The 130,236-nt window shown below is 39.7% G+C and overlaps 2 protein-coding genes, 1 long non-coding RNA gene, 1 other non-coding gene and 1 pseudogene across 8 annotated transcripts; 4 read left to right on the forward strand and 1 right to left on the reverse strand.

Annotated features, from left to right (window-relative positions):
- Positions 1 to 8,622: 8,622 nt before the first annotated feature.
- On the forward strand, positions 8,623 to 27,532 carry CD274 (CD274 molecule). Its single transcript, XM_045580182.1, has 7 exons — positions 8,623 to 9,155; positions 12,906 to 12,971; positions 14,424 to 14,765; positions 21,285 to 21,569; positions 23,342 to 23,446; positions 25,021 to 25,080; positions 26,117 to 27,532. Exons 2-7 carry the CDS (start codon positions 12,920 to 12,922, stop codon positions 26,137 to 26,139), a joined length of 867 nt encoding a protein of 288 aa, XP_045436138.1. The 5' UTR covers positions 8,623 to 9,155; positions 12,906 to 12,919; the 3' UTR covers positions 26,140 to 27,532.
- A 15,859-nt stretch (positions 27,533 to 43,391) lies between these two features.
- Positions 43,392 to 112,360, forward strand: PDCD1LG2 (programmed cell death 1 ligand 2). Of its 5 annotated transcripts, none has more exons than XM_045580184.1 (6): positions 43,392 to 43,515; positions 74,361 to 74,518; positions 81,999 to 82,298; positions 90,687 to 90,956; positions 98,191 to 98,325; positions 111,690 to 112,360. In XM_045580184.1, the coding sequence occupies exons 2-6, from the start codon at positions 74,464 to 74,466 to the stop codon at positions 111,701 to 111,703; spliced, it is 774 nt and encodes a 257-aa protein (XP_045436140.1). In that variant the 5' UTR covers positions 43,392 to 43,515; positions 74,361 to 74,463; the 3' UTR covers positions 111,704 to 112,360. The 5 variants fall into 5 exon arrangements, with proteins under 5 accessions (XP_045436140.1, XP_045436141.1, XP_045436142.1 ...); XM_045580185.1 differs by lacking the exon at positions 43,392 to 43,515 and adding an exon at positions 62,592 to 63,172 and having other exon boundaries at positions 74,450 to 74,518; XM_045580183.1 differs by lacking the exon at positions 43,392 to 43,515 and adding an exon at positions 62,595 to 63,246.
- LOC118716842 lies at positions 56,042 to 56,110 on the forward strand. Its single transcript, XR_004987292.1, has one exon. It is a non-coding gene; the product is annotated as a small nucleolar RNA SNORD50 (small nucleolar RNA).
- Positions 60,021 to 62,820, reverse strand: LOC123652147. The gene is made up of 3 exons (XR_006741306.1): positions 62,695 to 62,820; positions 62,486 to 62,590; positions 60,021 to 60,171 (listed from the first exon to the last, which is right to left on the reverse strand). It is a non-coding gene; the product is annotated as an uncharacterized LOC123652147 (long non-coding RNA).
- LOC118716556 lies at positions 83,327 to 84,666 on the forward strand (annotated as a pseudogene).
- Positions 112,361 to 130,236: the final 17,876 nt, after the last annotated feature.

Consider the following 130,236-nt stretch of genomic DNA (forward strand, 5'->3'; position numbering starts at 1 on the left):
TGTCTCTCCACAGTTGCAATTCTTGACCAAAAGGGTCTCCTCCAGGGCTCCAGCTCACACACGTGCCCTTGACCCGGATCGAACTCGTGACCCTTGACTCTAACCCTTGAGCAATCCGGCTAGGGCAGTGTTTCCCAACCTTCTCTCATGATGAGAATCACCTGGTGGAGTTGTTAAAACACAGATTCCTGAATCCCAACTAAGAAGTGCTAAACTAGAATTTTTGGGAACATATAGGTAAAATTGTATACTTAACTAGTGCTCTAAGACAGATTTTATATACAGAGCACTAAGTTAGGTATGCAATTTTACCTATATGTTCTCAAAAATTCTAGTTTAGCACTTCTTAGTTGGGATTCAGGAATCTGTGTTTTAACAACTCCACCAGGTGATTCTCATCATGAGAGAAGGTTGGGAAACACTGGGCTAGGGCATCCTCCCTTGCTCTTTAGTCTAAAAATGGTATAGGCTTCCCGCTGTTAACCAAGACTCTCAAGTTGGTGGTTCTTAAACTTCAACTTGATGGTTGGGATACCTCAGCTGGATGATTCTCAACCTCACTACACCCCTTTAAATAGTGTCTACATTAATATCTCTTTACTATATTAATATCTCTTTAGTCAAACCAATTGAGTATAATTCTGATTCCTGATTGAAACCCAATGGATACACTTTAAACTGTATACATACATTATAAATACTCTTGTATGTATGATATGTTCACAATTTTGAAATACACTTGAAAACGTGAATATGAGAATATATACCCTGATAATTGAGAGGGAAAAAACATGTATATATGACATATTTTTAAGAATATGGAAGAGGATTAAAATAATTTATTTCAAATTGAATGAATATAACTTTAACTGGTATATACATTATTTCTAATTATATAAATGTGTGTGTATATATGTTTTTACACATATGTACAAATAGTTGCTTTTAAAAAATCATTTTGCATTATAACATAAAGATTTTCATGTTAAATAGCATTCATGTGTGTCGTTTTTTTAACAGGTGTCAGGTTTCCCAGAGTATGTATACAATTCCCATTGTTAGATATTTCTGATTTCTTTTTTTGCTATTGTCAATAGTATCATGATGACCACCTTTTTATTCATATTTACATATATAATATATAATATATAATTTATAATGTATATACACACATATAATATATATGGCTTTTTAATAATTTGATTGGAAATACTGAGTTAAATAGTATAAATATTTTAGAGAGAATTGATGTAAAATCCTCAACTCATTGAAAGTCTCCTATCCTAGAAAAAGGGTATTACTCAATATTTCTCTTTATAGCCATACAGTACTTCTTAAAAAAAAAAAAACCACAAAGTTTTTTGAAAGTTTAAGACATGCTTAGAGGTATTTATTTATTTATTTGGTTTCTTAGAAGAGAGAGAGATAGAGAGATAGAATCATTGATCAGCTGCCTCCTGCATACTTCCCACTGGGGATGTGCCCACAACCAATGTATGTGCCTTTCACCGGAATTGAACTTGGGATCTTTCAGTCCGCAGGCTGACGCTCTATCCATTGAGCCAAACAGGTTTCGGCATAGAGGTATTTATTTTTAACATAGATGCTTTTGAAAACAGTGTGAAATTCACCATTAATATGGGAACCAGGATTAGCCCAAAACCTCAGACTGTTAAGGAGGGCAAGTAGTTGCACAGTGTGTGGGGCTAAGGCTAGAAGATCTTGAATTAAGCTTTTTTGGAATGGTGTTTCCCATGCTCTGGGGAACATGGTCTGAATTTTAACCTTACACTTCAATCATGGAGCACACCTGTAGCCTGGACATAGTCTGAGCCTGCAAAACATTACTGAGCTTTGTATTAGGTCTAGTAATAATTAATGTCGTTTTCTAATACCTTTTTTAAATCGAATTTATTTAAACAATACAACAAAATTTAATCAACAATATAGTTGCCCTTGTTTTCTACTACTTGTGCCCAATGCTCAGGAAGCATTTTAATCCCTCTGTTGTAAAATTCTTGTGATTTTGATGCAAAAAATTCAGTCAATGCATTTTTGAGGCATTCTTCATTATTAAATTTTTTTCCAAGAAGAAAGTTTTGCAAAGAACGAAACAAATGGTAATCGGAAGGGGCAATATCAGGAGAATATGCAGGTTGAGGGAGAACTTCCCATTCCAACTGGCGCAGTTTTTCAGCAGTGATTCTTGCAGTATGCGGTCGTGCGTTATCGTGTGAAGAGTTACGCCCTTCCGATTAATCAGCGCGGGTTCTTTTTCTCTTAAAGCTTGGGCTAACCTTTCCAATTGGGCACTATACACTGCACTTGTAATGGTTTGGTTAGATGGTAAAAGTTCATAATGAAGAATTCCTTTAAAATTCCACCAAACACACAACATCACTTTTTTCGCATGCAAGTCAGGTTTTGGCATGGGCTGTGGAGCCTCATTTTTGTCCAACCATTGAGGCCGCCTTTTCACATTAACATACAGCACCCATTCTTCATCTCCGGTAACAATTTGCTCTAAAAACGGCAAACGGTTTTGACTAGAGAGGAGCGAACTGCAAATTGTGACTCTTTGATTACGGTTGTTGTAGGTCAACTCATGAGGAACCCATTTCCCAAACTTTTGGACTTTGCCAAGTGCACACAATTGATTGGAAATTGTTTTTTGTGAACAATTTAAAGTTGTCGCAAGCTCTTGTTGGGTAATTTGAGGATTTTGCACCAAAAGAGCTTGAAGAGCTTCTTGATCAAAATTGGACACAAGGCCTCAACCACTCTTGTCATCTAACGAAAAATTTCCCTCGCGAAATTTCTCAAACCAACGCTGGCATTTTCTGTCACTAACTGCATCTTGACCAAGAGCACTACAGATGTTTTTTGCAGCCTCACTTGCTTTTCTTCCTAATTGGAACTCATAAAGCATGCAGTGCCGAATATGCTCTTCATCCGCCATCTTCTTAGCCCTAGTTTTGCAACAAAAACCAAACCAAACACAAACTTTTTCAAGCAAAACTTGTTAATTGCACTTCACACGTTCTGTAGATACCACGTGTTTGAAAGTTATGTCAATACAAGTCAACGCCAAGCAAGATTTTAAACGAATGTTTAAAAACGACATTCATTATTACTAGACCCGTACAAACCTCAACAGTGACGCAGTGATGCCAAGTGGCAGTGATGCCATTCCTCAACAGTAACGCCAAGTGGCAGTATAGTATAATGGCAACAATGGACAGGAGATCTTATTCTTTCCCTACCTAGAAAATTTTAAATTGAGATCTAATTCACATACCATAAAATTCACCATTTAAATGTACAAATTAGAAATCTTTAGTATTTTAAAAGGTTGTACGTTCATCGTTGCTATTTAATTCCATAACATTGTCATCATCCCAAAAAGAAACCCTGTACCATTAGCAATCACTCTCCATTCTCCCCCTTCTTCTAGTCCTGGGAAACTCCTACTCTGCTTTCTGTCTCAATAGATTTGCCTATTGTATATAGTTTATATAAATGGAGTCATACAATATACGGCCTTTTTTATATGACTTCTTTCACTTAGCATAAAGTTTTCAGGGTTCATCCAAGTTTCAACATTGTTTAGTACTCCATTCCTTCTGTGGCTAAGTAATATTCTAGTGTATGGATATACCACATTTTGTTAATCCATTCAAAATTCATGGACATTTGGGTTGTTCCCACTTTTTTGATGTTATGAATAGTGCTGCTATGAACATTTGTACATATGTTTTCAATTCTCTTGGGAGATAATATGTAGGAGTGAAATTACTGAGTCATATGGTAACTCTATGTTTAAATGTTTGAAGTTGAATAACTTCACAGTGCCAACAGGTGTGAATAAGGATACTAATTTTACCATATACATTGTAGATAGGAGCCCAAACACTGGAGCTTTAGTACCTGGGATGGAATCTTTGGCTGTGCCATTTTTTAGCTATGTAAGCTTAGACCAGTTGCTTAAACTCTGTGCCTCAGTATCTGCATCTCTAAAATAGAGGCAATAATTATAAAGGCAGTGTTTATTAAAATACATTTCATTTTCAAAATTGAGCTCTCAGATGTTAAAGCTTGTATACATTTTTTGGGACACCCTGTATATTGTTCTTGGTTTTAATATGAAACAGCATGTTAAAATATATACAAGATGGGGGGAAAGTAGGTTTAAAGTTATTCATATGGAAATAATACAATAATTAATAAGTAATAATATAAGAAACTGCTTCACATACACACAATTGTAAACCTACTTTTGCCCCACCCTGTATACCATCCTTGATCCTCTTTTCTCCCTTCTAATAAGTTCTGTAAGTTCTACTTTCAAAATGTAGTTTACAGCAACAGCTCCTAAAGGTCTCCAAGCTTCCTTGCTGGCCCTTCTACCCTCTAGTGACTAGTCTTTAGACCACAGTTAAGAGTGACATTTTCAGAACATTCATCAAGTAACCCCCTGCTTTAACTCATCCAGTGACTTTCCATTCCAATTGGAATCCAACCTCTTTCCTTGGTTTACAAGCACTTTCAGGATATGATCTGCTCCATCACTGCTCCCTTCACTCTACATTCCAGACACAATGACCTTCTTTCCAACTTTGTTCCGCCTTTATGATTCCTCTGCCAGGAATGCTCTACCTGCAGATCTTTGCATGATTGTCTTCATAACTCATGTCTCAGATATTGCCTCTTAGAGAAGCCTTCCCTGTCTACCTTAACTAAAGGAGCCTCACCTCCAGGCATTCTGCAATATTGGATCACCAATTTTTTTTTCTTTTTTAAATAGGACTTTTTAATATTTGAAATTTCAGTTTATTAGTTTATGTTTTGAATCTCTTCCTCTTGAAACTAAGAAAGGATATCCTAAGAAAGGATATTTCTTATTTTCTTTTCAGAAAAAGTAGGGAAAAGAAAACATAATTCTTTTATGATGGGTCTATAATCATGAAAGGCAAATTGATTAGGTTGACGATCCTGTTAACCCAGGTGTGACTACAGTTGGTTTTGAATAGCCACTTACCCATAACAGACAATAAAACCCAGTTTTTCCCTTCAAAGCAGGGGTTTTTGAACACCTTTAGACCTAAAACTCATATTGTTCTTGGTTTAAAACCATTTCTGGAGGCAATTCCACAAGAGCCATTGAACTTACTCATCTCCTTAAACCAACTGAAGAGACTCACAAGGGGACTTACATATCTACAACATTCAGTTAGGTTATTTAGTTCTAGGATATTAGATCAATAAAACATTTGCCTTTATCATCTGAAAGGATCTCTCTATTTTTCATGGCCTTCAATTCACTTATTGAGATTCCTTAAAATTAAATTACTTCCCATACAGTGTTTCCAAGTTCCCACAGTATTTACTCAAGAAATCCTGTATAATAAAAGCCCAGCAACCAAATGGCAGAACAACCAGAACAATTGCTCGACCAGTCACTATGCCACATACTGTCCACCAGGGGGCAGATGCTCAATGAAGGAGCTTCCCCCTGGTGGTCAGTGCACTCCCCCAGTGGGAGCGCCACTCTCCTGACTGGGATGACCAACACTCCCTCAGTGAGCTGATTCCCGCAGGCCACACCCCCTACCAGTGCATGAATCCCATGCACCAGGCCTCTAATAATTACATATTTCTGTCTGGGTTTGTAAATTCCTTGAGGACAGGGAACACTGTTGGAGGCCTCATCTTTGTATTAAAGTATGCACAGCATAGGAGCTGCCTTTTGAAGGCAAGCACTCTTTCCCTGGCCAGCTCTTTCCCAGCTCAGCATAGGAAGAAAGGAGACAAATACGGGGTATGTGAAGCATCTGAGCATGGGTATCAAGTGATGACAGCTGCTGCCCCTGGCCATCCACACATGTTAATTACTCCTATATTTTAAATAGTTGTATAACCAGGGCAAAGTGTTCTGCTCAATGAAGTCTGTTTAGCACCAATCTATGATAGCAGAGATGGAGGCAACAAAAGGTGGGCAGAGGTAGAGTAAAGGGTATTGATATTAAACAACCAAATTAGATGGAGGAAAGGAAGTTATAACTATACTTGCAAAGAACACTTGGTTTAATTTTCCTCCCTTAAACATTATACAATCAGTATTTAAAATTTCAGTGTGCACATGAATCACCTCTGGTTGGTGTTAAAATGTAGACTCCTAGGACCACTCCTCAAAGAACTGGATTCAGCAGGTCTGTGTTAAAGCCCTGAAATCTGTATTTAAACACCCAGCTCAAGTCGACTGTGATGCAAGTTACCCTCAGAAACAGTACATGGGCAGTGATGAGATTTTACCCTTAAAAATGAACAAAGTGCCTAGATCGGTTTGGCTTAGTGAATAGAGCATCGGCCTGCGGACTGAAAGGTCCCAGGTTCGATTCCGGCCTGCGGACTGAAAGGTCCCAGGTTCGATTCCGGTCAAGGGCATGTACCTTGGTTGCGGGCACTTCCCCAGTAGGGGGTGTGCAAGAGGCAGCTGATCGATGTTTTTCTCTCATCGATGTTTCTAACTCTATCCCTCTCTCTTCCTCTCTGTGAAAAATCAATAAAATATATTTTAAAAAATGAACAAAGTAAGGGTCATAACTGGAAAATAGCAATACTGGAGATAATCAGGGTGTCTGCTCTTCTACTATCTTAGCACTTTTCCATCTACTTCACCCAAATCATAAAACTTACACAGGGCTTTGGAAATGATACTCCCTAACCCCTCAGCTGTTTGGATGTTCATATAATTTTAAGTGATAAAATCTTTTTTCTAAACATATTCTGTTTTTTTAACTCCAGAGTATGTATATCAAAACTTCATTAAGAAGCTTGATAAACAGTATGGAATATGAATGACTGAACGATGGAAACAGGTGAGTGAGATGAATAAGATCACAAGTCCTCAGATTACTAATATGTTAATCACTGAGTCCCAAGATGAGCAACACCTCCCATTCCTGTCAACAACTTCAGAGAAAGGTCAGTTCCATTTGTCTCCTGTTTTTTTCTATTGATCATATGTACACCTTGAACACTGCTTGGGTAAAAACAAAAACACAGCATGGGTCAGTGGTTGAGCATCGACTTATAAACCAGGAGGTCACAGATTCTATTCCTGGTCAGAAAACATGCCTGGGTTGTGGGCTCAATCCCCATTGGAGGGCGTGCAGGAGGCAGCTAATCAATGAATGTCTCTCATCATTGATGCTACTATCTATCTCTTCCTCTTCTTTCCTCTCTGAAATCAACAAAAATATTAAAAAGAAAATAAAAGAATGTGGTCTTAAAAAGCAAACTAAACACCCCCCCCTCACAAACACAATTTTATGTGTGTCTGTTTTTTTTTTAATTTATTGAGAGAGAAACATCAATTTGTTGTACCACTTATTTATGCATTCTTTGGTTGATTCTTATATGTGCCCTACCTACACCCTTGGAGGACCTATCAGGACGACACTCTAATTAACTGAGCTACCAGGCCAGGGCTCCCTGCCCATTTTTAAAAATCATTCATAGGTCATAGAGGCTATGTAACAGAAGATTACTTAATCCTGAATACTCAATAAATTATTTGCCCAAGACTTCTGCACTAGTGGTAGGTGACCTTAGAGTTGGTTTTTTTTTCTGACTTGATAGGCATGACCACACTAGCAGGTCATGAAATATATGTTTTAGGGTCTTAATGGTCATTTAAAGAAACATTAAATAGAAAATATCAGAGGAACTAAATTTGGGAAAACACTGCATTATTCCACTACGTGGCCTCGACAAGAGATTTGCGAGAGGGAGCATTTTGAGCTTAATCTCCAAGTCTATTTCAATTTTATTAAGGCTAAAGAGAATTTCACATTTCCCCACCAGATTTTTTAAAATCCTCACAGAAGGTATGTTTATTGATTTTTTTAGAGAAAGAGGAAGGGGTGTGTGGCGGGAAGGAGAAAGGGAATGACTGAGGATCACAACCTTTTGGTGTGTAGGACCATGCTCCAACCAACTGAGCCACTGGCCATGGCTCCCCACCAGATTTTTAAGCCAATATAATTCTCAGTAGTTTTCCAAGATAAAAATATATATGTGCTATTCTGAGAATGTGAAAGTTCTTACATGGGAAGGAAATGCCATAACCAAGCTAATGGACATCTCAATATTCATTCATAATACAGTGTTTTGAAATGCATTTAAAATGAATAGGAAAAGCAAACCATGAAGAGTTCAGTATATCAATTTAAAAATTATGAAGTTTATAAAGAAAGAAAGGTGTGAGAAGGGAAGGAGAAAGAGCGGCAAACACCTAAAAGTCTAAGGGGGTGAATGCTTGAGTAAATTATGTCACCACTCTCTGTGCGAGTCATATGATTACCTTGGGCTCATTTGATCAGTTACCAGATCGGTTACCAGAAGAATCTTCTTAGCCTCACCTAGAACATGCTCCCCCAACCTGAATAGCAAGATAGCAGTGATCCCAGAGCATTCTTACACATTATAAGTCATGATGGGAAATTCTTTTAATGACGAAGCAATTGAAGTTTCATTATGTCGAGGAACTCTAAGGAAGTATCACAATACAAAATTAAAATTTTTTTTTCCCGTTATACACACACACCCACTTTCTAGAATAAAAACCAAAGTCATGTTGGCCTGATCTCTCACTTTCTGTATGTTGCAGAATTATGTCAAGTTGTTCTGTTTTCTTGTAAAAGCTTTTTTGTCGAAAGGGGGCAACCTGATAGCAGAATTTAAAGTGCCTGGATTCTGAAGCGGAAACCAACTGAACGTTTATGATGATTTCAGGCTTCGATTTGTTTTATACATTTTTTAAAACATTGGAGTAAACATTGGAAGCTTTCTTTTTTAAAAGCTGATTTATGGGAAACCTCAGTGGTAAGTTTCATTTTTGGTTTCACGCGTATATATTTCCAAAAAAGGACCGGCTAGTTTACTTTTAGCTGTTGAGAAAGCCCTAGCTGACTGAAGTCCAGCGGAACTCTGCAGCAGAGGGCGGGGACTTCACCCTTCCGCTCAGAGACCCTTTAATGTGCCGCCCTCCGCAAGTTCTTAAAGTGCCGCCCTCGCAAGTTCGACTGGCAGTCCCTGGCTCGGCGCCTGACAGGCAGTCCCTGGCACAGCGCCTGGTGCAGCGCCCGCCGCAGGTAGGGAGCGTGCTGTCTCCGCGAGTGGCCCACTGGCCAGAATCTCTGGCCATCTCGCTTGGCATTTTTAAAATGCATGGTCTATGGTTTCCTTTATTTGAGATGAAGCGAGAAGGGAAAAGGAAAGCTGGATGGGTGGGGGTGGGGGTGAGGGTAGGGGTGGGCAATAGAGCCAATTGCCAAGGTTAATAAGAACAGGTAATACATTTGGCCTGTCCCTAGGCAGGATCCAGTTATGCTTAATGTCAATCTTGTAAATATATCTTTCTGTGAGTTCATAGGTATATGGTCCTGAGGTTGGTAGAGGGTCTATTTGAAAATGTCTGGGCTGGAAATCCATCCTCAGCCACTCACTAGCAGTGTTCTGTGGATAAGTCAGCACATCTGCAACATCTCCCTATGGTCCTTTCCTGTGGTAAGACTCAGGATACCGGAACCTGAGTTATTTGCCCTATTTGCTCTGAGGACTTAAAAGAAGTCCTGAAGGAGGAAGAGAGGGGGAAGAAGAGGGTGAGTTAAAACATTTCTAGACACACTGACTGTGGCTTATGTCAAGAATAGTTTGGGTTTGTTTTATAACACAGGGAGTACTTCAAGTACCATTGTTCCATCTTGTTTTTTTGCACCTAAAATAAATATATAGACAAACTGGATGATTTTCTATGGATTAAATAGACTTGTAAATGTGATTTTTCTTTAAGTGGCTATATTCCATGGTGCTGGATAACCAAACAGAAATAATCCGTGTTGGGCAAAAGATTATTTATAGTTACAGTGACTTGGGGTGGTGAACACACAATATAATATACAGATGGTGCACTGTAGAATTATATACCTGAAACAATATAATTTTATTAACTAATGTCACCCCAATAAATTCAATAGTAAATAAATGAAATGAAAATTGCCTTCCAGAAAGATTGTGCCAGTTCACACTGACAGTTGCTAGCAGATTTTAAAAAAACTAATGAAACTTTGAAGGAAAAAATACCTATTTTCAGTGGAAGAGGTAGTAGAGGTTATAGGACAACAATTAGTGTATAATCATAAAGAACACCATAGATAGACAGAGGGGCGGGGATTAAATCAAGACTTGGGAAATGTACAAGCGTGTCTCAGAGTCACTGAAGGGAAGGCTACTGATCAACTCTCTTGATCTGTTAATGGGGTGAGTTTTCAGTTCATGTGGAAATGCATTATCAAATTCTAAGAATTTTTAAAAATCAAATCATAGTTAATATACATTGGGTAAAAATCAAAGGAAACCCTAAACCAACATATGTCATTCTATACTCCTACTTTTGAGAAATAAAGCTTGAATTCTTTCCCTATCTCTTCCTCCTATCCATTCTGCCATGGGAGGTAGAGAAGTAGTATCAGTTCCATAGTATTATACTGGATTCTCCCAGGGACAAACCTGCTTCCCCATCCTGAATGAATCATTATTTATCCTCTAGTTCACATTTCCTTGGTCTTGGAGCACATCAGTTCTTCTCTGGGACTTCAGACACTCATTGACAAAATTTAGTTGAAATCCATGAGTATGTATAATGTCCTTCTGATTTATTCAATGGTTCTTTGCTTGGAATCTCAAGTTTTCTTCTGCCCAATAAGTGCATTTTTGTTTACACTAATGCATTTGTATATCACAATTGTAGTATATCAACTCTGGCCCAAGGAAGGACAGTCAGATAGCTATCATACAGCAGCTTCATTTCAACAGCCTTTATGTTCTCAAGGTCTGAATGCCATCTCTTTCCCATCTACAGTCAAATGGTAAGGAGAGAAATAAGAATTATGCACCTCACACTAGCAAGAAAACAATGACTCATTTTATTTTACCCTTTTTTGTATATGTATATGAACATGAAGGATTGTATAGGTTTTTAGAAAGGTGAAAATCAACCTGTCCTTCCTCTAATTTCACTCCTGGAGATAATCATTGTCAGCAACTTGATATGACTTATTCTATATATCTATGTTTAAACACATACACACAGATTTTTAAGTAAATTTCTACTACTGTTCTGCAACTTACTTTTTACATCTCTGCACAATCAATACATGTACATGTACTTAATTCTGTCCTTAATGTGTTACATTGTATGACTATACCAAAATTTATTTGACCACTTAGATTATCTAGTAGTATTCCCAGTTTTAAGCTAATATTAGCAATGCTATTCCCTTTACATATCTTCTTATATGTATGTGTTTTTGTTTTTATAGGATATATTTCTAGAAGAGGAAAGGAAAGCTAATATGACATACATATTTAAATTTTTAATGTTTAAACTTGCCTTCCATAGAAAGGTTACATAACTTCATATTTCTTCCTACCAATAGAGGGTGAGAGGTTCATATCCTCAAATATTACAGATCAACTCTCTTGATCTGTTAATGGGGTGAGTTTTCAGAGGTTGATACTACTTCTCTACTTCAAACACTAAATATTAGGAATCTTTGTAATTTTGCTCAAGCTAATAAGTGGAAAATGTTATCTTATGTTTTAATTTTATGCTTTTTAAAAATTGGTGAGATTTTGCATTCTTTTGTTTAAATATCATTTCTTATCCTCTGAACTGTATGTTAGAACTTTTTGTTCATTTTCCTGTTGATTTTTATTTCTTTCTGATTTTTAGGAGCTATCTATATATTAATCTTTTGCCTTATATGTGTGTCACATAGATTAGTAGTCATTTGTGAGTTTTTATACATATGCAGAAGTCAAAGACACCCTAAGAGGAAAACTGACTTTCTTCTCAATGTGTATAAATGTATATATAACACCATAGAGAAACTATTTTATTAAATAAACAGCTGGGATAAAATCCATTACAAATCTTCTCGACTATAAGCTCCAAGAGGGGAGTAAGTTTCCTTTTCTGTTCACTGATATATCCACAGTGCCTAAAATAGTGCCAGGCACAGAGAAGCTTCTCAGTCAGTGTTTGCTGAGAAAGAATTGGGAGAATTTCAAGCAGAAAGACAACATAAAGAATAGCCTCTAGGCAAATACTCCTCAAAGAGTGGCTGTAAGACATTTACATCTTAGTATGAATTAGTCAAATCCAACTGTTTCTACTTTTCACTTTCCCTGCTACTAGTGAAATCAATTTATTGCGCGGATAGGATTTATTATCTAGAATAAATGAAAAGCAGAAGAGATTTTTGAAGTATGGCACCTGGGGGAGAGCTGGCATGGTTGGAGTAGTGGTGTGGAAGGCTTGAATAGTTAATTAAAGGGAATGATGATAGTATTCAGCTGCTAGAGGGAGAAGGGGAAGAAAAGCATTGAGAGGTAGGATGATATTGAAATAAGATTCTCCTAGCTTTGATTTGCACAGGGCAGGTTTAGATTTCTAGATATGTTATACTACCGAAAATCACACATGAAATAATGGAGGGTATTTCGGTGCAATATTGTCTTCTTGGCTTCTTTTAAGTGTACATTAGTTTTTGTTTGTTTGTTTGTTTTTGTTTTGTGTGTGTGTGTGTGTGTGTGTGTTTTGCGAGGCTTGTAATTAAATTTTAAAATCCTCATTACAGTAGCTTTTCTTAAAATTTGGCTTCAAATGGCTTGGGGATGTTAAATGACGGTATTTCTAAATTCCCTGCTGCATTTCTACCCTTACAAATCAGTCATTGTCTGATTATCTGAAGACTATTCCAGTTAGAACTGCCAAGTCTCATGTCTGGGTATTTAATTATTGAGTAAAGCAGTTTCCTTCTTGTGTTTTCTATAATTAGGTCATTTCAGAAAAATGAGGATACTTACTAGTTTTACACTCATGGCCTACTGTCATTTGTTGAAAGGTAAGACACCAAATAAAGATTTGTCATATAGTTTAAATATTTTAACCATAAGTTAAAGACGAAAATAAATTTAAATACATATAATTTTTAATAGAGTGACATTCTATTTTTCCTTCTTTATTTCATAAACGTATTTCATAATCTCATATCATTGGACAAAGATTTAGGCAACACGGACAAACCAAAAAACAAAATTAACTCATTATCCATTATGCATTGTTCATTTCTCAGGTATATTTACTGAAAATATATGGGAAAATAGTCTATGATGTGTGTTTTAAACAACAAAAGGATCATTTTATCCACTTTGCTTGGTTATGTGCTCTTCCCTGAAGAGTATATTCTAAGGAAAAATTTTGGAAAGTGTCAGGCTAACATCAGAACTAGCATTATCTTAAGACCATCCCCAAATCTTCAGACTCACACACCTCAGGCCAGACAACTGTTCAAGAGTTAGGACTACAGTAATGTGATGCTTAAAGATGATTTGGTCATTGATGGACTGTATGTAAGACAGTGGTCCCTTAGGATTATAATGGAACTGAAAAATTCCTATCACCTAGTAACATTGTAGCCATCATAATGTCACAGTACAATGCATTACTCACTTGTGTGTGGTGAGATTGGTATAAACACACCTACTCTACTGCTAATCATATAAAAGTAGAGCACATACAATTATGTAGAGTACATAATACTTGATATTTATAATAAATGACTGTTACTGGTTATGTATTTACTATGCTATACTTTTTGTTGTTATTTTAGAATACTCTTTCTTCTTATAAAGAAAGGTTTGTTTCTAAACATTATGCCATGGTAGGCCAACAGCAGCCTCATACATCCTGTGTTTACATCTTTTGATTGCATTATTTTCTCTTGTGCTTGATTTAATGTCATGTTATATACAGTAAAATGTCATACAAGCTTATAGCATAGGAGCAATATGCTATATCAGATAGCCTAGGTATGAAGTAGGCTATACCATATAGGTATGAGTAAGTGCACTATATGGTATTTGCACAACAGCAGAATCAACTAACAATGCATTTCGAGGAATGTATCTCCAGTGCATGACTGTGTTAGAATCTGCCATTCAGACTACGCAGAAAGCAGATATGTGTCCAGTAAAAGGACATTCTGGGGATGTCCACATGAGACAAAGTCTTCAGATTTAAGTACCCCATTACCAAATAGTATTTCCATAGTAATGTATGTTTATGAAATTTGGGGCAACTTGTTTAGCTAATTTTATTATTTTTATCTCAAAGATGAAATATAGCATCCCAAAATGCGCTTCAAACCCACCAAATAAAATATGTACTTTAAGTAAGTCCTTTTACATAATCATCACATAAATGACTAAGTAAAATGTTTGTAATCTATGTGCTCATTATGTAAAAATTTTAAGGAATTTTCCATGTTCTGAAGATTGGTTATTTTTCTTTTCAGCATTTACTATCACAGTCACCAAGGACTTATATGTGGCAGAGTATGGCAGCAATGTGACAATGGAATGTGAATTCCCAGTAACCACGCCATTAAACCTGTTGGCATTAGTTGTCTACTGGGAAATGGGAGAAAAAAAAGTTATTCAATTTGTAAATGGGCAGGAAGACCTGAAAGTTCAACACAGTAGCTACAGTCAAAGGGCCCATCTATTGAAAGACGAGCTCTCTTTGGGAAAGGCTGCACTTCAGATCACCAATGTGAAACTGCAGGATGCCGGGGTTTACTATTGCTTGATCAGCTATGGTGGCGCCGACTACAAGCGGATTACTTTGAAAGTCAATGGTAAGAATTATTATAAGTAAAGAGGCCCAACCTTCATTAAAATAATATCAGTGATGAGAACTTTTCATTCTTGGAAGTCCACTCTTATTCTCCACAGTAGCAATCTGTTTATTCATTCATTCATTCATTCATTCACACACCTGTCCAATGAGCATTTGTTTTCCCTTTTTAATTTTCACCCAATTACATGTTTTACTGATTTTAGAGAGAGGGGAATGGAGAGAGATAGAGATAGAAGATAGAAACATCAATGTATGAGAGAAATATCAATTGATTGCCTGCCATATACACCCCCTCCAGGAATCAACCCACCATTTTCAGTGTGTTCTGACCGAGAATGGAACCAACAACCCTTTGGTGTACTGCATGACACTCCAACCAGCTGAGTCACACTGGCCAGGTCCCAATGAGCATTTCTTGAGACCCTCCTACTTGACAGTCCCTAGAGATTCACAGCCAATCATGACAGAGCATGTTCCATAGAATATTCAGTTTTCCTAAAATAAATTCTCAGTCTTTACTTTGCTATTATAATAAAAGTAATACATACTATGGAAGGAAATAAAATGAATTACAAAAGTGTCTCTCCACCCTTCGCTACCATCTTCCATGACATGCAGAGATAACCAGGTAACCACTATTTATGTGTTTCCTTTAGGCTTTTTAAAAAAATTCAACTACTATTTTTATTTTATTAGATCTGCCAGCATTTTCTTTCCTTTGAACTTCTCTATAGCATACTCAACTAAAACAAATGTTAAAAACAAATTTTGCTATAAGGTTCACATTTTAAAATAATTGAAATAAATTTATGAAGGCAAAATATAGTTATATCAGAAATAGAGAAAACTATTCTTCCTTAGCAATGGTATAAATTATGCTCACTGGGCATTCATCTTGAAAAATCTATACAGCATTATCTTGGAGTATTAAAACGAACTGTGAATGACAAATCCCTGAGTTCTGAACCACAGATATGTCATCAGGTCACCTGGGTTCAAAGTTTGGGTAAAGGAAAACACCTCTGCTTTCACAATTAAGATTCCTAGAATTGAGAGGTGAAATGATCCCAGGCAAGAGCAGCTAACCCAAACTCCCAAGGAACAGAAATTCCCCCAAAGGATCTTCTGCTCACATCCTTCCCATAATTATTGAAATTACTTTCTGGTATTAAGCTGAAATCTGCCCTATTTACTTACAGTTTTGAAATTATGTGCCTACTTTTTTCCCCCCACCTTTTAATGTGACTAGAATTAAATCATCATCTCTTGGTATTTCCATTCCTATGATAACTACAATTGATCTAAAAGTCAATAAGTAGAAAAAGTTTGAATTTATCATAAAGGGATAACTGGTCATCTCAAAATCAAAATCAAAATTATATATGAATTAGAAATGCACCTGTTTTATGGTATATTACTGGGTCTCTGATTCTGGCTCAATTAATGCTATTGTTGTCAAGAAAATGCCACTTGTGTTGTGAAGTAGGTTAAATATTCATTGTATTTTACCATATGCTTCTCCAGAACAGTGATATTCATGAAAATAGATTAGTGGGATTCCAAATGAGGTTTTTAACTTTTTTTTAGTCCATCAGCAAATATCACACACTTTACTGTGTTTCAATGCATAAAAAAATTATTAAAACATCATCCTATAAACAGCCAGGTGTCTGGGGTACGGAAGAAGAGCATAAGCCTAGCAGTCAAGTAGAAATATAGAGTATAAGTCTCTTTTTAGCCTGCAGGTCCTATGCAGAGTGGGACAGCTGTCCCTGCAGTGAGAAAGGTGTTCTTCCAGGTCACCTGAACTCTATACGTCTCCTGTGGAGCTACATTTTCCTCTCCTATGGTTTGACACATTTGACACAATAGGAAATCTATGGGTCTGATAGTTTTTCCAAGGCAAAGCCCCTGGTGGAATACTGTAGATGACTAATATCTGATTTGACTATTCTATTTTGTGTTATAAATTACTAAATTGACATCCTACTCCCCAACCATCTTGTCATATCGTAGTTTGGGGGACTAAATTGAGCTGCATTGAAAGCCAGCTACCAATTTCAGCTAAGGCTGAATCACCAAGAGAAGTTTGATCTCCAGGTTTCTTGAGCTACATAATTCAAAGAAGTAGAGCTCCTGAGTCATCTCCATATGCAAATGATTTCACAGTAATTCTATCAGGCTTCTCTTCCCATCACTGCAAACATGTGGTACACAGCTTCCCCACAGGGAGTTTACTTACCATGGCCTTTCAGATGTGAGGCATTTCAAAACTGAAATCAGAAACTGAAGTTTTGGATTAACTCCATTGTTATTATCACTTTAGGTGTGGATGTTAGGGCCTCCTTCGTGTTTTTTTGTTTAAATACCAGATTTTCAGGCACCTGACTTGCAATTTAAACTGTTGTTTTCCTTTAACTATTGAATCTAATAGCAAGGAAAATGAAATGGCCTTTTATATTTTCAAGACCTAATTGGGATTGGGCAACTGAAAGAACAAATATTGCATAGTTAACCTGATAAAGCTAATTTGTTCCTGTGGACCCAGGGTTAATTGTTGTTATTCCCCATCATCTCTCCTCCAAATTTACCAACCAGCCCTTTTAAAGTTTTCTCGATAGCATTTATTCTCCCATCTAATCTATCATGTGGCATATCATTTAAGTGAATCTATTTTATTTATTGTCTGTCTCCTCTTTTTAGAATAGATGCTCCACAAAGGTAGAGATTTTGATGCTTTATTCATTGCTACATCCCTAGATTTGGCATATAAGGGAAGTAATGTGACAGGAGCACACAAGAAAAAATGTTTGTTGAATGAATGAATGAAATATTACCTCAAATAGGATAACCCTAAACATTTTGAAACATGAGCAGGTTTAGATGTATGAGAATTTATTTCCAAGACCATACTTTCAAATGAGTTCACTTAAATGATAGTAGTAAGAGGAGGAGTTCTACTACTAATAGTAACAGCAGTAATTAATACTAATGTAGTTCTTATTAGGTGCCAGGCCCTGACCCAAACACTTGGCTTAAATTAACTCATTTAGTCCTCAACTCTATAGAGTAGGGACTTCATCATGCATAAGATGCATATTTTTTTTACATTTTTATATCTGTGAATCTGAGGGTGTCTGTCAATGATGACATCTCTTGTTTTGTTTTGTTTTATTTTGTTTTGTTTGTTAATCCTTACCTAGAGATATTTTTCCATTGAGTTTAGATAGAGTGGAAGGGAAGTAGGGAGGGAGAGAAAGAGAGAGAGAAACATTGATGTGAGAGAGACACATTGATTGGTTGCCTCTTGCACGTGCCATTCCAGCCAGGCCAGGTATCAAACTTGCAACCCAGGTACATGTCTTTGACCAGGAATCAAACCTGCTACCTTTTAGTGTGCATGTATGTGTGGGGAGGCTATAACTACTGAGCACACCAGCCAGAGCAGTAATGGCATCTTAGATTCAATGATGTGCCATGTTATTTTATGGACAAGGAAACTGAGTTCCAAAGAAATTAAGTAATTTGCCCAAGTTCACTCAGCTATTAAATGGTGAAGCCAGGTTTTAAATTCAAGCAATCTGGCTCTGATATGTGTGCCCTTACCAACCAGGTTTTACTGCCTGTATTTATACCTCCAGACTGTATATCGAGTTGTGTGTTGACTTCAAAACTTTGTGCCATAAGCTTTCCTTGGTCTTGATGTGACCATTGCATTAGCCCATGCATGCTCTAATCTAATAAACCAGGATCTGCCTATGTTTTTTATTTTCTATCCCATTAGTAAAGCATGTTAAACTAACACATGTATGTGCGTGTGTGTGTGTGTGTGTGTGTGTAGTATAGGGAATATATTATGCTATTACATAGGTTATATCATAAAAAAGTGACATTTTAAACATCACCAATTTCACATGGTTCAAATTAATACATTATGTTTTATATAATGTACAAAAATAGAAATTTAAACAGATGCAATAAAATTCAATAAGTAATATTTTCAGTTTCTTGATAATTATGTTGCTTCACTATCATTTGCTAATATTTTAAGGCATACTGTATCTTAGATGATATTCATCATTAGCAAAGGTAGATGGTCTTGACAGCCTTGAGATTTTATTTTAACCAGTATCTTGTCAGATTCAATTACTGTACTGAATTGAATTGTCAGGTACTTACTGTTTTAACTTTATAAAGTGATGGTAAAAAGTGTCACTCCTGACATTTCCTTTTTGTCGGTGCTTGAATTATTAGTCATTCCTCAGCTTTTTTGTGGGAAACTTTTAAATTAGTTGTTTACTTTTATAAGCAGAGTAGTTTAGTTAAAATTAGATAAGAGAATCTGAACATCTATAATAAGCCCAAACAAGTCACTGTCCTTTCTTTGGTATTATAAAACTCCTCTCTCCCCACAAGACCCTCATGTGGCACACAAAGTGAGGCCCAGTGTCAATCAGTAAAGCTTCTTAAGCTTAGGTTGTTTCTTAATTGTTATAATAAAGATGCATCTAAGTAGAAGTTTTAATATTTTCTTTCTATACCCCAATACATGTGCCCCACTTTAGAGACTAAAGTAATAGATATTTAATCATTGAGTATAATGCATGCACTCATTTATTGTGCCACATTTATACATATGCCTAGGCATGAAATGACATTCTCCCTGTTATTGGACCATTAAAAATGATAATGGAAGAGTAAACAAGCAAACATTTTATCTTTAATGCTTTACCATTAACTGTGATTTTAGACTTGAAATTTTAATTGCCCAGAAATCAAGCTATGTCTATATGAACTAGACCCTGTTATGGCAATGTTATTTCATGAAGTATAATCAGTGGATTTGTTTTTTCAATAATTCCTTTTTTAAAATTTACATAATCTTTTAAAAAATATATTTTATTGATTTTTTACAGAGAGGAAGAGAGAGGGATAGAGAGTTAGAAACATCGATGATAGAGAATCATCGATCAGCTGCCTCTTGCACACCCCCTACTGGGGATGTGCCTGCAACCAAGGTACATGCCCATGGAACCTGGGACCTTTCAGTCCACAGGCTGACTGACACTCTATCCACTGAGCCAAACCGGTTTCGGCTCAATAATTCTTAAATACAACAAATTTGAGGTTGAGGACTCAAGTACTTAGGAAAACCATATTTAATTGCTTTCAAGTTATGATTATGTTGATTTTCAGTGTTTTCATTTGTGGTTTTATTGATTTAAAAGGACAAAATATCACATCATTATTCCAGTTTTATTTGTTCCTGGCTATATTAAATCTCTGCAAATATATCACAAAGCCATTGTTAGGATTTCATTAAAGGAACAGAGAGCTAAGGCTCTCTAGGTGGACCAGTAGTGGTTACACTAAAGTATTATAGGAGTAAGATAAAGATTATACCCACAGAAAAATAACACGTTAACATGGTTGTAATGAATAAACATTAATAAAGATATTAGGTGATATCAATTCACTAAATAATAATCCACTGGGTATCTTAATCCTAAAAGTGTCCCTAACCAATTCTCTAAAACTTAATCAAACTTTCTTCCTTATGTATAGTTATTTAAATGACTTGTGAAAATAGCCAGCATTAAAAAAGCTTTAAAAAATAAGTACTCTAATATGGTATTCTGGATGAGATCAGAACAGAAAAAAAGACATTAGGGAAAAACTAGTGAAATGGAATAAATTGTGAAGTTTAGTTAATAGTAATGTATTACTATTAACTAAATAATGTTGTTTCCTTAGTTATAAGAAATGTACCCTAGTGAAGTAAGATGTTAAGAATGAGAGAGCCTGGGGGAGAAGTATGCAGGAATTCTGCACTATCTTTGCAACTTTTCATAAATCTAAAACTATTGTAAAATAAAATATATATTTTTTAAAACTAAGATTTAGAAATTTTTTTATCTGGGAACTTGTGTCAATTTTTATAATGACATCATACTATTTTCATACCTAATTTCTGAACATTAACCTAAAGTTGAAAAGTGAATGGCACATCAGAAACAGAGTTTTTGTTTATTCAGTAGCCTAAGAAGCAGAGAGATTCATGTTTATAAAGAGTGCATTATAATAACAAAAACAAAATATCCAGAAATAAATTTAAGAAGAAATGTGCCCTATGTAAAAACTTTTAAATTTTACTGAGGAACATATGAAGACTTGAGTAAGTGGACAGACATATTTTATATTTAGATAGAAAGACTCTGTTTTAAAAATAACATTTCTTTTAAAATTAATCTATATATTTACTTTGAGTTCAATGAAAATAGCAATATGTTATTTATAGCAAGATAATTGTTCCTTTAAGTCCAAACTTGGCCCAAGTATGAATAGAAGAGTTTAGGCAGAACTAGCAGTTCCCCACTGCTGAGTCATCTGAACATTAAGCTGATTTCTATGAGAACCAGCCTGGATTTATATTCTTTCTAGTGTGGACAACACCAAGCCACACATCTAGTTCTGTGCTAAGTGAAAGCCCTAACTTTTCTTTCTGTTCATGACGTAGCCCCATACAGCAAAATCAACCAAAGAATTTCTGTGGATCTGGACACCTCTGAACATGAACTAACATGTCAGGCTGAGGGTTACCCTGAGGCTGAAGTCACCTGGACAAGCAGTGACCACCGAGTCCTGAGTGGCAAAACCACCATCACGAGTTCTGAGAGGGATGAGAAACTTCTCAATGTGACCAGCACACTTAGAGTCAACACAACAGCTAATGAGATTTTCTACTGCACTTTTCGGAGATCAGGTTTTGAGGAAAACAGTACATCTGAATTGGTCATCCCAGGTAATATTTTGAAAGTCTCAATTAAAATGTGCCTAGTGCTATCCCCTGGCACCAAGCATGATGCCTGCTCATGCCTGTTTGTTAAATGAATATGCAGCCTGCTTCCTCATCTCCATTCACCCAAGTCATATTGCTATATTTATTGAATATTTATATATCAACAAATATTTATTGAATATAGCCTATGTGCAAAGCATTGGAAGCTCTTAGAAGAATAAGACAGTTCCTGTTCTTTAGGAAACAGATTAAAAAAAACAGGCAATCTCATCCATGCAAAAATGCTGTTGTGGCTGAGGGACCCAAGAGAGCACCTGAGAAGAATACTCAATTCAGGCGATTTGCCTCCCTCAAGGTAATCTATGACATTTCAGCTCAGAGCAGTCTGCTTAGTGCATAGGGCTAAAGGCTGTGTGTCCCTGGGCAAGTTACTCAACTTCTATAGGCCTCATTTTTCTCATACAGTTATAAACCTGTTGGGCAAAATTATCATGGGATTACTTGAGCTATAGTGTATGACAATGATTTTAGACTTCTACCTGCATAGATTCAGCTATTTTGTTTTTTTTAATATCCCTACCCTCCAGAAGTGGGTAAAGTGGATAAAGCAGGGAACTGTCTGGTGACAGGCTCAAACCTATAGAAAAAGTATGGTGGACGAGCATGATGTCAAATAAAATCAGAGGTATTCTAAGTAGCACTTTTTACCACTCTCTCCTCCACTAGACATTGGCAGTAAAGCTTTAGGTATTTCAGAGAAAACAACTTTAAAAAAAAATGGGTAGAAAAGTCAAGCAATAGGAAAATATAATCCAGCCCCCCCCCCCAAAAAAAATGTTTAGATAATAGAAGAGATGCTCTTACTGGACATGAATCACTTTGGTAGGAGCTGCATTAGTGGTTTCCTGCCATTTAACAGCTGTTTTATGACAGCTTATTTGTGGAATGACTTAGAATAACTTGAACTGCTTGGCATCTGTTTCCTCATCTGTAACCTGAGGATTTTTTTTATACCTGGCATACCTAACTCATAAACTTATTTTGAGACTCAAAATAGATATGAGCAGGCTTTATAGACTGTAAGCTACTAGTAGATGAAGGCTGACTGCTGATGTGGCTTTAAAACTTGAACTCAATAGTCAGGGATCATGGCTAATAGTGGGAGGTTAGCAGTCTCTGAACCTCATGTGTCATGGGACCACCTTTTCTTCCTGCATGGGACCACAGGCAGAGAGATTGGGAGATTGGTGAGAGGCACTACTGATTAGATGTCTCCAGATTCAAACTGTGGAAAAAGAAAAGATAAAAATTGGTCCCCGATCATGACCACAGATATAGGGAGGTGAGTATTCTTTGGCAGTGCTAGTTGGCCTTCATGTTCCATGTATATTAGGATGTTAACTTCAATATTAAAGCATACTAGAGAAAGTAAAATAAGGCTGCCATTTAGGATTGAGCAGCCACCCATTGTGGTACTGTGCTAAGCACTTTACAAACATTAGCCTTATTGTTTCCATCTGGTTAAAGGACTTGTCAGATATGTCAAAGCTAGTGAGTGGCAGCAGAATTTAACCCCAGATTCATCTTTCCAAAGCCTGGGCTGATTCTATTTTTCCATGCTGCTCTCACTTTCATATTCGAGGTATTCTCACCATTCCAGGCACTAACTGGCCAGGAACTTTTGAAAATTAACCTAAAGCTAATCTCAATCATTTTCAAGGATGATTATTCTGTTGACTCCTTCCCATCTATTTTTGTTGTGTTTTGATTTTCAGAACCACCTACAATTCCAAGACATGAGAGGATTCGCTGGGCAATTCCGGGAGCCATCCTGTTGTTACTTGTAGTCCTGGCAGTAGTCTTCTGTCTACAAAAAGATGGTATTTCCTTTATTGAAAGGGTCTTCACTGGGGATGTGGGGAAATGTATGGGGTGCTAATGTTGTCACAATGGTACATAGTAGGCAGAGCCAAGGATGCTTAACCTGCTGTTATGTGCAGGGCAGTCCCGCGTAACAGGGAACAGTCCTATCCCAAATGCTTGCAGTTCCCCCACCAGGAAACATGGATTTATAAAATGCTGCCTTCCTATTAGCCTTTTCTTTCAGGGCTTGCTTTTAATTATGCAAAGTAGATGTTAGCTATGCCACCATGGGAACCTGTATAGCACCTCTTCCTCTATCCCTGTTCATTCTATCTAGCAGCATCACCAGCATTGGAGGGCAGCAATGCACACTGTAGGAGCATTTCTGAGGGAGTGATAGTTGGATCATGACTGCAGAGGAACCTGACTTGCCTTTGCAAGGTAGCACAAAGACATTCTGCTGTTTAATAGCAATTACAGTGATACTGAGCAGAATTGCTGAGTGAAGATCCATGTGGCAAATGGAATATAAAGACTAAGAAGTGAGGGGTAGGAGAGCAGGAGAGAATAGAGGTTAAACAGGTTAAAAAAGACCATCATCATGCAGTTTCTTTCTATTATGGAAATAACTAATAACTAATAACTTAGAAGAGAGAAAAAGCTAAAATACCTGTTGGTTTTAGTTGAATTTGAGTCTTATATTAGTTTCACTATTTTGAGTCTTACATTAGTTTCACTAATTTGAGTCTTACATTAGTTTCACTATTATATTGAGCTGGTTTCTGGATACCCTAAGTTATAAAAATAGTTTCTTCTGTAGAGCTATGATACTTTTACCAAGAGTATTTTGCTGGTGATGCAATTTTCTAAATAATTTGAATGTGCTTATCCTTCTGTTTACTTACGGCAACAATTGAAATGCAGGAAAATGAGCCTATTCAAATAATTTCTTCCCATTTTAAGATGACTCAGAGAAAGCATTTCTCCAATTCTTTGAGAAGTATACTAAAGGACACATGGTAGTTTGCATGGAGTTATCTGTTGTTAATAAGGAAGCAGAAAATGGAAGGGAATTTCAGTAGTTGTTGAAAAATTACCACAACCCTTTAAGAGGGGATGTGGGAAAGTAGTGTAATTGAGGGAGGGGAGGTTGATGATCCTAAAGACTAAATACTTAATGCTTAACAGAACACAGACAGCCAGAATATAAAGACCAAGTTTCAATGATTGGAAGATCCTGAAATGGAATTGATTTGTCCAAGGAAGTGACTATTACCAACCTGCATTTTGAATATTTTCCTATGGAAATTATTAATTGGTATTAGAAATGACTAGAAAACCAGTTTGTGATAAGGTACCTAAAGGTTTGGTCCATCTCTGAGGGAAGAATGGAAAATAAAAGTATATACTTATAAAGAAAATCTAAGAGCAAAAGCCCTAAACTATTGAATTAACCTCAGGTGTTGAGACCTGTGGAATAAGGAAGTCTAGGGATTAAAAATGTTTTGTGGGAACCTGGAATTTAAACTTGAGTCACTGTGTGAGATGTAGAATTGTGTTTTGTGGAAATAAAAAAAATTTTTTTTTCAAGTGAGAATGCCGGATGTGGAAAAATGTGTCACCCGAGACATGAACTCAAAGAAACAAAATGGTAAGAATATTAGCAGGGATTGAGAAATTGAAGAAAAAGGAAACAAAAAGCTAAAGTAATAACAAGGAGGAATCTATCAGCCATAATTTCTCTTCATTTTAAAGAATGCTAGCTGTTGGAACTGGTAGCTTCTTTTTGCCTCACAACTCTAATATAAGAACTATCCCCCCCGCCCCCTCCCTCAGTCTGAGAAGGTTTAGAGATGGCCTGGAGAGTAAAAAATGAGGAGCAGCTCTGTGTGTGTGTTGGGAGTGGAGGGGGAAGAGGCTTGAGCTGGGGTGGGAGGCAGTTTCTCCCTGCTAGGTTTCTATTACTTTGCATCCTAAATTCTCCCTGGAAGAGGACCAAGTTGACTTATGTAGATAGATCGATCGATCAGTAAAAGTTGTATGTCAGGAACTGTGTTAGTATCTCCTTTAATTCCCTCCAACTCCTCAAATGAAGGAGATAAATACTAGGATTATCTCCACTTTATATTTGAAAATACAGGGCCAAGAAGATCATGTATATTGCACCAAAATATACAGCTGATAAATGACAAAAATTAGGCTTTGAGGCCCTTTAGCTTGACCATAGAATCTTACTCTTGGCCTATCTGCTTGATTCCATTTGCCACAAATGTCTATATTTATAAAAGGACAGTAAGATCTCACCCAACTGTATTAAGAGAAATTATGTTTTCAATTTGCTTTAATATATTTAGAAACAAAACTTCATAAGAAGCCCAACTTTAAAGTAATCTTTTCAGATTGGACAAGCTCAGGCAGGTTTTGTTATATGATTTCCTTTGAGTATAAAGCTAATTAGTGAATGTTGTTTGAGTCATCCTAGGGTGACCAACCATCCCAGTTTTCTCAAGACTAAAGGTTTCTCAGTTCAGGGAACTTTCAGTTTTAAAATAGGACAGTCTGGGACAATCTGGGATGGTTGGTCACCCTTTATCAAATAAAGGTATTTGAGCAAAAATATACTCTGCTTCTTTACCTTCTTGCAAACATCTAGCAAACATAAAATATTTCTCATTATTGCTCTCCAGCTACACAGTTTGAGGAGACGTAATCCAACATTGAAACTTCTGGTCTTAAAGAAGGGATTCTCAGCCTGTGGTTTGCGTTTGTCGGAGCTGAGCATGACCGGAGGTGTGCAATAGGCCGACAAGCTGCAGGCGATGTAGGGCTCAAAAGGCTCAAGCACTGAAAATGGAAGCTGGAAAAGAAGAGGAGAACAGAGAAGAAAAGAAACCTTGATACTTCAGAGTGACGGGGAGACTCATCAGTGCCTATGGAAGGGAGAAAGGAAACTTCTGAATGATGAGCCTCCACGCAAATTGTCCATCGCTCTTCCTAGGAAAACAAGTTGAGATTCCCTGATTTATTGGTCAGTTCCTATAGAAGTGTCTTCAATCAGTGTCTTGATTTGTCTTTTGTGTGACTGAGAGTGCTGGTGTTGTAACAGTATTTAAATATGAGTGATTTCTATTTATTTTGAGTTTGTGGGGTCTTGTCGAGTGAATGTGGTTGTGAATGATTTTCTTTGGAAGATATATTGTCACCAAACTAAACTTCCTGCTTAATCACTTGTATGTGTCCAGGAAAATGTATAGTATTTTTTAGGTGCTTTGTATCTATAATTATTGTTATGTAGGAAGCACACGAACAAACCATTGGTTTGTATAGGATGAGGGAGTAGTAAATAGCAGACCTCAGATTTCCCGGACTACCACCCTCTGTTCTTTTAGAATATAATTTACAGCTGCTAATTAATTCATTCAGCAAACATTTAGGAAATGCCTTTGCATGCCAATCGCTATGCCAGGCAATGAGTCTACAGATTTGAGCAAAATAAAGTACTTCCCCTAAAGGAGCTCATAGCATGGTGGGAAGAATGGTAGGAAAATGTATTATTACACTTCATGCAGTGTCATAGAATAAGGCGTTGGAGGAGAATGACAGTGAGAGGGAGAAAGTCTAGATATGCTGCCAAAAGGAGGGGGGTACTTTTGGTGGCCAGTCAGTGTGTTCCTGGACAACTGAAAATACTTTAACAATCAAAACAATTTTTGTTTGTGACACAATATCAATATTTTTATGTTTTTAAGATGTCAAGTTTTTAAAAACTGTAGAAAATAACTTTTGAATTTATTTTCTATCATTATATTTACCTCTCATTTATTTGCTTTGTCATGCAACCTGATGCTTATTTATATAGTGCCTGGTATTATTTAACAGTTCTTTTTTATTTAAATGCAGTTGAATTTTTAACTTAGACCTTTCCATGATTTAAAATGCAGGAATTCAACTGGGAAACATTAAAAGGTCTCCACTCCATCCTTGTATCATCCAGGTTGCCTTTCTAAAAGCAACCACTCTTGCCTTTTGTTTATTATGCTTCTGAAGATATTCTATGAATGTTTGTGGAAATACATACATATATATATATATATATATATATATATATATATATATATATACACACACACACACACACACACACACACACACACGGACAGTCCTCGGGTGACATCAGACTCGACATACATTGTTTCATGGTTACATCGCCATCTTTCATCCCGTCATTTCGATGTATGTACATGTGTGCTTTTTGTGTTTTATTATTTATTTATCACAAGTAAAGGTCAGGAATTGTTCTATTTCTTTTCAATGTTTTTTACTGTTTCACTTTATTACTGCTGTGTCTGTGCTCCATGTGAGTGACATAGGTGCTTATGTAGGAGGGTTTCGACTTACGGCGAAAATCACATTTCGTCTCACAGTAGGAATGTAACCCAAAGACCTGTTGTATCTCATATATTTTTCTTTCTTCCTCTTTTTCACATGTGTGGTAACACATTACGTGCCTGCTGTACACTTTGCTATTTTTATTTAATGTATTATTTTATATGTAGCAATGGGACAAATATAAAGTTCCCAGAGGTCAGACACTATGTCTTGTTAGTTTCTAGAGCACCTTTTCTATAGCCTCTTACAATAGTATCTTTCACATGACTTAGTACATGTTAAATAGGTACCACGTCTACATTTAGACAACCAGCAATTCATTGAACACTTGCTTTATGACTGAACAGATATTTGTCTTTCTCAAAAGGGGACCTATGGTCTCTCTGTCTGGGTCAATTTAGTCCTAAAGGATGGCTTTATTAATAATTCTGTGTGACAGAATCATGTCTGCAACTTGTAATTTTGTTTATTTTCTCCTGTTCTCTGTTGAGTATAAACTTGACTTTGATATTGTACTTGCAAAATTTTATGTTCTTTTGGGAAATTCCAGTAGAGTACCTTGACCAAGACCCTCATCTGTACCGATAAAGACCCATGAGTTATGCTTAAACCCTTGAGTCCTGCCAGTTTTCATCACTACAGAGGCCTCTTAAGATCTTGCTTTCCAAAGATGTTGAAATTCAGATGCCTTCTCAGAAGCTCCCAGAGTATTCTTTTCCTTTTAACCATTTATCTGGATTGATGACAAGGAAAACCTTCTTTGCTTTTTCACATGTCAAAACTGAAGAAACAGGATCTCCAACAAAATGTCTTCTCTTATCTTTTTGCACATGTTCATTTGTACAATATCCCTTGTTTGTGTGATGTACAAGCAAGGTTCCAGTCTATTCACTCCATTCCTAAGTCTTAATGCCTTCATGGTGTTAGATTTATAAAGCACTTTAGCCCTTTGTCTTGTGTTTTGTTATAAATGACTTAGGCAGAAGTGATACATAATTCTGCACTTGATTGTTACTGTATACACCTGCATTAATTTAATAAAACATTCTTGTTTATTGTGTTTCCAGTACACCAGCATGACCATTTTTTTCTACATGTCTTATAAAAACCACTCCTAATTTAGCATCCCAGTGGAGACAGTTACTTGAAAGATCTTCAGCCATCTTCCTAGTTCTTTTTTTGTCATAGCTTCTATGTCTACACAGCATACTCTTGAGTCCTGCATAATGAAAAATATCAAAAAAAATATTTTTAAAAGAATATGTTGAAAATTTTTATTCTCTGTCACTAAGTAACTTCTTTTAAGAGAATAAAAAAATTGTGAAAATTTTGCCATCCAAATTGAAGAGTTGAGGGTGGGAAAGTGGAAGAGAAGGAGTGGTAAAGAGAACTATAGGGAAACAAAGGGGCTTTCCTTTATCAGAGTACTCTTCTCGGATCAGTAAACATGGATATGTAAGCCAACACACATGAAGCTGGATGTAATTCAATCTTCAGGTTCTGAATAAGCAGTGAAAAACCTAGAGCACAGCCAAGGTTAGAATTGAGGCCTGATACATAGTGCTACCATAAGATTTATGGTTTTACAACAAATGACAACACTTGTCATTCGAGGAAGTGTAGAACTTTTAATGCTGTCATCTAGCTTAATTAGTCACCAAGTTCATTTTATAGAGGCTTTTGGTCATTTCTCTGAATCAGACACTCAAAAGGTGATTTCTAAGAATATACACTGAGTGGCCAGATTATTATGATCTCTGAATGCATAATAATCTGGCCGCTCAGTGTATATCCTATATAATAAAAGGCTAATATGCAAATTGTCCCCTCAACCAGGAGTTCAACCAGCAGGCAGGCCGGCAAACCGCCCATGTCCCCTCCCCTGGCCAGGCTGGCCGGACCCCACCCATTAATGAATTCATGCACTGGGCCTCCAGTACACACACAAACACACACACACACACACACACACACACACACACACTCTGAGTGGCCAGATTATTATGTGTTCAGAGATCATAATAATCTGGCCACTCAGTGTATGTCAGATTCTGCATGGTTTTTAAAAAATATATACATATACACAGTACATATATTTAATATATATATATATATATATATATATATATATATATATATATATATATATTTATTTATTTATATATTTACAGGGAAAGGGAGAGACAGAAACATCAATGTGAGAGTGAAACATTGATGTGAGAGAGAATCATTGATCGGCTGCCTCCTGTACACCCTCTACTGGCAGTTGAGCCTGTAACCCATGCATGTGCCCTAAGAATCAAACCGTGATCTTCTGGTTCATGGGTTGTCACTCAATCACTGAGGCATACTGGCCAGACTCCTTGTTATAATTTAAATATTTCCAGAATTATTTTTATTTTAAGAAAAGTTAAAGTTTGACCAAACTGAAGCAATTGTCAGTAGTTGGGTTCTATAATTAATGATCATGATAATTACCATTCATTGAGCATACATTCTATGTCAGACACTAAGAGTTACATACATTCTCTCATTTAATGCCATGAACCAGCAAGGAGGTGCTCCAACCCACGTTTGCCTGGATGACTGCCAAATCAGCAAAGTTAAGGAAAAATGGAGCATTAAGAGCAAAAATAAATAAGACTGCATAATTACAGTGATATTATGGGGAAGATTTAAAAAGAGTTTTGATTGAAATTCCTGCTACTTATTTACTTACATCTTTTCCCTCAACAAAAAAATGTAAAATGGTCATTAAAAAGTATTGTATATAAGACTATGACATTAATTTTGAATGGACAGTAAGTAGCCAAATATTGGCTGAAATATACACTTCTTAGTTTCTTAATTATTGTGAAGCTATCATATTTTGGCTCCATTTTCCCCACTTACTAATGATCTGATTACATATTCTATAATAGAAAAATGCAATTAGATGGACAGGAGGTTTGGAATATCCATTTCCATTGAGGAGCCATTATTGGTAAACACAGATTCCCCATCTCCTCTTTCCACTCAGTGTGAACTCTGTAGGAGATGCCTTCTTGCAGAAAACGAGTATCTAATCCTATCTTGGCTGAGAAGAAAGTCAGGCTTGGGAGATAGGCAGCTGTGGAGTGAAATCTCATTCACAACCAGGATTCAATCCCTCACCAGAACGTTTCAAGTCAGGCGACAAACCAGGGGATGATATAAGGGTTGAGTGCAGGTCAGAAATGTTAAGGGACACCCATTGCAGAGATAGGCCTGAGGAAATGAGCAGCAGCAACCTGGCTGAAGGTGAGGTAAAGGGAGGTGAAGATCCATCCAGTCTCTAAACTTGCATTATCTCTAGGCTAGGGACTAACCAAAGGATCCCACAAAGGTTCTCAAGGTGTTGATATCCATGGGGATGACAACGATGACGGTGTAATGAGTTCAAATAGTGTTTCAGTGCCTACATTTGGAGAAGGGGTAATTTTCAAGATAATAACTGAAGAGGCTGTGATAATAACAGAGAAGGCTGTATGGCAGGATTGCAATATACCACCACATAGTAGGCTGAGTTTCCCTGAGTAGTTCCCTTTTCCTCCCCTCTCCCCCCCTCTCTCTCTCTGTAGCCTGAAGGTCGATTTCCCTCTCCAGCCCCATGCCAAAGCTCAGACATAGAAAGTACCACAATAACACCTGCAGTTCCCACGATTCACGACAAACAGCTCACAATTACTCATGGGGTATCTTCTACAGGCCAGGCATTTAGAGTGCATTGTGGGGAAGTTAAAGACAGTAGATGTGGCTCATACAGTCATGGAGCTTATTGTCTGAGGAGACAATACATACATTCATGAAGAATTAAGTAGTAACTCAAGTGTTAGGGAATGTGAGACTCTTTAAGAAAATGTCTCAAAACAGTGAGAAGAGAGGACATCAAAAGCTGTGAAGCAGAGGAAGGAGGAAATCCTAGGTACTAGGAAGCCTGCGGCAAGGAGGCCAGATCCCACTTGGCCCCTGGAGAGTGGAGAGGTGCCTACCTCTGAGTATGTGCATTTTAGTCCACTCAGGCTGCCATAACAGAACAACGCAGACGAGGTGGCTTATCAACGCAGTTTCTTCCTCACATTTCTGGAGTTTGGGAAGTCTAAGATCAAGGCACCAGCAGGCTTGTGATCAGGACCTTCTTCCTGGCTCTTGTATCCTCGCATGGTGGAAGGATAAGGAATCTCTGTGGGGTCTCATAAGAACAGTAATCTCGTTCATGAGAGCTCCACCTAAGCACTTCCCAAAGACCCCATTGTCCTAATGCCATCATTTGGGGAATTAGAATTTGGGGCGGAGAGGAGGACCAAAACTTTCAAACCATAGCTGTATAGAAAGCAGGGTTTTTTTCTTTTTATAAAGGACTAGAGGCCTGATTCACAAAATTCATGCAAGAATAGGCCTTCCTTCCCCCGGCTACTGGCACTGGCTTCCCTCTGGCACATGAGCCCCGGGCTTCCCCCGCAGCTCCGGCTTTGTCCCAAAGGTTGTCTGGTCTAATTAGCATATTATGCTTTTATTATTATAGATAAGTTTACTGATTGAAGAAAATCTGTGATCCCTTACATTTCTAGTGGAAATCTAAATTAGTAAAATCTCTAAAAAGGATAATCTAGCAATATTTATGAAAATTATAAATAACAGAGCAATTCCATCTAGAGAAATTAACCCTACACCATATTCTCATAGGTGTAAAATGACCTGTGTATAAAGGATATTCATTGTAATTTTATAACAGAAAAACATTGGAAACGACCCAAACACCCATCAATAGGGAATTGATTAAATATGGTGGCCATCAAAACAATAGAATACTTTATTAGATAGCCATGTAGACAAATAAAGGAATTCTTTCTGTACTGTTATAAAATAGATCTCTTAATATATATAGTTTAAAAAGGAAGTTACCTACTGTCCACTGTACACTATTATAAATATAACATGTATACTATGAACACTTTGCATACTAGGTACTTAACTAGTAGTATGTATAGTATGTACACTTAAAGCATATATTATGTGCAGTACGTATCTTTCCAGATATACATTTTGCACCTTTGAAAGGAAAAAATATAGATGTATATTTGCTATGTATGCAAACCATATATATCAGAAAGGATACATAAGAAATTGGTAAAACTGGTTGCCTTTGGGATGGCATACTGGTTTCCTGGTGGGAGAATTTTACTGCTGTAATCTTTTGGCTTTTGAATCCTGTGAACATATTACCGGTCTCTAATAATAAAAGCATAATATGCTAATTAGTCCAAATGTCCTTCTGGACAAACTTGGACAAAGACAGAGCTGGAAGGGAAGCCCGGGTCCCGGGTGCCAGAGGGAAGCTGGTGCTGGCAGCCGGGGGAAAGAAGGACTACTCTTGCACAAATTTCATGCATCGGGCCTCTAGTCATAAATAAATAAACTACAGTTTTTAAAAGTTTGAGCTCAATCACTTGCCTTCCAGGGATTTTTATAAACTTTGAAGGAAATAATAACTCTCAGTGTATAAGTCCAATACAAACATCAGTCGTGAAGAAGTTTGAACAACTAAATTCCATCATCACTGGATTTCAGTCTGGACTTGAACCTGACTGATTTGAATTTTTTAAAAAAATATATATTTTATTGATATTTTACAGAGAGGAAGGGAGAGAGATAGAGTCAGAAACGTCGATGAGAGAGAATCATCGACCAGCTGCCTCCTGCACCCCCCCCCCCCACTTGGGGATGTGCCTGCAACCAATGTACATGCTCTTGACCAGAATCGAACCTGGGACCTTTCAGTCCGCAGACCGTCGCTCTACCACTGAGCCAAACTGGTTTTGGCTGATTTGAATTTTTTCCCCCCCATTTAATTTTTCCTCTATTTTCCACTGGTTTCACCCCCAACACACCTCTAGCATGAGGAAGCATGATCAGGTAAATTATAGCCTCTGATTAAGCAGCTATGGGTTTAGATCCACATGATGTAAATGATATTATTGTAAACAAACAAAAGAATCAAATCAACCCACTATTAATAGATATGAAAGATGCTTCCATAGACATGAAATAACTAACACATTTGGACCTTGGGAAAGCTTGCAAAAATGATTCCAACATATTTATCCAGTCTGAGAACTGAGTTTAGGATGTGAAGTTTTTGCATAAGAATGAGGTGAAGCTATTTGGTCAGCATTTCAGGGGATATTGGTGACTATAAAAACCCCCAACCTCGGCTTCCCCTTTTAGCATCTTGGCTTCTCTGTGGGAAACTTTGGCTGCCTGCCCCCAAACTGAGCATCCAGCCTTTGTTTGACAAGACAGAAAAAAGCTGTTTCATCTCAAAATCTCTGCAGTGGTAAAAACTGAAAAGGGAAAGATCATGGAGAAGTTACTCAAAAGACAACAAAATTTACATAACTGAAACTAAGAAAACTGTTGTGAGAATTTTAAAAAATGCCATGTCACACTTGAGTGATAAAAAAACAAAACACCTAATATCAGCAACAGCAGCCTTCAGCTGCCAAACACCTTTCTTCCTTTTGGACACAGATAACTTAGCAAGCTTGAGGTAATGCTAATGTATATGAGACCATACAAGGTTATGTCTTTTTAGAATATTAAAGGTGTTTAGGGGCTTAAAATGAGATTAAAATAATTCAGGTTTTTAGCAGAGAACTTAAAAAAAAGAAAAAGAAAAAAAACAAACACAAACCACTGCTCTAAAAGTTGCTTTATAATAGATGACCATGAAAAGGGAAAAAAATGTAGCTGCATTGAGACATGTACATATAATTGGTTAGATTGGGAATTTGCTTCAAAGACCTATAGTTGGTCAGACTCAAGTTCCAATTTCATTAATTCTATGACTTTGGGTATGTAATTTAATTTCACTAAGCCTGTTTGCTAATGGGTGAAATAGAATAAGGACTATATGAGGCAGCATATCTAAAATGCTTAGAACAATATCTGATGTAGTCAATTTGTTTATTGATATCACTGATGTCAAGAAATGGTTTATTAAATTATTTTAAGGTATAAGAACTATGAATCCAACCACTGTTATTGTTATGAATGACTTAAAAACTACTTTTTTAAAAATATTATTTTATTCATTTCAGAGATGAAGGGAGAGAAAGAGGGAAACATCAATGATGAGAGAGAATCACTGATGGCTGCCCCCTGCATACCCCACACTGGGGAGTGAGCCTGCAACCTGGGCATGTGCTCTGATCAGGAATTGAACTGCGATCTCCTGGCTCATGGGTCAAATCTCAACCACTGAGCCACTGGCTGGGCTTTAAAATATTTTTAATTAAAATTAATTTTGTGTTTATTAAATTTTTATTTTTAAAAATTAAAAACATTTAAGTTAAAATATTTAACTTTTCTTTCTATCTTTAAAGTTAAAATAACTGTGAATTAAAATTCTGCTGGGTTGATGGTCCAAGTCTTAATAATTTTGGAATTTTTCATAATGTTTAACTAGAATTTCTTTTCTTTTTCAATTTGTACATTTAAAATTCTGGCATCAATTCCTATTTTATTCAGCTGGCATCACTCATGTCAGTTACTATGGAGCTACTGTAAAACAGAAGTTGTGTAGCATAACATAACATTTTTAGGGAAATTTAGTAAATTTTTTGGGTAAACTATATTTTGTTTTGTTTTTAAAGAAAGATGCTTCTCTTTGCTAATTTCAGAACAAACAGCTTCCTAGTGAAAGTAATTTCTCTTTTTATGTTAAGTTAAATATCTGTCTATTCTTTAGTCAAATTGAACACAAAATCATAACAAAACAATGATGCAGCTTGGCTTCTAACTACACAGAAATTAGTGTGCCATAAATGAGAACTTATAATTTTTATTGGACATTTGTTGAGCATCTACTGTATCCTCTAGGCATTATAAAGAATGCAGAGATGACACAGATATTCACACTGCCCTTAAAAACATGAAGATTGAAACATATTATTAGTTAAGGGCATAACTCCCCCCAAAAAAAACCAAAAAACAAAAAACATACAAATAACAGGACTTGTCAGAAATATAGACACAAACATTGAATCACTGGAAAATATTTAAAGCAGTTTGAACTTAATTGTTACACTTTCTTACTGCTTCAGTTGAATTTGATCAAACCTTTAAGAGTTAGTTTATGTATTTTGGTGCACCACTGAGTTTAATCCAAATATGGTATATTTGTAGTTTCATCTGTTTTATGCCATATCACAACACTAGAACATAGGGAAAGATTTAATAAATAGTATTAACTTTTTTTTTTTTTTTTTTTTTAGTATCTAATACATGCTAGGCAGTGTTCTAAATTCTTTGTTAATTCATTTAGTCCTTGGAGGAGGTAAGTGTAGCTTCCATCTACTCTGCTGCCATCTTGGATCCTCTCTATTTATGTCCTTTGATTCATAATGATAGTTTTGCTGGGTAGAGTAATCTTGGTTGTAGTTCCATGCTTTTCATCACTTTGAATATTTGGTGCCAAACACTTCTGGTCTGCAAAGTTTCTGTTGAGAAATCAACTATAGTCTTATGGGAGTACCCTTTTAGGTAACTAACTGCTTTTCCATTGCTGCTTTTAAGATTCTCTCTTTGTCTTTAACCCTTGGCATTTTAATTATGATGTGTCTTGGTGTGGGCCTCTTTGGGTTCATCTTGTTTGGAACTATCTATGCTTCCTGGACTTGTATGTTTATTTCCTTTACCTGGTTAAGGAAGTTTTCCATCATTTTTTTCCTTTTCTTCCTTTTTTTTTTTTTTTAAGGTTGTGTTCTTTTATTTTTTACATATTTATTAAATATATTGGGATTATGTTGATAAATAAAATTATATGTCTCAAGTATACAGTTCTATAATATACCATCTATATATTGTGTGTTCACCACCCAAAGTCTAGTCTCCTTCTTCACCATTTATCCCCTCTTAACCCTCTTTTACCTGCTGTACCCACCTTTCCTTTTGGTAATCACCATACTCTTATCTATGCTATGAGTTTTTTTTGTTTGGGGTTTTGTATTTTTTGCTTAATTCCTTCACCTATGTCATCTAGCCCTTAACTCCCTCCCATCTGTCAGCTGTCAGTCTGCTCTCTGTATCTGTGAGTCTGTTTATATTTTGTTTATTATTTTGTTTATTACATATTTCACCTTGTGAAATCATATGCTGCTTGTTTTTCTCTGACTGGCTTATTTCACTTAGCTAATACTCTCAAAGTCCATCCATGCTGTAGCAAAAAGTAAGATTAAGATTTTTTTTTCCTTTATATGACTGATAGTAGGTTTTTAATTCCTTGCTCTCTTTCTTCTCTTCTTATACCCCTATGTTTTGAATGTTCTTACACTAGGTTTTGTCCCAAAGGCTCCTTAAACTGTCCTTATTTTTTCAATTTTTTTTTCTTTTTGCTCTTCTGATTGGGTGTTATTTGCTACTTTATTTTTCAAATTGCTGATTCCATTCTCTGCTTCATCTAAACGATTGTTGACAGCCTTAAGTCTTTTTGAGATTTTCTTGATAGTCATTAAATCCAAGGATATATATCCTTTTTAATTCCAAAAATGATTTTATTATATTCCCTAGAAAGAAGAAATATTATTTCTTATTGTTTTTCAAGGGGGTTGGTTAGTTAAGAATATTAAAGTCCTGAAGAAATTTGGGACTTTTAGAGAAAGTGAATTCAGAGAATCCAAATTGCTAATAAGAACAATTTATGAATGTAGGCCGTGGAGCTCGAAAAGAAGTTTCTTTTTTATGTTTCTCTTGGATTATGTGAAAGGTTGACACTGGTAAATTCTGTGGACAGTCAGGAAAGCCTTGAGTTTGATTGCTATGAAGAGAAGAGTTACAATTGAGAGGTCAAAATGTGAAAGTGGAGAGGATTAAGTAAGCCATGGAACTACTTACTCCGATGGTTATGAAAATTCTCTGATTTGAACTTTAAGAAATTACTGGAAATGAATAATTTCACACACACTCATGCATATACACACATATCTATTGAAAAGAAAAGACATAACAAATAACAAATGTCTTTTGCAATTGAGCTTGTGGCTACCACGAGTATCCTTAAATCTCCTGCTAGGAGAGAAAGGGTTTTGCCTGTCAGGTGCAGGTATGACAGGGAGTGAATATCCTGGCTGTTATATCCATAATGGAATGGGCTGCTCCCCCTCGTCACATCAGCTCTTACAACCCTCCCAGTTTCCTTCCTTTCTATCCACCGTATGATGCGTTGTCCACACTTTGGTCACTTTTTCCGGCATTCCTGTTTCTTCACTCTCGGTATTGGTATTGTATTAAGACTGGGACTTCTGACTGGGCCTCTGGCATTCTTTAGTACCTCATTTGACCTAACTATTTTCCTGTTCTAAATAGGTACATAAATTAAGTCAGGTCATAATTTCACAAGCTTAGACATACAATGCATGGAGTAAAATGTTTATTATTAAATCTGATTACTTAATAACATTTTTAGAAAATTAATAATTTGTGGAAACAAGTTATTTATGTAGGAAATATGTATTCATGTATACATAGATAGATGTAAATCGATATATACAAACACACAGAACATATACATATAAGAGAGATCAGTAGTGTATATGTCTAGTGTGGATACAAAGCAGTTGCAGTCTATGAAGAAGGAACAGAAGAACCAGGGAGAGAAAAGTAAAAGAACTAGAGTTGACAAAGAGTAAGAAAGCAAAGATGCCCACATATCTTCTACTTTTAATGCACAGCATGTCACTGTCAGATAATGTCATGAATCCCCAGGGTTCTACCACTAACCTTTTTTTCTTTCCCACTCCCAGATCAGCTTTTCATCACTCCTGAAAGGTTTCACTTCCCGTTAGCTTCTCTGAAGCTATCCCTGTCATACATTTTTTTTTTAAGGATTATTTTAGGAGTATCTGGTTGAAGAGAAATCGCAGATTCCATTTTTACAGAAATAAAGAGGAACAATAGTAAACAAAGAAAATGCAGAACTAGATGATGGGGGGTTAAATGTTACCTCTTTTATTTGCTCAATGTGTAATCTCCAGCAAATTGTCTCTACAATCTGTACCTCAGTTTCCCTACTTATAAAATTGGACCAACGATTATACCTACTTCCTAGGATTGTTGCAAGAGTTAAATGAGTTCATACACATAAAGCACTTAGAACTGCTTTGTAAATATTAACCTGTATTACTGTTTTCCTCTTTGGTTAAGAATTGCTTAAAAGTAGAAATAGACTGCACATTCCGCTAATCCCTTGATTACTCTTCCACACCAAGCTTCCACCCTAGAATAGCATCAGGAAGGGAGGCTGGAGGTGAAATGTGCAGCTGACCTCTAGCTTAGGGTCGGGGACCAGGTGTTTCCTTACCTTCCTCCACCTATGACAGGAGCCAGTCCGAACTAGCCAAACCTTGATGCAACCCAGCCTGTGGCCATTTCTTCTGCCTTCTCTATCTTTCATTAACCTCTAGCCAGTGGAAGCTGCTGGTGTCATGGCCACCACTCTTGTTTGTTGCCTCACATTCCAGCTTTATTTGCTAAGGAATGATGCTCAGGATCACTGGCTAAGTGAAGAGGAAACTTTGGGGCCAGGAAAAATCTTCCCTAAGCCTGACGGGAGCAAAATTCCCTTGTACATTATATCCTTAGAAGGTTCCTCAAAAGTTTAAGTAACTTTTTTTTTTTTTTCAGCCAATTGAACTTCCTTAACCTGATTTCCTAGAAAAGCCAGATTTTCAGAGAAGTTGTAGGGCACTGGTGATCTAACTAAGAGGTCAGTAAATTCTCCCAGAGTCCCTCCTCAGGCCTGAAAAATTACCTGCCAGCGTAGGAGCATGTTCAAACCTGTTGACAGAGACAGCCTCCAACTATTTGCCTTCCCTCAAACTGTTCATTGTCCTAATTGCATTCCCACAGCTAGGTCCTGAGTTGCTACAAAAGCCCTGTCAAGCAGCCTGACAATATGGGACATGTGTCTTCAGGTACACACCCTTTGACCCAGAGATTCCACATACAGCAGGTGTTTCCAAGAAATAATTAGGGCTCAGAGCCAACTATACAGCATCATTCGTGGTGCCATTCTTTTATAATATCAACAATATTTAAAATAACCTAAGTGGGCATCACTAGGGGATGGCTTAAATAAATTATGGTATAGCTATACAATGAAATAGTAATTAAGATTTATAAATAATCATTGGATCTATAATTATTGACATGAAAAGATGCCCATAATATCTTTGATGAGTGATAAAAGCAGCTCATTGAGCAGCATTCTGATATAAGGACACTTTAAATTGAAGTTTCATTCATATAGATATATCCAGAGAATGTGTCTATAGAGAATTATAGTCACCAAAATATTAACAACAGTTAGCTCTAGGGTTAGGTATTTGGGTAATTTTTCTTTTTTTTCATTTAAATATTATTTTACAATAATACAATGTGTTGTTTTACAACCTGCAAAATAAAAACAATTGACTTCCATGGAGACTCTTAATTTATTTTAGAAATGCATATTATGTAGCTTTTTATATTTTAATTCTAAGGGAAAAAATAGGCTAAGGTGTTTTTTTTTTTTAATCTTTATTGAATTTATTAGGGTGACATTGGTTAATAAAGTGATATAGGTTTCAGGTATATAATTCTATAATACATCATCTATATACGAGAGGCCCAGTGCACATGGTGGGGTCCGCCAGCCTGCCCCAATTGGAGTGGGAGGGGAGTGAGAGGGGAGGGGTTGGCTGGGGGAAGGGGCTGTGGGTGATTGGCCGGCCAGCCCCACCCCCTGGTTGAACTCCAGGTAGAATTCCAGTCCAATTTGTGGTTGGGGGAACAATTTGCATATTAGCCTTTTATTATATAGGATTGTCTTGTGTGTTTACCATCTCAAGTCAAGTCTCTTTCCATCACCATTTCCCCCCTGTAGGCTCTTTGAACTAGGTTTTGAGAATATGATCTTGTGTTGGCCACACTAACCAGGTGATAGCATACAAATCATAGAATTACTATTTATTGAGCACTTGATATATACCAACAGGCCCTATTTGAAGCACTTTCCGTGTCTCAAATCATTTATACAGCAATGCTATAAGGCAGGTCTTTTATGATCCCTATGTTACAGACAATGAAAGAGGAACCAAAAGAGAAAGTCATTAGTTCAAGGACTCAGGGCTGATAAAAGATGAAACAGTTTTGGACAGAGGTCTCTGATCATATCTCTGTGCTGCTCCAAGTGAAGTTCACTGGCTCCTTCTCTTCAGGGAGCTGTGAAAGGAGCTGTGGTATGAGGAGCCAGGGAGTGAGGGAGCAGGATTCTGTCCTCTTCTACCTGCTGTTCCCGAATGGCTCTTCAGCCTCCCATTGGCCACCTTTTACTTAATCCCTCTAAGCTTCAGTTTCCTCTTTTGTAAAACAGGGAAGCCTTCTCTGGCCATCCAACTTAATTAGTCCCCACTGTTGGCCATATATGGATCTAGTAACTACTTGTCTTATGACAGTTATACTTCCCCTCACCTTCATTACCAACCTCCTCTCAGGCCAGGAGACAGGCCCCAGCTGCCCCCGGTGGGATTGTCCGTACAGCAGGCTGGGAGACAGTGGGCATTCTCTAGGCCTGCGTTTATCACCTGGTACAATATTTCCGTCCATTTGCCATTCCCCACAGTGGACATGAGCCCCCCAAGTCAGAAACAATGTCTTGCATCCCCAGTGCCTAGAAAATGATGTTGTTCAAATAATAAACATCCTTTCTGGAATGAGTAGCTGGAAATTAAAGCCACATGGCCTTATGATTCTAGAGTAATAGTTAAGGAAAGCAATGCTTGCATATCAATTTTTTTTTTATTTTATTTTTCACCTCATCTGACAAAAAGGTCATAGTAAAAATTATATCCAATAACCCGTATTTACTGGGGGCTCTTGTCCTTTCTCTTTCAGAATGCCACGCTCCTATCAGCATCTAAGCTTTGTCACCAAAGCAGGCAGGCTCTGTGAGGGTCTGGAATTTACCCTAGTGTCAGGTTAACAGGGTGATAGCCTGTTACTGTTTCAGGGTGGGGGCAGGCAGGAGACTGTGTTACTCACAGGGCAGCAAGCAGCCTGAGTAGGCTCATGATGAGCATGAGATGTTTTCCATGTGCCTCAAGTCCTGTGGAGGGCATGGGGGTGGGCCTAGTGGGACTGGACACTGAGGTGGATGCAGCCGGTTTGTGACTTAACAGAGGAACAACAAGCTGTCAAATCTACCACTCTTATGGTGAGTGCTCAGCACAGCCGCTTTTTTTGTGAGAGAGGTTACTTCATCCCTCAAGTCTGCTCACTGCAAACACAACCCTGAGAAATGGCCCAGATAAAGAGCAGTCAGGCTGCATCCTTGGCCTACCCAGCAAGACAGTGCAGGAATGCTTGGGGCCTGAGCTGATTGACTGTCTAAACTTGTGTGTTGTTTAAGATGATTAGTTTCCTGAAATATGGTAGCAACCATACTTGGGTAAAAACTGCTGTTTGAATTTTAACCCTGCTATTCTGGCTTTGGCACTCGCTTACTTGCTTAAACAATAGGGTAGTTACCCTGTTTCCCCAAAAATAAGACAGTGTCTTATATTAATTTTTGCTCCCAAAGATGCGCTAGGTCTTATTTTCAGGGGATGTCTTATTTTTCCATGAAGAAGAACACGGTACACATTTATTGTTAAATGAAAATAAAGGAAATTTATTAGCTATATACGGTACGGTAGTACGGTAGTTGTCAACACAAACCAGACAAATTGTGAATCCTACAGTATCAAGAATTTACTCATTTATTCAATGACAATCATGTCATCATCTTCTGGAACATCATCATCATAACAATCCAATTCCTGAATTTCCTGGTGAATTTCTTGTGACTCCATTTCTTTCAGAATCAGTAGACCAAATCTCTCATGGTTAGCCTGGGGGAGGGCTTATTTTCGGGGGGATGTCTTATATTTCACTCAGAAGGAAACCTGTAAGTAGGTCTTATTTTTGGAGGATGTCTTATTTTCGGGGAATCACGGTAGCTCAGCTTCCAGATTGAGACCTGGAGGCTAAGGCAATTTTCCTGTGCCTGTGGACCAGGACCACAGGAGATAGATTCTCACTGACTCAGTAGCTTCAGGGGTAGAACTGTAGATAACCTTTAGAGATTAACCGCTGAGCTCTGCTTCTGTACTATCTGGTATTGCAAGATAGGGCCACATTCCAATGTCCGTCCAGCAGGATGTGGCTAGGAAAGACCCGGGCTGTTCCCAGCCTTTAGAATTTAGAATTTAGAACAAAGGAAAATTTTTGTGGTTTGGATCTTTAAAAAGACTGCCTACATCTGAAACAGTGAGGTCGTGTGGACTCCACCTGTGTGTGGTGCTCTTGCGGCCATCCTGGCCAGTTCAATAAATCCTTGCCTGCTTTTTTAAATCAATCATCAGCCTCCGGTGGTCTTATTTTGAACCCAGGGTTTGACCCCACAACATTTTCCTTGTTGCTCAGAAAATACTTTATTATCTTTATTAATATTAGTTATTATCTTCTGATTTGAAGGAAGAAGACAAAGAGAACATAGATCAACATGGTTGCAGGACCTTTCCAACCCTAAAGCCACTTGAATTCTCATCCTAAGTGGGCAAGCCTAGAAAGAAACTCATCTACAGCCGTTTTGGAAGATCAGGTTGGTCCTTGAATGTTTCACATTTAGAGAACTTAAACTTTTAGCATTGTTCTTAGGGTTGAAGCTATTTTTATTTTTGAAAAAAGTATCATGAAATATAGATACATATAATAGAATAGAGTTATAAGTTTTGAAGTATAATAAAATGAATACTAATGAACCCATCACTGAATTAAATAAATACGACCTAGCCTTAGCCGGTTTGGCTCGTGGACAGAGCATTGGCCTGTGGACTAAGGGGTCCAGGTTTGGTTCCTGTCAAGGGCACATGCCTGGGTTGCGGGCTCAGTCCCCAGGGGGGCCCTGCAAGAGGCGGCGGATCAATGATTCTCTCTCATCATTGGTGTTTCCTCTCTCTCTCTCATTCTCCATTCCTCTCTGATATCAATAAAAATATTTTTTAAAATAATAATAATTATGACCTGAGGCTATCTATGGCTTCCTTCCCACATGTTGAGTAAACACAAACAGATAAAGCTAGGCTGGAATTGACTTCATGTCCAAGAGCCCTGAGGACTGAGTAGGACTCTACTAACAGAAGAGATGGGCCACTAGGGTGGAAGAAAACAGTTCTTTGTAAGTTCTTAGACACTGGGCCTCTAATATAATATAAAAGTCACCATTTTACAATGCACAACTCAGTGACATTTGGTACATTTATACTGTTGTGCAACCATCATCACTTTTAAATTTGATAACATTATCGTCACCCAATAGGAAATTCCATGCCCATTAAGCAGTTACCTCTCCTTCTTTCTCTTCCCCCAGTCCCTGGCAACCCCTAACCTGCTTTCTGTCTCTATGGATTTGCCTGTTCTGGACATTTCATATACATGGATTCATATAGCATAAAGCCTTTTGTATCTAACTTCTTTCACATAGCATAATCTTTCCAAGGTTCATTTATATTTTAGCATGTATCAGTATTTCATTCCTATTTATGGCTAAATAACATTACCTTGTATAGACATACCACATTTTCTTTATCCATTCATTAGTTTATAGAAATAAAGGATTTTTTTCACCTTTTGGCTATTGAGAACAGTGCTGCTATGGATATTTTTGTACATTTTTTTAAACACTTGCTTTTCAGTTCTTTTAAGTACATACTTAGAAGGGGAATTGCAATATCATATAATTTTATGACCTAACTTGCTGAGGAACCATTAAAATGTTTAAAATAGTACCTAACTGATGGTGTCTTTCTCTATCAAAGTTAAAACAAATGAAACTAAGTTAATAGAACTGTGTCATGAAGGACTGGGTCTAAATGCAAAGAATATAATGAGTTGCTTGATTTTAAAAGCAGCTGCTAAAAATGTTCAGCAAGTCTCTTGAAGGTGGGCAAGGTATTAACATGTCTGGGATCACTTAGAAGAGTTAATAAAAATACTCTTAAAACTTAACTTTCTGGATACTATGCTCAGGCATGGTGGGAAATGAAAATAAAATAATTGACAGAGGTTGTTGGTACCACAGGCACTTACTTCTACAAGGATAAACAAATGACAAAGAAAAGTCAAGCCACCAACTCGATTCTTGGCTCCCAGCCCTTGCATGCTGACAGTAGGTCCAGGACGCTTTCTATACTCAGTTCTCCAGGGGGACACACTGGTTTTAGGTTTGTTCACAAACTTAAATGAGACCAATAAATCCTGTTACAGACTGGCAGAAAGATTTTCTCTTTTTTCTTCTTTCTTCCCTCAACTGTAATTCTATTTTTATAAATCTGAGCAGGGTGAATTTTAATTCAGTTTTAGTTCTTCATTGCTTGAGCAAGAGGGGTCACTTATTTATTAACTCAGTAAAGCATTTAATGGATGCTGAGAGTTGTGGTGCAAAACAATTAAAAAATGCTCCTATAGCTTTAACAATTCTTTCTTTTTTCCATAAATCTTCATATTATGTGCACATGCACACACACCCCACCTTATTCCTAAAAGAATTTCAGATATGGCTGTTGTTTAAATCTTTAGACTGCTCAAGTGTGTTTTGTTTCTACTTCATTTTCTTCCTTAAGATCATAAAGAATGTAGGGCAGCAGGAAGAGAAGGATTTGAAAAAAAGTAGCCTCTATAAAAATCCTTAATATTTAACACAAGAGGAAAATCCCAAGTGTCGTTATTATTGAATCAATTTATTAAATGCAGAAAAAGAATAAATCCACATTTTAAGAAGTGTTTAGTTGAAATACAGTAATTTTAGATTTGCAGAGAAGTGGCAAAACTAGTACAGAAAATTTACATATACCCTTATCTAGCTGATGTTAACAATTTACAATGGTCAAAACCAGAACATTAGCATCAGTATAATACTATTGACTAACTTACTGATCCTTTTGAAATTTCACCAATTGTTCTCATAATGTCTCTTTTATGATCCAGGACCCAATTCAAGATCTTATATTGCACTTTACTGTTGTGTCTCATTAGTCTCCTCCAGCCTATGAAGTTCCTCATTCTTTCCCTGGCTTTCATGATAAGAACTTTTTCTTTTTTGATATATTTTATTGATTTTTTACAGAGAGAAAGGGAGAGGGATAGAAAGCTAGAAACATCAATGAGAGAGAAACATAGATCAGCTGCCTCCTGCACACCCCCTACTGGGGATGTGCCTGCAACCAATGTACATGCCCTTGACCAGAATCGAACCTGGGACCTTTCAGTCCGCAGGCTGACGCTCTATCCATTGAGCCAAACCAGTTTTGGCTTCATGATAAGAACTTTTGATAAGCACTAGTCAGTTACTTAGAAGTTCTCTCACTGGTGAGTTTTCCCAGTATGTTCTCATGATTAGATTGAGGTTGTGGTTTTTAAGGATTGTTTAGCATACTATTCTGACACCACAGAATGTCTGTCATTGCATCATTTCTGAGGACATCTCATGTGATGTCGTCTTTGTGGTGAATTTAATCTTGATCTCTTGGTTAAGGCGGTATTCACCAGGTTTCTCCACTTTAAAGTTACTCTTTTTTTTTTCTTTCTCCTTTTCTAAGTGATAAATATCTTTGAATTTATACTTTGAGACTGTTAACATCTTGCTTCTCTTCAGTCTTTTGCTGACTCATTTTAGCATCCATTGGTAGGATTTACATGCAACAATTATTTCTGGGGTGTTTGCCTAATTGTGATATTTTTTCTCTCCTTCATTTCATCTATATTTGTTCATTGCAAAAGCCTCATCTTCTCCATATGATTATTTATTATATTAGGACATTTTTTATTTTGTGGGTTATAATGTAGTACCATCATTACTTATTTTATTGGTTAAATTGTTTTGGCTATTGGGAACTCCTTCCAGTTGGTTCCTATGTCCTCTTGATACACCCATCTTTTATTTAATACTTGCTTATTTTTTTGAGGTCATAAGATATTCCACATCTATTAACCCAGCCCCAGGTCTGGAATTAACTATTTATTCAAGGTTCTCTTCCTTTTGTTAGAGAATGGTATTTAGAAATTGAGATCTGGGCTCTAGGTGGGCTTATTGCTATGACCATTGTTCCTCGTTCCTCTCAGTAAGACATCACATATACTAACCCATGCATATACATACACTCATACATATTTCTACATCTGCCTGTAAAAAAGTAGGTTTATAGTTGTTCATCTGGAAAATAATACAATTTATATAATAAAAGGCTAATATGCAAATTGACCAAACAGCCAATCGCTATGATATGCACTGACCACCAGGGTGCAGATGCTCAATGTAGGAGCTACCCTCTGGTGGTCAGTGCGCTCCCACAGCGGGGGCACCACTCAGCCAGAAGCCCTGAGCCAGGCTCACAGCTGGCAAGTGCAGCAGCAGGCATGGGAGCCTCTCCCACCTCTATAGTAATGCTAAGAATGTCCAACTGCTGCCTTAGGCCCACTACCCCCTAAGCCGTCAGTTGAGCATCCCCTGAGGCATCCCAGACTGCAAGAGGGCACAGGCTAGGCTGAGGAACCCCCTCCTCCCACCCCGAGTGCACCGGGCTTCTAGTAATTAATAAATAACAATACAGGAATAAACTGTTGTTGGTGCACTCACAACTGTAGACCTACTTTTGCCCCACCCTATATTCTAAACCATGAGTTCCTACTAATAGCTCTGATTCTAATTCAGAATTATATTTTAGTGGAGCTTTTACCCTTCTTCTTTTGCAGTTCTTTCTCAGACAGGGAGATGCTTTCTCCAGAGGCTCCCTGAATTCCTTGGCTCATGTTTCCTTCCTCCCTCTCTAAGGCAGCAGTGTGGCATCTACGTGTCTCTCCAACTCTGACTCTCTTGCCTCCGTTGTTCACTTATAAGGACCCTCGTGATTAAATTGGGCCTGTCTGAATAATCCTGGATAACCTCTTCATCTTAAAATCCTTTAGTTAATCACATCTACAAACTCACTCTTTTTTTGCCTTATAAGGTAATATATCCACAGGTTCAGACATAGACTTTTCTCTCTTTATATTATTTAATTTTATTTTAATTTTTCCCATCACCATTTACTCTTCAACCACCCCCATTCCCCGCCCAATCACCATTGTTTTTCCGTATCCATGAGTTCTTTCTCATTTTTTTTTTTAAGTTCAATGGTTCCACCCACCCCAACAAACACCTTCCCCACCAGAGTTGTCAGCCTGCTCTCTATCTATGAGTCTGTCTCTACTTTGCTTGTTAATTCAGTTTGTTTATTTTTTAGGATGTGAATTTTTTTTGGCAGGGCATTCTTCTTCTTTTTCTTCTTCTTTTTTTTTTTTTTTTTTTTTTTTGGTTTGGCTCAGTGGATAGAGCATCAGACTGTGGGCTGAAGGGCCTGTGTTTGATTCTAGACCAGGGCACATGATCAGAGATTGTGGGCTAAATCCCCAGTGTGAGGCCTGCATGAGGCAGCCAATCAATGATTCTCTCTTATCACTGATGTTTCTCTCTCTCCCTCTCTCTTCCTCCCTGTAATCAATAAAAATATTTTTTTAAAATAAAAGAAACATCAATGATGAAAGAGAATCGTTGATCGGCTGCCTCCTGCACATCCCCCATTAGGGACTGAGCCCACAACCCAGACATGTGCCTGACAGGGAATCAAACCATGACCTCCAGGTTCATAGGTTGACAGTCAACTACTGATTCACACATGCCAGGCGTGGCAAGGCGCCGTTCTGCCTACCATTTTTTCCAATATTTGCTATCATAAACAATGCTGCAATGAATAACCTTGTACTTTCACATTTTATACTGTTGGAGGTCTGTCTTCAGGGTAGAGAGAAGTGGGATTGCTGGGTCAAAGGCAGGTATCTTGGTAGTTCTGTTAGGTATTGCCACATTTCCTTGTCTAGGATATGACTACCACCATGACCCACTTTTACTAAGGAATTTTTATGTTCAAACCACCTTATTTGGTTACTTTTGGTCTCTGAGTTTGTGCAGTCCTCCCCTGGGCTTTCAGGTTTAGTATATACCCCCCTTTTTAGTCACACATACCGCTCAAGCAAAAGGGACCAAGAGGCCCTATTTTACTTCGCCTAATTCAAGAAATTCTAGGCATTCTATATGTATTATACAATCTGAAACTTCCGCTCTTACGTCAGGTATTTTACCACCAATGTAACCACATGTTAAAATAGACATTATTTATCTTTGGGTTCTATCCTGCCTCTTCTCCATTTTACTCACTTTTTTGGGTGAGGATCAATGTAACCAGTGTCATCAAACCCAGGGATTCCCTAAGGCTGAACCACCAATTAGGGCATGTTATCTCAGCACCACCTCATCAGTTTCAAAAATGCAAATGTCTGGACCCCACCCATGGAGATTTTGAATGAGGACATCAGGGGTAGTGCCCAGACGTTTCTATTTTTTTTTTTTTTTCAAGTTCCCCAGGGGATTCTGATGTGCAGCCAGTTTTGGGAACCACTGATCTGACCCCAAAATATGAGCCAGCTGTTTCCTCCTGTCCATGTCTATATATGAGGAGATGAATCATCATTTAAGTCCACGTGAGAACTTCTGATTTCCTTTACCTGAGTTGAGGTCAGATATCCCCTCCACTTTGACCAAGCAATGCATCTGCTTCCCCAAATCTTAAGGCCAAATCTTAAAGGCACTGGTTTTGGCTTCAGGAGGTAGATTCCCCCTTTAATTTCATGGGAACATGTTGTTGTCCTGGTCAGCCCTGGTTAAGCGGTCCCTGGGTGAAACAGCTGTGTGATATTGTGATTTATAATTAGAAATATATGTTAGGCCCAGCTGGTGTGGTTCAGTGGTTGAATGTCAACCCATGAACTGGGAGGGTACAATTCGATTCCCAGTCAGGGCATATACCCAGGTTGTGGGCTTAATCTCTGATACAGGGCATGTAGGAGGCAGTCGATCAATGATTCTCTCTTTTCATTGACTAGAAGCCTGGTGCACGAATTTGTGCACAGGTGGGGTCCCTCTGGGTGGCTGTGGGGATGAGGCCCCAGCTTGCACCTCCAGGCTCATAGCCCCAGCCTCAAAGCCCCCAAGCCCCTCCTGGCACCCTGCCATGGCCTGGCACTGCCCCCTCACCTCCTCCACCATCCCACCTGCGTGGTGATCAATCAGGGCCACACACATCTGCCCCCGTCCGGCTCCCTCAGTGCCTGGGAGCTGGGCGGTGGCCCAGGGTGATCAGTGGGGTGATTGGGACCCCACTTGCACCCACCATGGCCTGATGCCACCCATTCACCTGTTCCACCATCCCACCGTGGTCCTGCTCTCATTGGGGCCTATCAGGGCTGGCAGTGCCTCCACTGCCGCCCACTGCCAGCGCTGTGTCACCTATGCCTGCCATGTTCCATGCCGCCCACTGGTGGTCAGCGCACGTCATAGCAAGAGGTCAAAATCCCAGTCGAACAATTTGCATATTAGGCTTTTATTATATAGGATGTTTCTCTTTCCCTCTCTCTTCCTTCTCTGAGTGAGAAATATATTTATACATATATATTTATATATAAATAAAAAATATTTTTAAAAAGAAGAAATAGCAGTAATATGTTTGCTCTTTTATCCATTTCTGGCTCAGAGCTCTTAAAACCCTTGGAATCACCTAAGTGTTAAGAGCTACAAAGGTGTCTTTTGTTATTTGAATGAGGTAACAATGGGACACACTCAAGGTTGGGGGCCATTTGCCAGAAGAACCAACCATGAGATTAGAGGGCTGGAACTTTCAGTCCCACCTCCTGACATCCTGGCAGGGGGATAGGGCTTGAGGTTAAACCAATCACCACCAATTGCCAATGATTTAGTCAATTATAGCTGTGAATGAAGCCTTGTAAAAAATAATAATAATAATAAAATAAAATAAATAAATAAAAGGAAAGGGTTCAGAGAGCTTCCAGGTTGGGGGAGCAGTGCACTTCCATGCTCCCTGTGTTGGGCCCAAACTCTGTTGTTTGGGAAGCACCTTTGTCTGAGATATCAATATCGCCCCATGTATCTTTTCATCTAGCTGGTGGTTCATATCCTTTATTTTCCTTTGTAATAAGTCAGTAATCTAGTGAGTAAATGTTTGTGGGGGGTGGGTTTTGTTATTGTTGTTGTGTGGTTGTGTTTTTTTTTGTGTGTGTGTGTGTGTGTGTGTGTGTGTGGTTTTTTTTTAAGTTTTGTGAAATGCTCTAGTAAGTTAATCAAACCCAAGATCAAGGTCATGGGAACCTTCGTTCTGTAGCTGACTAGCCAGAAGTACAGATCATATCTAGACTTCTGATTGGTATCTAAAGTGGAGAGCATCTTATGAAATCTGATTCTGTTTCTAGAAAGATTGTGTCAGAATTGAGTTGAATTGTGAGACACACAGCTGGTGTCCAAAAATTGTTTCATCGATAGTATAGGAAAAACCCAGACACTGGAACTGGGTTCAGAATTTTAGACACACTCTGGGGATCCTTTGATCCCAGGTTGCTGGGACCACACCAGGTTCGTCTTATAGCCAGCCCAGACTTCTGGGTCCAGCAGAGATGAACCAAGATCAGGAAAAGAAGAGACTTTGGGAAGCATGTAGATTATTTAGTGCCTTAGGTCTGCCTTCTTCTTCTCCCCTCAACCACCTGCAAAGTGAGGTCAGACTTGGCTTGGCATGCAGCAGGAGGTGAATCTCGGGCACTTAAGCTTTTGTGTGTTTTAGAATTGGCTGAAAGATCAGAGACCCACTTGAGTAAAAAGCATAATTGCAGGTGCCAAATCTGAGGCAGGGACCACAGCCCAGACTGCAGAACGGACTGGAACAAAGAACAGGACGCTAGTCAGTGCTGCCTCTCTTTCTTGTCTGCTTCTTTCTTCAGTTATTCTCTTAAGAACTGCTTGGTTACATGGCTGAACATGCTCTCCGCCTTCTCACATGCACATCAGCTCCCTCTGTTACATTCCGCACTTTCTTCCACATGAGGTAACTGACTCACTATCTCTTAGGCCCACTTCAAATGCCCAGGGAAAAGAATCTGATAAGCATGGGCATAGGAAGCACAGATATGGCCACTAGAAACCAATTTTATGTTCTAGATAAGTTTCTAGAGAAGAGTAGATCATGAGCACATCCCTATGCCCTAACAAGACACAAAGGTATTGTTTACCTTGGATGGGATGCAGGGACAGGTGCCTGAGCTTCTGCTCTAAACCAGAAGACCTGATGCAATGGCAGAAACCCTCCTGAGAATCTTAACTGTAATACCAGCCCAGGGCTGTTAGCCAAGGCCTCAGCCCTCAGCAGAGGCATCTGCCTTCTCCCCATGACCTCTTTTAATCAGAGCACCTGTCCCCTTTCTGAGAGAAGTTTTCCTGCCTTCTCCTTTTGTCCAAAAGGGCACCCAGGGGAGCCAGATTTTGTTGTTGTTGTTGTTGTTGTTGTTGTAGTTGTTCTGTGTGACCCACTTCCCATAACTGCTCAGTGGGCTAAAGAATGGTGGATTTAGATGTGGGCTCATGACACAGGGTATGGCTGGCTTCGGGAGACTGTCAGCCAATCAGATGCTCAAAACAGAAGCAGTTAGGCCAGCCCTGAAGGGTTATGGAGTTCCTGGACTCGTGATAGGAAATATGATGTTGAGGCAGCAGAAACTCTGAGAAAGCAAAATCAACAAGGAAGAGAAAAGAGGTTCCGACTAAAGAGAAAGGATGAGGAAGTCAGCAGTGCAGGGAGGACAGACGAGATGCGCAGAGAGAAGTAGAGACAAACAGAAGGGGAGACAACGCCATGAGCAGCTGCTGGTGTGGTCTTGCTTCTGACCGTCGGGGTCCCCACCCATCCTTACGTCACAGATTTGATTGAGCAAACTGAGTTCATTAAAATGTTTTACTTTTACAATAACTGTTTTCAAGAATATTCTGTTAACACTCCCAGCCTGCCAGGTAGAGAACGACCTTCATCATTATCTCAGTTCAGCTTCATAATGTGCAGGTCACATGTTATGGCAGTCCCGCCCCAAGTTTCCTAATAGCTTTATGAGACATAATTCACATACTATACAATCCACCCATTTAAAGTGTACCCTTCAGTGGTTTTCAGTAAATGCATGGAATGGTGCAACAATCACTTTAAAAACATTTTCATCATACCGAAATGAAACCTCATTCACTTTGTCAGTCACCCCTCTACCCCATTGCCCCCTTCTTCCATTCCCAGGCAGCCACTAATTATTTTCTGTCTCTGTGGATTTGTCTGATATGAACATGTCATATAAATGGAATTATATAATATGTGGTCTTTGTGACTGGCTTCTTTCACTGAACATGATGTTTTCAAGGTTCGCCCACATTGTACAATAGCATGCATTAGTAGGTCATTCCTTTTTAAGGCTGAATTATTATATTCTACTCTATGGATGTACCCACATTTATTAGTCCATTCATCACTTGATGGACAGTTGAACTCTCTGCTTTTTGGCTATTGTGAATAATGCTGCTGTAACAATTCATGTACAGGTCTTTGTGTGCACAAATATTTCTCTCTCTCCTGGATCTATACCTCAGAGTATAATGCTGGGTCATACAGTGACTTTGTGTTTAACGTTTTGAAGAACTGCCAAAGTTCCATCCCACTTGAAATTCCAATCATATATTCTTTTCAGATTCCCTGCTCTCTTCCCAGAACAGGCTAAATTTCTGGCTCTGCCCTTGAGTGGGGAGGGACATGCTTCCAGGCTCCATCTGGTTCAGTCTGAAATCAAGTGGCTTGTTAAGGTCCCAGGACTGTGTCCCTGAATTACCTTCCTTCTGCTTCATCTGAAGTCACAGAAACTGTTGGGGTCTTCTGTGGTCACTGAGAGCTCAGCGATCTGGAGTGAAGACTGCCTCCATTTTCTTCATCTTTGAAAACAGTTCTATAGCTCTTCATGCCCTCCAGGTATGGGGTACTCCAGTGAACCTCCCATTCAGAAACTTCAGGCAAGAAGCAGATGCTGATCTCTATGTAGGAACACCCTACAACTTCAAGGATGTGTGTCCAGTGTTCTCTTCTCCCCAAGAATGAGAGGGGAAGAGGTCAGGATACCTCCTGTCTAGGCCCCAGAATTGCTAATCCCTCCCTTTTATTTTTCACTGTGCATGAAATTCATGCACTGGAGGGGTGGTCCCTCAGCCCAGCCTGCCCCTTCTCACAGTCCGGAAGCCCTCAGGGGATGTCCTACTGACAGCTTAGGCCCGCTCCCCATGGGGAGCCACAGTCTAGCCTCCCTCTGCCTGAGGTGACCAGCTGATCAGGGAAAGGCACCACCCCCATCACCCTGGGCCTCTGGCTTCCCTCTGCAGGAGGCATCCTGGTGATCAGGGGAAGGCGACACTCCCATCACGCCTCTGCTGCTGCCACTGGCAGTGGTGAGACTGCCTGAACCTCAGCTTTCACAGCCGCTGTGGCTTGCCTGAGCCTCGCCTGGCCCTCACTGCCTGAGCCTTGGGCCCTTCAATGGCAGCGGCCATCAGTGGCTTGCCTAAACCCCGGGCCGGCCCTGGGCAAGTGGCAGCCGCCATCGCATTCCCAATGCTGCAAGTCCCCACCCACCTACCTGCTGCACACTTTGCCTGCTGATTAGTCATTATGTGAGGGTGTCCCAACCAATTTGCGTATCACCCTATTACTAGTATAGATTGTTAAAGGCCAGTGAACCAGTTCAACCTCTAATCCCCACCTCTTCTCTACTCTCATTTCCTGATCCAATTCTATACCTGGGAGACTCACCTGAGGAATTAGGCCTTACTGAAATTTGTGATTTCAGTAACCTTTTTCTCAACACAGAGCTCTCTCTGCAGTTATTGTTTTCCTGTTCAGGAAATGCTGAAGCAGGAAAAATACCCAATCAGTAGCTTACATCAACCCATTAACCTGAAAGTAAGCCTCCCTTTTATCTGAATTTCTTTCAAGAAATGAGCCAAACCTGAACCTTTTTTCTTCTAAAAACAAGCAACCATCTCAGTTGCTCTGGTCAGAATATCTTCCCACAGGCCGAGACTGGTTTGGCTCAGTGGATAGAGCATCGGCCTGAGGACTGAGGGGTCCCAGGTTCGATTCCTGTCAAGGGCATGTACCTTGGTTGCAGGCACATCCCTGGTGGGGGGTGTGCAAGAGGCAGCTGAGCCATGATTCTCTCTCATTGATGTTTCTAACTCTCTTTCCTTCCCCTTCCTCTCTGTAAAAAAATCAATAAAATATATTAAAAAAAAAAAGAATATCTGCCCACACCTTCCTTCCCTCACTGTGAAGCAGGCCTTCCTTATAGACAAAGGTCAGGTGGAATTCCAAGCTAAGCGTTTGACTTTTGGTGTGATTAATAACTGATCTCTATTCCCTGGGCTGACCATGAGTCAAGGAAGACCAATTTGCAGGGTGGCCCCCATGTGGACTCCTCCCTGCCCTCCTCCCTCTGGCTGCCTGTTATTTCCCCCACCTCTGAACCCCCTATCCCCATTTCAAGAGAGGGGCCTGCCATCATTCCCTTCCATCACATTCCAGATAAACTCTATCACCTTGGTCCCTGACTTTGGAAAGGTTGCTAAGCCTGGTTCTAAATAAGCTGCTGGCTCCTTGTAATTCTCACCCCTTCCTGAGCTGTGCCTTCTTACCCATGTTTCAGAACCCTGTGTGCATTTCGTTTCACTCTTAGACTGTGTTCTTTCCCTTTCCCCCCACTTCCCTATAAGGCCTAATAGAGTGAAGAAAGAGTGGACTTATGTTTTTGGACCTGAAATAGTTAATACTGATTTAGTACCTATTATGTGGCAAGTGCTGTTCTAAGTATTTCATATGAACATTTATATCACATTGAATTGCATTGTGTTACACACATTGCATTGTATTGCACAGCATTTGGAGGAAAATATTCTGAGAAGCTCTGCCTTATCTTCACAAGGTGATCCTGGTTAAGCTGTGTAACCTCTCTTCACCTTGACCTTTCTTTCTATAAAGTGGAAGAGGCCTTGCAGACTAGTTGTTTACATGGGTGAGATTATTATTATGCTTATTATAGTGCAATATCTCTGACCTAAATTCCAATTTTCCATGATCAAGTATCATCTAACACACTGTTAAAAGTAAATTTTATATCTAGCATAATCCTATCCCAAACCTGAATTTCTGTTGAAAAAACAATACAGATCTCACTTTGGAGATAGATCATTATAAGGACAATAGCATTTTTAAAAATAAATTTTAAATAAGTTCTGAAAAAATGAAATAAAACTTCAACTGAGTAAATTTAAAAAATCTTACTGGATTTATTCAATTATTCATGAATCTGGAAGTATCTAATTTAGCAAATAGAAAGAGGGTCCAAGTAGCTGTAAGAAACTAAAGATTTTCATAGGCAGGAGGGAGCAGGAACAAAGAAGTTATACTAGATGGAAAAGCAAATTGGTTATAGAAAAGTCACTTTCCTTTAGGGGATGGCAGGTCTGTCAGGCAGATTAATCAAGCAATTCTCTATTTTTTTTTTTTATTGGAAATGAAGAGGAAAACGGTCTTTATTCATTGATAACATTATTAACTGTATACTAGAAAATCCTATAAAATGTATAAAAACTACTCAAACTAATAAGTTTAACAAGTTTACAGGATACAAGATCAATATAAAAATCAATTATATTTCTATACATTAGCAATAAACTATTTTAAAAAAAACTTAAAACAATACTGTTTACAATAACATAGCTTTGTTTGTAATAGCCAGAAACTGAAAACAACCTAAAAGCCCAGCAGTGTGTGAATAGATAAATTATACTATATCCATATAATGGACTATTACTCAGCAAAAAAAGAAAAAAGAAAAAAAAGAAATTAACTACTCAGTAATATGGATAAATATCGAAATAATTAAGCCCAATTACCCCCTCCCAAAGCACATATTATGTTATTCCATTTATATGCAATTCTAAAATGCAAAATGCAAACTAATCTATAGCAACCAAAAGCAAATCTATGGTTATTTGAGGAGTAGTTATGGAAGATTATGACTAGGAGGAGGGATTACAAATGGGCAGAAAGAAACTTTTGGGGATGACGGATATATTCACTGTCTGGATTGTACTGATGATTTCAGGGGCATATTTGATTTTATGTATGTGAAAACCAAATAACAAACTTTAAATATGTGTATGTTTATGTATGTCAACAAAAATTTCCCATCTGAGGTGTGTGGAAAGGAGAATTTTATTCAGGTGAACAGCTTGCAAAGTGGGAAATGCAACCTCCTTGAGAGGCATAGCTAAACTGTGTGTGTACTCCTAAAAACAAGACCTCAGGCTCAAAACAGAGAGAGTTAAACTATGACCCCTGTCACCAAACTGAGACTTAATTATAGTTTTGCCCCCCCCCCCCCCAAATGGAATCTTAAGCCAATCCATCAAGAATGCTCTCCACTGCCCTAGCTGGTTTGGCTCAGTGGATAGAACTTGGCCTTTGGACCAAAGAGACCCAGATTTGATTCCTGTCAAGGGTACATACCTGGGTTGCAGGCTCTTCCCAGGTCGGGGCTCATGCAGGAGGCAACCAATTGATGTGTTTTTTTTCACATCAATATTTCTGTCTTTCCCTCTCTCATCCAGGCTCCCTAAAAATCAATAGAAAAATATCCTTGGGCAAGGATTAACAAAAATATATTAAAATATATGAAAATAAAGGTTAACCTTTAAAAAAAAAAAAAGAATTCGCTCCAGTGAGACAAGGGGTGGGTCACCTTTTATGGAGAAGGGTCCCACCCTGGTTCCCAATTGACATGTATTTTTTTCTGCAATTGAATAATTTTTATGCAAATAAGGAATTCAAATTTGCACAGTCCTGTTTGGCCCAAATTGTGTGTTCTAATTGATCAATGGAGCAGTTCTGATTGGTTGGTATAGGTGCAAATGAGGATATATTTGTCCAGTTTTGATAGTATAGGGCAGGTCTCAGTCCACTGATGGAAAGATGAAACCAGGAACTCCTTGGTAAGGGTTGAGTTGGGTGGAACAGCCCGGTGGCAGGCTGACAGTGACTTTTCCCGAAATTCAGAGAACATGAGAGGCCTCAGTTAGCAATAGCCATAGACCCTGATTATGAATTTGGGCCCAGTTAACCACGCTCTTTGGCAAATATATTTCTTCTCAGGGTTCATGTCAATAAAACTGCTTAAAGGCGTGGGGAAGGTGAGGGTGTGGAGAAACACAGAGGCCACATGTGATACTGTAAATTCCCAGGGTTTGTCATTAGGCAAGGCGAGGCTGATGTTCTTGTGCAAGTCACTTGGGATTCTCAGCTGTGGAAATAATACCGCCCTCCCAGGTTTTAAGAAATAGTGGAAACTTTGGTAAAGCATATGGCACTTGGCTAGGCATTCAATTTGTTGTTGGGCAAGGTGGAAGGCAAATATGCAACCTGCAATCAACTTCACGGCAGTGCATCTTGGATCTGTGACTTTAAGCAAGTTCCTTAACTTCTCTGTCACTGTCTCGGTTTCAGGGAGATTCAATGACACAATCTGTGCAACTATTGTAGTGCCAGGTACAGGAGGAAAGGAGCCATCAGTGGCATTTCTCAGAAAGGACAGAGGGTGGTAGGCTGACCCCGCCAGCAGGGGTGTCCAGGGCTGGGGAGGCAGTGAGGCTCAGAAGGCAGAACAAGAGCAGCAGCAAAACCAACATCCAGACACTCCAGCAAACACCATCAGTACAATTCTTGATGGACTGTTTTAAGATTCCATGTGGGAAGAGGCAAACATAATTAAGTCTTGGTTTGGCGATTGAGGTCATAGTGTAACTCTCCATTTTGAGCCTGTTGTTTTGAGGAGCACAAACACAATTTAGCTATGCCTCTCAGGGATCTCCCATTATAAAAAAAATAATAATATAAAGGGAACAAAGCTAAATTAAATAAATTAGAAACTAAAACACAGCCTTTGCAAAGTTCTTGAAATGTTTTCTTGTTGCTGTTTAGCAATTTAATTTTCTATGACTAATTTTTAAAAATTATTTCCATGTCTTTACAAAAGTGCGTTTGTGTTCATGGCAAGTTATTTAGAAAATGAAATATAAACAAAAAGAAGAAACTAAAAAATCACCTATAAGTTCTCTACGTAGAGGCCCCTGTTAAAATGTTGACATCTCCCCTTCAGTATCTTTTTCAAGGCATATAGATTTATAAGGCAGGAAAACATGCTGAGATATTAGTTTGAGTTGTCTGTGGGCCCTGTGGTGAAAACACGGAGGGCCTTGTTGTGAAAACACCCTTGCTCTGAGGTAAGTCTGTTTTCCAAAACCTACGGAATGAAGAAAGAGCCTGGGAACCTACAGCACCAGGGGTCTGACCGGTTGGGTCAGACCCAACCTGGGTTCAGCAACCTGGGTTGTGGCTAGGAAAGAATTCAAAGTCAGTCTCAAACTGTAAGAGAACATTTATTTGGTAAATCACAGAGGTAGAAGAAGTAATTCCTAGAAGAAATGGGCTTAGGAAACAAGTAATGGAGGTAAAGGAAGGGCCCTTGGAGCTTGGGAGTGAGGGTAGGGAGGAGAAAGGGAGGGAAAGGCTTGGGCATGCTCCCAGGGTCCTCCATCCTAAGGGTTTTAAGGGTGGAGATTTTAGGGGAGGTCACAGGGAATGATCTCAGTAGAAAATCCAGCAGTTTTCCAGCTGTGTCCCTTTATTGTTGTAGTCTCCACTAATTGATTGGCCAGCACCAGGGAAGGGAGTCACTATTCAATGCTGCTGGTCCTGAGGTCAGCCTTGGCTGGTATTGTTGCTTTTTCTGGTCCTAGAGCTGGAACACAATGGAAGCATGGATGTGTCTAGGGGGGGGAAATCAGGGGGTCTAAATCTCATAACCAGCAATATGCTAGAGGAGGAAAAGTCACCATGGGGCGATGTCCCACCCTATAATTGACTAAAATCCCAGTTCACGAATTCATGCACCAGTGGGGTCCCTTGGCCTGGCCTGCTGGATCAGACCAAAACCAGCTCTCCAACATCCCCCAAGGGGTCCCAGATTGCGAGAGGGTGCAGGCCAGGCCAAGGGACTTCACTGTGAGATCCCAGGTCGCAGGGGATTATTTCAGTAGAAAATCCAGCAGTTTTCCAGCTGTGTCCTTTTATTGTTGTAGTCTCCACTAATTGATTGGCCAGCACCAGGGCAGGGGGTCATTTTTCAATGCTGCTGGTCCTGAGGTCAGCCTTGGCTGGTATTGTTGCTTTTTCTGGGCCTAGAGCTGAAACACAATGGAAGCATGGATATCTCTAGGAGGGGAACATCAGGGGGTCCAAACCTCATAACCAGCAATATGCTAGGGGAGGAAAAGTCACCATGGGGGCCAGGAAGGGACACAGGAGGTTGGCCAGCCAAGGAGGGACCGCAGGAGGGCTTCAGGATGTGTCTGGCCCGTCTTGCTCAGTCCTGATCAGCCGGACCCCAGCAGCAAGCTAAGCTACCAGTTGGAGTGTCTGCCACCTGGTGGTCAGTGCATGTCATAGTGACTGGTTAACTTATAGCAAGCAGTTGAGCAGCCTTAGCATATCATTAGCATATTATGCTTTGATTGGTTGGACAGCCAACCAGACAACTGGACACTTAGCATATTAAGCTTTTTTTATATAGGGTTATTCATTGCTGGGTACCTGGGACTTTTCACCCTGGTGACCTTCTGTACCTGGCCCATTGTTCTTGCTTTGCTCATGTCTGTCTAAACTGCCTGCAGCAAGAGGAAATAGAGTGGGGTGGAGTGGAAGGAAACTCGGATAAGACAGAAAAGAGAAACAGTGACAAGTATATCTCCCTCCTAAAGAGGGATGGCACTCTGACAGGTGGTATGTGGATCTCATGTAGACACTAAACTCTCAGAGCCATGCAGAGGACATACGCACCTCTGTGGTCCCACTACGCCATGGGGCTTTTCAGTGGTGAGACTGAAAACCAGTTGGCAAGAAAAGGCCAACTTGAATATAGACTAGATGACCAATCTCATTCCTACTGAGACAGGCTAGTAGTAAGCCAGAACAAATGGAATAGGGAAACTAAGGCAGATAGTTAAATGCCCGAGCAGTTTACAGACATCAAGTAAATGGCAACACCCTATCTTCCCTAACCAAGGACACTTAAAAGTAAATAGTTTACACTTCCAGAGGGTAAATAGCTTAAATCATCCTATTCAGTGAGATAGGTAACAAAAATTCAATTAGTGCCATTTGTGCCAACCACACCCAAGGATGTGTGAAGTCAGGGGAATAAATCTCATTTTGGCACATCAGCATAAAACTGCTGGATATTCTCTTGTGACTCCCCTCAGACCTCCCCTAAACTCTCAGCCTTTAAAACCATCAAGAGGAAAGACCCAGGGTGTGCACTCCCTCTGAGAACATGCCCGCATCTTTCCTTATCCTTCCATTTCCCCTGGGCACATTGTCTTTGCCTTTCCAAGGGCCCTTCTGCCTCTTTAACTTGTTTCCTGTGCCTCTGCAGTCCAGCTGGCTCAGTTCTTCTACCTCTGTGACTTTTTCTTGTAATTTGAGTTTTGGCTCAAAATTCTTTTTCTTTCTTTCTTTTTTTTTTTTCCTGAACTCAAGAACCAAGGTGTAACTTCACTGGCAATAACTGGTGCCATTTGGCCAGCAACATCTCAAGTAACACTCTGGTTCCCTTGGGCTCATAGGAGTGGGGTCAGCAGAGATGAAACTCTGACGCTCAGACAGGGTGTGTTTTCTTAGCCACATTTCTCTAATGTGTTCTTGTCTTCTCTCCAAGCCTTGCCTTTAAGTCTCCACTGCCTAATTGTTTTTCTTTCTATTGAATATTTTTAGAGATTTTTAAAAAAATAAGTTTTTTATTGATTTCATATTTAAATATATATATATTTACTGAGTTCAGAGAGGAAGGGAGAGGAAGAGAGATATAGAAGCATCAATGATGAGAGAGAATCATTGATCAACTGCCTCCTACATGCCCCTTACTGAGGATCAAGCCTGCAACCCAGCCATGTGCCCTGATAGGGAACTGAATTGTGACCTTCTGGTTCATAGGTTGACACTCAACCACTGATCCACACTAGCAGGGCTATTGTTTTTTCTTCTGAAAAGGCAGTGTTCTCCTTTCCTCCTTGTTCTTTTGACTCCATCCCTCAAACAAGAAACAATTGTGGTAGCTGCAGTTGGGAGTGGCTGCCTAAATACCAAGACTGGGACTGTCTGTGCAATTGAGGAAAGGCATATATAAAATGGGTCTAACAATATCTAGGCCACAAGTTCCTCCAAGAATGAAATGAAGTCCTGTAGTGGGTTGAATAGTGTTCCCTCCAAATCCATGTTCACCTGGAGCCTCAAAATGTAACCTTATTTAGAAGTAGGGTATCTACAGATGTAATCAGTGAAGATGAGGTCACACCAGATTAGGGTGGGCACTCATCTAGTGGTTAGTGTTCCTATAAGAAGAGGAGAGGACACTCAGAGACACACACAGGGAAGAAGGTCATGTGAAGATGAGAGAAGAGATTGGAGTGAAGCAGCCACAAACCAAGGAATGCCAAGCCTTACAGAAAGCTGTTGGGAGCAAGGAAAAGGCAAGGAGTCTTTCCTTGCTGTAGCCTTCAGAGGGAGTGGCCCTGTGACACTTTGGTTGCAGATTTATAGCTTCCAGACCTGTGAGAGAACAATGAGGGAGTTGTGAGAGCAGTATCTGTTGTTTTAAGCCACCCACTTTATGGTCTTTTGTTATGCAGCCACAAGAAAACTATTAAAAATACCTGTGTAAAATTTCTGACACACAGATAGAACATGCTAGCAATTCTTTCCTCGGCCTTCTTTTCTGGTAACTTTATAACTAGTTTTCCCAAATACCAGTCAGTTATTTGCTTAACACGAAGTGATCCTGAAAGCAAAACCAAAACTCAGTAGGCTGGGCTTCAATGGTTCCTAAGAATTAGTTGTGATTTGAATCACAACTGAATGGCAATGACGTCTTTTCTCCTGTGGAATTATTATCTGATGGCTTTTCATTATCCATCTTCCTGATGCCCATGGGCCAGCTAGAAGGAGTCCCGGCTTCAGTCTACTGGCTGTTGCAGTGGTCTAGGCGGCAACCTAGAGTTTTTGTTTTGTTTTCTTTTGGCTGTTTGTTTAGCTGTGGCTTCTATGAAGGAATCTGATGCAAAGAGCAACTTTTATTGTTTTGTTTTGTTTTGTTTTGTTTATTTGCCTGAGGAGCAAGTGCCAAGTGGTGATGTGAGTATCCAGGGGGTTGAGGTTTTTCTGGCTCTTTGCGTTGGTGTGGAACATGATGAGGCTGTCGCAGTGGGGTAAGCGTGGGCACCCTTTCCCTCCACAGCATCGGAGGCAGGAGAAATTCTGCCTCAGACATTGTGCTCAGGGACACAAGCAAGCTAATTTCTGCCTGCTCCCCAAATAGTGGGATTTCTCTTGCTTTTCCCTATACTTATTATTGTTGTTGGGCAGTTTTATGAGGTGAGATATTTTTATGCACAAAATAAACGTGCATTGAAAAATATTGAACTATTCTTGAGATTATCTCAGCTTAGAATTTTTGAAGGGTTAATAGAACTTAAAATTTTGTTTTCCTGTGTCTGACATGTTTTGAGTTATCCCTTTGGCAGGGAGAGAACATTCCTGGCTAGCCTGTGTTTAGAAGCTATGCTCTAAAAGAAAGCTGTTTAAAAACAAAAGTAAAATAGTAATTACATTAATTTATACTACAGACAACCATTATTTAACAAAAATGTGATCTGGGATCTACTAAAAGGCTTATTTTTCTATGTGAAATGATGAAAGATTAGTAAAATGGAAGAAAACTGAAAATATTTATTGCTCTCCACCTGGTACACATAGTAGTTGAATGACAGCGGATTCATGAAAGAGAGCATTAAAGTGAGGAGGTCAAGTTTCAGTGAAATTGCCTATAAATAAGGTCTTCTGACCCTGAAATTCTCAGGTCTGGTGGGAGGGAATAATGGACAATATATCTGACAAACTTCACGGTAAGAATATTAAGGCTGAGCAGTAATCACACAGTTGCATGAGAAGTCAAATGCTCCCTCCCAAGATCCTAAGATCCTAAGATTCTATAAATGGATGAACCATTTCATTTTTGCCACTCAAAGCTGGTTTATTCACATTCATTACCTAACCTCTCACTGTCAGTCCTTGCCTACTGCTTCAAAGTGTCTTCTTCCTGCTGTCTGTGAGCCTTTCCATTAAATTAGAGTTTTAGATTATCTGAATCCCAAGTGCCTAGCACAATATATGATCATGGGGTGCTTGTTGAATTGTTTAATGCACTGATTTGATGAAATGGCAGGTGAGCCACCAGATGTAGGTTATTTGTGTAATATACTGGAGACAGTTTGAAGTTGATTTGAGGAGATGATTCATGTTTCAGAGTTGACTTGTTTTACAATGCATTGGAAGAGAACCATAGATTGTTGTGTGTCTTTTTTTTAAATAATATATTTTATTAATTTTTTTTACAGAGAGAAAGGGAGAGGGATAGAGAGTTAGAAACATTGATGAGAGAGAAACATTGATCAGCTGCCTCCTGCACACCTCCCACCAGGCATGTGCCTGCAACCAAGTTACTGTTATGCCCAGATTTTGTGATCCTCAAGGACCACGAGGGAGCCGAGTCCAATGCAATAGCAGAAAGCCTGTATTCCATACCAGCATGGGCTCTGTCCCACTTACACCAACAGCGGTGGAAGAGGAAGAGCTTCAATAGATTAAGTGGTTTTATAGGGGTGGTGATGTCACTGCTTTGGCTGACCCTGATTGGTTGGGTGAGGGCTAGGGTCCAGTTACAAAATGGAGGATCAGGAGTTCCGCCCTGCCCACTCATTCCGAGGAGTTAGCCCCGCCCTGCCCTTTCAGTACATGCTATTGACTGGAATCGAACCTGGGACCTTTCAGTCTGCAGGCTGAAGCTCTATCCACTGAGCCAAACCAGTTATAGCTATTGTGTATCTTTTTTATTCCACGTGGCAATGTCCAAATACACTGAATGCCTTAATTGTTTAATACCTGGGTTACCATGTAATGAGGCAACTTCAGCCTGGCCTCCTATTGTTACACCCCACTGTAGCAGGGTTTATTTATTTATCTATTTTAGAAAGAAAGGAAGGAAGAGAGAGAGAGAAACATTAATCAGTTGCTTCCTGACCAAGGATGGAACCCCAACCTGGGTATGTGCCCTAATTGGGAATCAAACCTGCGACCTTTTGGTGTTTAGGATGCCACTCAACCAAATGAGCCACATGGGCAGCAGGATTCATTTAGATTATACTATATGTTCCCCTGATCTTAAAAAACTCACTATATTGCAGGATAAATAAATAACTCTGAAAGATTATCCAGCCCCAACCACCTCAATGCTTTCCCGCTGTCTCTACCACACCTAAGGGTTTATTCCAGTTCTTATTCTTTAGATTTCTCGATTATCTTCTTGGAATTTTCCTCCCTTGGGCTTGAAACACTGGAATGGGAGAAGCTTCTCTTACTCTTAGAACTATTTCTTCTCTCCCAAGTTTGGGAGCATTCCTACTCCTGCTCTCCAAACTTGGAAGCATTCCTAGTTCAAACCACTTTTTTCTAGTCTCACCTTCTATATTCTCCCTCACAGAGAGTTAGTTTATTCCCTAATATCAACTAACATCAACATATTTGAGATAACTTCTTTATGTTTATCTCTAGCCCTCAATTATGTCAAAAGCTCTACACTTACATTTTTCTTGAATGCCTTGTATTACTTCATGACTCAAACTCAACTTATCAGCATTCCTCTAAAAATTAGCTTTCCTTTTTTATTTTAATTTCATTTTTAAAGTATATTTTTATTGATTTCAGAGAGGAAGGGGGGAGGGAGAGATAGAAACATCAATGATGAAAATCATTGATTGGCTGCTTCTTGCATGCTCCTTACTGGGATTGAGCCCATAGCCTGGGCAGGTGTCCTTGACTGGAATTGAACCTGGCACCTTTCAGTCCATAGGCCAACATTCTATCCATGGAGCCAAATTGGCTAGGGTTCTTTCTCTTAAAAAAAAAAAAAAAAAAAAAAATATATATATATATATATATATATATATATATATATATATATATATATATATGTATGTATATATATCACACATACACACACACACACACACACACACACACTAGAAGCCCAATGCACAAAGATTTGTGCTAGAATGGGTCTTCCTTTCCCTGGCTGCTGGCACCACTTTCCACTCTAGCCCAGCCCTGCCTTCCCACGTTGCCATGGTGATGACACAAGTATTCCACCTGCCCCTGGTCACTTGGGGTGCCTGTATATGCAAATCAACCACCATCTTTGGTGGGTTAATTTGCATATTACTCCTGATTGGCTCGTGGGTGTAGCATAGTGATGGTTGATTTGCATGTTTCTCTTTTATTAGGTAAGATGTATATTTTTATTGATTTCAGAGATGGAGAGAGAAACAGAAACATCAACGATGAGAGAGAATCATTGATAGGCTGCTTCCTGCACATCCCAAACTGAGGATTGAGCCCACAACTGGAGCATGTGCCCTGACCGGGAATGAAACTGTGACCTTCTGGTTCATAGGTCAATGCTCAACTTTGAGCCACACTGGCAGGGCAGAATCCCTCTTTCTTGATCTTATACCTCCTTTTTTTTTTTTTCTGATACAACCGATACCAATGATATCAATATTGTTTTGATAGTTTGGCCTCAAAACTATAGTCAAATTTTTCCTTCTCTTTCTTTCCTGTGTGGCTGATCACTTATCAATTGTCCTGTCAGTAGTCCTGACAATTGTCTTATCAATGTTCTTCTTTAGGTGGCTCCTCCCTAGATGAGAATGCAGCTGACAGACATTTCTGGCCACTGGATCTGCCAGAATTTAGGCAACAATTTTTATAGAAATCTCTATATTGTTTTGTGTTACCAGTAACAAAGCACCAAAATTATTAGAGGTTTAGCAAATAATTCTAAGGACCTAATAAAGTACAAAGAGTTCTTATTCTAGCAGGGAAACAGAAATTCACCCACTTAACATACTTGGAATGACTTACAATAATGTTAACACTAGAGGTAAGTAGCAGATACAATTGAGGCAAAAGGAACAGCTTAAGACATTTAAGAGAGGCTTATATACTGTGTTAAATGCATAAGAATGTAAGGCTATTTAAGGAGACACTTAAGATTCAATACTATTTTTTCTTTTTAAATCCTCACCCGAGGATATTTTTCCATTGATTTTTAGAAAAAGGAAAAGACAGAGAGAAATACGATGTGAGGGAAACACATTGATTGGTTGCCTCCTGCTCATGCCTCAACCAAGGCCCAGGCTTGGGAGAAGCCTGCAACACGGGCATGTTCCCTTGACAGAAATCAAACCTGGGACCCTTTGATCTGCACCCCAAGGCTCTATCCACTGAGTAAACTGACTAGGGATGCAATACTATTTTTAAGTACCTGAAGGAACTGAAATAGAGAGAAAATAAGATTAGGAAAAAAATAAGATGAGATCAGACATGAGAGATTACAATCCTCAAAGCACCTGTGAGTTCCATGGAAAGTGCATACATTTTTTTGTGGCTCAGGGAAGAGGGGCCAGGTTAGGGAAGGTTTTGCAGGCCACACTAAGGAGAACTGTACCTTGTAAATAATGGGAGCTATTGAAGTCTTTTAAGCAGGAGTAACTTGGTCAGGATTAGTCATTCAGTATTCAGGAGATTACTCTGCCTGCTAGGTAAAAGGATAATTTATTCAACAAATATTAACAGAGTGTTTACTTACTACCAGACAATGTTCTTAGGGCTGAAGGCAGAGCAGTAAGCAAAACAAAGATCCTTGATTTAAGCAATCATATTCTTATGAAAGATGTCAGGCTATATAATAAAAAGGTAATGTGCAAATTGACCATCACTCCAACACAGAGGATGGCCAGCAGGGGTGGGCAGTTGGGGGAGACCAGGCCAGCAGGGGAGGGCAGTTAGGGGCGACCAGGATAGCCGGGAAGGGCAGTTAGGGGTAATTGGGCCAGCAGGGGAGCAGTTAGGTATCGATCAGGCTAGCAGGGGAGTGGTTAGGCAGCAATCAGGCAGGCAGGTGAGTGGTTGGAGCCAGCAGTCCTGGATTGTGAGAGGGATGTCCAACCCCACAAGGGTCCCAGATTGGAAAGGACACCCTGCCCCATCCTCTATGCACGAATTTTTTTGCACAGGGCCTCTAGTAATATAGTAACATAATAAACAAGTACATTATATGGCATGTCTGCTGGTAATGAATGCTTTGGAAAAGAGACCGATAAGGAGAATTGGGGATGCCAGAGGGCTGGTGCGCTGGCAGTTTTACAGAAGGGAGTCTCAAGCAGAAAGAGCAGAGAAGTGCCTGGTTTGTGGGAAAATGCACACTGGCAGAAAGGTTCATCCTTGGAGGGATGGATCTGGGGAAGGCACTGCTCAGGCCCAGACATGGGCTTAGAACCACTGGGAACGAAATTCCAGCATCTCAAGGACCCAGATTGTGATGGGGAGAGGCTCAAGATGACTCCTCTCAGCCCTGCAGACACCTCACACTGAAGGGAGAGGCATGGCCACAGTGGGATCCTCTGAAGCAGGAGGCTTGAAACAGTCCCCTTCCCCTGGCTTTTGGAAGGATTTAGGACTTTACTCTCAGTGAAATATTGAGCCATCAACAGTTTTGAGCACACCTGATTTATATTTTTAAACAATTTTTCTGGCTGCTGTGTTGAGAATCAACTGTAGGAAGGTTAAGGTCAGAATCATAGAGTCCAGCTGTCTGGCTATTGCAGTAATCACCCCAAGAGATAATAATGATTCAGGCTGATATGGAAACAGTGAAAGTCTAGATACATTTGAAGAAAAGGCCTACTGGTATAAGACCTGTTAATGAATTGGATGCAAATGAGAGAAGAAAGGAGTGGAGGAGGATGCCAAGGTTTGTGTCTGCCACCTCGCAAAGTGGAAGACGGAGCAGAGAGCAGCAAAGCTGGAAGGTAAAAAATCACAGCGAGGAGGCTGTGCTATGGTGTAAGAGATGATGAGGAGCTGAATTAAGACATTAGCAGTGGGAATGTGTAAGATGAGAGATGAGTAGGTTTAAGAGGACACCCAAGATTCTGACTTGAAGTGGGTGTTACTACTGGCATTACAGGAAAATGGGGCACAAAGAGCTTTTATAAACTGCCAAAGGTCTTAGAGGCTAATAATGTCTAGAACCAAGATTTGAACTCAGATGTGCCTGACTTTAGAACCAGAGCTCTTAACCATTATGTGGGGCATATTATCCCTGGAAGAGAGAGACGGCTGCTGGCTGGAAAGTACCTTTACAACAGTGTCCATCTCTCCGTTAGCAGTAGCTCAAGCAGACAGTGTACAAGGAAAGCCCCCTTGGATGGGCAAGGAAGAAAGGGAAGTTAAGCCCCGGAGTGACTGAGCCAGGAGTCCTTTCTGTTGCCAGCACTACATGTTATGTGCTATCCTTTTGTTCTCTAGAAGTAAGAATGCTGGACAAATCCCAGGCCTGCAGGTGCAGCTTAAGATGATATCTTTTGTGGATATATTTGCATTTTCAATAAGGAAAGTGATCTTCGGGTCCAGCTACAGTGTGCCTTGCGTATCTCCCTATGGAAATTGTGTTTCTGTCCCTGATGTATTATCTCTTTCCCTAAAATAAAAGCAAGGATACAGTCTACTGCAGACCTCACATTATATTCCCTTCTAACTTCTGCCTCATCGCTCTTTTCTGAAGAGTGGCCTATATTCTGTTGTCTCCATATCTTTACCGGCTATTTTCTTTTGAATCCACCCAGGCTTTCATCAGCACCAGATCCACCAGGACCACACGGATCTGGCCACCCATGACCTCCACACTGTTTAACCCAACTCTCTGGAATTTGGGGCTCCCTCCTTGTAGCACAGTATTTTCAATTCTAGGTTTTATTGTTATTTAGCTATGGTGAGGCCAACAAATCAGGAAATAGCTGTCATTGAAAAAAAAAATTGTACCCTCTTTCCCAAGAGAAAGGAACATGTTACACCACAGGGGACCACCCAGGGAAGCATCAGGGTCACATGGGGGCAGAGGGAGAAGGGGAAATGTGGACAGGAGACTTTATTGTGTTTTTCACAGGCAGGAATGGGCAAGGTGGGATAGGCAGGCTTAGAATTGGCTATTTTGAATAATTTCAGTAGGCTCTGAGGCATAGGGTCTGTCCCTTGTCCTCTGGTACCTGGCCCTGGAGTGATTAGTGCAGATAAGTAGTGACAGAGTGTGTGAGGACCAAGTTGTTGTTTGTTTGTTTGTTTGTTTGTTTGTTTGTTTTTAAAGCTTTTAGAAACTGCCAAAGGTCTTAGCCAAAGGTGGTTTGGGGTTCTGGATTGTTTGGTGTGCATTTGAAAGATGAACTTCTTTGTGAGAAATTGGTTAATTCTAGGAGGGGCAGTCCTCCCAGAATTATCAAGGCCCCAGATGTCAAAGCATTAGAACACAGAAAGGAAAATATATTGCTAATTTGTCTTTTTTTCTTCTACTCTCAACCCTCTTTTGCTAGTAGCCTCCCTCTCAAGGATTGATCAATGTTGAAATGCCCCACATCTCAGTCCTCGGACACTCTCTTCTCCCTATCTCTCTTTAGGGGAAGCCATGCATCCTCATGGCTTTAAGTAACACTTATATTTTGATGACTCTCAAATTTATATGTCTACCCATAAACTCTAGACCACCTATTACCCAACTGCCTACTAAACATCTTCACTTGGATGTCTAAGAGGCATCTCAAACCAAACATATTTCAAATATATTCCAAGCATATTCTAATCTTGATTTCTGCTTCCTAATCTGCTACTCTCTGTCTTCTCCATTTAAATAAATAGCACCTGCATTTGCCCTAGTGACTCAAGCCCTAAACCTATAAATTTTACTAGATTTTTCTATTTTTGTCAAACCTGTGAGAAATTCCCATCAGGTCTTCTTTGAAAGTATAGATGACAAATGGAAAGACATTATATGTTGTCCATGGATTGAAAGACAATATTATTAGATGGCTATATATTCTGATAAACATATAGATATAGTACAGTTACTATCAAAATTTCAGATGTGTGCTTGTGTGTGTGTATAAGCAGATTTCAAAATTCACATGGAAATGCAAGAGAGCCAAAAGGGCTCCCCTGCCAAACACACACACACAGAGACATCTGCAAAATCTTGAAAAAGAGCAAAGTTGGAGTACTCACATTTTCTGATCTCAAAACCTACCACAGAACTACTGTAATCAAGTCTCTGGTACTGATATAAAATAGACATAGCTCAATGAAACAAACTTGAGAGTCCAGAAATAAATCCATACATCCATAGTCCAATGGATTTTGGTTAGGGGGCCAAGACAATCAATGAAGAAAGAATAATCTTTTAAACAAATTGTGCAGGGGCAATTGGATGTCCACATGCAAAATAAGGAATCTGGAGCCTTACCTCATACAAAAATTAACTCAAAATGCATCAAAGACCTAAATATAAGAAGAAAAGTGATAAAATTCTCAGGAGGAAACAGATGTAAATCTTTTTTTTTCTTTTTTCTTTTTTACCTTGGATTAGGCCATGGTTTCTTATATAAGACACCTACAGCACAAGCAATAAAAGACAAAACAGATAAATCCATTTTATCAAAATGAATTATTTTTTTAATTAAATTAAGACATTTGTGCTTCAGAGAACCTATCAAGAAGCTGAAAGATAATTTACAGACTTGGAGAAAATATCTGTTAACCATGTATTTGATAAACAACTTGGCAGTTTCTCAAAAAGCTAAACATAGAATTACCATTTAACCAAGCAACTCCTACATATATACACACCCAAGAGAACTGAAAACATGTCTACACTAAAACTTATATATAAATAGTCATAGAATTATTCAGAATAGCCAACAAGTGGAAACAACCCAAATGTCCATCAACTGATGAATGGATAAACAAGATGTGGTAGTATAGTCATACAATAGAATATTATTCAGATATAAAAAGGAATGAAGTACTGATATGTGCTACAACTTAAGTGAATCTTGAAAATATGCCTGGTGAAAGAAGCTACACATAAAAGGCCACATATTATATGATTACATTTGTATGAAATATCCACAATAAGCAAATTTATAGAGACAGAAAGTAGGTTAGTGGTTGCCAAGGGCTGGAAGGGAATTGGGGAGTTTCTTCTAGTGGATATGGGGTTCCTTTTTGGGATGATGAAAATGATCTAAAATTAGTGGTATAGGTTGCACAATTCTGTGAATATATTAAAAACCACTGAATCATCTACATTTTATATGTATAAATGTGTCTAAGTATATAATAGAGGTCCGATGCTCAAAATTCATGCAAAAGTAGGCCTTCCTTCCCGTGGCTCCTGGCACCGGCTTCCCTCTGGCATCTGGGGCCCATGCTTCCCTCACAGCCTGGGCTTCCCTCAAACCCCTGTCTTCGTCCAGAAGGACGTCCCGTCTAATTAGCATGCTACCCTTTTATTATTATAGATATGCAGGCACAAACATACAAATACACTTACACATATAATTCTCTATTATATGTCAATTACACTTCAATAAAGATATTGAAAACATTAATAAATTTAAATGACAAAGTAAATATATGTATATATACTAACTTTCAACAAGAACCATTTCTCACCTCCACTGGCCCCACAACTCTAATCCAAACTATCATCACTTCTGCAAAAATATTCCTCACTGATCACCCTGCCTGTCTCCTTCCCAACAATAATCTATTATCTACACCAAGCATGTCAAACTCATGGCCCACAGGCTGCATACAGCCCACAAGGAATATTTTTGCAGCACAGCCAATATAACGATATATAAGAAACGTTTTAATAAAAATTTCATAACTTAATTTTTACATTATCCTGTTATACGTAATTATTAATAATGAACTACAACATTCGATGATGACTGTTTACAATAATCGTATTGCATTCACTTTCCTTATGAGCCTGCTCTCTATTTCTCTCCACTAATACCAGCAGCGAATATTTTAGCAGCCGTTTGCCACACCATTAGTCTTGTACTGACTTGTTTGGTGTGTGCAACAGGAAATATTTTCAGAGAACAAGGAAAATAGGTTTATTTACATTACACTTATTAATTTGTGCAGTTATTCAGTGTCTGGTAACTTAATGTTCAAGAAAAAATATTCATTTTCATTAAAATGTTCTATTATTTTATGTTTCTATGAAAATTAAAGCTTTTGTGTTTTTGTGGCCCACATAAACTTAAAACTTGTTTATTTGGCCTGTGTTAGCCTTTGAGTTTGACATGCTGGATCTACACCAAAGCTGAGTCCTCTTCTGAAAGTGTAAATGAGATCATGTCATTCTGATGCAAATCCTCCACTGGCTTCTCCATTGTATTCAGAGTAGCTCTGCTTCTAACCTGATTTACATGTATGGCTCTAATTTATTTCCCCTGAAGAAATGGTTCCATGGCTAATACAATGTTGACAGCTTCTTGGAGGCCAAACTAGCTGACAGTCATGTGTCCTGTCTTTTTTTGCCTTCAACCATGAAAAGTCTTTGGATGGGGGAAAACAAAAACAAAAAAACAAACCTTGAGCAAAGGTAGAAGCGTAAGAGATAAAACAAGACAAAGGTTAGGAACACAATCAATAGAGCCATTTCTCTGCTCTCCCTGTCTAAACCTCTTAATAAGAGGTGATCCACGTGATGGGAAAACTCATTCACAGCATTCAAAAGAGCTTGACTACTTTACCTGCTCAGTGAAATATTTATTGATAATCTAGTTCTGTGCTCCTGAGCATTAAAAGGAATGCCTGACACCCAGAGTTCTGGTCCAGCTGGTTTATTTATGTGACAAGCAAAATTTGGTTTTCAAGGGCCTACTCCAGAATCTATGGAAGGCTCTGTGGGAGAAACAAAGAGATAACCACCAGTGTGGGTTAAGTCAGAGGACCGCTAGATAATCAGAAGTCTGTTAGAAAAGGAGGAAGAGCTTCTAATTTGTATTGATAAAGAGGCCTTAGCTTCCTCTTACCCTATCTCCCCTCTCTGAGAAGCCCGAGACTTCCCTTCCCAGCTTCACTCTGCCATGGCCCACTTAGAGATTTGTTTATGAGTCCTGGCCGATGTGGCTCAGTTGGTTGAACATCCAGTGCACCCAAGGGTTGTTGGTATGATTTCTCGGTCAGGGCATGTGCTGGGTTGCAGCTCAGTCCCCTGTGGTGGTGGGCTTGCAGGAGGCAGCCAGTTCCTATTTTCCTCTCACATCGATCTTTCTCTCTCCCTCTTCCTCCTCTCTCCCTAAAATCTATAAAAATATTTTTAAAAATATTTGTTTATAAGTCATTTCCTTATTTTCAGGAGTGAACAAGTCATCAAGTCATGAGACCAGAAAAACTACAGAAAGCAAAACTTCAGAAGGGCCTGAGACTTTCAATTGTCTGTTTCAGATCCGGTAGACAACATGTTCCTCCTCCTGCTAATTTTGAGCCTGGGAGTACAGCTTCATCGGAGCAGAGGTAAGACAGACAAAGGGAGGGGCCTGAGAAAGAGGGGCAGGTGGTGGCCCCTAGCTGAAGCCAATGATGGCAATGCGGTCCTCAGGCTAAAGGTTTCCTTTGAGGGGAAGAGTGATAACTGGCTGTTACAAGCACAGCAAAAGAATGGTGGCTCGTGCATGCCCATGTTCCAGTCTTACAAAAGCAGGGACTGAGCATATTGGTTCATCCAGTCCCACTCTGCAATGAAGGTGGTGACAAGAAGACAGAACGTCTCAGACCATTCACCTCAGAACTGATACAAGAGGGCATTATTTGTTTGTCCTGAAAGGAGAGGTGCCAGCCAGCTGTCCCCTTCTCTTCTGACAGGGAGAGGGAGGAGACAAAGATCCGGGGGACACCTGAAGGACTCTGTTACTTTAAAGAGTCTCTTGTAGACATTCTGCTGATTATTAAATATTTATTTCAGTTCCTCTTTTAAAATTGTTCATTCAAATGCTAATAGAGAATTACTTGAATTGGAAAATCAGAGTTTTCCTAATGTTTAAATGAATAATGAACCTTAATGTGATGCCTTTGGATATTGAAGAAAGGAGTTCTACCAGTAGGTGTGGATGCTCACAAGTTTTTTCCCATCTAAAGTACTTTTCGTGGTTGAAGGCAAAAAGCAGTTTCACAGTTTGTGGCACTCCTAGGAAAGGTAGTTCAGACCCTTTCTGTGTGCAGTGAGGATAATGAGTATGCTATTTTGGGTGAATACCAGGAGGTAAGAGAGGAAGACAGAAGTGGGCACAGGGGTTTAGGCCCTCAATGACAGCAGCCCCAATCCTTGGGAAGTCCTCCCACATTCTGCCTTTGGTTGAAAAAGAATGGCTTCCTTGGCACTGATAACCTTTTGAAGAGCTTTCCCCTACCTTCCAGGTGATCCCAAGCTGCTATTTACTCAGTTACATTCCTCTTCCTTCCTTGGGCTGGACAGCCTGGTCTGGTAGGAGCCATCCGTGGAGAACACCCCAATATGCTGCTTACTCCAGCCCTGCCCTGTAGAGCCAGCTGAAGAAACACATCCTGTTACCTTTCTCAGGCACCCTCAGATTTTAGAGACATATGAAAGGCAAAGATGCCTCCTTGCTACCATAGAACTTTAAATTTCCAACCTATATAATAAAAGCCTAGTATGGTAAGTGTCCAGTAGTCCGTTCAACCCATCAAAGCATAATATGCTAATGATATGCTAAGGCCACTCAACCGCTTGCTATGAGGTGCACTGACCATCAGGGGGCAGATGCTCTGACTGGCAGGTGAGCTTGTTGCTAAGGTTCAGCTGATTGGGACTGAGCAAGATGGGCCGAACATGCCCTGGAATCCTCCCGCGGTCCCTCCCCAGCTGGCCAACCTCCGCGTACCTCCCTGGCCCCGATCGTGCACTGGTGGGGTCGCTCAGCCTGGCCTGTGCCCTCTCGCAATTCAGGACCCTCAGGGGATGTTGGAGAGCTGGTTTTGGCCCGAACCTGCAGGCCAGGCCTCAGGACCCTACTGGTACACGAATTCATTCACCAGGCCTCTAGTAAAATGATAAGAAAATCAAAGATCAAAAGAAGGTTCTAAAGCTGCTGTACCCCATCCCCTGTTAGGACTGGAATCTCCAGGAGAAACCCTGGGAATTGTAAAACTTCTGCAGGTTTGCAGCTTAGAAACATTGAGACCTTTTTTTGTGTGAGTTTTTGTTGTTGTTGTTGTTGTTGTTGCTTTAAATTTTCTCTTAAAGAAAAGAGTGAGCTAGGATAACAAGTGGTATCATTTCGTATCTCTTACTGAATCTTTCTCCAGTGGTAGTACCTATCTTTCTAAGATAAGTAGCACAAGGAAATGAAAGTAGGTTCTAACAATTAGGGATACTAATGGGGCATAGGGAAGAGAATACTGTTTATTTATTGAGGACATTGAATGCCAAATAACTGTACTAGGAAATTTATATATCTTATCTTATTATATCTTCACAGTAATCATTTGGTAGATGAGGAAACTAGGATTCAGAAAAGTTATTTAATTTACCAAAGCTACTGTTCTTTCTACCTTACTGGGCTACAATGATGGTGAGCAAGTACTGCAGACAATGCCTAACCCACACACTCTGGATGGATTGGATTTTTGGAATTAAGTTTGATTATGGGCACATATTAAACATTTACTCTGGACATTCACAAAACCAAAAAATATGTATGCATTTTTATGAATTAACTAAGAGGAAGCTATATATACATATTGTATCTTGCTTTTTGTACAAACTTGGAATTCTTCTCTGCTTTCCATTATATATTTATGCAGATAATATTAGTTCAAACAAACATTAAATACCTGTCTAAAATTAGAATGCTTACCCCTCAGGTTTGTTTTTAAGTTTTGACATTTCATGTCTCTCTTAATTAAAGAATTTCTCATAGAGGCTACCGGAGAAAGAAAGGGAAACACACACACACACACACACACACTGAGGACTGATTAGATTACTACTTCTGGAGAGCATATGAGGTCTATGATGAGGGTGAAAAGGGAAATTTTATTTAGTATGTTTACCAGTTTGTTGTTATTGTTTGCATTTACTTGTATAATAAAATAAATCTACAAGAGGATTGGTTGTATAATCTACACTAATAAGAGAGAAACATGCAAATTGACTGTACCTCTGCTATTCCCACAAGCCACACCAACCAGTCAATCAGGAGGGAATATGCAAATTAACACAACCAAGATGGCTGCAGCCACAGAGCTGGAATGACCAGGAGGCTTGGGTTGCCCTGGTGATGGAGGAAGCCAAGCTTCCTGCCCACCCTGGCTGGCCCTGACCTCCACCCAAGGCTACAAAGTTTCAATTATTAAAGATAAATAAATCCCAGATACTTGCTTCCAGCCGACCCTGGCTTCTGCTCAAGGAGGCACTGAAAAAAAAAAAAAGAAAGAAAGAAAGAAAATAAAAAAGGAGGGGCTGGAAGCTTGGGTCACCAGGGTGTGATCAGGCCAGGATGGGATGGCAGTTGTGGGTGATCAGGCTGGTGGGGAGTGGGGCCATTGGAGGTAAGCAGACCAGCAGGGGGCCAGGTAGAGGTGAGCAGGACAGCAGGGGGGGCAATTTGGAGTGAACAGGCCAGCGGGGGGGGGGGCACGTTGGGGGCGAGCAGGCCAGTGGGGAGGTAAGTTGGGGGCTAACAGGCCAGCGGGGGGGGGGGCAGTTGGGGGTGAGCAAGCCAGCAGGCAGAATTGTTAGGGGAAATCAGGCAGGCAGGCCGGCAGGTGAAAGGCTGGAGCTCACAGTCCCTGATTATGAACGGGATGTCCTACTGCCAGTTTAGGCTCGTAAACTGGCAGTAGTACATCCTTCAAGGGTTCCCAGATTGGAGAGGGTGCAGGCCAGGCTGAGGAACAACAACCCCCCCCATGCATGAATTTCGTGCACCAGGCCACTAGTTAAAGTATAATTATTAAAATATAGGAATCCTTTAAAATCACATGAGAGCAGATAGGCCATGGAATTCAGTCCCCAGAGAACCCTGGCTATCAGGGAGGTCTGACGGATGACCTCCCTGCCCTCATTGCCCTGTGAATCCATAGACCTGCACTCTCACCGAAATGGGGGAAAAATAGATATATAATTGGATCAATATAATTTTGTGTTACCTTGCCTGTTTAAATTTCTACTCTGAAACTTTAAAAATAATATTTATTACAGTGTTGTTAGTCATTAAAAATCACCTAATGCCCATCAACAGGAGAATGCATTCCCATCAGCAAAGTATTAGAGTTCCAATTATTCCACATCCTTCTCAATACGTGGTATTGACATTATCATTTTCTTTTTTTAAGTCATTCTAAAAGGTGTGTGGAAGTATCTCATTTGCTCTTAATTTGCATGTCCCTAATATCTAGTGATGATAAGCATAGTTTCACATTCTATGGCCATTCATATATCTTGTTTGGTGAAGTATGTATTCCAATTATTTGACCAATTTTAATTGGATTGTTTGTTGTTGCTGTTTTTTAAAATATATTTTATTGATTTTTTACAGAGAGGAAGGGAAAGAGATAGAGAGCTAGAAACATCAATGAGAGAGAAACATTGACCAGCTGCCCCTTGCACACCCCGCACCGGGGATGTGCCCACAACCAATGTACATGCCCTTGACTGGAATCGAACCTGGGACCTTTCAGTCCGTAGATCGACGCTCTACCACTGAGCCAAACCGGTTTCGGTGGGTTGTTTGTTTTCTTATTGTTAAGGGGTTTTTTTGTTTGTTTGTTTTGTTTAAATATGTTTTTATTGATTTCAGAGAGGAAAGGGGGGAGAGAGAGAGAGACATCAATGATGAGAGAATTGATCAGCTGCCTCTTGCACGCCCCCCACTGGAAATCAAGCCTGAAACCCAGGCTTGTGGCCTGATCAGGAATTGAACCATGTCATCCTAGTTCATGGTTGATTCCCAACCACTGAGCAACACTGGCTGTGCTTTAGTTTCTGCTATTTTTTACTAGAGGCCTGGTGCATGAATTCATGCACTGGTGGGGATCAGGCTGAAACTGCCTCTCTACATCCCTCAAGGGAACCTGGATTGTGAGAGGGCACAGGCCAGGCCAAGGGACCCCACTGATGCATGATTGGGTTTGGGGAGGGACTGCAGAGGAGGGCTCCAGGGCATGACTGGCCTGTCTCATCCAGTCCCTATTGGCTGGACCCCAGCAGCAAGCTAACCTACCAGTCAGAGCGTCTGTCCCCTGGTGGTCAGTGTGCATCATAGCGACTGATCAAATAGTCAAACAGAGGGACACTTAGCAAATTAGCCATATATATATATATATATATATATATATATATATATATATACCTAACAATATCTTATAACTCATCTTGTAATACATTTAAGAAAGGTATTTACTTTTATCTGTTGTCATGTCTTAGAAGAAAAAAGTAACCTAAATTTTACTCTTTTCATTGATGTTTCTTTCTTTCTTCATCTTCCAGAGATAGATAAAATCAGGAGGGCACATGACCATGGTGATATTTGATATCACTCTGGGGCAGGGCCTATACCCCGGGTCACTCCACTTATTCTATCTTCCTTCTCCAAAACTACTTCTGTTGACCCCTTAGGCATACAACACAGAAGAATCAGGTTGGGGGATGGATTTCTAAGATGTCTCCATGCAGAGTTCCTATACAAAGGAGTGCCTGAGTCAGCTGCCCAGAGCAGGCTTTTATCTTGAACCAAAAATTAGAGTTCTCTGAAAACTGTGGCTTTTCTTAAGCAGCCCCCAACTTATAAGCACATTAGGTAGGAAGTAGGAACAAGTCTAAGGTTCTGTTGTCAAGTACAAAAAAAAAAAGTATAAAATTAGCTTAAAGAGGAAGCTATCTTGGGAGGCAATGCAAATGATTTATTTTGTGTTTACTGGAGATGTGACAGGTGCTGGCTCCCATTGATTCTTGATTGCAAATAAAATGTAAAGTTACCCCAAGAACTTTCAAAAAGACTCCAGCACTATAAGTGCACCCTAATTGTATGCAGGTTGAACTGGATTATATAATTTTTTATCTTTTGTAAAATGTAGATTCAGTGGATCAATATATTATTAAAGTATGTGTACATTATATAAAATTTTTCAAAGGCTCCAGCATTAGTCAAGGAAACTGCTTTAATTTGCCTAAAAAACCTGCACGTATGAGTTTTTCATGCCCTGGCCAACTCCTTTACCCTTTAACTTAGTTAAGGGCCCCAAATAATGGCGAAAGCCTGTCTTATTAGCTTAATTTTGTAGTCACGGAAATTTTCTAATTTTCTCCTTTGTCTGATAACTTCAGGAATGCAATGCTAAGCTGAAGGTTAAATTAATAACTACGAAGTGTATAAAATATAAAACAAATGTATTTTTTTAGTACAAAGATGAAAAAATTTCTGTTTTATTCATGGATGTATTCAATAGTATGTACATGCCAGTGGGTATATAGTCATATCTGTAAAGTTGTTAGGAGTATAAGTTTTCAAGTCCCAGATATATAAATTTGAATTCCAACTCCATGACCTTGCTCAAGTGTATCACTTCTTTAAGCCTCAGTTTCCCCAACTGTAAAATGGGAGCAGTAACTCCTACCTTGCAGGATTTAGGAAACATCAAATGAGATGATGATGTAAAGCTAGCCCAGTGTCTGGCTCATTGTGTTTAATAAATATTAACTATTATTCTACTTCCCATTAAAAGTCCCAATGCATCCCAGAGCTTTAACTCAACTTCTCAAATGTTAATGTGCACGTGAATCACGCCATCAATGCTAAGATGCAGATTCTGCTTCTCTAGGTCTGGGGCAGGCCCTGACATTCTGCATTCCTAACTAGCTCCAAGGAGAAACTGAGGACAACACTTAAATGGCAGGATGATAAAAGATGTTTGCAGGTGCAGGTGTTTTGTCTAACCAGTGGTTCTCAAAGTTCTTTGCATATTAGGGAAATTTTTAAAAAATTGATGCTAGCCTCACAAAAGAATTAGAATTTAATTTGAAGGAATTCTAAGTGGGTCCAGAGCATTAATTACTATGCTTTAAAAAAGCCTTCCCAAATAAAAATTTCCTAGTTATTCTGAGGTATTCATATACATGATCCATGTTTGCTAATTGCTTTTTTCTCTTGTGAACATTAGCTGAAAAACATCAGCTGTCTGAGAGGTAGCGTGCTGTATGCCTGCAGCCTGGTACACACAGCCCTGTACAAGGCAGAGTGGGGAAGCAAGCAGAAAATGCATTTTTGTCAAAGGCCCAGACAGTCAAGAGGGGAGTTCTGCTCTGTGCTATGGGGAGTTCCAGAGGAAGTTACAGACGTTCCTCTCGTGAAAAGAAAGCATAGTGTGATAAATACATTTGTTAATTAAATTGTACCCAGAGTCCTCTAATTCTTATTATATCTCAGACTCAGCAGCTAATCTTCCTTGCAAGCCCCATTTTTCTTCCCTGTTTCCTATTTTATCATGTGTTAAAAAAAAAAAAAAAAAAAAAAGGAAGTGCTATGAGGAAAGTTCAATTAGTGTAAATTCCTGAACCTGGCTCATTAAGATAGTTAATACATTTTTGACAAACGAGTTAGCAGAGGCTTAACACATAGTAAGAACTCAACACGTAGTGATTGTAATTATTATCACTGGTGAAAGGTAATTCACTTTTTTTCAGGGAATGATGTAATTTCATTCACATGAAAAAAGATGAGCCTGGATAATAGGTGGTAGGAGGGCCATCAGGTGTACAGGTGGGGAGTGTTGAGAGGAGAAAACTACCTCAGAACAGTGTGTAGAGAAGTCCACTCTTGCCCAGATGGGGAAGGGACAGAAATGAGCCCAAGCAATGCCCAGATAATGATGGATATTCCCTAGAAAATCGGGGTGGCCTGAGTCCCTTTGGCTTCCACTCTGCACAGAACTGAAATGTGAAGGCAGACAATGGGAGAATATCTTGTTTTCTCTTTAGCCTTATTCAGAGTGGTGATCCCTAAAGAACTATACACAGTGGAACAAGGCAGCAATGTGACCCTGGAGTGTGACTTTTACTCTGAAGATGACCTGGATGTTGAATATATACAAGCCAGTTTGCAAAAGTTGGAAGACAATACATCCTTGAACAGCGCCACTTTGCTGAAGGAGCAGCTGCCCCTGGGCAAGGCCTTATTCCACTTCCCCCGAGTCCAGCTGAGCGACGCGGGGAAGTACCGCTGCGTGGTCGTCTATAGGAGCTCCTGGGACTACAAGTACCTGACTCTAAAAGTCAAAGGTGAGTAGTTTCGGGGCCAGGAACTGTGGAAACATCTCTCCAACAAGGACCTAAAGTGAGCTCGAGCTAAAGCTGGGAGGATGGTTCTAAGGAGACAGAGCTATCGCAAAGAAAGGAAAAGTACCTGGTCAGTAATAACGTGTTCCATATGCATACAAGGCTGCTGCGGTAAGGGAAATAGGAGCAGGAGTAGCAGGAATAAATGGGGCTAGAGGAAGGCAGCCATGAGTCCTTGAAAGGAGGGGAGGAGTCAAAGGTTGGCTGTGCCTAATTCACAGTTTGTTTGAGAAACATTGCTTGATTATTAAGCTACTCTTTGAGAACAGCTTATTCCCCCAGTCCAGAGTTATTTAAACCATGGTTTGCCATCCATTTATGAATTAAAATATCGGTTTAGTGAGTAGTAATCAGGTAGGTGCTCCCCCCTCTCCCCCCAATAAAACGAGTGAACAAAATGAGTAGAATAAAATACATCAGAGGTTGTATGTTTTGTCTGTTGCCTCACTCTGGGTCAGTCTAAAAGGCTTGAAGGGCACTACTCTAGTCCAAGCCTCATTAATTGCTGATGAATAGAAGTTCACAGAAGTGATGTGGGCGGCCTGAAGGAGCCCAGGGTAACTTCATTGGCTGGAGCATTGACCACGTGCATCATAGATGCACCAAGGTTTGCAGGTTGGTCTCCAAGTAAGGGCACATGCAGACGACAACCAGTGAATGCACAAGTGGGTAGATAACATATATCCCCCTCCCCCTCCTCTTCCCTCTCCTCCTTCCCCTCCTCCTCCGCCTCTTCCTCTCCCTCTCCTTCTCCCTCTCTCTCTCCCTCTTTCTCCCTTACCCTCTATCTCTCTCTCTAAAATCAATTTTTAAAAATAAAATGAAAGTTTAAAAAAAATAGCTGTTCCCATTCCTCTGTGTTCAATATATATAAATTGATTTCACAGAGGAAGGGAGAGATAGAAATATCAACGATGAGAGAGAAACATCAGCTGCATGCCTCCCACTGGGGACCAAGCCCACAACCCAAGCATGTGCCCTTGATAAGAATCAAACCTGGTACCCTTCACTCCATAGGCCAGCACTCTAACCACCGAGCCAAACCAGCTAGGACCTGCTTTCTATCTTTATTGCATTTCCTACCTCCAGACTTAAACTGGGAGGAACTTCCAGAACATTGAAGTTAGTCTGAGTTCAATTAACAGGAAGAGAGAAGACTGTACATTTCATGATCCCCTTAAGGCCCCCACGTTTGTGGGTCTCTATTTGAATGCTGTAAAGCATCTAGGATTTTGGCTCAATTAGGGGTCAAATGTCCCATTTTTTCTCTGTGGCTGAGGGCTATTTTTTATTCTTGAGAAGGCACTCTGCTTGCTTCCTCACCTAGACCAGGGATGGCTCAGCTATGGAGCAGATTTATTCTTTATAAATTAATTAAACAATTAACTAATTAATTTCTTAACTTGTTAATGGTCTCCAAACTAGGCTATATGGGGATCACAAAGACTTTTTCTAAGGAGTGGACAGGCACAGGCAGTTTTAGGAAGTGAGTTTCTCAATCTTCGTCTTCCCCAAGTACTTTTCCCCCAAACTGATTGCGCCTGAGAATGTGCCTTCCAGGCAAGGCTCTTGGGGTTCCCCTAGAACACTTCCTCTTTTAGTATTGCTTTCTCCCATTTCAGAAAAGCCCACCTGTCACCCATCACGAATACAGTGCATTGCCCCACAGTGCAAAAACCTCCATAGCCTGGGAAGTGGCCTTGTTCTCCACATTTTTCTTTTGATTCTGCTGATGCTGTCCCATTCTTGTCAGCCTCCAGCCCGCTCTCTCCTTGAGACTGAGCACCATGCCTGCAATTAAGTTGCAGGGTTCTGATGGAGAGATATTTAAAGCTGATGTTGAAATTGCCAAACAATCTGTGACTATCAAGACCATTTTAGAAGATTTGGGAATGGATGCTGAAGGCAATGATGACACAGTTTCTCTACCAAATGTTAATGCAGCAATATTAAAAAAGGTCACTCAGTGGTACACCCACCACAAGGATGGCCTCTTCCTCCTAACGACGATGAGAACAAAGAAAAGGGAATAGATGATATCCCTGTTTGGGACCAAGAATTCCTCAGAGTTGATAATAACACTATTTGAATTTATTCTGGCTGCAAACGATTTAAACATCAAAGGTTTTCTTGATTTACATACAAGACTATTGCCAAGATGATCAAGGGGAAAACCCTTGAAGAGATCCACAAGAACTTTAATCTCAAAAATGACTTTACTGAAGAAGAGGAAGCCCAGGTACGCAAAGAGAACCAGTGGTGTGAAGAGAAGTGAAAAGTTGTGTCTGACCACTGTAAGGATTGTTTCAAATTGTTACGCTGCTCTGTTTATAATTGTTAATATCGGACAAACAGAAGACAAATGCAGCAGTAAATCAATTCTATTAGCAGAATATTGTCCTCATTTCATGTGTAGTGTGTACACATTCCAAACCTATGGCTGTGTTTTTTCCAGTATGATCAAAAGTATCTTTTTTCTTTTCTCTGAATAAAACTGAATTGTGGGTTCTCTATAAAAAACAACAACAATAAAAACCCCTTCATAACCCTAAACAAAAGAGTAATTAGAAATATTGATAACTTATCAAATTGCAATGACTAACAAATCTATTGCAGATGAGGAGATATCAAGTTCTCTGTTTTCAACAAAATTGAAGGAGACCCTAATAAATGAGCACCTGATAATAATATAATAAAAGATGAAGTAATTGTTGCCATATAAACATAAGTCTTTCAAAGAATGAAATGCCTTATGTTTATCCCCACTATGGGCAAAGAATCCCCAACAGACACAGAGCAAGTACTAAGAATTGAAGGACCACACCAACCTGAAGGCCTGGGCAAAGCATGAAGTTCTTATAGCTATTAAAAATGACAAATAGAAATAGAATTGATGTTGAATCTTGTCTCATTTCAATCATAAATCATATGCATCCTCATGAAGATTCATGATTCATGAAGAAATCAGGAAGAAAGCCCCATCCATCCCATTAAGTGATACATTTCCAATAAAAATTTATGTTTAATAATTATCAATATTCATATTTTTATGTTTGATTTTACATGTGCTAATAATAATGGAAATTAGATTTTAATGCAGAAGATAGCTTTGAACACTTGAAGCCTTACAGTCACAAGAAAAAATATTGTATTTCAATAGCCACACATCATGTTTGGTTTCAAAGAAACATGGAATAATCAATAAAAACTTTAAAATATGATGCACGAGGATAAAATTCTATAGAAAAGTGGAATGAAAATGAAGGTTCAAAGATTAAAAAGAAACAAAGTAAAGCTCTGACTATTAGAGAAAAAAAATTTATATGCATTTTTCAATAGATGGCAGTGTCTATAAAAAACTTTCTTCCATATCTAGATGACATTGAATACATATGTAAGAATGAAATAATTGTTTTACTAAAAATATAAATGTTTCTAAACTTCTAAATGTCATATATTTTCCAACCTAGAAACACTAAAATCTTTAAGAATTAAATATGTGAGAGGGTGCACACTGGATCACATTTTTTTTTTTTTTTTCGGAGAAATACAAGAAAAAAATAAGTTGAAGCTTATCACCTAAGAGTATTTTATCCTGATCAGGGATCTCTGAAGGAAGCAGGGAAGAACTGGAGCCCCAGTTAGGATTTGTTTACATGAAATAGGACTAAAGGAAGGACAAGCTTTTTTCTTAAAATGTCTGACCTATGGTATAAACATTGAAAATATTTTTTGCACCTTACTTAATGTCTGGGCAACAGTTCATATTAAATATAGTGAAAAGCGAACTGATTAACTGATTTCAAAAGCAAAGGGAGGGAAATATTATAGTAGGTAATATGGCTGGCGAGTCCAGAAGAGACAGTATCAAGAGACTGCAGCTTCTGAAAAGCCAGGTTCTGAAAAGCAACTGCAAAAACAGTGAAAAATGTGTCCAAGGAAGAGCAGGGAGCATGGCTGGGAAAACAGAATACAGTGGCTCTGAGAGACTGGGACAGCCCAGGAATTGAGCCCGCAGGTTGAGAACTGGCCTATGCAAAGAATCCCCAACAGACACAGCAAGTACTAAGAATAGAAGGACCACACCAACCTGGAGGCCTGGGCAAAGCATGAAGATAAGAATGGAGAGAGCCAACACCTGGAATGAACTGAGAAAAAGGCCCCAGAGACACAGAGAGTGCAACTTTAGCAAGTGGAGGAAGGAAGCGGCATGGCTCCCATTCTTAATTACTAGAGAAATGGTCTTCACCCTAAGAAGGGAAAACGCAGGGCCTAAGGAGGAAACAGGCCGAGAGGAGCCACGCGGTAGTGAAAAGATAGCAATGCTTTCAGCCTCTAGGCCCAGAGAAAGCATTTGCTAAAAGAACTTACTGATGGGGCTCTGATCTTGGTGTCTCTTCTCCACTGGGGAAGCGGAAGGGAATAAGGAAAGCTGGAGTCAAGGAACAATGAATTTTGAAGGGGAGGAAAAGCTTCTGTGAATTATAAACTGTTTAACCTGAGGTTCCTCTCCAGACAAATGAGAGAAATCCTAAAAAAAAAAATTTTTTGTCAGTGATTATTAGAAATCTGTTGGGATTGTCTGAGGCTAGAACATGGAAACCTACTTTTTTATTTTAACCATAGTTACAGTAATTATGATGATAAAACTGATAATACTATGTACAGCTTATATTTATTTCAGCAATGCTAGAGTTGCCAGTAATTTATAAATCATATAGTTCAAGAAAACAGAAACCACTTAAACCATTGTAGGATAACCATTGGAGATTTAAATCAGGAAATCTTTTGATGGAATAGACTATGAAGCCTATCTAGGAAGCTGCTACCACCAGTGGGCTGGAGGGAAAACAGGAAGGCAGGTTGGTGGAGCATAGGACCCAGAGTCACATGACAGACCCTGGAATCCCAGTGTGCCTGTCCAAAGATAGCAGAAGCCAGGGGAGAGATGTAGGTGTTGCTGGAGAGACCAGTATAGCATAGCACACGGGGGGAGGAATACCCTAACATTTCCCCCTCTCTCACCCTTCAAGCTTCCCATCATGTTCCTATCGGCTGTCAAGAACCTGGAATACACAGCCTGCAGGAATCAGTCTTCCTGCAGTAAAAAGCAGAGAAGAAAAGTTGAGGGATGGATCTGTGGACAAACAGGATCAGGACCCACACAGCACACACCTTGTGCATAAAGTAGTAAAATGCGGGTTGAATAGTAGTAGTTACCTGTATCTATAACAGACTGAACAACTAGTAGTTGTTGAGTCAGGGGCAGCAAAGGGTGATTGATGGTCTTGGGTCAACCTGGAGATAGTCTCCAAATGCCAAGGGGTCTGTTACAGAGAACCAGGCTAGGCAGTAGTTCATTTATTTAACAAAATTCGTCTTATGACCCTAGCCTGTTGGGCCTAAAGTGTGTCCAATGCATAGGAGGTAATTATACTTTGTACTGCTTAGATAACACTTGGAATATAGCTCACATTACATTGGGCGCGGGCGGGGGGGTGGGGGGGAAGGAGAGAAAGAAAGAAAGTGAATCCAAAAACTGGTATCTAGCACTGGGTTTGACAACTATGTCTTCTGAGAAATGGTTGATAGAAAAAGACTTGTTTATCTACAAATGAAAAGACTATGGAGTTTCATCAGTTATCTTCAAATACTGGAAGAGTTGCCTTCTCATATGGAAGAGCTAATAATTACTAACACTAATTGAGTATTTATTATGTTTTAGACATGTAACTCATTTATTTAATCATTCTAACACTCCTGTTAAGGATAAGTATTATTGTACCAATTTTATAAATGAAAAACCTAAAGGGTCAATAGGTTGTGTAACCAGACTTTGGCTCAAGCCCAGTCAAACCTTTCAGATTCCGAAGCCTATGTTCCAACTGCTGTGCTTACCATGTGGTGTTGTGCTAAATCAGACAAGAACCAATGGTTGAAGTCACCATGAGGCAAAATTTGACTTGGCATAAGGATGCTTTTTTTTTCAATGAAAGTTGAACTTTTTATTGTCTAATGATGGCAATAACTACTTCTAGAAGTAAGAGCTTCCATTCATAGACTTACTTAATGAAAAGTTAGTTATCTAGCAAGTTACTAATATTAGAAAATAAATTATTAAAAATAAAAAGGGACATTTCATAATGATAAAAAATGTCAACTCAACAGGAAGACATGTGTGTACATCAAACACGTAGCTTCAATATATATAAAACAAAAACTGGCAGATATAAAAGGAGACATAAGCAAATCCACAATTATATTTGAAGACTTTGAATCATCTCTATCATAACTGAGAGAACAAACAAAAAAAATAGAAGAATGAACAACATAACCATTTTGACCTAACTAATATATATGAAACTTATACCCAACAACTGCAGAATGTATTTCCAAGTGCATGCATCAAGATATCTATCTTCCAAAGTTACTAAAGATATTTCTAGAGCAGAAGTTGGGTTAGTTGTATTTTAAGAATACTCCCACCTCTGAAATTCTAAAATGTACTCATCTTTTCCTAAGAATAATACCCTCAATCTAGCTTCCTCATTGTGTGTTGCTGGTAGTGATGCCATTTCAGCCACTTCCCAAATACTGTGGAAATGTCTTTAAGTTTTATAAATGTAGACGTGTTCTCCTCTCCCTTCCCTAAACTTTGCTGATTCTTTTAGTTTAACATCTCTCCCATCTCTCTCTCTCTCTCTCTCTCTCTCTCTCTCTCTCTCTCTCTCTCTCTATATATATATATATATATATATATATATATATATATATATCTTATATCTATCTATCTATATCTATATCTATATCTATATCTATATCTATATCTATATCTATATCTATATCTATCTATCTATCTATCTATCTATCTATCTATCTATCTATCTATCTATCTATATCTTCAGGTGCAAGCCTTGGCCCAGGTCCTGATTCCTCACCCTCCTAGTTCTGAAATCACCTATCAACTTGGCCATGAAAATCAGCTTCTTATCCCAAGCTGCCCTGTGGGAGCAGGCCAGACCCTCACCCACTATACTACTCTTATAAATTCATTTATGATCCTCCATCTCCCCCAAATACCCCAGAGCTTCAGAAATAACGTACAACATAATAGGACAACATGACTATAAAAGAACATCATACAAAGGAGGGAAAACTGTAGATAAATAACACAAAATGAGTATTCAGAATGCATGACTGATTATTAGTATTTGGCTCTGAGATTGGTTAGTCCAGTGGTCGGCAAACTCATTAGCCAACAGAGCCAAATGTCAACAGTGCAATGATTGAAATTTCTTTTGAGAGCCAAATTTTTTAAACTTAAACCTCTTCTAATGCCACTTCTTCAAAATAGACTTGCCGAGCCATGGTATTTTGAGGGAGAGCCACACTCAAGGGGCCAAAGAGCCACATGTGGCTTGCAAGCCAGTTTGCCAACCACAGGGTTAGTCTAACTGGTTCAAGACCTTCAGTAGGCTGGTTCAGAACCTGATTCTTTTTGTATACTAGTTCTGGGTACTCCGAAGTCCCTCTTAAAAACATCCTTTCTCTATATTGCTCCATCCCTAGACATTTTCAGTTACATAGAGAATCATCCTCTGATGATGATTCCAATACAAAATTGAGAATACAGTAGCTGTGAAGGGCATGGGTTCAAGTCTCCTCCCCCCAATCTATCCCTGATTCCAGCTGTTTCCTTATTTACAAAATAAGACTATGAATTTTACCTACCTCACAAGGTCCTTGTATAGTTTAAATGACATAATGTATGTTAAGAGGAAGGAGTCAGGAATTAAAGCCGCTCTCCACTATTCCTCTTCATGTTCTAAACTAAGTGAACAATATACACAAGAATTAATACCAAATGGAAAATGACAGCCATTTTTAAATAAGTGGATAAGCACATGATGTTCCCCTTTCCCCTATCCTTATTCTGGGGCTTCTCTGGTAATATATAGGAGAATATGACTTAGAATAGAGTCCTTTTGTTTCTTGTTCCTTCAGCTCATAACCTAAGACTCCAGGTTTGCAGATCAGACTCTAAGGTCATTCATCACACAAAGCATTCAACCTCTCTGGCTTCAGTTACCTCCAACAAGAATTGGGAATATCAACAATACCATTTTTGCTGTCTTGTAAAACTTAAATAACTCAATGTGTGCAAAATGTGTTCCATTTCCTGGAACAAAGGAAATGTTTTTAAAAAGTAAAGGTATTATTACTTAATATTGATAATGATTATTTTCTTTATTTCATATGGTATTGGGTACAAGCTCTACAGGAATCAGAAAAGAAAGACTTATTATTATTTTTTCTTCTTCTGTTGCCCAGCTTCCTACAAGAAAATAAACACTCGCATCCTTCAGGTTCCAGGGACAGATGAGGTGGAGCTCACCTGCCAGGCTGAAGGGTACCCCCTGGCAGAAGTCTTCTGGCCAAACATCAGCGTTTCTGCCAACACTAGCCACAGGGAGACCTCTGATGGACTCTACCAGGTCACGAGTATTCTGCGCCTAAAGCCACTCCCTGGCAGAAACTTCACCTGTGAGTTCTGGAACGCTGATGTGAAGGAACTTACTTCAGCCATCATTGACCCTCAAGGTAAGAGCAGCTGCCCTCCCTGACTATCAGTCAGGGTTCACTCAGAATGAGTAATTTGAGGAGAGTATAATAAAGGGACTATTTATGAAGTTATGATCAGGATTAAAAGAAACTACTGAGGATAGTGAATGACCCTGGGGCTTCAACAGTAGGGGAAGCCATGACCACTATTGCAGTCAAAGGGAGCTGTGGGGAAAGCACCAAGTGACAGAGCTGTGCCCTCCAGTAAGAGGATTCTGCCACTCGCAGCATCTGCCAAAGGGTGCAAGTGGGTGAATAAATATCCCACCCTCATGCTTCTCCCACCCTCTGATCTTCTGGTGCATCCCATTATGCTAGATCCAACTGTCAGAGAACAAGGGAATCCACTGATCCAGTCTATAAAGATCAACCTCTCAGAGCTCAGAACAGAATGTTGAATTGTAGATAATGGTCTGAAGAGAAAACAGAAAATATCCAGCACAAAAGCTAATTACTCAGCAGGATGAATATCACTTTCCTGGCTTTGCTGCCAGATAAATGGTTTGGAGGTTTTACAGGAAAACTGGCTTCTCATAAAAAAATCTTGCAGAGCTTACACTGGCTATGCTGAGTCTCATACTTTTAGAACTTCATACACTAGCAAAATCTCAAATGCTTTTTGAAGTCTGACCATTTTTTTTATATGCCAAGTAAGGACATTTATTTGACAAATAAGAGCAGCTAACATGTATTATCGCAATCATTTCATAAGAGACGGGACATTTATCACCAAGTACACAGGTCTCCTGGTGGTCCTATAACAAATTACCACAAACTTTGTGAGCTTAGGACAATACAAATTTATTATTTTACACTTCTGGGAGTCAGAAGTCTGAAAAAGCCTTCACTAAGCTCAAATCAAATCAAGGAAGAATGTATTTTCTTGTTTTTTCCAGTTTTTAATGGCCACCTGCATTCCTTAGCTCATGGACCCTTCCTCCACTTTCAAAGCCAGCAGCTGCATACCTCTGCTTCTGTCATCACATCTTTTTTTTTTTTTTTTTAACTCTCTTTCCTCTCCTTTCTACCTCTTAGGGACCCTTGTGACTACTGGAACTCAATAATTCAGGATACTTGACCCATTTCAAGTTCCTTAACATAATCACATCTGTAAAACCCCTTGCAATGTAGGATAACATATTCACAGGTTTCAGGGATTAGAACGTGGACATTTTTGAGGGGAGTTATTATTCTACTAGCATACAAATAAAGAATATCATCTCAGAATAAAGGACATTTCCTAGTACTGGTTAATTTGACTAGAGAAAATTAACTATGTTGTCATTATATGTCACTTCTTGTCCTTTGTCTTAGACAAAACTGAGCCTATGATTAGGGCTCTTGGGCATGCAGTTATTTATGGGTTGATCCCAGGGAGTAGAAATGAGAGGAAAGAAGGAAAAGAAGGAAAAGCAGAATAAGGATGCATTATCAAAGTTGATGTGGGTAACAGGAGCTCAAATATGCAAGGACTTCCTGAGCAGCATACAGATGGCCTCCTAAGATGTTTACTCAGAGGTCTTCAGGTGGAAGTCCTCTAATGCAACTGCTTTCATCCCCAGTGGTTGACAGTTGTCCTCAGGAGTATGAACTCTCTTCCACTGTGAGCTGAGCATGCTTGTGGTCTGAGTGAGCTCCCTCAGCATCTGTAGTGTCAGAGTCACTCCAGGACAGAAGGCAATTATCCAAGAATCACTGACCATGAAGTGAATCAAAGCCCAACCAGGATTCTACCCAATCTGTGGCTGAACTCAGGCATCAAGTTGAGAGGAAGTGAGGCGGGGCTACAACAGTCTAACTTTGTACTGTTCAAGCCCATTCATGCCCTACATTAAGTCTACTGTATCTGAGCCTTCAGGCGGAGAAGCAGCTACAATCTCTGCAAAAGATGTCATATGGAAGAAAAAAAAAACAAAAAAACAAAACAAAAAACTACTGTTCCTGCAGCTGCAATTGATTCCAATTGATATTTATCATCTATCTCATCCACCATACATTCTAACATTCTAGATTTCCCACATTCAGCACTTGTAATAGTTTGTTTACCTAGGAGACATAGACTTTCAACCTTTAGTTGCCTTACCCTTAGCTGACTAAGTGGTACAATTGCCTTTTCATTGTTACTAATGGGCATGGAAGTAATCAGAATCAGAATCAGTGGATCCCTGAATTCTAGACAGTCTTTCTTGCCTCCATTATGTAACAGCTTTCAAGTTCTTCATGGTAATTAAGATCAATTACTCCACCAATATAATAATTCTTTTCTTTCCTGCTGGTCCACCAGTGGGTAGAGCTCAAGCAGATGAGATAGTAGCTATACCATTAGATTCAGTAGAAATGTTTCTTGGTATAACATCCCATAGTAGAATCATTCACCATCAGGAAGCTGGATTTTTAATCCAGGAAACTAAAATTTGTGGAGATGAGAAGCAAAAATTCTACAAGTGGGTCACTGGAAGTAATGGTGAGAGGGACCAGCCTTCAGCATGGGGGAGCCCTGGCACAGAAGCAGCACATGCTTGAGATGAGATTGGCAGGGGGAAGTGAGTCCATACCTGGGGTGAGATGGACAGAATATGAGTTGGGGGCATCAGAATTATCTGCTCCACCTCAAATTAAAGTAACGTTTACCAATCAGCAGACCAGACTGAAAATTTTGAAGTGATTCGATGGACATTATTTTTCTAGTTTTTACTTCTGAGGAAAAATATCACAAAACTCCCTGATGTAGTTCTTAAAGGCATCCAGATGCACTGTTATTTCCAAGTCCCCAACTGCCCCCCAATTCCCTACCTACCTACACATCTCTATGCAGTTCCAACACTAATGTTAGCCGTAAAGAGAGGAATCATGCTAAGGATGTTGATAGAAACAAAAACATTAGAAACATCATTTTTAGGGTAGACTTTGAATGAAAATAGTTAATTAGGCAAGCTGGCTTTTCAATAATCTTTATTTCTGTTTTTATCACAGCAAAGACCACCAGACTTGTCACCTTATGAATATCGAGCTATAGCTAATTCATACTACAGCTTTAGAAGCTTAAATACTCACAATCCCAGGGGACTTTATTTCCCCTTGACTGTCCTCTATGTTTACTCTACTGTCCTTTGTTATGTGGCATTTTCTGTTTGGTTAAGTGTAAGCCAGTACTTCAGATGGAATGTGGTTTTCTAGAAGGACATTTATATAAGGATCTCCACAGAGAAATACAGACCTGGCTAAGATGAATTTGGAAACAACTAGAATCTGTCCTTTGCATCAGTATTTTTTCTTCGGGTTAGAGAAGTAGAAGGGCAGACTGATCATTTCTCCGGAAGCCTTGAGGCTGTGAGAAGCTAAGAATAAAGTAAGGGGGTCCCTCTCTCTCTGGGGAGCCAACACACCTGATTTGATAGTCAACTGTTGTGGGAGAGACCTGTGGGGCCTGCATCAAAGCCTGGGATATCGCTCATGAATGCAACCAGCAGGGAGATGGAGAAATCTTTGCAATTAGAAATCTTCGAGCTAGCTTTACTCATCCTCCTCAGCTTTAAATTCATCCTACCATCCCCTGACATGATCCTCTGCTCCAGTCAGCTCCCCTTCCTCATCATGTACTCTCTGAACTTGCTTGACCCTCTCCCACCTCCATGACCTCTTTGCTCAGGCACTTTATTCCACATAAAATATCACTATTCACCAGTTCCAAGCCCACTCTCTCTCTAGAGCAGCTCAGGTAACCCCAGGAGACAAGCAGTCTTCCCTCATCTTGCCTCCTGGACCAATTGTATCACTTCTTTGTTTGCCTGTGACTGTGCTTACCTTTTCTCTTCCATTACTATTTTATTTTCCATGTATTTTAATTATTCACGCGAGTCTTCTTTATACCCACATAAAGCAAAAACAGAGTGCTCTGTTTATAATAAATGCTCAACCAATGTCAGATTAATGGGTTGAAGGCTTAGTCTTAGATGATCCCAGACCCGTCGTCTCAGCCTCCAGACTGTGTGGACAGTCAGTCAGAGTAGTCAAATGATGCCCTGACTTGTGGTACAAGTACCAAACCACAGTCACACATCCTCCCACGGGTTCCTAGCTTCTATTTCTCAAAGGCTTTTTAAGTTGTCTTATGACTGACCCCTATCTACTCATTCTCATAAGTTGAGCTGCTGAGTACCGATTTCTGTGACCCACCACAGGTTTTTTCCAGAAATCAATGAATCAAACAAAGACAGCCCTGAAATTCTCGGGGTGGGTGGTTCTCCGATGACCCTAAAATGGATGACTGAGCATCCTAACTTTCTATCAGAAATTAAGGAGCAGTGTGACGGTTTTCCTTTCAAAACAGAGTTTATTCTGCTCAGTCGGTGGTTGCATTTTCATTAGGAAACATACAGTGAGACTGGAGCCCAGATTCGTATAGGGTTGGCAAGAGAAGCCCTTCTAGGAAGCCTGGCAGTGAAGTAGTCAAGCATGCAGGCTCTGAAGTCAGATGGGCTTGAGTTTCAAATCCTCTCTGCTACCTAGGCTTTGAGAACTTGAGCCACCCTAGAAGTGTCCCTTGTCTTCCTTTGTTGAATGAGGGTAAATAATGGTAGCTACTTTACAAGGCTATTGGGACTATTAAGTAAATTATACTAACAAAATCTCTAGCACTCTGAGAAGATGGAAACAGGAAAAGAAATGGCACCTTTTGCACGAGGCATGGCTTCCTTGTGAGTAAGGATGAAACAAATTGCTTTCCCATACAGCATCACATCATTGTTAAGTAGCATGCAAGTATTAGAAAAACAGTTTAGAAGAATATGTATTAGGATATAGACTAAGAGACCTGAAAATACAGTGACTCAAACAACACAAAAGTATATTTCTCCCTCATGCAATATTCAGAGCAGGTAAGTAGCTATATTCCATAAAATCATTCTGTGGTCCAGGTTCATTCCATCTTTTTCTGCCATTCTCCAGAGTGGTATCCCCCGTTGAATTGTCAAGGCTGGCTCACTGCCATATCCATGTTTCAGCCTTCAGAAAGGAAAAAGAGACATATTCAGTGTTTTAAAGCCAAAACTCAAAAGACCCATCCTCTGCTTGAAATGAATTTACATGTCTAGCCACACCTATCTATATGGGAGACTTAGGAATGTAGTCTCTGTCCAGCTAACACCTAGCTAACACTAGAGAAGAAAAGCAGAATGGATTAAAGGAATAAGGGACAGTCTGCCACAAGGTAACTGCTGACAAGGAAGATAGGGGTAGGTGGACTAGGTAGACGGTCAATTCAGTCCAACAAATGCTTACTGACACCATTCATGTAGGTTGGCTTTATAGGGGATTCAGAGGTGACTTAAATAAAGTCTTTGCACTTCAAATACTTACAATCTAAGCAGACTGGTGTTCCACTGGATATTAACATTAGAAAAGTCTTCAGGGACGAATAAGCTTTTGTATGTGAAAAGGACTATGAGGGAACTGGACAGGACAAGTGTCTGCATAAAGGCCCTGAGGTAGGCACTTTTCCTGTTGTGGGAACAGTGAGGTCCCAGTACTCCCTGACTCATGGTATTACATGCGGCAAGAGCTTAAATAGCACTTCCTAGGGGTGAAGAGATGACTGTAATCAATATGGATTATGCATTGAGGGATGGTAACTAGACTTACTGCGGTGATCATTTCACAGTATGTACAAATATTTTTTTAAATATATTTTATTGATATTTTACAGAGAGAAAGGGAGAGAGATAGAGAGCTAGAAATGTCGATGAGAGAGAAACATCGACCAGCTGCCTCTTGCACACCCACTACCAGGGATGTGCCCGCAACCAATGTACATGCCCTTGACCGGAATCGAACCTGGGACTTTTCAGTCTACAGACCGACACTCTACCACTGAGCCAAACCGGTTTCGGCCGGTATGTACAAATATTGAATCATTATGTTGTACACGTCAAACCAAATGTAATGTTGTATGTCAATTATACCTCAATAAAAATACTTTTTTGAAGGATGGGTTATCCAATATATGGATGAGCCAGGCTTTCTACTCCTTTTCCTCCTTAGTGTTCCACACTCTCTTAGACAGAGAATAGTATCTATTGAGCCAGAGCTTTGGATCAGAGAGATATGGGTTTGCAATTTCAGCTTAGCCACTTGCTTAGCAGTGATGACCTTAGATAGATTATTTCTCATCTTTGAACTTTGTCAATTCTCAAATGAGGGGCTCAGATTAAATGATGTCTGTGCCCTTCTCAGCTAAAACTGCCTATGGTTCTCAGGAGGCACTATGTTGGGGAGGGGAGGAAGAGGACAGGACTGGACCTTTCCCCCTGAGCAGTGTTTCCAAGTTTTTCTGTGTTTATTCTGTATAAGTTACTCCATGTGTTTATTCTATATAAGTTACTCCATGAGGCAGACTTCAGTTTATGGAAAAGGTATAGCTTATCTTGGGTCCACTTCCTTCTCCCTGCAGTTAACCCCCCCCCCCCTCCTCCAGCCCTGTCTTTGGTCAGCCTGGGCTCTCATTCTAACCTTTAGATATTCAGAGCTCTCCTTTATAAAGTTTTCTCCAGGCTCCCAAATCACTTTCTCATCCACTTCTCTACTAAACTCATCTTTTCCACAGTGCCAGGAACTTCATTAGCTGTGACAAGGAAAGGGGCTAATTATTGTAATTTTCAATGACTAGGTTTTGTATATGAATACTACTTATAAGATTTTATTTTTTCCACAGGGCCCTGTAATTCTTTGATATTTAATAATGAATGCATATAGATTCTAAGCACCATGACAGGGAGACAATTTTGGACTGAGAGACTACCTTACTGGAAAGATAAAGAGAGATGATGATGATGATAGGTAAACAGGTAGGTAGGTAGGTAGGTAGGTAAGTAGACACATAGATAGAATATGATACATGTGTCAGAATGTTGCAAAGCATAGAATCTAGAACAAGACAGCCTAGATCATATCTCAGTTCTGACACTTGCTGTATAACTCTGGGGAAACTTCCTAGGTCTCACTTTCTTTACCAGTAAAATGGGGTCGTAGTGGAGTCTGCCTCTATGGTGATTATGAGGAGTGAATGAGCTAGTCTGCACAGGGCACATAGAAAGTACCTAGCGTGAATTAGATGCTCAATGCAAGTTGGCCATGTTGGTTATAACCCACTCAGAAGGCCAACTTGTTGATTTACCTCTGAGCTACCATGTAATTGTGGTGCTTTTCCTTCACCCAGGTGAGATGGAACCTGAGATCCCTTCAACTTGGCTGCTTCACATTATCATCCCTTCCTTCGTCATTGCGTTAATATTCATAGTTGCAATGATAATCCTAAAAAAACAATGCTGCCAAAAGCTTTCTTCAAGAAAAGGTAGGTGAGTTTTATTCACAGTAACCATGTGGACTGGGTGTCTGCAGTGAAGGGCTCTGCTTTCGCCACTGGCCTCACGCTTCCTGGTTTCACACCAGATCCACTCAATGGTTATGGATTGCTTTGGGTTTGTCCTGATGGTCCCCCCCACCCCCACCCCCCAAAAAAAATGGCTCTAGTCTTCAGTGAGCTGAAACTCTTACACTGACTATTTTAAAGGAATATTTTGTTTCTGTGGATGAAATTGTTTGCTTTGTTCTTTGAGCCGAGAAGTGCCATCAGCCTCATGAGATTGGTGTTACTTTGGCAATGTTGGACAGCTATGTGGTCAGCATTCACTGGTGGAAAGATGCCAGGATCTTTTCTAACAACTCCTGCAGCTCTCATCTCTCCTTGCCTCATTCTAGATATGAGCTGGGCTAAACCCGCCCCTTACCCCCAGGAATCTGAATCTCCTGGTGGGGTAAGAGGAGGAGAAAAGTGTGTGAGGTAATTTGGGGGTGGGGAAAGCACCTGTTTGGTGGTTCCCTGAGGTCTTTCAGCAGATCCTCACTCCTACTGTGCCAGCCGGGGACAAAGCATGCCTGCAGCCTTGGAGCCTTGGCCTGAATATCTGCAGTCTCATCTGGTACTTCCCTAAACTATCCCTTTGTCAGCACCCAACCAGCTCCTCCCAAGATTGAGACACAGCCTTGTCTATAGAAAAAGAAATGTCATCTGGGAGTAACTCGATAGAATTTGGGGTGATCACTATTTGAGGATTGGGTGATGTTTACGTGGCTGTTCTCCCACATTTACAACCTAACTTCTATATTCTCATCTGTCATGAAATATTATCATACTCTATTTTTGCCCATTGCCCTCTATATGTATTAGCTTGGGTTATATTTAAAACCCCTCTAAGGTAGACTTGAAAAAACTATTGTCAAAGAAGGAAAAGGGAAGAAGGAAGAAGAGAGAAATAAAAAAGAGAGAAATAACAAAAGTGGAGGGGAAGGACACTCCACCATAAAGAGGGAATCACAAGTTCTTGTTAGACAGAACTTTGACTAAACAGTCAAAGTTCAGAGGATCTGCTGAAAGACCTCAGGGAACTTTGACTGTTTAGTCAAAGTTTAGTCAAACTTTGTGACTGCAAACCTGTGACCTCAGAGTTGTGGCAAAAGCAGTGCAGTTCATTAGAATCTTACCTTTATACCAAATTTCCAGACCTGGGGCCTGAGAACCCTTTGAGGGTTCTCAGGACCCAGGTCTGGAAATATGGTATAATAAGAGCCTTCTGTCCTTATTCCCTTTTGGAGAATAAAGTGGAGTTATACTCAAAGGTAGAGCAGGGGGAAAATCCTCCCCTCATCTCGATCTCCAGAGTGAGTGAGGACATCAGTAGCTCCTGGGTGCAAGGCTCAAGCACCAACTGTAGTGGAAAGATTTTTACTAATAAGGGCTGAATGAATAAATTTGCAAATGATTCCTTTTTTGTTTATTTGTTTTTAATGAAGCTGAGTGAAATCATGGTTGCCTATATAATAACCTCCCTAACTCTTGTGCATTGGAATATGCTTTCTTACATAGGAGATATGTGGATACAAATGTAGAAATGTGGTGGCCATGCACACAAACTCACGTATCACAAAAAAAAAAAAAAAAAAAAAAAAAAAAAAAAAAGGTTGAGAATAGCTGGTTCTGTGGATAGAGCTTTAAACCAAAGTCAGGTTAGGTGTGGAGCTGGTGCTATTATTTATTGGTTCTATGGTCTTGCACGAAATCACCTAACTCCTTTGAGATGATTTTTCTATCTGTAAAGTGGGAAGTGACCTGGGAATGAAAATTTTGCAATTGATTAACTGAATCTCACTGCCACTACCAAGGTTCAACCTGGACTAGGGCAGAACCCTCCTCACTCATCTCCCTGCATCCACTCCTGCTATCTCCAATATGATTGATTTTCACTTTTAGCTAGCATGGGCTTTTAATTTCTCAAATCTATCATGTCTCTCCTGTTCAGATCTCTTCCATGGCTTCACCATGCTCACAAGGAGTTGTGACTCATGTATGCAGCTTTATATGGGACCACTATCACCTTTGTTACCCGAGCTTTAGACATATAAATTACTTTATTTTTCCTTGTCCACCTGAGTTGGTGTCATTCATTAGGTCTCCACTAAGCTGTCACTTCATCAAGCCTCCCCTGACTCTGCCCCCTCACCACACCCATTACATTAAATCCTCTTGTCAGGTGCTTGCCTAGTGCCTACTTCTCCCTCCAATATATTCAGCACACAAGTACATGGGACCTATTTTAATAGCTTGAGCTAAAAATGCAATTGCATCTCTTTTCAGTTTCCAATTAATTTCTCAAGCCACTGTCCTTCCCATCTTAGCAAAAAGTCCAGTGTCTCCTTCTTACAGTATGTACTTCCCCAACTCCCACAAACTGCCAGGAGGCTTACTTAGCCCACAGGGCCAGTGCTGCTTCTGAGAAAGCTACTGGGGAACTGGGTCAGTTCACCAGAGAGCCCTGGTTTTAAGCTACTTCTGTTTCTCCTCCTGCCATGCAACATCCCTGTTCCCTCCAGGTGTCTCTGTCCACTATGCAAAGGTCCCCTTGCTGGTCCAGATCCCCACACAGACCAGAGCAATGCAGGATGACAAATCTCCTGGCTCCCCTCACATGTTCTGGCCTTTCTCACAAAGCAGGACCCTCAGGGGCTGGTTGGTAAGGGAGAGGGCCTTCCTGCCTCAGCTACAGCTGTGTGTAGCCAGCCTCTTCTGCTCTCGAACCTTCATGTGGGACACCAGTTCCTGACTTCCTTTTCTGGAATAGTTTTTTGAAGTTATATAGCTGGGCTTGAACTTCTCAATCTATTGGAGAGATTCCATTTTAGTCTCTTTCTGTCCAGAAAGCTCCTCGGCTCCTCAACACATTTACCCCCTTATGCCTCAGTGACCAGCTCTGCGCACTGAGGTTTTTGGGGAGGGCAGCCGTTGTCAGTCCATAAAAAGTTCCCCCCTTTACCATCCCCCACTAAGAGGGACCATTCAACAGATCAGTGCTCCAGGGTGATATTGACATTATTGTAAAAATAATGTCAAGTTCTGTATCATCTGCTAGTCTATAAGTTTCATAAGTACAGGGGCTATGTTTCTCTTATTCACCAATATATGTCCAGTATCCAAAACATTACCTGGCAATACAGTTCTTCAAGAAAACTTTAACATTGAACCTACTATATGCAGGTACATAGGCTAAACTTCTCTGTAAAATATACTAACCACATGTGTTTTTTAAATTTAAATGAAATAAAAACTCAACTCTTCAATCATATTTTAAGTGCCTAGATATTTCAAGGGCTCAGTAGCCATATGGGTCTGAATGGGACAGAGCAGATATTACTTATTTCCATCGTTGCAGAAAGCTCTATTGGACAGCATTGTGCTAGCCCCTTTGCAGTTAATTTCACAAAAACTGCTTGAGGCAAGGAGTAATGTCTACTTTGTAAATGAAGAAACTGAAGCTCAGAAAATATTTTTGAAGTTATATAGCTGGGCTTGAACATAGATCTGACTCCAAAACTTGTGGCCCTTTGTTGCAAACATGCTTAATAAAAATTGGCTCTATCTGAATACATTTTACATTATAATTGTCTTTGGGCAATGGGGAAAAAAAAAATCTCAACTCACAGTACTTGAGCAACTTGTTCATTGACTTGCTGGGCCAATGGCAACGCCAATAAAAGAATCCAGCAAGAATTGTGAGCTATCGAGACCAGATCTCCAAAACAGGTCTCTAGGTTTCTATTTCTCGAACTCTCAATGGTAAAGAACAATTTTGTTTTTTTTCAAATTTCTAATATGTTAGAAATTGGTACTTTTATAATATGTATATATGAAAAAATTACTAATAATAAAATGGAAGAAAAAACACAGACATAAAGCAATAAGCCCAATTCTTACAGGAGTCAATAAATATAAAATGACATTTGAATAAATATGTTCTGAAATATAACCTAGTAAAATAATTACTATACATTTTTCTAAATATTTACAGGTTGGATGGGGTGGAGTCTCAGGGAATCACCAGGGCAGGGTGAACAGTGTGAAGCCAGATTGATGGAGACTCGGATATGGAGCCCACCTTCCAGCTCTGTAGGGGCCAGGGCTCATCAAAGATACAGCTGTCTGGGAGAAAGCTGTGCCTCTAGCCCTTGCCCTGACACCACACAATTCAGTTCCTCCCAGTATGTTCCTCACATGCCTTTCAAGCTGCTGCCACAGCACTGGAGCCCAGAGTGAGAGACTCTGAGTAAGTTCGTGCATGGACCCTTTAAGGGGAACTGCATGAGACTCCAGGAACCCTCCATCTCCCTCACCCTCAATCCAAGATGATTTTCACAGCCAGAAGTTATGGGGACTTCCCTTTCTGGCACTGGAACCCTGGGCTGGGGAGCCTGGTACGGGACTAGGACCCCTCCTCTGGGGTACCTCAGCAGCAAGATATCCCTCCCAATCTTTATCCGCCACATGGAGGTGTGGGAGCAGCACATTCAAAGTCTCTTCCCCTCCTGCTAGGATCGATGTGGCTTCTGCTTTATATCTTTAGTTATAGGACTTCTGTTCAGTTAGATTTCAGGTAGTTCTCAATGATGGTTGTTCTCTAGTTTCACTGTAATTTTGATGTGGTTGTGGGAAGATGTGAGTCCCACATTTACCTACGCCATCATCTTGACCACTGGCCTGTTTTGGATTGAATTTTTTTGTTCTGCCATCTTTTGGCCTATAAACAGAACAATTTTCTCATTAATTTTATTCCATCACTGGGATTTTTCTTTTTCAGCCGCAACAAAAGGTTGTCACCACAAACAGGAGGGAAGTGAACAGAGCTATGAGTAGTCACGATTTTTCTTTTTCATCTCTTTTTCTCCCCCAGCTTGAATTAAGAAATAGCCATTATGCTATTAATGCATAGAGGATAACTGAATAATTTAAACGTGTTCAGAATCTTCCTATTCAATGGCATTTCAGCTAGTTGTTTTCTAGAACTTGCATTGTTCTATATCTTTGTTGGAGAACAAAAATGGTAACTCTGTACAGCTACATAAGTTGTGTAGCCTTCAGTCTGCCTATAAGGCTAAGCAATGCTGGGGAACACTGCACAGGGCATGTTAGAAACATGGTTAAACTTTAATAGCAAGGGGTAGGTATTCGGTTTTGATGCAATCAATAGCCATTGTTTTTGCAACAATTGTTAAGTACTTGGTGAGGACTATGGGTCAAGGATAATGCTGGGGGAATAGAAATCTTTTCATGAGGTTGACAAGCTTGGAGCTAGAATTTGTAGAAGAGAAAGGGTATTATCTGGAGATCGGGAGAAGTTAGGTTGCTGAAATTATTCAGTTTGGTTGGATGAAAAGTTTAGAACTGGAACAGCATTGTGCTGGGTGGAGACTGACAGGCCTGGCTCATGTTGAGGACTGGGTATTTTTAGCTTTTTTGGGAAAGTTGCTTTCCTTTGTAATCTAAAAAGCACATGTGACACTTGAGTTCACCAAAATGATGATAGGAACATCACAGAAATTTCTAAATAACTTTGCATCAGCTACTCAGAATATTCACAGCTATTCATTTTAGAATTCTGCTGAATATATCCCCCAAATCCCAGAAGCATCAATTGTGAAAACAACCCTAGGAAACCCTAACAGGGTCTGTGTCTAGCTTACGCATAAGATATGGCAGCACATAAGCACAAAATATAACTCAAAAGAGTAAAATTGGCCCCTGTACCTTCTCTTCCCCTCCCCCCTCCATCTCCCTGAAAGCCAGTTATAAAAATACATCCTGCACAGCCAGCATGGATCAGTGGTTGAGCATTGACCTATGAACCAGGAGGTCATGGATCGATTCCTGTCAGGGCATATGCCAGGGTTTCAGGCTCAATTTCCAGTGTGGGGCATGTGGGAGGCAGCTGATCAATGATTCTCTCTCACTATTGATGTTTCTATCTCTCTCTCCCCTCCTTTCTGAAATCATTAAAAAATGTATTTTTAAAAGGCACATCCTGTGACTGTGCACTCTTCCATGTGCACAGAATCAAGGAAACACATGCAGCACAGGCTGGACTTGAGGTCAGGTTACACTGAGCTTCTCTGACTCAGCAACAAGGTTTTCTTGACTCATAAGTTTCAACACTGAAACTGAAATAGCCATTTCCTGAGAAATCCTTCATTCCTGTAAATTGGTCTACGTGGCCTACAGTGGGTTTCTATGGGAGAGGCCCTAGCATTTCATGAACTTGAAGTCTGTATAAGTGACTTCAGTTGCTCAGCATAAGAAGTAGTGAAAGGCCTGACAGCAGAGGTGGTCAACTCAGGTGTGCACCAGGGCCAGGCAGGTGATGAAGTGGGTGGAAAAGGCCTAGTTTAATCAAATAGGGAGAGTGGGGACTGTGTCAAATCAGAGAGCTTATTCTCTGTCAAGGTAAGTACTAGCCTAACATTGCTGGAGAAGACAGCCAGGTTTTTAAATAAAATGCCCTCGTTATTTAAAAAACTATTTCAAATACCAAACCCACCAAACAAAATGTGCCCATGGGCTAATTGAGCCTGTCAATGACCAGTTCCCAAAATCTCTTTTCTAGCTAGAGAGTAATGAAGACAGAAACATTTGAAGAATTGAGAAATGCTCAAAGGCCTCCTGTCATTCCTAAATCTTTCACCAGATAGCCTGTCACTGGTCTGAATGTTGCACTATTATAGAGCAGCTTCTTTGGATTAACAGGATAGCATGACCATTTTTAACCAATATATCTCCTTATAAACAGGGGGGAAACAAACAAAAAACCTCACACCCTCTTAATGGTATCTAAAATTCAAAATAAAGTAACTATCTTAATCATAAGTCAAGTGAAAGAAATGCACCTAATTCTGCTCCACCAACCTCACCAGCCAAGTACAGTCCCCTGTCCTCTGCCTTCTAATGGGGAGAAGGGAGAGCCTGGGAGGTAAGGGGGTGATGCTCCTCCTCTCTTCCTCACTCCTCCCTGGCACTTACTTGAGAATATGTGGTGTGATGTAAAGAGGTCAGGACCACATGCAAATATGTCATAGAAATCACACATAGGAATCTACCTGGTACATTTAATAGCAACAAATTAGAAATACGTAATAAAATATGAATCAATAGGAGAACAGATGAAGAATGCTTTTTCAATAATTAAAATGAAAGCACCAAAGCTAGATGTGTTTTTGAGATGGTTAAATCTGAACAATATAATTTTGAGAGGAAAGACACATCGCAGAAAGATATAGACAACATGTGGCCTATCATAGAGATTTTTAAACACATGCAAACAACCATTAAGTAGTGTTTATGGAAACAGTCATGTGAAGTAAAAATAAAAAACAGCACAGGAATTATAAACACCACATTTAACCTCCTAAACTGGGTAGCAGAGATACAGATGTTCCATTGTATTTCCCCTTTACTTTGCTTTATGCCTAAAATATTTGTGTTTTTAATCCTCACTCGAGGATATGGGTTTTTGTTTGTTTGTTTGTTTGTTTTTTAGAGGAAGAGGAAGAGGGGTAACAGAGGAACATCAATTTGTCTGCCTGGGGATCAAACCTGAAACCTTTCTTTTGGTGTACAGGATGATGCTCCCGCCAACTGAGCCACTTGGCCAGGGCCTGAATTATTTATTCTTATACAAAAGAGCTTATAACTAAAATTCAAAAGATTTACATTCAGGTTTTTCTGTGAGCTACATACAGAATCTTTTTTAAAAGAATATTTTTATTGATTTCAGAGAGGGAGGAAGATAGAGCCTACCCACCCTCAGTCGATGCTTTTTAAGTTCCTCCTCTATAAAGTTGCTCACCAACAATTAACCCTTTATTGAGAACTAATATAACATTTTAGGTAATATTTACTGGGAACAAGGGGGATCAAGACCTGGAGATATTGATTTTGGGAATAGAAAGAGGACAGGTCTGGGGCCCAGTGTTTAAACAGCCGAGAAAATCTGGTACCTGTTGTTAGAGGTGAAAGGATCCTCAGGCTTCTCCAGAGAAACAGAGCCACTAGGAGAATGGCAAGTATGAAATCCATAGGGCAGGCTAGTAGGCTGGCAATTCAGGTAAAAATTGAAGGTGCAATGTGGAGTCTGAAATCTGTAGAGCAGGCCAGCAGTCTGGGAACTCTATTACAGTCTTGAATCAGAATTCCTTCTTTTCTGGAAAAATCTCAGGTGTTGCTCTTAAGGTCTTCAACTGATTGAACAAGGCCCACCACCATTATGGAAGATAATCTGTTTTTATTTAAAGTCAACCGATGGTATATGGTAATCAAAATAACTTCATAGCAACATCTAGACTAAGTTTTGAGAGAGGGAGAAAGAGAGAAACATCAGTGTGAGAGAGAAATATTAATCAGTTGCCTCTTGCATTTACCCCAACCAGAGATCAAATCCACAACCTGGGTATTTGCCCTGACCAGGAGTCAAATACGCTACCTTTTGGTGTACAAGATGCCACTCCAACTAACTGAGCCACATTGGCCAGAGCTGTCATTTACTTTTAAATTGTTTTTGTTCTTATCCTGAGAAGACAAGTATTGGATTTAGGAAAACTGGGTTCTCAGGACCAGGTTATAAACATTAATGTCCTGTATTTATTAAAATGCCATATATTTATTAAAAGAAAATAAGTGTATTAATTACAGCATTTATGTTGGGTAAAAGCTTATAGGAGTAACATCTGCATTTCCCAAAGTACTAACATAAATTTCTAGAAAGCAGGTGAGGCTCTTCCTCTTCCCTTAGAAAGTGTACTTTCATTAGGCATCTATTAAATGAGAACCACTCTATTCATTTTATGTACCAACTATAACCAGGGCCAATAGTTTTTATAAACAAAATCTTATTGAAACAGAGCCATGCTCATTGCTTCTATATTGCCCTTCCTCCACCCAGCACTTACACCCCTTCCACTGGCTTGACAGCAGAGTTTAAGAATTCCAATAGGGACTTTATGGGATATGTATTCTAAAATTTTTACAATCTAGCCCTTTACAGAAAAAGTTTGCTGACCCTGACCTCGAGGTTCTCCCTGGGCTGTACTTTCTCCCATAGTCAATGTACTTGTTCCTGTGTTAAATGGTCTAATGCCACTCCTACTCCTACCTGAGCTATCTAAGGAGAGATCCCCACTAGGATGGGGCTCAGCTAGCTCAAGGCTCTCACTCTCCCATACCCATTCTCTGCCATTACAGCTCTGCCTCACCCCCAAACTACCATGTTGGGACAGTGTTGAGTTCCAGCTGTTCAAGAGCCATCCTGGGCTCTCATGTCCTTACCTAGCATAATCTTGGGAGATGGAGTTTTGGGACTTGTCCCAAGCATGTCCATCGCCCTTACTTCTATAATACAAAGAGATTATTCAGATAAATATTTTCCCTTTCTACTTTAGCAGGGAAGAGCTTGTAGGTTTTGCTTCAGTGACCAGAGACTGAAGTGAAATGTGATTATTGTGGGAGTGCCCAGCAGGGCTCAGAGGCTCTGGTTTTCCACTCCATGGCTCTGCCCATAACTTTCTGGGCAACGCTGAGAAAGGTGTTGCCTGTTTTTATTCTTGTGGAAATCCAGACTTTTAGAAAGGCCTTCAAGACCTTCACTTTGTTATTATAAGAGAAAAAGACTCAGATAGTCTGACTGAAGAAATAGCTTATTCTCACCTTTGTCTGTCATGGATGTGATGGTCATTAGTATTATTTCACACATTTCCTGGATGTCTTATTTTTGTATACATTATGGGTTTGCACTTCTCTGTAATTAACTGGTAAATTAGGTATGGTCATGTGACTTGCTTTGGCCAAGTAAATGTAAGCATAAGTGATGTAACACACACTTATGTATAAAAGATATAAAAACTAGAGTTTGCTTTGCCATATTTTCTTTTTCCATGTGATATGATAACCAACAACACTTGAGCTAGTGATTACTATATCAGCCTAGGTCTCTGAGTAGTTAACTACAAATAACAGAGCACCCTGATGACTTGCAATGGACATGGAATATAAGCAAAAATATATCTTTGTTTATTATATTGGAGTTGTTTGTTATTGCACCAAAACTAGTCTACCCTAACTTGATATAACAGGGGGAAACTGGAACCTCTACTAAGTAAGTATATGTTACCATTTAAAATACTGTTTCTGAGAAATTAATAATATGGAAAATGTTTTCTATATAATAAAAAGAAAAAATAAGATATGAAAATGTACTATATTATGAATGCTATATTTTAAAAAGGTGGTTTTACTATACCCACTATAACGCTTTCTTCCGAAAACTTAAAATAAAAACATTAAAAGGTCCATAATTACTATCTTTATATTATGGAACCTTGTATTATTTTCTTCTTTTGTTTCCTGAATTTCTCTGTGTTTTAATGCATTTTTAGCTGTCCCAAAGTATCACTTTTAATTACACAGGGATGTTTGCTAGATGAAGAACTAACTTTCTGAAGTTCTTTTAACCACCCCCTCTTACCTCTCTATATCCCAGTAGTCGCGTGCATTGCATAGAACTCTTCATTGGATCCTTGTCAACTTTGTGGAGGGAAACACTATACACTGAGTGGCCAGATTATTATGATATCTGAACACATAATAATCAGGCCACTCAGTGTGCACAGGGGGTAGGGGTGTCCCCCAGCCCAGCCTGCACCCTCTCTAATCTGGGATCCTCTCACAATCCAGGACTGCTGTCTCCCAACCGCTTAACTGCCTGCCTGCCTACCTGATTGCCCCTAACCACTTCTGCCTGTCAGCCTGATCACCCCCTATCCACTCCCCTGCCAGTCTGATAAATGCCTAACTGCTCCTCTGCCTGCCCGATTACCCCTAACTGCCCTCCCCTGAAGTCCTGGTCACCCCTAACTGCCCTCCCCTGGCAGCCTGGTCACCCCCAACTGCCCTCCCCTGCAGGCCTGGGTTCCTCCTAACTGTCCTCCCTTGCAGGCCTGCTTGCCCTCAACTGCCCTCCTCTGCTGACCTGGTCACCCACAACTGCCCTCCCCTGCCGGCCATCTTATGGCAGCTATCTTGTGTCCATATGGAGACAGCCATCTTTGACTAAATGGGGGTGGCTATCTTGTGTGTTGGCATGACAATTTGCATATTACTACATATATATATATATATATATATATATATATATATTTTTTTTTTTTTTTTTTTTTTTTTTTTTTTGAGACCTGGTGCATGAATTTGTGCATGGGTGGGGTCTGGCCAACCTGGCCAAGAGAAGAGGACATGGGCAGTTGGCTGGCCTGCCTGCTGGTCGAACTTCTGGTCAAGGGGACAATTTGCATATTAGCCTTATATTATGTAGGATATACACTGAGTGGCCAGATTATTATGCGTTCAGAGATCATAATTATCTGGCCACTTGGTATATGCCCTTTCAATAATACTTACCAATGTCTTAGTTGCCTTTCAAAGATTACTAGCCCAGCCAACCTGGAAGGGGTGAATACATACTGCAAGGATGTACAACATGAGGTGACTTGCACAAGGTCATCTTATAACTGAGTGGTAGAACTGGAGCTAGAATGCATGCCACCTGAGCCCTTGTCTATGGCACACAGCCCTTTCCATTTGTGTAAATTCTTCTTGAGCTAATCTTACTCGCTTGGCTATGGGGCCCAGGGCTTCTTGCTCTAATACAAGTAACCACGCTGTCAACCAGTAAACTGTAGTAGCTGATAATGATACCAAAGGTAAATATTTTGCTTTCTTTAAAAAAGATTTATTCTAGTCATCAAGCTGTGGTTTGTGAGAGTTTATAGACCTGACTTCCTCGTTTTAGAGGTAGTGACATGTTAAGGCTAAGGGATATTAAATTACTTTCTTTAAGGATATAATCAGAGAAAAACACAGTGTCTTGTGATTCCCAGTATAGTGCCATTCATTCATTCACTATCAAAAGTATTAAATTTCTGCTATTTTGCATCAGATACACTGTGTAGGAATTGAAAGAGTGAAATAAGTACAGCATTAGTTATCCAAGATTAATAGAGTATTGGAGATAAGGTACTAAAACTGTTATTATTGGTCCAAGTTAAAATTAAAATAAAAGAGATCAGCTTTTTGTATGCCCCTTGGCAACTGACTCAATCTCTATGTTTCTGGGGTTTTTTATTTTATTTTATTTTTTATTGATTATGGTATCACATAATTGTCCTCATCCCCCATTCCCATCCTAAACCCCTCCCTACAAAAGCCCCCACCCCCCTGTTGTCCATGGCCACTGTCTAGGCCCATATGGATGCACACAAGTCCTTTGGTTGATCTTCTATGTTTTTGTTTGTTTGTTTTTGTTTGTTGTTTTAATGAGCTTCTTATCTAAACAGAGGAGACGTAAGAGATACAGCCAAGAAGCAAGGAGACCTGGATCATCAGTAGGAAAAAGCATGTGATCCAAGTTGAAAAGAGCCAGGAGTGAGATAAGAGGAAAGACTGTTGGGAGCATTATGAGTCATAAATTCCAGGCAAAGGAGATTAGGTTATTTTCAATGGGCATGATGCCTCAGCAGTTCTCAGAAGGAAAGGTTAGAAAGGGTAATAGAGCAATTTTATAAGTTTTTACTATTTACAAAGACATGAGTACGGTTAGGGGATATCAGCAAGGGATATTGAGCACTCTGGAATTAGCAAAAGCAGGGAACAGTTAAGCATCCCTGGGTCTGAAGGAGAAAAGGGAAGGTGTAGTTACCAGAACCCTGGAGAGGACAGCAAGAGCAGGGGACACCCACAAGGTGCTATAGCCTTTGACAGAGGGATGAAGTCGACCCTTAACCTGTCTGGGAGGTTGAAGAGGAATGCATACCCTAACTTCACTCTCCCCACTGAATCTCCTTTCTCTCCTATGCTGAAGGGAAGAATGGGATGGAAGCCAGTGACATAGTCTACAATGTCATCCTCCTAGGGCATGAGCAGGAAAGAGCAGTGTGGAGACTGAGTCTCTAGGAACAAACAGAACTATCTGGCACAGTGGGGAACTTCAAAAGACTCTGACTAGGGAAGCCCCATGAACTACACTGCAGTAGCACTGAGCTGTCTTCAGCCCAGAGAATGGAGGGAAGAAGGCTCTTACAATAGATCTGCACAGAGAGACTGAAGACTTGGACTAGTCTAGGACAGTGGTAAGAAGATTAAAAAGAGATGTTTTGAACCATGCTGACTCCAGATAGATGAGCTTTTTATCCTGAAGTATTTTCTCACTTCAATCTTTTTTTTTTTTTTCTTGAGAATTTCTATTTTTCCTAATCAGAAAAGTGATTTTCCTGTTTATGGACTTTTCTCCTCAGATTTGAACGTGTGATCTCCGGAGCTGAGGTGACTTGATGGGACATCCTCAAGAAGCCTCTGGACTCTGAACGAGAATCCCTTGGCCCACAAAGCTTGTTTGCACTTTTCAAATGCCCATATATGACCAGCACTTTAATCAGGAGACGACAACAAGGCTAGGCAGCTCCTGGCCATTGTATGCTCAGAGGACGGCAGGCAGCCCACCTCATCTGGCTCTCACCTCTACAGCCTGTGACTGAGCAAGCACTATTGCACTTTAGAAAATGACCACATTGGATCCTGGACCCCAGTTCATGTTCTCAGGCTCCTTCTTGCTGTCAGAGTAAAATCAAAGGGAATTATTTTCCCCTAAGTTTCCAAAAACTTCCCAGAGCGGAGATGATGGAAATCTTTAGTTACAGAAATGGACAGATTGCCAGTAATTTTTATCTATAGGAAAAGGCTATTGAAACTATCAGCTCACAGACAGGACTTTCTACAGAGTCAAGCCATTTATACTTACTGGAATCTTGAAAGCATTTAAGTAATTCTAATCCACAGGAAGCATTTAAGTACACAGAGTGGCCAACTACAAATCATGGAGAAAAGCCAGTGAGTATTTTTGTGAAGTCTAAATCACAAAGCATTTATTTGATCTGTAATCCTATATAATAAAAGGCTAATATGCAAATCGACCAAACAGCAGAACTACTGGTTGCTATGATGTGCACTGACCACCAGGGGGCAGATGCCCAATGCAGGAGCTGACACCACAACCCCCACCCCCACCCCCCAGTGGTCAGTGCACTCCACAGGGGGAGTGCCACTCAGCCAGAAGCCCTGAGCTGAGCTCACGGCTGGCGAGCACAGTGGTGGTGGTGTGAGTCTCTCCCACATCCATGGCAGTCAAACATCCCTCAAGGGCTCCCGGAGTGCAAGAGGGCTCAGGCCAGGTTGAAGAACTCCCCCACATGCACGAATTTTGTTCACCGGGCCTCTAGTAACATAATGTTGAGTGGTAGTTTTGTTGTTATTTTAACTACATCTTTCCTTCCAAACATTCTTTTGGGTTATTGTGGGTTTTTAACCTTGGAAATCAATTATATACATTTAAAATTTCTGACATACTAATATGCTGTGCCTAAAAAGATTTCAGATGAGTAGCCATATGGTCAAAGCCCCAAAGGAAGGCTCATTTCCTGGTTCTCTATATGACTTTTAATTTACCTTTTCACTGGCTCAGTTTCTAATTCTGGGATATGGTGGTGATACCCACTAATCAAGGTCTTTGATTGTTGGCACTTTAGAAATCCTGTGGAGGGAGGGTGGGGAGAAGGGGAGAGAGATCAACCAAAGAACTTGTATGCATGCATATAAGCCTAACCAGTGGCCACGAACAACAGGGCCGTGAGGCCATACATGGGGACCATACATTGGGATGGGAATGGGGGAATGAGGACAATTATGTGATACCATAATTAATAAAGACATTAAAACAAAACAAACAAAAAACAAAACTGGAAGAATCAGGACCAGGGAAGTTGAGAACTAGCTATGCATCTCTTCCCTGGAAGTCTCAGGGCTAGATTCTTTACATGGTCTTCCTCCGTGGGCTACTTTGGGCTTCTTCGAGTGAACAAAGCGTAAGCTGTATCACTATTTATGGCCCAGTTTGAAAGTCACCTAGTGTCACCTGTACCGTATTCTTTTGACCAAAACACACTCAGTTTCAGGGGGAGGAACACAGACCCCCACCTCTCAATGGGAGGGGTGTCAGCCAGATTGTAAGAAGAGCATGTGGGATAGAAGATATTGTAACCATTTCTGGGAAATAGAATCTGCCCCATAGCAACTCCATCTAATTTTTTCTATGTAATTTTTTTATGACCAAAAAGTTTTTAAATTATGAAATATATCAGTCATACAAAAAATATAATGAACACTTTTTTATTTACCACCTTGCTTTAGAAACAAAACATCTTTCCCTTCTTTTTCCAAAGAGATAAATATTGTCCTTAATTGGGTACTTATTATTGGTATATCTGTCTTTTTACTTTTAATACTGTACGTGTATCTCTAAGCAATAGTAAATTGAGGTCTTTTAAAGCCGAGAGAGAGAGAGAGAGAGAGAGAGAAAGAGAGAGAGAGAGAGAGAGAGAGAGAGAGAGAGAGAGAGGGAGAGAGGGAGGGAGGGAGGAAGGAAGGAAGGAAGGAAGGAAGGAAGGAAGGAAGGAAGGAAGGAAGGAAGGAAGGAAGGAAAAGAAATGAAAATCCTGTGGATCCTAATGTATATGTCAAGCGGGAGAATGACTGGGCACACCAACAATAGTTTCATCGTGTTAAATTTTATCTCTATGCCGGGCCATGAAGCTCAGAGCATTAGTTGACTCAGGAACTATCCAAATGTGTATATTAGCAAGTATAACAGGGTCTTAGGGCCTAAAGCAAGCTTTTGAACTGGTGCTCAGGCTAAGGAGAATTTGGAGTTAATGAGAATGAAGGTGTGTGAAATGAGTAACAGACAAGTCATAGAATACCTAAATTCCTCCATTCCCTGTCTTAAAAATCAAAGAATGCCTTTGAAGAATAAAACTCAATTGTTTTTTTCTTCTAATTTTGCCTAAGTGCCCATCTAGGGCCCATCCAAATCAGTAAGTTTAATATTCATCAGGAGAGTTGGCTCCTAGAGGTTAGAAAGCCTTTCACTTGGCTGCCCTCTTCAGAAGGGAGGGGTCCCAGAGCTGTTTCCCAGGGGTTGGTCTGGGGTCCCTGCTGGAGGAGCAGTACCTCCTAATGCTATGGCTATCAGGGCAGGCAGATAAGGCCTCCCACTGGGGAAGTAAGCCCACCTATTCTGAACCCCCACCCACCCCCCAGATATGTGGTTAGCATGCTAAATCCTTGATTGGGAGTGCTTAACTTAGGAACCCAGTTGCATAATGGTTTCGGTCAAAATACTGCCATCTTTGGTCCTAGATTGGGGCTATTCTCCAGAATACCAAATAGTGAGAGGGATCCCCAGTTCCAGTAACCCAAAATTCAGGCTTCTTCAGGGGAGTATGATAAATGTTCTATTCTACAGCATCTATAATGATAAAAGCGTAACATGCTACCTAGACTGGATGTCTTTCCGGACGACCTTGCGAATGAAGCTGGGGCTTCCAGGGAAGCCCGGATCCCAGGTGCCATTGGGAAGCTGATACCGGCAGCTGGGGGAAGGAAGGCCTGCTCTTGCATGAATTTCATGCCTCAGGCCTCTAGTATTCATTATAATATTGAGGCGAATGGCTACACTTGATCTTCTTACCTTTATGGCTTTAATATGATTGACTAAAAAGTATATAAATGGCCATTTTAAAAATAAAATAGCTAGATGAGTTTTAAGTCTTTTTTTTTTTTAAGTACCTTTTAAAAGGGAAGCAAAAATAGCATTTGGGAGAGTTTGAGGAATTGAGAAACAAACCAAAAACACCTATGATCTCATCATCCAAGCAAAAGTATTTTTATTTTTACTGTCAGCATCTGCTCTTCTTCCAGACATGTATATACCTTTAGTTATAGTTAGATGTAACATGTAATTTTCTATTATTTGTACCATAAGCAACTATGTTGCTGACTGGTCTCCCTAATTATCATCTTTAATGGCTTCATGGATTACAGATTCATGACAACAAGATGGAATTAGGCCCAAACTCTATCACCTGGCCACTGTACACCTCTCCCCGCTTAACTGTGGGCATTATGTTCCAAGACATCCAGTGGATGCCTGAAGCCACAGACAGCGCTGATACACGTATACTGTACTACATTTTCCCTCACCATCCATCCATCCATCCATTCATACATACATACATACTTATGATAAAGTTTAATTTATAAAGTAAGCACAGTAAGAGATTAACAACACTAATAATAAAATAGAACAATTAGAATAAAATTTATGTGAATGTGGCCTCTCCCTTTCAAAATATCTTATTGTTCTCAACTCACCTTTTCACTTAAAGAAAGCATTTTACAACTTCTGTTTGGCATATCCTAATTTCCAGCATCACTACTCTTATGCTTTGGGGCCATTATTAAGTGAAATAAGGGTTACTTAAACACAACCACTGAGATACTACGACAGCCAATCTGATAACTGAGCTGGCTACTAAGTAGCAAATGGGCAGTGAGTATATATAGCACGGATATGCTGGTCAAAGGTACGGACGCATGGGTTCACGAAAAAGCAGCAGGTCAGTGTGAGATTTCATCATTATCCTCAAAGGTTTAACAATTTAACACTTTTGAAGTAGTTATTTCTGAAATTTTTCATTTAATGTTTTTGTATCACTGTTGACTGCAGGGAAGTGAAACCACAGATAAGCGGGACTACTATAAGCCCCTATTTGTCCAGTGGACCACAGTGGCATTTGGGGTTCCTAAAGGATTAGTATCGCCGAAACCAGTATCATTTCAGACTGGTGTTTAGGAATCCCTGAAAAGCTGGGGTATTTCCATTTCTCCCAGTGCATAGACACCTTAGTAAATGATTTGGGGATGGCTTGGAGGAAGATCTACAGTATTTGTGGCATTGTTGCAGTGTCCTCTCTCAAGGGGTCCCCTTCTTCCTTTCCAACCCAGAGTGTCAGATCTGTGAACTAAGAAGGTCTGAGAACTCAAGTTGTATTTCTATTGCTTAGTCCAGCCATATATCTAATTCTTAGGGTCAACCACCACCAAATATATATATATATATATATATTTTTACTTTGAGTAAAAATTCTGATTGCCACTCTGGGATCTCATTATTCCCACTGAAATTAGGAAGGCCATCTCAATGGCAGCATTTCCCACAATCATCCTTGGGCTACCTGGAGGCATTTAAGGATGCTGGGGCTACCTCACTAATGCATTTCTCAATACTTTAGTGAAATGAATATTCATTGGACACTTTCAGGGCCCCATAGGGTGAGGAAAGATGGACAGGTTACACATAATAAACTACTCCATTATTCCTATCTCCCTAAGCCTTTAGAATTCCTGTACATTATGTCAGAGAAATCTTTCTGTCAACTGAACACCATTGAATGCAGCTTGCTATTGAGCACATGTTTCAGCCAACCAAGTAAGCCAATTGTGCCATCTCCAGCTGTTCAAGCAAATACACGTATTTTAGCTAGCTCTTGCTGTATAATAAAAGGTATGGTGTATGTTCTCATTTATGCTTTTATGATTTTGGAGGTCAACAATTTGGGCTGGGCTCAGCTGGTGCAAGTCATTTTTTGCTTTACATGGTGTGAATGAGGCTCACTTATGCATTTGCAGTCAGTTGATAGATTGGCTGGAATGCTGGTCTTAGATGACTCACAAGTCTTGGAGTTGGTGCTGGCTCTTAGTTGGACCATGTGTCTCCAGAAGATTAGTTCATGCTTCTTCAACATGAAGGCTGGTCCAAAAACAGCACAATGAGAGCAAGCCCCAAAGTCAAGTGCTTTTCGAGTTTTTGTTAGTATCACATTTGCTGCTAATGTCTCATTGGCCAAAGAAAGTCAGAGAGCCATATCAAAACAATGTGAAAGGGTGTCACATGAGGGCATAATATACAAAGTGGTATGATTCCCTGGGGACTATTACTATAATAACATTATATCAAAAAATATATCTAGGCTACCTAAATTTGGCCCCAACCCAATGTTCTGTTCAGTTCTCCTTGGTCTAATACCCTTAGGATCCATCCTCATATATATATTAGCTAGGTTTATTCTAATAAAAAATTCATAAATTTTTAGTGTTGAGAATATTAGAAATGTCCCCCTCCTCCCCATTATCCCCCTCTACCCAGTTCCCGACCCATTCCATGCCTTCATCACCTTTTTTCAGTGTCTATAGGTAATGCATATAAGTTCTTAGTTAATTTCTTCCTGCCCCCCCCCCACCTCTGCAATTAGTCAATCTGTTCCATGTTTCCATGCATCTGGGTCTATTTTATTCATCAATTTAGTTTGTTCATTAGATTTCTTGTTTGTTTATTTTAATTTTTAGATTTAATTGTTGAGAGATATGTATTTATTGCCATTTTATTGTTCATATTTCTCCTCCTCCTCCTCTTCTTCCTCCTCCTCCTCCTTCTTCTTCTCCTTGTCCTCCTCCTCCTCTTCCTCCTCCTCCTCCTCCTTCTCCTCCTCCTCCTTCTTTTTCCTATTCCTCTTCTTAAAGAAAACCCTTCAACATTTCATGTAATAATGGTTTGGTGGTAATGAGCGCCTTTAATTTTTTTCTTACCTGTGAAGCTCTTTATCTGTCCTTTGACTCTAAATGATAGCTTTGCTGGATAGAGTAATGTTGATTGTAGGTCCTTGCTATTCATCACTTTGAATATTTCCTGCCACTCTCTTCTGGCTTAAAAAGTTTCTGTTGAGAAATCAGCTGTCAGTCATATGGGCTGTAGGCAACTAATTGCTTTTCTCTTGCTGCTTTTAAGATTTTCTATTGTGTTTAACCATTGGCATTTTAATTTTAATGTATCTTGGTGTGGGACTCTTTGGATTCCTCTTGTTTGAGACTCTGTGATTCCTGGACTTGTAAGTCTATTTCTTTTACTAGGTAAGAGGTGTTTTCTGTCAATAATGAAAATCTTCAAAGAGGTTTTTTAATATCTTGCTCTCTCTCTCTCTCTTCTCCTTCTAGCACCCCAATGTTAGCATGCTTGAGGTTGTCCTTGAGGCTCCTTATATTACCTTCATATTTTTTTATTCTTTTTTCCCTTTTTGCTCTTCCAATTGGGTATTTTTTGCTTCCTCATATTCCAAATCATTGATTTGATTCTCTGAATCCTCTACTCTGCTGTTGAATCCCTGTATATTATTCTGAAATTCTTACTAAGTCCCTTGAATCTCTCATTAAGATCCTTGAGCAACCTTATAACCATTGTTTTGAACTCTGTATCTAGTAGTTACTTGCTTCCATTTCATGTAGTTCTTTTTCTGGAGATTTCTTCTGTTTTTTCATTTGTGACATGTTTCTTTGTCTCTGCATTTGGGCTGCTTCCCTGAGTTTATTTCTTTGTATTAGGTAGAGCTGCTATATTTCCTGGAATTGGTAGAGTGGCCTTGTGTTGTAGGTGTCCTGTAGGTCCCAGTGATTCAGCCTCCCCAGTCACCTGAGCTGGGCACTCTATGTTCACCCCTGTGTGGGCTGTGTGCACAATCTTGTAGTTGAGCCTTGATTGCTGTTGGTGTCACTAGGAGGAATTGACCTCCAGGCCAATTGGCTGTGAGAACCTCAGTGGAAGAGCTGTTGTGCAAGAAACACCCCTATGGAGCAGGACTTGTTTCAGTGGTGCTATGGTGCTCAATGAGTGCTTTGGTGATCACTGAGTGTCACTTGTGGATGTACAGAGTTGTAATCTGGTATGGTCTGAAGCTCTCCACTGGGTGCACTGGCTCTGGACCCTCCTGGGAGGTTCAAAGTCAGCCACTGCCTGGAGCCACCTAATGGGAGCTATAAAGTGATCTACAGATGGCTACTACCTGTGTTGGTCTTGGAAGTGCCCAGGAGAGGCCAAACTGTGAAGCAAGTCAGGCTGATGCTAGTGCCAGGTTTTGGGCCTCTTATTGATACCTATGGAACATGCTGGTACCAACTGCTGCTTGTTTGAGAGATTTTAGGAATGTCTGAAGCCTGAGACAGGACAGGACAGTCATCTGGAAAAGCCACTGCAAACAGCTTGGGTGGGGCTGCAAATTAGATGGGCTGGGGTCTCATACAATCATCAGGGCGAATGGAACAGTGTGAGCCAGGCTGATGGAAACTCAGATATGGCTGGCAGTCAGCTCTGAGATTGGGAGGCCTCAGCATAGGAACAATGACCCCTGCAAACATCCCTGTCTGGGAGACAGTTGCCTCTGAGTTCTTGGTCTCTAATATAAATTTAAGAAAATATTGCAATTCTTTTGTCATATAAGCCTTTTCCTCCTTAGCAAAATTATGCCTTTGTCCCCCCAGATATGCTGTGTTCTGACCCTAGATAAAAGCCTAAAAGCTATGCCCTAATCAGTGGATAAAGCATTGGCCTGCGGCCTGAAGGGTCCTAGTTTCCATTCCGGTCAAGGGCATGTAACTTGGTTGTGGGCACATTCCCATAGGGTTTGTGCATGAGGCAGCTGATCAATGTTTCTCTCTCATTGACGTTTCTAACTGTCCTTCTCCCATCCTCCCTGTAAAAAAATCAATAAAATATATATATTTTTTAAAAGCCTGAAAGCTATGAGAGTTAGCAACAGTAGGGTTAGGGATCCCCTTGCAAAGCAACTGCCTTATACATAATTATTACAGGTTTTTAAGCAAAGAAAGGCTAGCATCTTCAAAAGGGAAATGAGAAGCTTCTTCCACTTCAGGGATATGTGGGGGATTCAAGATTCTCAGCTTCATCCAAGTCTGCCCAAATAAATGTTCCCATTACTGGTTTCAGAATCCTATTCCTTCCAAATTACTGCCTAAATTTTCACATATGGGATTAAGCCAATTTGAGAAGTAGATCTGAGGTATTAGTCATGCCTGTCCTATAACTAGATGGAATAGGAGTTACTGTTAGGGCAGCCTTAGGAACACTTGGATGCTCTGAAGATTTGAGCTGAAATCATGATGCTATTACATGCCACAGGTTACCAGTGCCCAATTTCCACTGGCAAAACGTTCTGTTCTGAGTTCAATGCAAATCAATCCCAGAATCCTATTCTTGACAATCTGTTTACTAGGACCACTCCTAGTATCAAGCACAGCTGTAAGAGTGAGACATTCAGGAACTGGAAACAGTATGGGATTTCCTCTCACATTCCAGTTCCCTTAGGGTTGGTTTCCTGTCTCCTGAACTTAATGGGAAACCAATGACAAGGGAGACTGATAAATGAGGTTTGCAATCCCAGCCCTACCACCACAGAGCAGAGTAAAGGAAGAAAGGCTTGAGCTGAGAACAGGACACAACCAACTCATTCCTGAATCAAAACTGCTCTGAGTAAACAGTGATGTATTCCTTGGAAGAGGAAAATACAGAGACTAAGAATTCCAATTAGATTGCAGCACAAGGGACTTTCTTAAACTTTGTGGCATCTAGCCAGGTTACAAAGACCTGACATATATTTGTTGATTAACTAAATAAGAAAATAACAGTTGGGCACCTACTTTGGCCATGAGCATAGGACAAATAAATGTATTTTTAAATGCATCTCATAGAAGAATTTGTTGTGTTATTTGACTGCAAGTGAAAGAAAATCTGATACAAAGTAGCTTTTAAGAAAAAATAAATATTAGTTTATGTAATTGAACAATAAAAGATGCAGATGGGCACAGGGATCTAACAATGTCTTCAAGACCCAAGGTCTTTGTACCGTCTCTTCACTCTGCTTCCATTATGTTAACTGTTTTCAAACAAGTTCTGCCTTCATGATTGCAGAATCTCTGCCAGTAGATCTAAAACATTCCATGTTCAAACCCACCAAACCCCGCCCACGGCGCGCGCGCGCGCGCACACACACACACACACACACACACACACACGCACGCACGCACGCACATGCACACACAGAACAAAAAACAATAGTATTTTTTCCAGCATTCCCCAAAAAAAGTTCAGACATGAACTCTGGACAAGCTTATGTCAAGTTTCCTCTCCTAAACCAATTACTGAAACAAAAAAAGAATATATAAGTAGTGTTTTAAGTCTGGAGCTCCATTCAAAATATTTGAACTTAAAGTAGGATGCCTGATAGGTCCCCAAAGTAAGTAAGAATGGATGCTGGAGAGGCAGACACCAAAGCCATTTATTCAATCAATCAATAATTGATGAGCTCTTACTATCCATAAGGCTCTGTGTTAGAGGCCCGGAATTCAAGATGGGTAATGTCATGATCTTTATCTTCAAGGAGTTCAAAACTAGCCTGGGAAACCAGAAATGAATGTAACCCTGGTGTGTCCTGGATGTTGGGGCAGATGCATAAGAATCAAAGTGATATCTTTTGCGTTGATGTGTTGAAAGTGCCCAAATGGATCCAGACTTTTTCTGGAATGTAGAGCACAAGATGTCAGGAACATATTGTAAAACACATTTATCACTATCATATATGGCCATTTCCAAATTTGTGATAAAATGTCACATTTTCAGAAGTTAATCATCCCATCTTTCTTGGTGATGTATTTCTGACTATCATGGCATATAGTCATGGTGTTAAAGTGCTGAGAAGGGTTTAAACTAGACATCCTCCTTACGTTGTGCTTGAAATATTGCTGGTTGACATCATGAGGTTACCATTATAGCTAACTTTCATACTATGTACTAGATTTTGTTCTAATTGCTTTAACATGTATTAGTTCATTTAAATTTCACAATTCAATAAAACAGGAACTATTATTATCTCCATTTTACATATAAGCAAAATAAGACCCAGTGAAATTTAGTAAATTGATCATTTCACATACCAGAGCTAGACTTAAGATTCTGCAAGCCAGCCATGTGACAAGAAATCAGAATCTAGATTTGTAACAGTCTTATGGCATTTAAAAATTATATTTGTGCTCTGTTTTCTCCAAAAGCCTGTGAGGTGCCTAGGAGCAGGAGCTGATTTTTATTTACTTATGTAGTCCCTGCACCCAGTACAAGGATTGACACATAGAAGATGCTTAACAAATATTACAGGATTGAATTGGAGGCAGTGTGCATTAAGTCTAGGGAGAAGAGCTCAACATGGAAAAAAGTGTTACTGAATCCCAAGCTTGTCCAAGCCTGTCAGTCTGTCCCTCCAGTGGTGATGAATGCATCAAATTCACATACTGGATGACATCAGCCATTGAAATCATTTCAGCCACCATCCCCTCTCCACACCCCATACTGATTCAATGGATACTGAGAATCTGATTATAATTTCATTTCTCATAGAGACTTTATGGAAATAGAATGTTTTGAAGCAAATTCTGATCTGCAAATTAATGGTATTTTTTTATTGTAGAAAATATTTTAGGAGTTTGGTTAGTGCAATCAGATTTTTCAGACTTACTCTGAATATACAGAATCATTTTTCTGAATTTTTACTTGGTAAGATAAGAGCTTACTGATTCCAACAGGAAACTCTTATAAGAGTTCTTAAGGTGGTCATCAGCTGCTTCCTATAATATGTTAACTAAAACTGTGTATTCTCAACAGCAGGCTCCTTTTAAGAGAAGTAAAGAGTATCATGGTTCCTGCTTTGTTCTGTAAAAATAGAATTCCATGTTAAAACAGCAGCTGCAAGAAGTACAGACGAAGCAGCTGAAAGTTTGGGCTGTAGATAGAGCAGAAATATAATCAGGCTGCGAATCAAAACAAGCAGCTTCCCAGGGTCTCAGTTCTGCTTGCTTTAAAATTAAAAAAATTAAATTGCTGACATTACAGGTAATTTAAAATTTAAATCAAAATTTAAAACAAAACTTAAGTAGGTCTTTTCAATCATTCCATTGGAAAAGCTTTTGAAATTATAACACATCATGTTCCAGAATATGTTCTTAAATTGGTAGACTCATAAATTATCAGTGGTCATATAAGTCAGCACATATAATACAATTATTTTGGAGAGTGATTTGTCTATAGATAAGAAGCTATATGATTTGTCATACCATTTTTCAAGTAATTATACTTATTTAAATATACCTTAAGGAAATAATCCAAAAATACAGAAAAAGCTAAGGACATGGAGAGGTCCATTGCAAATGTAAATATGATTTTTTAAAAAGCTTTGCCATAACAATGAATGAAAAAAGCAAGTTACAAAACTTGATGTCCACTTAGATTACTTTCTAAGTTTAAAAAATGAGCTCAAAAAATATGCTTGGATAATACCTTAATTAAAAAATGAAAGAAAAAAAATATGCTTGGATGTATATCAAGAACCACATCAAGGTTCATAATTTTCCAAGGATTTTCAAAAAGAAATCTGTGGATTAAAGTGATATGTGTATTATGTGAAAAATAATACATTAATTACAGTATTATTTAGAGGCCCAAAACTGAAAATAACCTGTCAAGTTAAAAGGAAAGTTAATTAGTCTTAGTGATTTGTATATTTGCATTATACTACTATCTAGCAATAAAATTGACAGGAAGATTATATAGAAATATGAAATAGTACTATGATATAATTTTAAGTGGAAAAAAATAGTTTCTATATATCGAGCCCTTACTCTGAGTTTACCACTCTGTCACTCAATTTTCACACATTATCTCTTTTCATGCTCACAGAACCCAATGAGTAGGCATGAGAAAATTATACAGATGAGAAAATTGAGACCAAGTTGCATAATAATTTTCTCAAGTCCACACAGTAGAGCCAGAATTCAAACCTCGGCTAACAAAATCAAAGCCATTTCTCTGTATCCAATATGCTATAAAAGCTCTGGACTCATGAGAATAATAAGCAAAGGGAGAGGGGAAGGAAAGGGGGGGGGAGAGAGAGAGAGAGAGAAGAGAGAGAGAGAGAGAGAGAGAGAGAGAGAAACAAACATTGATGTGAGAGAGATACATTGATTGGTTGCCTCCCTCACGTGTTCTGACTGGGCCCTGGATAACACTACAGCCCAGGTATGTGCCCTTGACCAGGAATCAAACCTGCCAACCTTCAGTGCGAGGGCTGTTACTCTATTCATTTAGCCACACCAGCCAGGGCAACACATTTCACATTTTAAATCTGAAAAATTATATTTATACCTTAATGTCTTAAATTATCTTATTGAAGTTCTAAAGCTTCTTTAATATTTTGAACTTTAGAATTGTATTGTCTGTCTATTGAAAATCAAAAGTCATTGCTTGGCCAGCATGACTCAGTAGTTGAGTATCGACCTATGAACCAGGAAGTCACAGTTGGATTCCTGGTGGGTTTCAGGCTCAATCCCAAGTAGGGAACATGATTCTGTCTCATCACTGATGTTTCTATCTCTCCCTCTCCCTTCCTTTCTGAAATAGATTTAAAAATATTTTGTTAAAAAGTCACCCAAATATCAAATATAGTGGTATTTTTGCCAAAATTTTTATATGTGCAACCCAGGTTTTACCCCTTATGTCAGGTGCAAAGTTTCACCTGTGTTTTTAAGGGAATCTGAAGAGAAACTAAAAGATGAATTTATTAAGTGAAAGTTTGAGAAAGCGCTGGGGTTGCCAGCATCCTGCCTGCTTAACCAAAGCTCGCCTCTGTGTCTGCATGACTGGGCATGTGACGCACATGTGACAATGTGACGGGATGAGCCACTCAGTCTTTGCAAGCAGTACCCTGGGGAGTTGTCCTCTAGCACCACCCTCCTGAAAGCAGAAGGTTCAAAGGGAGGGAAGGAGAGGGGTCTTTTTAAAGCACAAAAACTTTTTTGATGTTCTAGAATGAAAAGAAGTAAGGAATAAGGAGTGCTGGATGCCGGAATGTGACATTTGAAAGCTGTTAGGAAAATGTCAGCCTAGCAGGCTCCAGGCTATGGTCCCCGAGAGGCAAAACAAGTTCCAGCCCCGGCGGACAGAGGCTCTGCTGTTCTGAGTGTTCATGGTTGAGACTGGGGATTCATTGCCCGATCCTGACAGCATCTCCCCCCTTTCAGGGCTGTGGTGGGGAACGGTCCCCAGGCTCTATCAGATTCTGTCTCAGGACTTTAAACCCCATTTAGCACTGTAGGAGATGTTGCAGTGGATACACAGGCTGTATTAGAACTGCTCCAGCTTGAGGAGTTCATGGGAGCTGGGGAAATACATTACCCAAGGAAAAGCTGTGTGCAAACAAGGCCAGGAACAATTAAGTATCTGATGAGTAGAAACAGACCATAAGACTCAATGGAATTCAGAGTAGGTGGGAGCTCTGCCTGGGTGGGAGAAGCACAAGAGAGCAGGGAGGGAAGGAGAAATGCCCTGGACCTGGGAGGTTTCCAGTGATGGGGAGAGAGTAGATAAGTAATGGGGGTAGGGCTGATATTGAAAAATATCACCAAGCTGCCTGGCAGTGGACGTAGCCAATCCGAATGCACACTAATCCGAATGTTTTGGAAGCTCGTGGCTGAGCCTGGAGTTATTCCTGGGTTGTTAGGTTGTGGAAATATCAGGTAGTCCCGGGGGAAAGACAAGTCTCAGGAGATGGCCTGAGTGCTCGGGGCACTGCTATCCTCAACAATGATGCCACCATGCCAGTGAGTATCTGCTGAAAATCAGCCTTGAACGAGGACAATGGTATAGCAAGAACATTTAAAACATGCTTTGAGGATTTCACATGGGATTTTATTCAACCTACCTGTCAGTCTAACTACCTACCTAACTGTCTAACAGGCCATCTATCTACCTGTCTGTTGCTCTGTGTACGTATTTGTCTGTCTGTCTTTTTGAGAGAATAAAAACACAGTAAAGGTACAGAAATGAGAATGAAAGCGGCCTTCCTTAATCTTTAATTCAGTTATGCAGTCATTCCTCTAACAAACTGGGCACTGAGTTGAAGACCCTGCCCAAGGTTGGAATTGTCACAAGGGAACTGGGCATCATGCAACAAGCCCTGATGTGTATCCGGGTGCGAAACTGAAAATGACAACAGAAGGAAGCAAGCGAACCACAATCTAAGTATGAATCTATTGCAGGTGTTGGAGGAGTAGGTCCAACAGGGAGAAACCCAGACTCAGTATTGAGTCAGAAACTGGTGGGCTCACAGACATTGCAATAACATTAAGAAAAGCAAGTTAGGCCTGAGTCATTCACATTCAGCATTAGTAACAGATCATCATCATCATTTAGATTTCTGTGGCAAGTTAAAATTTGCAAAGCATTTTCAAATGTTTTTTTCTAGTTGAGCCATACTAATTAAAGCTGCTAAAGAGAACAGGGCAAATACTGGCATTTTATAGATAAGGAAATGGGTTAGAGAAGTTAACTTGACTAACTTACCCTACATCTTTTTAAAAATATATATATTTTATTGATTTTTTACAGAGAAAAAGGGAGAGGGATAGAGAGTTAGAAACATCAATGAGAGAGAAACATTGATCAGCTGCCTCCTGCACACCCCCTACTGGGGATGTGCCTGCAACAAAAAAGATACATGCCCTTGACCAGAATCAAACCTGGGACTGAAAGGCCAACGCTCTATCCACTGAGCCAAACTGGTTGCGGCACCCTACATCTTTTTTTTTTTTAAGTAGCATTACTAGTTTGGTAACTCAGGTGTCATAGGCACAGACTATCTTGATTTTTTAAAATATATTTTATTGATTTTTTACAGAGCGGAAGAGAGAGGGATAGAGAGTTAGAAACATCGATGAGAGAGAATCATCGATCAGCTGACTCGGACACACCTCCTACTGGGGATGTGTCTGCAACCAAGGTACATGCCCTTGACCAGAATCGAATCTGGGACCTTTCAGTCCACAGGTCGACGCTCTATCCACTGAGCCAAACCGGTCCTGGCCTATCTTGATTTTTAGCACAGCACATCACAAAGGGTTGCATTTGCATACATGTGAATGAGTTAATATGCTTGGAGAGGCTGAGCTGACCAAGCAACTATTAAAAATTTCTCTTGTTTCTGTGTACCTCTCTCTTACTGGTGACTGGGATGAAGACATAGTAGATTGGCTTATACTATATGAAGATGAATACAGCAGGGAGAATATTAGTTACATATATGGGAGTTTCCTCATTTAAAATGCCAGGTTGAGTCTCTAGGTGAAGATCAAGAAGGTAGAAAATAAAGTATTGCTTTTGATTTACAGACTTTAGATGGAAGAAGCTTGGTTTGTTAGGAGCTAATGGGAAAAGAGAGCTTAATATAAAGTAATATGAGTGATATCCTACTCATGAACTACAAATGTGCCACAATTACAAATGTAGATCAAACTGAAATCTAATTGCTAAATAGCTAAGAAGAACTTTAGCACCACTGATAGTAAGATGCTGTTCAGAACTGGAAACAAATAGTCTTGCTGTGCCTACTATGTCTAGAACAGCCTGTATGTGGAGTATTTTGTTCTATTCTGAGCCCCACTTGCTAATTGGGACATTGTTAGATGGGAATGGATCTGGAAGAGGCACCCAAGGTGGTGATGGGTTGGAAACCACCATAGACTAGGAATACCTGAAGGAGCTGGGAGTATTTCACTCACAGAAGTATTAAGCTAATACATGAAAGCCAAGTTCACTGTGTACACTTTCATTGAAGTAGAGTTTTGTCCAAGAACTGGAAAGAACTCACTAATAACTAGAGCTATTTATCAAAGGTTAATCTCTTGGTTGCTGGATATAGGGTGGGCAAAAGTAGGTTAAATTTCCAGCATTACCTACAAGATAAATCATAAGGAAGGGTGTGAAATAATAATAATAATAAAAAGATAAATAATACAAACATATAATGCAATAATTAGTAAGTAATGATCTATAATAATATAAGCATAATATGCACATTGACCAAATGACTGAACAGAAGAACGACTTCCAGATGACCTTCCAGACAACCAAACTGACACAATCTGGTGCCAGGACCGTCAAGGGGGGTGTGACGCCATTGGTTGGGGGGAGAGGGGGTGACCCTGCCATCACCCCACAATCATCCCAAAGAGGGAGGCCCAGGCCACCCAGCTGGTAGTGCTGCAGTGGGTGGGCAGGGCCTCCCTCTGCAGGGAGATTGATCTGGGGGCCCCGCGATGGATCTCCCCACAGAGGGAGGCCCAGGCCACCGGCCAGTGACACTATGGCAGGTGTGCAGGGCTGGCCAGCAATCACACTGCAGAGGGCCCAGGACAGCCAGGGGGAGGAAAGCCCAGATAGGCCCTGATCGCCAGCCAGGCCTACAGACCCTACCATAGGGGTCCCAGTTGTGAGAGGGCACAAGCTGGGCTGAAGAATAACCCGCCTCCCCACCACCACCACCACCCATGCACCAATTTCGTGCACTGGACCTCTAGTTAAGAATAAACTCTGTGTTTCTCATACTCACAACTGTTGCTCTACTTTTGCCCACCCATGTAGCTTAGAATTGCCATTTTTCAAGGTACTCTAGAAGGTGAGCCTTTAAGGTTTCCTTTTGATCCTAAGATTTTTCAAACTAGTCACTTTACTTCTTTGGGGGATGGGGTGAGGATGGAACAAAATGACTCTTCTAGCAGTACCTAGGTTCTAAGGTACAGCCTCCCTCATGTTTCATATCAACACCAGACAGGAATCTTTCATCTTCAACTTGGCTCCCAAGATCTTATCCTCAACTGAACTTTTCTCTACTAACTAACTTACTTTACTTAATACTCTCAAAGTCCATCCTTATTGTCATGAATGGCAATATTTCATCTTTTTTTTTGTGGCTGATTATTATTCCATTGTAATGGGGAGGGGGGGACTTAATTGTCTTTTTAAACATGTAAAACCAAGATTCTAATCTGTAATGGAAAGGTTGAGACCATTCAATTATTTATCCATTCACTGAACAAATATTTATTGAGCACCTGCTACATTCACACAAGGCACTGTACATAAAAGGCACTGATTATATGAAATGGTTGTGTTTACTGTAAGTAGAATTGCAGCCCTGAGACTGGGTTTCCTTGCAGTCATGGTCAATGGACTCTCGTCTGTAGGTAATGTGATCCTTCTCACATGGCAGCAAGTTGGGGATGAGGGGAGATCCTTCCAATGAGGTCAGTGTAGATGTTTTGGAGGGCCCAGTTTTATATTCCTCTTTTTTGCATTGCTGTTTCTTCCTGTTGTTCCTGCATCTCCTTAGTAAAACTGGGTTACATGTAAGAGTGTGTTCTCTGTTGTGAAGTGGTTACCTGAAGTAAGCATTTCTTAGGAATTTCCAGAAATCTTTGAGGAGGAGAGGTCGAGGCTAGCTTTCTTACAGGCGTGTGAGGGGATGCGGCTCAGTTATTTGCATATTAATTAGGAGTGTGAACCTTTGAAGGCTGACACCTCTGTTACACATTTGTCCTTGTGGGGGGCTTGCATGGTTCTCACAGAGTGACTGGGCACACTCCCATGATACAAATCCCTGGGCACAGGGGAGCAAGCTAGACCAGTTTCCTCTCCGTAGCATGAATAATGCAAAAAAAAAAAAAAAATGCAAGTTACTTCATATGATGGGATGAAAATATACTGAACCAGCTGACTGAAATGGATTATAGATTGCCAATCCAAAGTTATTTCCTTCGATCCCTGTCTTTTCCTTCTTTACCTGGCATCCATTTTTTTCCCAAGCTCTAACCCAGTTATCCAAGAAGAAATGGACACATACGGAAATCTGCTGTGCTACACTGAGCTGTTCTGCATAAATTACTTCACTTAACCCCTTATAACAACTTGGTAAAATAGGTAGAGTTTTCCACTGTTTTCTTAGGACAAGTGGAAGCTGAGAGTCCTATGTCCAAAGTAATACAGCCAATAAGTAGGTAAAGTCCTGGGTTCCTAATACTTTACACAAATCTCAAAGAAAAATGTATTTTAGGATTGGTCTAAGCCAAACATAAGAAATCGTAAATTGTTGCCTGTTAGTGGACACTGACTTCCGATTGTAACTGAAACCAGAGCTCCAGGGGGCTCAGGTGTAGACACTTCCTCTC

Source organism: Pipistrellus kuhlii, unplaced genomic scaffold (genome assembly GCF_014108245.1).
Source record: "Pipistrellus kuhlii isolate mPipKuh1 unplaced genomic scaffold, mPipKuh1.p scaffold_m20_p_12, whole genome shotgun sequence".
NCBI classification, from domain to species: Eukaryota; Metazoa; Chordata; class Mammalia; order Chiroptera; family Vespertilionidae; genus Pipistrellus; species Pipistrellus kuhlii.

Excerpts from the sequence above, each read along its gene's own strand:
- CD274 (XM_045580182.1), top strand. The coding sequence starts at position 12,920 with ATGAGGATACTTACTAGTTTTACACTCATGGCCTACTGTCATTTGTTG. Across the intron at positions 12,972-14,423 it reads CTACTGTCATTTGTTGAAAG|CATTTACTATCACAGTCACC; the intron begins GTAAGACACCAA and ends TTTTCTTTTCAG. Across the intron at positions 21,570-23,341 it reads ATCTGAATTGGTCATCCCAG|AACCACCTACAATTCCAAGA; the intron begins GTAATATTTTGA and ends TTTGATTTTCAG.
- PDCD1LG2 (XM_045580184.1), top strand. The coding sequence starts at position 74,464 with ATGTTCCTCCTCCTGCTAATTTTGAGCCTGGGAGTACAGCTTCATCGG. Across the intron at positions 74,519-81,998 it reads ACAGCTTCATCGGAGCAGAG|CCTTATTCAGAGTGGTGATC; the intron begins GTAAGACAGACA and ends TTTTCTCTTTAG. Across the intron at positions 82,299-90,686 it reads CCTGACTCTAAAAGTCAAAG|CTTCCTACAAGAAAATAAAC; the intron begins GTGAGTAGTTTC and ends TCTGTTGCCCAG.